This window comes from Malus sylvestris, chromosome 4 (assembly GCF_916048215.2).
Source record: "Malus sylvestris chromosome 4, drMalSylv7.2, whole genome shotgun sequence".
In the NCBI taxonomy this organism is placed as follows: domain Eukaryota; kingdom Viridiplantae; phylum Streptophyta; class Magnoliopsida; order Rosales; family Rosaceae; genus Malus; species Malus sylvestris.
In genome coordinates this window covers 29,937,545-30,076,709 of record NC_062263.1, presented here as the reverse complement: position 1 = coordinate 30,076,709, position 139,165 = coordinate 29,937,545, and the positions used below count along the sequence as shown (strand labels likewise).

Below are 139,165 nucleotides of genomic sequence, written 5' to 3'. Positions count from 1 at the left end.
GTTGAGACACGTGAAGCTTGCAGCTCCCGCTACATCGCTCTGACCAAGAAGGGTAAAAGAATTGCAAATAAACAACACTAACAAAGTTTAGACACATAAATTTTGAAGGTCTAGCTACCATATTATTACCCACAAGGGTAAAGGAACAGTACCACTGCTGGATAATTGGAAAGTCCCAGTGTATCAACCTCTGTGCTTCGTGGCAAGGTAGACTAACAAACATGCCCAACCTTTACTCACATTCGAGAAAACACTCCCAACAGGATTGCTTGCTCCAAAATCGAAGAGGCACCGCCCTCCGAATCTCGAGAGCCAGACTCCCAACATGATTACTTTCTCAAAAATCGAAGAGAGGGTAAAGGAACAGTACCACTACTGGATAATTGGAAAGTCCCTGTGTGTCAACCCTTGTGCTTCGTGGCAAGGTAGACTAGCAAACATGCCCAACCTTTACTCACATTCGAGAAAACACTCCCAACAAGATTGCTTGCTCCAAAATCGAAGAGGCACCGCCCTCTGAATCTCGAGAGCCAGACTCCCAACATGATTACTTTCTCAAAAATCGAAGAGACACCGCTCTCCGCCCCCCAGCAGGATTGCTTTCTCAAAAATCGAAGAGGCATCGTTATTCGAATCTCGAGAGCCAGATCCCCGACAGGATTGCTTGTTCGAAAACCGAAGAGGCACCACATTCCCAACTTCAAGAGCTGGATCTCCTTGGATAAAGCTTGTCTGTAATCTTCACACGCAACATCAGCTTTCCAGATACCACAGACCACTTTTTCAAAGTGCTCTGACAGAGTTAAAACATGTGAAGCTGGCAGCTCCCACTACCGTGCTATGACCAAGCAGGGTAAAGGAATAGCATTATTACTTGATGTTAGGGAGATTCCTATATATGTCGACCTTCATCCCTAACGGACAGGCAGACTTGCAAAAATGCTCAACCCTTTCTCTTATCTGAGAGGGCACTCCCAACGAAGCCTTTCGAAATATTCAGCTTTCTTTCCCCCCGATAATACCTCTGTAAACAAGCTATACTAGAGCAAGAATATCTCATATCATCAGGGTTAAAAGCAAGAGTATCCCATATCATGCTTTTTCCCTGTTTTTTCCTTTGGCCTTATTCTTACCTGCAAGACAATGAGAAAGAGAGCAATCAGTCAGCACTTAGAATCAAGCTTCCAGCCAGGAACTGACTGCCTGGAACCCCTTACCTGATTACTTACCTGGCATTGTTCTCGAGTACTCATCTTCAACATCTTATGCTTCCAGGGAAGATACCGCATCTACCTGAGGAACAGATAGGGCAAGTGAGAAGGATACAAGGAAGCATGTGGAGACAAGCGTAACAGCACACGCCGATACATCCACTACTCTGTCAAAAGCAAAAGTATCCCATATCAGCAGGGTCGAACGTACTCTAGATTTGATGGACTTGTTTTGACCCACAAATTCTTCAGTCGGCCTTATACTCTGGAGGAAACCAGAAAACCCTCCAGCCCAGTTCAAGAATAAGCCTGTGGAAAGTTACTTCTTCAAAAGCAAAAGTATCCCATATCATCTCTTCTCATTTTTCTTCTCTTTATCCTTCATGCTGCCTGCAAGATAGGGAGAATGTGAACAATCAGCAGGAGCTCTGATTGCTTACCTTGTCTGTCACCTCTTTCAGCAGATCCCCTAGCCCGACAACTTGGGGGACTCGTACTACATGGTTTGTATCGCGCTTGACCAAGCCTGAAACTACAAGTAAGCTTCAAGTGAAATTGATACATTACCTTGTGCATCTCCACCAGTTACAGATACTACCCCTGGATGGAGGAAGAGTACTTCCAGAGAAGATGCCACATCTACCTATGAGACAGATAAGGCAAGTCAAGACGATACCACACTCCGGTACTTAGAAGTTTCGTGGTTACGAGATCATTCTCCCACAATATTTCCTAATGTCATTTGTACTAAATCATTCACTTGTACTCACTACCCTTCACAATTAATGAGAACTCCTCTATTCCGTGGACGTAGCCAATCTGGGTGAACCACGTACATCTTGTGTTTGCTTTCCTATCTCTATCCATTTATATACTTATCCACACTAATGACCAGAGTAATCTAGCGAAGATCACAAAAAGTGACCGTTTTCGCTACCTAGGATCTATCTTGCAAGAGAACGGAGAATTAGATGGAGATCTCAACCATAGAATACAAGCTGGATGGATGAAGTGTAAGAGTGCATCCGGCGTGTTGTGGGACCGTCGTAGGCCACTGAAGCTCAAGGGAAAATTTTTTAGGACGGCAATAAGGCCAGCGATGTTGTATGGCACAGAATGTTGGGCGGTGAAGCATCAACACGTACACAAAATGGGTGTAGCGGAGATGAGGATGCTTCGTGGGATGTATGGGCACACAAGAAAGGATAAGATTGGGAATGAGGATATCCGAGGTAAAGTAGGAGTAGCGAAAATTGAAGGAAATATGAGAGAAAATCGGTTCCGGTGGTTTGGACATGTGCAAAGAAGGCCTACTGACGCTCCGGTTCGAAAATGTGACTGCGGGACAGAGGTTCAGGGCCGAAGGGGTAGAGAAAGACCTAGGAAAACTTTGGAAGAGACCCTAAGAAAAGACTTGAGGACTTGGATCTAACGGAGGACATGACACAAAACCGAGTGCAATGGCGTTCTAGGATTCATATAGCCGACCCCACTTAGTGGGAAAAGGCTTTGTTGTTGTTGTTGTTGTATATATATATATATAGCTTCATAAAAAAAATACAAAAATGGGAACCTCCCAAGAGCTTACGAAATCAAACTTTGTCATCTTAATTTACTATCATATATTACTTGGTGAGAGACATATATAGAACTTGGAAATGCATTGTGCATAATGCATGCATGTTATGCACTAACAGTAACAGTAATGAAACATAAACACACTATATATGCGACCATTACACATTTTAGGTTGCTAAGTAGAAATTTATCACGCATGAACGATTGATTTTAGCACAATTATGTAGTGTAGATGTATTACGGAGTCACTTATGCAGGACTGGCATCATTAACAGGCTCAACCCTCCTCATCATAAACTCAGGTTTAATGGATGGATCATCTTCATCATGGTAAACATAAGCAAATCCACCATGCCTTGTCATATCCATCCCTTGAGTCTCATCCTCGCTTGAGATCCTCAATAACTTCAACTTATGAAGCCCATAGAACAGCGGGCCCATGGTAGCACTGACCCACCCTGCCACCACCAAAATCTGCACAATTTGCGCCGCCAACAGCCTCCCACCACCACCCATAAACAACCCATACGGCCGCCCTGACCTGCCGGAGTACACCTCATTCACATATTTTTCTGTTGCAAACAACCCTGTGAATATCAGCCCCCAAGCTCCACATCCACCATGCAACTGAGCAGCCTCCAATGGATCATCGTATTTTAGCTTCTCAGCCACCTTGTTGCATCCTATCAAAACCCATGCGGCCACGAACCCGCACACGATTGCCGCCCACGGTTCCACCACCGAGCACCCGGAGGTGATCGCGGCAAAACCACCCAACAGACCGTTACAAACGTCGAGCACGTTCCAATGACCCACCAGTAAGCGCTTGCTGAACAAGGTAGTGAGAGCGGCTGTGCAGCCAGCCAATGTCGTTGTGACAGCTGTCCTACCAATGGCACTCCATTGACCGTAGTAAGTACCACCATCGCCGTAACTCTTCAAAATCGTGAGAAATGAACCGGGGTTGAACCCGTACCACCCGAACCAAAGCAAGAACGTACCGAGAACCACTAGGGATGCGCTGTGACCCCGCAAGGCCACAGATCGGCCGGTTCGATCAAATCTGCCAATTCTCGGGCCTTCGATCACGGCGCCCCATAAACCGGCTATGCCTCCAACCATGTGGACCACACCCGAACCGGCAAAATCAATTGAACCGGAACCAAAGAGTAAGTTATCGTGCCGGGTTGGACTGGCCCATCCATCAGCGGACCAAAACCAATGAGACACGACGGGGTAGACAAAACCGGTTAGGAAAGAAGAGTAAATGAGGTAAGCGACGAATTGCGTTCTCTCAGCGATAGAGCCGCTGGTGATGCCAGCGGCGGCGATGGCAAAAGCCCATTGGTAGAGGAAGAAGCTGTAGTCGCCTCCGGATACAGAGGGGAAGTCTCGGAGGCCGAAGAAGTGTCGGCCGATGAAGGCGTTGGAGGGAGCGCCGAAGGCAAAGGCAAAGCCGAAGAGGTAATAGGAGAGGGCACCGGCAGCGGCATCAAGGACGTTGGTGAGCATGATATTCATGGTGTTCTTGGCACGAACGGAGCCGGCGCATAGCATGGCGAAGCCGAGCTGCATGGCGAAGACAAGGTAAGCGGAGAAGAGGAGGTAAGTGTTGTCGATTGCGTAGGTGGTGTCACTGAATTTGGTGGAGATTGTGTTAAAGCGACCGCAGAGGAATTCGGAGAGGGCAGTGGCATTGAGGGCGGTGGTGGCGGTGGCGAGAAGTGGGGCTAAGTCGGAGGCTGTGCAGGTCAGAGTGGCCATGATGTGTTTTGTGAGTTTCGTCTCCGAGAGAGGAGTGAAGAAGTGAAGACTTGAATTTGTGCTTTATATAGAGAGAAAATCGACTGTGTGGACATGCACTAATGCAACTGTGCTATTATGGTGGGCAAGAATATAAGAAAAAGAAAATCAGTGTGGACCAAAATTAATGAAATGGAAAAACACTTTATTTTTCAATTTTAAATTGAAGAGATTCTAAATTATAACAAAGAAAAATTAGTGTGTAGAACCTATGATGTTATATAATGTCACCCCCTTGACCTAAATATATACGGTCTCTAAATCCCCTACCCCAACACACACACACACACTATATCATTCTAAAATGTGTTAGTACTTGTTTTCTATCAATGATAGAGTCTTGTATATGATGTGTCCTTTAGAGCCAACGAAGGAGTAATTAAGCAAATTCGGTTGAATGTAATAACATGTTAGGGTTTCTCCCCTTGGAGCTTCATGCACGTGAAGGGGCAACGGCCGGTACAGATGAATGAGTTTGCACGGTATTTGGTACGTAAAGTACTCCTCCATCATGTTTGGTACTGCTAGTGAAGAGATTTGTTAGTGTATCAGAAATACAGTTCAGTACATTAAGTGTTATAATATAATTTGATGGAAATTTGAAAAATAAAAACTTCTCTCCACTTTTATTATAACAATGTGCCGGGTCGTGTTTCCGATATAATAAAAAAATCTCTCCTGCTAGTGCTAGGTGTTTTTTGTCAACTACATGTTAATCAGTTGAATCACTAGCCGAATATTCCAACCGCTTACTTTCTTTAGTAGCTAATTGTTACTTCTTACAAGTTACATATGCTGATTACAGCAAGTAACTACCCACATGCATGTAGACAACATACAGTTTGGGACTTGTTAATTTAATTGTACAGTCGCATTCATGCTGAAACCATCGTGATAGAGACAATTATATATTAAATATAATTGCGTGTTGTTAGGTAACACTAAATTTAAAAAGTTTGGATACTCTTCATATTGTCAATTAGTTTCATGATGAAATCTCAATTTTTTTTCATGGTATTAAAGAAGGTTAGTTCACGTATAAAAGCCCATCGGCCAATAATTCAGGTCACACAATTTGTGTTGTACAATTGTTAGACTTGAAAATTCACCACATGCAAAGAGCGTATGAGAATGTAAGGATAAATTCTCACATATCAATGAGGAACCGATCCATGCAATGGCTTATAAGGAGTTGTACTACACTCTATATTGTCAATGGTTTTATTAATATGTTGCAATATTCAGTCTATTAGACACAATAATTGGTGAAATAATTCAGTCCTTTTATTAATCAAAAGTTTAAGAAAGTTTATGCATAAACTAAGACGTGGTGACTTGGAGATCCGACTATTGCTAGACAACAAGTTTTTATAGAAAAGACAACACTTAATTTAGTAAACTACAAGTTGCAGTAGGTGTCATCGTCGGTATTATACAACGGTCACTCTCGTTTGTCACCGGCTAATTGGCAAATTGGGTTTTATACGTATTTTCCATGCTTACTTTATATCAAGTGAAGCAACTAGCTACAATTATTTCGTTTGTTTATGATATTAAATATAGGAGTGGTCCTAAATTTTCTCTATGTCATTTCAGAAATACAAAATACAAGACACATAGTATAGATGCGGCGACTTGGAGATCCGACTATTTTAATTTTAATAAATTAGAAAAAGGAAAAATTAGGTTCCGGTTCTTAGATATCAATATCCTATCACTGAAACCTTATTGGTTTTCATTTTTTGATTAAGGTATCTGGACTTGGTACACATAATTATTTTAGTATTAATATATTTGCAAGTCAGTTATTTATTTTTAACTTAAAAATTGTAATTGCAAATTCAAATAAATAACTAATTTATTTTCAGATTTCTTTGTTTAAAAACAATTAATATCAAAGTTATTCATGAACTACTCATTTGGTGTGTGTGTGTGTGTGTGTGTGTGTGTGTGTGTGTGTGTGTGTAATCAATTGTATATTATACACAATACACATAGATTCATAGATAGTACTATGTAATTGGTACAATAATTTTTTCACTTGTAGCTTATGTACCCATAAGTGACACACCCCGTCCCGAAGGAGGGCATGCTGGCCGTCACGTGAGAGTGACGTAACCATTTGCACAGTACGGAAGCTTTAAGATACAATTTATAAGTTGATACACCCGAAGGTGAGTCCTAATTTTGTCCATTCTGTCAGAACACCGTCGAATTCCTCGTAGTCACCACACCTTTGTGATTCCTGAACCTGGAGGGGCGCAAAACCAAAATTGAGTGGGTCAGTAAAACAATTCTTTTCCAAATCCAAACATTTCTCAAAACGTTGTAACCCCTCTCCGTAAAACCTGTATACTTTCCCAGAAATGTAAAATATAAATATACATATATATTCTCAAAACTTCATTTTTACTATCTCAACATTTTTCTTTATCAATCATGCCATGCCATGTCTAATTCAACAGTTAAGTATGGATGCATCAACAATAATCATATCAGGTGCAAGAAAGTAATCAACCGGAGGCCCTCTAATAGCCCTGTACGGTTGAACCTAGAGCTCAAAATCTATCACTATCACTCTGCCGGAGTCACCTCTGTGACCTGTACGGCCTTCTGCACATAAGTTACGCTCTAGTGCTTTCTCATCAATCATCTGTGCACATAATCTAAGGTCACCCACCAGTCGAAATCTCACTAACACTCTTCGACTGGCCCGTCGCACCCACTCCGCGTGGACTGTGCGACCAGCATCTACTTGGATCCAAGGCGAGCGTGCGATGCGGTGAATACTATAAGCACTAAACTATGGTGCAGGATTTGAGCTCAATATACATCAACATCATCATAACAGTAATTAAATACTCACCTGATACTCACCTGTGCGTCCGCCGCACCATTCATTCATATGCATCATATCTCAATTCATACTTTTCATATCATTTCATGCATGGCAATTCGATTCACATTTCTATATACTTTGCATATAATTTTATGCATGGCATCTCAATTCACATCTCAATATACTTTTCATATAATTTTATACATTGCATTTAAAGCATAATTTCATGCATTTTCAATTTCTGGGAAAACGGTAAGTATATATGTATACGGAAAACAAAACTGCCCACTCACCTGGAGTTCGCCCTACAACTCCCTAGCACAATACGCCAAGGCGTCATGACGATCGGCGCCTAAAACAATAATCAATTCCAACCTCAGAATTCATATCGATAGAATATATAACTTATATAAAATACGTCACTACGTAGTTCGATCCGGAAGATCCACCACTCAGATTTTAAATCCATAACTTCCAGAGGTCCACAATATATCTCTAGGATAACATCCTAAAATTTCATCACCATCCAACGGTCGGATCTCCGTCAATTAACAAAACTAAGTGACGGTTAACATTTTATTTTATGAACTTACAACTCCAATTCCAGAAGATCCGTAACTCGGATTCCCAATCCGTAAGTTCCAATAATCCTCAAACATTACGTATTGCAACGTATCAAATTTTGGTGATGATCCAACGGTCGGATCGTCAATTCATATTTTCACCTAAATGCAAAAACTATAAAACGTTATTTGAACACCTAACCAACAATCCTTAATAACTTTCTCATACGGTGCTCAATTTGGGTATATGAATATACCACAGTGATCTACTCGACGTCACGGACGTCGACATATTTTTAAAATAATTTTTTACTGTAGCACGCTCCCCCACGCGCCAAGGAAGGCACGGGTCCACGCGCACCTTCTTCTTCCTTGGGTCGCCGGACTGGTTTTTCCGGTGACCGGAAAACTGGGGAATTTTCAAATGCTTCGTTCTCCTTCGTTTCTCAACCATTTTCTTCGTATAATATATCAAATTGAAGCCCCAAACATTTAGAATCACAATATACTACTTTAAAGCTCTAAAAACCAGGAAATCTCACCGGAAAAATTCCAAGAAAACCGGCCAAAGATGAACAACGTGATCCCGACGTCCATTTTGTTCAAACGAGGCACTCCGAGCCTCCTCGTGACCTCCTTAAGCTCACTGTGAGCTTTTTTTTAGCCTAAAACGTAGTCATTTAGAAGATCATGAACAGTGCCATTTCACGAGGCTTTAAAAACTAGGGTTTTTCGAAATGAAACTCACCTGAATTTGGTATCCCCGTGTTCGTGAAGTCCTCAGGATCACGATGGTAGTCTTAAATTGGACGTTCGTGGAGGTTTTATTGAGGTTGTGTGTGAGTCCGTATGTTCGAGAGTAAGAGAGAGAGTGAGAGAGTTTTCTGAGATGAAATAAGAAAAAGAGAGAGAATGAGTTACGGGTTTCAGGGAGGGAAATAAGGAATGGGGATCCCACGTGGTCCTTTTCCAATCCCCAACTCCAAACCACAAAATTTTAACCTAAAAATCTAAGTTCCATCCTTATTAAATTCCATTTTATTTTCAAAACTTAGGAACCTAGATAATTATCAACTTGAGCTTCACATACTTAGTATTTCTTAAGGGCAATTTCGTCCATTCACAGCCACGAATGTAATATTTTGGAACGGGCTGTGACAATAAGCCTTTTTATCAATCATTCAAAATATATCCATATTAATGTACCCATACTAATATGGGTACATTAATTGATTATATGTACCCATAATTATTAGAATTGTTAGAATCTATGGTTGGATACATTTTTCAAATGAAATTATATGTTGTTTCTCACGTTTTTGTCTCTTTTGAGCCTTTTAAATGCCAGAAAGTGTGGGACTTTAAAATCCCTTTGAATTGTGAAATTAAATTCCATAATTTGTTTTTCAAAACAATTTTTACTAGTTTCAATTGTTTTAAATTATAAAGAAAACAATTTTGAAATGGAAAAGACATGTGGCAAGGTGTATTAAGAGTTAGGGACTTGAATAAAAAAACCACTAAAGTTTGCAAATTCAAATGAAAACGACAGAGGAATCCAAATTCAAAAGAATTCAACAACGACAAATTTAAAAATACAATGGACAAATTCAAAAGACCTACACACAAATTATTCTTCTACCATTTCAATATGGAAACATAATCTTCTACATCTCTCGTAGAAGCGTCATATTCTACCTGTTCAATGAAAAAGTCATCTTCTAAGTCCATTGGTATTTTTTTACTTTCTCTAAATGAAAGGAGATGAAAATATGGATTAAGGTTTAAGGTAGACAAATCGTCTCCCACGCCCAACCTTTTTCTTTTTCTTTTTTAAATTAAGCAATACAAGATAATTAATGTCCTTATCAGCCTTTTTGCAAATGGACATTGGGTGGGAATAACATCACTCTAAAAAAAATTAAAACAAACTAGGTTTTAGTCTAAAGTTTGAGTTGATTAGGGACCACATTCCAAGTGTCCAAGCAGCTGACAAATTGGGTTTCATACGCATGCACTAATTTATATCGATCAAAGACGTTTTCCTCGGATGGAGGATCGATCAAGTGAAGCAATTAACTAGCTACGCTTATTCGTTTGATTATGATAAAATATAGAAGTGGTCCTAAATTTTGTACATATATATATTTTTTAAATACAAAAAAAAGACACAAAGTGTATCATTTCACATGTTGTATTTAGAGTGAATGAGTATTAAAAGGACATATGAATCGCGGTGCATAACGATGTAAACCTGTTGGGTGTAGTTCATAGGTTGCTTCCATCCATGTGTGATTTTCAGGTTCTCGATAAACCTTTTTATGTAGTTGTTTTCTTCGCCAGTTTTCCCGAGTATATCATCACGGTTCATAACTAGTCAGAACGTATTAATTACAAAATCAACATCATAAAGCTGAAGCAGTGATTATCTGGGAATAATCTTATTTTTATTAGCTCTTATTCAACGTAGGCTACGCTAGCAATGATTTAGGACGTTGCACTAACCAGAAAAACCGAAAGGTATTGCCTCATTACTTTATGACGGAATTAATACTCCCAAGCACGATAGATTAACACAAAATTTAAGAAGTAGGGCTACTCCCATTGCAAATTGGTTTATCGGAGAACTTCGCCTTTCTTCATACTCCACATCACTCAATTTGTGTTGTTCATATGTTAGGCTAGAAAATTTACCGCACGTGAAGGACATGTGATAATGTGAGGATAAAGTCTGACATAGGTGAGAGACCAAACCATGCAAAAGCTTATAATAGGTTGAACTACTCTCTATATTGCCAATTAATTTTCTAGTGAAACCTAACTTTATTCAAAATTTATTAATGTGTTACAATATTCAATCAGTTAGACACAATAATTGGTGAAATAATTCCAGTCAATTTATTAATCAAAAGTTTTAAGAAGGTATATACAATAAACTAAGATGTGGCGACTTGGAGATCCGACTATTTTAAATTTAGTAAATTAAAAAAAAAACACCTAGACAATTACAAGTTTTATAAAATTAAATTAAATTAAATTAAATTTAAAAAAAACAACATTTTGTTTTTATAGTTTTATTAATCAAAAGTTTGGCATTGTCTTAGGCTGGAAAATGACTCTTCTAGTGTTACTTTTGCCCTCTAATTGACTAATTTTGATCCTCTTTGGCCTTTTCGTACGCAATGGTCTATTTGTTTAGACCGCATTCGAAAGATGATTTTCTATGCCCCTCACATATATCACGAATGAAGTGTGGTTGCAGACAATTTTGCTAATATGGGCTTGTCTTCTCCAACTTTGGTATGGCATGATTTCCCTCAAAATGACGGTTTGTGCTGCTTTATTTTCAGACTATGTTGGTTTGCCTGGCTTCTGCTTCTCAATTAATGTCCATCTCGACATACATGTTTGTCTCACTTTCTTGTTTTTTTTCTTAACCTTGTGATGTTGCTTGTTTTGTTTTGTAGGTTTAGACCTTTAGGTTTGGCTTTAGAGGGGTTAAGTTTCATGTCCCCTCCTATTTTCCTTGTATCTTTGCTGTTTTTGTCTCAAGAAGGGTAAGGTTTATGTCTGCCCTTCTTTTCATGTATTTTTTTATCATTTTTTCTTGTATTATGAGGGGTTAGGTTTATATCCCCCTTACTAGGTGTAACTTTTTTTTTTTTTTATCAATAAAATTTCCCTTGTATCATTGAGGTTTTCTTAAAAGAAAAAAATTATATACATAAACTAAGATGTGGCTACTTGGAGATCCAACTATTTTAAATTTAGTAAATTAAAAAAAACACCAAGACAACTACAAGTTTTATAAAAAAAATTAAAAATTAAAAATTAATTTTGTAGTTTCTTTAATCATACATACATAAACTAATATGTGGCGACTTGGAGATCCGACTATTTTAAATTTAGTAAATGAAAAAAAACACCTAGACAACTACAAGTTTTATATAAAATAAAAATAGAAACAACATTTCAATTTTGTAGTTTATTTAATCAAAAGTTTAAGAAGATACATATACATAAACTAAGATGAGACGACTTGGTGATCAGACTATTTTAAATTTAGTAAATTAAATAACACCTAGAGAACTACAAGTTTTATTATAAAAAAAAAAACAACGTTTTAATTTTAGTAAACTACAAGTTGCAGTATGAATAATTGTCAGTATCATCACAATCTCTCTCGTTGTCACCGGCCGGTTGGCAAACTTTGCATTGCTTTATATCGATCAAAGACGTTCCTCCGGATGAAGGGATCGATCAAGTAAGCAACTAGCTACACTTAATTGGTTTGATTATGATACTAAATATAGGAGTGGTCCTAAATTTTCTTTCCCTTTGGAAATACAAAAATACAAGACACATAGTGTATGAGTTCAAATATTATAATTAGAATGAAGGAATACTAAAAAGACATATGAATCGCAATCCATAACAATGTTAATCTATTGGGTGTAGTCCATAGGCTACCTCCATCCATGTGTGATTATTAGGTCTCGAGAACCTTTTCTATTTAGTTGTTTTCTTTCGTCAATTTCCCGAGTATATTATCACGGCTCCCAACTGATCGTAAAGTACTGATATAATGGAGTGGAATTTGAATCAAACTTGTGCAAAATCAACACCATAGTTACTGAGTAAATAAACATCTTTAATCGGATCAAAAATCTGGAGCAGCAAAGTAATGGCAAAATAGATACCTCTCAACCCCTACATCCAAAACAAGCCTTCACCTAAAAACTGAAACGTGCAATCAATAGTAACACCAAGTGAAGATATTTTAGATATATTGAAAACTAAAATTATATGGCAAATGACAACCTTATGCAAACTGAAGAGATAAGTTGTTTGACGTCTCAATAAAGCTGGAGTCATCTAAACCAACAAAATAATCCATCTGGGAATAATTTTAGTTTTATTAGCTCTTATTCAACATATGTCATAGACTACGTTAGCAATGATTAGGACGTTGTATTAACCAAAAACACCGGCACGTATTGCCTCATTATTTTATGACAGCATTAATGCTCTCAAGAACGCCTTGACATTTTTTATAAGCAAACACACGTATGGTTAGATATTCGAAGAGACGGGTCAATTCATTTTGTCACTAATTGTTATGTTTTAAGTCCTAACTACTTATTATTAAGTGTTCAGTTTTATTATAAAAATTTTGGTGTAATTAAAAAGTGGAACCATACACTTACGTATTGTACTTTATTTTATCAATCTCTAGTGTAAGACTTATATTCAACATGCCTTCTCATTTACGACCACACACATATGGGCCACATGTGCAATCAATCCCACATCAGACATTAAGCATAGAAACATGGTGTTACATTACACTCAGTAACTTGGGCACAACACGAACAATGTTATGAATAAACTCGATAACTCTAGCATGGCATAGACCCACAAGACCCACAATCAAACCCACTCGATACCATGTCAGATATTCATAGAGACGAGCCAATGGCCCACTCATAACTACAATGATACTGTATCAACTTAACCCCCTATTTCTAGGTGCTAAGTTTTATCACAGAAAACTTCAGTGTAATTAGAAGTGAAATCATGCACTTATATATTTTTTTTAATTATCTGATGTGGGACTTGTTGTGCTAGGATAGCACCAAACCCGTTGGAACCAACTCAAGCTAACCCACAGGAAATTTATCAAATGAAAATGCAAGAACAAAATATAAAAGAACACCAAGATTTTAACGAGGTTCATCAACAGTCAGTGTAACTGGAGTACGTCCTCGGAGCAGTAGGAGCTCACCCAATAATCCACTATCAACCAAATGGGAGTTTACAAAGTGTTGGCAATTTCACAACCCAAATAACCCAATACACCCAATAACTCTCACTCACCAAAGAAACAAATAGAGAGGGAAATATAGTGAATAATTTCCTCTCTATACAAAGCTCAAAGCTAATACACAAATACAACTTTGATTGAGCGAGTACCAACAAAGAAAGAAATCACCTTTCTTTCTTCTCTTTCTGCTCTCAATTTTCTGCTCTCTGCAGCTCTCTTTGCTCTCTCAAAGATGGGCTACTAAAACAGAAAAATGGTGCACACTTGCTCTATCATTCTAACTTCCGTATCCTCACTTCATCAATACAAAAGCACCCAATAAAAAATTCAAAAACATCATCATGACCATCAATTTTTCTTTTCAACAAACATAATCATGATGCCTCCTCATCATGATGTCTTTCACCTTTTTTTATTTTGGTTTGTTTATTAGCCGAAAGTTGTTTTGTTTTGTTGTCCACTTGGCCACTTGGCCACTTGGCCACAATTCAACAATCTCCACCTTGGCCAAGTTCTGAAAAACGCCATGATAAGCCAACCAACACAATTAACACACAACATCATTCTCAAACACTAGCAAGAGAACAACTCATGCCGAGCCAAATGCTCCAAAACTCCTACTGCTCAACGCCTTCTTTATATAGGCAAAATGTGAGCCAAGTTCAAGCAATGAACAAACTTGGCTACACCAACAACCTTAGTCAACATATCAGCGGGGTTGTCTTTAGTTGGAATCTTCTGGAGAATGATTTCCCCTTCACCAACAATTTCACGAACAAAGTGATAACGCACATCTATGTGCTTGGTCCTCGCATGATGAACATGATACTTAGCCAAATAAATGGCACTCTAACTATCACAATGTACCTCCACCTGCTTCTGATCAACCCCCAAATCTCTAATCAGCCCATGTATCCAAATGGCCTCCTTTATAGCTTCAGCAACTGCCATATATTCAGCCTCTGTAGTAGACAAAGCAACAGACGACTGTAAAATGGACCTCCAACAAACTGGCCCTTTAGCTATAGTAAACACATAGCCTGTAGTAGACTTCATTCCATCCAGATCACCTGCATAATCTGAATCAACATAACCAACTGCAAAATGACCAATACCAGAGTCATCTCTCTCAAAGCATAAACCAACATCTCGAGTACCATGGAGATATCTCAATATCCACTTAGCTGCTTGCCAATGCTCTTTACCTGGATTATGCATATATCGACTCACCATGCAAACTGCATGAGCAATATCCGGTCTAGAGCATACCATTGCATACATCAAACTACCAACCAAATTTGCATATGGTATATTTTTCATTTGCAGCTTCTCTTTATCAGTTTTAGGACATTGTAGAGAACTCAATTTAAAATGAGGAGCCAAAGGGGTACTAACCGGTTTGGTTGAATCATGAACTCCAAACTTTCGAATCAACTTCTCAAGGTATTGTCTTTGATTCAAACTGATCAAACCCTTCGCTCTATCTCTAGTGATCTCCATGCCAAGGATCTTCTTCGCTTCACCAAGATCCTTCATCTCAAACTCATTCTTCATTTGTTTCTTCAATTTCTCAATCTCTTCAACATTCTTTAAGGCAATCAACATATCATCAACATATATCAGTAAATAAATGAAAGACCCATCTTGCAACTTCTTGAAGTACACACAATGATCATATTGACTTCTAGAATAATTTTGGCCTCTCATAAATTTATCAAACCTCAAATACCATTGCCTTGGAGATTGCTTCAAGCCATAAAGTGATTTCTTCAATTTGCAAAACAAATTCTCCTTCCCTTTCATTGTATACCCATCCGGTTGACACATATAGATCTCTTCATTCAAATCACCATGTAGGAAAGCCGTCTTCACATCAAGTTGCACAAGCTCAAGATCATACTGTGCAACAAGAGCTAACATAATGCGAATTGAGGAGTGCTTCACAACCGGATAAAAGATTTCATTGTAGTCAATGCCCTCCTTTTGTGCCCTTTAGCAACTAATCTTGCTTTGAATCTCACATTGCTTTTCTCATCAGCATCTTCCTTCTTGGCATACACCCATTTGCAACCGATAACTTTCTTGCCCTTAGGCAATTTAGCTAACTCCCAAGTCTTGTTCTTCAAGAGAGAATTCATCTCATCACCCATGGCATTGCACCACCTCTTCTTCTCCTCACTCTCAATAGCTTCCTCAAAATTGGATGGAATCTCTTCAGTGATAATAGGAAGAGCAAAAGAAACATAGTCATTATACCGAGCTGGCTTGGTAATTTGTCTCTTTCCTCTGTTCTTGGCAATAGACTCTTGAGGTGAAAATTGCTCTTCAACTTGAATAGAATCTTCAAGTTCAAATTCTTCAACATCCTCATGGTCTCCCACTTCTTCACTTGTAGTGGCTTCGATATCAGCGGAAATAGGATTTGAAGTACCAGAGGCAACTTTCTCAAGCTCCACCTGTTGGACATCTTTCACATTCTTCTCAGAGACTTTGTACATACTTTCTTCGTCAAATGTCACATCTCTACTAATTACCAGTTTCTTCATCTCTGGACACCACAACCTATAACCTTTGACACCACTACTAAAACCAAGAAAGATAGTCTTTTTGGCTCTAGGATCAAGTTTATTTTCAGTCACATGAAAATAAGCAGGTGAACCAAAAATACGGATATAGTCATAATCAGAAGAAGGTTTTCCAGTCCATACCTCTATTGGTGTCTTACCCTGAACAACAGCTGAGGGTAATCGGTTGATGATGTGACATGCATAATTAACTGCCTCTGCCCAAAATGACTTGCTTAAACCCGACTGAGACAACATACATCTAACCTTCTCAAGCAAGGTTCGATTCAATCTTTTTGCAACTCCATTTTGTTGTGGAGTTCCCCAAACACTAAAATGTCTCACAATTCCTTCCTCTTTGCAAACTTTAAAGAAAGGATCGGATGTGTATTCACCACCATTATCCGATCTCAAAATTTTAATCTTTCTCCCAGTCTGGTTTTCAACCATTTTCTTCCAACCCAAGAAAATGCTTAACACCTCACTCTTGTGCTTCATAGTGTAGACCCAAGACCTTCTTGAATAATCATCAACAAAGGTCATGAACCAATGTCTACCACTCAAAGAGGGAGTCTTTGTAGGACCCCAAACATCCGAATGCACATAATCAAGAATGCCCTTCGTCTGATGTACAGCAGTACCAAACTTCACTCTACTTTGCTTCCCCAAGACACAATGCTCGCAGAAATCAAGCTTACAAGTCGTGGCACCTTTTAGAAGACATTGTTTCACAAGCCCTTGTAGAGCTTTCTCACCGGCATGGCCTAATCTCATATGCCACAATCTAGTAGTATCTGAATCAGATGTGTCCATATTTTCAGAGACTACAGATGCTTCACCTGTCACAGTGCTTCCCTGCAATAAATACAAATGGCCACATCTAGGAGCTTTCATCACAACAAGTGCACCATAAGTAACTTTCAATGTCTGTCCATCTGAATGAAACCTGAAACCCTTAGATTCCAAAGTACCCAAAGAAATAAGATTTTTCTTCAAATTCGGTACATACCGAACACTTGTCAACTCTTTAACCATGCCATCATGCAACTTCAAACGAACTGTACCAATCCCTTTTGTTGTGCAAGGATTGTCATCTCCCATGAACACAACGCCACCATCAAACTCTTTCAAGCTTGAAAACCAATCCTTGTGAGGAGTCATATAATGAGTACAACCCGTATCCAACACCCACTTAGTAGCACAATCAAATGATGAGGAAGTGGTTAAAGCAAAATCAGAAAAATCTGTTTCAACCTCAGCAACATTAGCTTCAGAACTTTCTTTGCCTTTGGTCTTCAATTTAGGACAATCTTTCTTCCAATGGCCCTTATTACGACAAAAGGCACATTCATCCCTTTCCAAAGGTTTTCTACCTTTAGAGTTTCCTCTAGGTCGAGACTGTGATTTTTTCCTACTAGAAGATGATCTCCTCTCCGATGATCTACCTCTAACAAATAAAGCTTCAGAGGTACTATCATGATTTTTATCTCTATGCCTCATTTCATAATTCATCAAGGTATTTGACACATCTTCAAATTTCACAGTTTATTTACCATGCATAATAGTGGTAACAAAATGCTCATAAGAGTCCGGCAAGGAATTTAACAATATTAAGGCCTTATCTTCATCCTTAATATCCTCATCTAAATTTAACAAGTCGGCAATCAACTTATTAAAAGCATCAAGGTGTCTAATCATTTTTGTACCTTCTTTGTATTGAAAGCGGTAGAGCTTTTTCTTCAAGTGTAGCCGGTTCTCTGCACTCTTCGTCATATACTTGTCTTCCAATTTTTGCCACAACACACTTGCTATCGTCTCTCGCATCACAAAATACTTCTGAGTTTTTGCAAGGCACAACCGAATTGAAGAGCAAGCCCACAAATTTAATTTCTCCCATTCCGGCTTCGACATAGCTTCTGGCTTCTCTCCCAAAGCGGTAAGTAGATCTTGTTGAGCCAACACATCTTTGACCTCACATTGCCACATTCCGAAGTTGTTTGTACCATCAAACTTTTCCACTTTGAACTTTGCATTTTGCACCGTAGTTCTTGCAAACCCGGAGCTGCTTCCAAAAGGATTTTCATCTTGCCCGTCTGACATCTTTGGCAACTAGACAGTACCCAAGAGCAACCAGTGCTCTGATACCAATTGTTGTGCTAGGATAGCACCAAACCCGTTGGAACCAACTCAAGCTAACCCACAGGAAATTTATCAAATGAAAATGCAAGAACAAAATATAAAAGAACACCAAGATTTTAACGAGGTTCCTCAACAGTCAGTGTAACTGGAGTACATCCTCGGAGCAGTAGGAGCTCACCCAATAATCCACTATCAACCAAATGGGAGTTTACAAAGTGTTGGCGATCTCACAACCCAAATAACCCAATACACCCAATAACTCTCACTCACCAAAGAAACAAATAGAGAGGGAAATATAGTGAATAATTTCCTCTCTATACAAAGCTCAAAGCTAATACACAAATACAACTTTGATTGAGCGAGTACCAACAAAGAAATATTATTTTCTGGATTCACCACTGACTAGTTTGTTTTTGCTTTCTCCTCAACGTGAGTTTAATTTGGGCTTAATTGTACTTACTGGTGGCCTCATTTTTTATCAATTAATTAGTTAGCAACAGTGAGATATACATTTAGGGTTAGCATTGACTTAATCTCCATGCTTAAGAGAATTGAATTGATGATAATAACCTTTCGCCAGATGCCTGCTTATGCTCAAAACCGTAAACCAATATGGTAAACACGTTGACGTTGAGCCTTCTAAGCCATTCACACTGAGTAAACCAATATGGTAAACCACCCGTTAACTTGGGCCTTTCAAGCCAGCCATACTCAGTGATGCACCATGTGAAATATGTTTGCAGGGCTCAAAATGCCTTTTTTTTTTCTTTTTTTTTTTTTGAAAGCAAAAATGCCTTCTTTTACTATGCAACAACTTCCCAGTATCGTTTTGATTTCTGGTCTTCTTATGGGTTGGGTGTCATTTGCATCGAAAATCTTGCTCCCTGTAGTTTGGCCCAAGTTCGACTTTGGTCCTTCTAGTTTCTATCGTCATGTTGTAGTTTACTACTTGTTGCAATCTAAGGGGTAGTTTGGGGGTGAGGTGCTTAAAAAAAAACACACATGAAAAAAAGCTGTGAGGGTTTTAGGTGTTTGGTAAACTGAAAAAAAAAAGGGCTTATTTTGGAAGCTGCTGTGAGAATAAGCTGAAATCAAAGGAAAAAGTTGAAGCTGCTATTTGCAGCTTTGGAAAACTGGCTTTTTTTCAAAGCACACGGAGCTACAGTGCTCCTTTAATAAAAAAACACACTATCAGACTGCTTTTTTTTTCCAAAAGCACTTTTACAAAAAAGTTTACCAAACACTCTGCTAATTTATTTCACAGCCGCTTATTCTCACAGCACAGCCGCTTATTCTCACAGTAGTTTTTTTTCAAAGCACAGCAATACCAAACCAGCCCTAAGAACAATATTTAAAATGATTTCCGACAGCACGATGTACGATAAACAAGCACGATTCACAAATTCCCAGGATCCTCACAAAGAGGATCTGGATTCGTAATAGTAAACAACAATTAGCATTAACACAAAAGAAGAGATCTCAACCTTGTACATTATTCTGAGTTAATTACATGATACAGTTGTTTTGTTAACAAAAAATCTTCTTATGCACTTTTTGAGATTGTTATTGAGCAACATTTAAATTCCACTTATATCGGGCAATTCTATTATAAAATACATTGATCGACTTCTGCATATACAGAGAGAGGTAAAGGCAAAACCGAGGGAGACAGAACACTCAGGAAGCTCACTTCTCGTTTGGTGACTTTAGTTGTCTTCCGGGTAAGAGAAAGTCCGACGGTAGTAGAAGCAGACAATAACGCTGATGAATAGCAGACAGCAAGCAGAGCACCCCTCAAAGACTGCATTCAGAGATTTTCATATGTTAGTATGCAGCACTAGGTTTAAACAGAAAACAACGGCTACAAGTATGGGCCGGATTATTTTCGAGCACCTTAGCCAGCATCAAAGCATTGTCATTTGCATACTGCAATGAACTCTCCGGGATGTTTTGGATGCCCTGAGCTAGCTCCCACGAAAGAGAAGTAAGGTTGTTACAGGCAAGTATATTTACCAAAAAGCAAAGCTGATTACGGCCCCTATGCTGGCTTTATCTGATGTTAGCTCGAGCTGAAGATCTCCAAACTGCAGTTGGCAACGACATTAATCCACAATTGAACATAGAATAAATGCCTCCCTTGTTACTTGCAACAAGTGCAGTAACATTGTCCACCTTCAGCATCCTGCTTTCCTTCTTTAGTTCATCAGTGACTGTCGATGTTGAACTTTCAGACAGAAGCTTTCCGGTTGTAATCATTACTTTTGCAGTCTGAAAGGGTTCAACAGGATCCAAAAATACAGATAGCTTAGAGATGCATGAAACCTAGTTTTGCATTCTGAAGATAATATAATCGACAATTGCTCCATCAAAATCTTAAGTACTTGGATTTCCATAAAGAAAAAAAGGGAAACTAGTCTTTTCCGGCACAGCTAAATATACGTTTTGAACATCCATATAAATATCTTTTAAAAGGAAAATGGCATGTCATAACTCAGATTAGGAAAATGGCATGTCATAACTCTTAGCCCGTGGCTCTTGATAACCAAGGGAACGATTAAATTCGAGTAATTAGAATAGAGAGAGTAATTTTATGTAAGAAATATTCAAAAATGTTTAGTAAACTATAGTTAATCAGTTTCCAGCCCAAGAAAAGGGTACATCTAATTATTTACCAAAGCATTGACCTAATCAACATATGGAATTTAGTTTTTGCAACCGGCATTCCTCAAGCATATCTACATCAGTGCTGTGATATGCAGATTTTACCCTAAAGATCACACCACCATTTCTGTACCGCTGCAAGGAGCACAATGGGATACATAGCTTTGGGATGTTGTTATTGGAAATGAGAGGAGGCAGATAGAACTTGAATGCATGCTCATGCAGAAAATACAAGCCAAATATATGTACTTCCCTTTTGGATTTATGATCAACTAGAAAAAGGATTGAGCATAGAAATTGAGAATGCCTGTGAAAATGATAAGAAAGTAGCAAAGAAGATGATCATGGTTGCACTGTGGTGCGTACAATTGAAGCCGGCAGATCGCCCTTCTATGAGAAAAGTTGTGGAGATGCTTGAAGGTGAAGTCGAAGACTTGCAAATGCCACCGAAACCTTTCTTCTGTCCCCAAGATATGCCGATGGAGGATCCACCTGATGAGACGGATGTCGAAGAGACATGTAGGCTTACAGATACTGCTATAGAAACGGCTTCCATGGTGCAAGTAAAATGGAGTCCCATATAAGTCTTGTAGTAATATCCCTACATCTTTGGAAAAACTAGAGATTACTCATATAAAGCTTCAATTTTACTGTTTGAAAATTTCTATCAGATCAGCCATTAAAAATTTTGGTAGTTTCGAGAGCAGGGTTTCTTTTAGGCAAGGGAAATGTCTATTACTCGGAAATTTGGAACGAGTTGAAACGGGTTTTGAATCACTTATTTTATGCTAAATTTTTTATAGATACGTAATCCTTCTTAGTATAATGCTGCTCTCCTTGGCATGTGGAGAAGTTTAATGTGTGGCAGTTTGTAATTATGGGAGTATTGTTACAGTGGAATCTCATGCATAGATACGTTTTTTTTTCTTTTTTTTGAGTCGAGCGATAGAGTTAGTAAGTTAGATGTTAGATTAGTTATTGACGAAGTTCAAACTCATACCGTCATACAAGGATACAACACATTTCCATCACAATTGAAAATGGCCACTTGCATGCATAGATAAATTAGTTTTCAAGTTTTAGGCCAATCCAAATTTAAATTTAAGTTTGTGTCCCAAAAACCTCTATTTATGACACATACTTAAGTGGCCTATGTCTGCCTCCAAGAACTTAAGCCCGGCCCAAAAAGTTGTTGTGAAACAAACAAACACGACAAAATGCGGGCCGGTTGAAAATAAGAGTGAGTAATTGATAGTGGATTGCCTCCTGGTTGGATAGGTTTTCCTCCTTTTTAAGTTTAACTTGCGTATTCCGGATTCAAACGCTACCCTCTTCATGGGAAATATTAATATCGCTTGTAATCACGAAACAATATAGTTTTGAATAACAATACTAATATCGCTTGTAATAAGAAGAAAAAAATGTAGTGAACTACAAGGAAAAGTAGAAAAGAAGACCTGAAAGTTGAAACCGATGTATTTGGTATTAAATGCTAGTTTGATATTGTTGTACTTTAAAAAAAAAAATTGTTTCTACTATGTTGTGAGAATAAACAGCAGTAAAATTAAGTTGTTGAGTGTTTGATAAATTTTTTTTTGTAAAAGTGTTTTTAACAAAAAAAAAACAATATCTTAGTGTTTGGTAAACTATTATATAAAATTGTTGTAAATATGTTAAATGACTAAAAATATAAATGATATTTAATGTGGTATAATAATTGCCAATGAGAATAATACAGGTACAAAAATTGTAAATTTGTAAAATATGCGGGACTATACTTGTCATTTGAAAATGTTTTTGTTCACTATGCTTTGAAAAAAAAAACATTTTTTTAGAAGCATGGTAAACTCTACTTCTGATTTTATATATTTTTCTACTATTATTGATAGCATTTAAAAAAAAATTACATCTTTTTATTTTATCGAACACGTTCTAGATTGTTTTAATAAGCTATTTTTTTTTTTAAATACCAAAACTCCAAACCAGCCCTAAAAGGTTCCGAAGACTTTTCAACTTTAATTTATTAATTTGTTGAATATCGGCGTCTCTTTGTCTATTGGTCTAAATGCACCTATCAACTATTATTGTCATTGAATAGTCTGTTCAAAGTCTTCCAAGGAAACTTGTAAGTTATTTCATCCAAACTCCAAACTCCATTGGTGTGAATAATTGGTCAATTAATGCGTTATGTGAAAAGAATACATTTCCCATGAGACCAAATCTTCTGCACTTAAAATGGGTGTGGCCTATCTATGATCTCAATAAGTGTCTGACACGTATTCAATATCTTAATTTTTCTTAATTTTGTTGTCATGAATTTAATATGTGTCAGATACTTATTGTGGCCACAAAGGCCACACCCATTTTAGGTGCATAATATTTGATTTGATCTCATTTCCCATTTGATCTTGGCAGAAATTGTTGTGCGGTTTCTGGATGGACTTGTCAAAATCCTAGCATCATTATGCGTGTTGTGTCCTATTATGAAATTCAAACGTGTCACATGGGTTCAACGCGTTTTGTTTAAACTAGCCTTCATGTAGAAGATATTTTTTGAATCACGACGTGTTATTTGCTACTTATATGTTTTAAATGTATTTATATGCGTAAATTGACAAAAGGAAAGTCAAATATTTGAAGTAAATGAATAATTTTAGATCATGCTAGAAGAAATCACTCACAAGCTAATTAAAGCAGTTGAATTCACATCATAAAATCGATCTCTATAGAATTTACATTAATAATAAAGAAAATAATATTTAATAAACAATTAATTGAATCATATTATTGCTAGCCTATTGTGAGGCTAAACTCATCATCTCTCCTTTAGTGTAGATAATATCGTTCATTTATAAAAATAAAAAAATCATTTGACAATTAATGGACAATCTGGGTCAACACAGCTCGATTCAGAGCCTTAGTGGACAATCCGGGTCGGGGTGTGTCAGTTTGGTATCAGAGCCAATCCCTGGCCAGAAGTGTGCCGACGAGGACGTTGGGCCCCTAAGGGGGTGGATTGTAACATCCCACATCGCCCAACGGAGTGGATTATTTAAGTCTTATATGTATATTCTCATCTCTACTTAGCACGAGGTATTTTGGGAACTCATTGGTTTCGGGTTCCATCGGAACTCCTAAGTTAAGCGAGTTCACGCGAGAGCATTTTCATGATGGGTGACCCACTGGGAAGTTCTCGTGTGAGTTCCCAGAAACAAAACTGTGAGGGCGTGATCGAGGCCCAAATTAGACAATATCGTGCTACGGTGGAGTCAAACCCGGGATGTGGTGGGGGCCCGGGTTGGGATGTGACAAAAAACATATTTTGACCCAAAAGAAATGCAAAACATAATACTAAATTAGTATATGCATATTACATTGTCACATAAATATTACTTCAAAACATAAAAATAAAAAAAATATTTGTCTTTCAAGTATTATGTACCCCAAAATATGAGCCTAATGAAAAAACATTAGTACATTACCACAAAATGCCAAATGTTCAAGGATATGCAAAATTAAGGGAGTTAGCCAAATGTTCAAGGATATGCAAAATGAAGGGAGTTAGTTTTTCATGAGATTTGGAGGGTTTTTAAAATCTAAACGACCATGTAATAATCGTTTAAGTGTAACACACATTAAAGTAAAAGGGTAATATGACCCGATTCGAAATTGACCCGTTAATATTATCAGATAATATGACCCGACCCATTACCCGTTAAAGAAAATATTTTTTAAATTAATAAATAATGAAAATGAAAAACATAATTTGACCCAAAAGAAATGCAAAACATAATACTAAATTAGTATATACATACTACATTGTCACATAAATATTACTTCAAAACATAAAAATTAAAAAAAAAAAATTGTTTTTCAAGTATTATATACTACAAAATAAGAGCCTAATGAAAAATAAATTAGTACATTACCACAAAATGCCAAATGTTCAATGATATGCAAAATGAAGGGAGTTAGCCAAATGTTCAAGGATATGCAAAGTGAAGGGAGTTGGTTTTTCATCAGACTTGTACATTAATGATTATGATTTTTATTTATTTTTTGAACTCCCTTAAAAATAATATTCACAAGGGTTTGTATGGTTTTAAAAACTTAAACGACGATGTGTCCATCCTCAAAGCGTAAAGGGTGCGATCAGTTTACATATTATTTTTATATTTTTCGCACTTGTAAATTAATATTATAATTTTTTTAATGTGTTTGGTATTTTTAAATTACTTGATATTTTATTTTTAATGTGTTTTATAATTTTTTAAATCTCACTTTTTAGTATAAAAATAAATAAATAAGATTTAATTTTTTTTAATTTACATAGAATAATAATACAATAATACATATTTAGAACACAATATATATACTAAGGTTATTGTATTTTATAGTAAATTTTTTTTAATAGTTTAAAAAATTAAAATCATCAAAATAATTTTTTCTTAAAGTGTCGAAACAGTTAACTAGTGTTTCACCTTCGTGTAAATCTGATAAGGATATGCTATTAACGAGTTCTTATCATGTGACCTAATAACGATTCGATTAGTTATCGTGTTTACTTAAAATTCGTTATTTTTCTATTATTTATATATCGTGTTAATAAATCATGTAAAAAATTATCAGGTCTACTTTTCAACTTTAAATTATTAATTCGTTGAATGTTGGTGTCTCTTTGTCTTTTGGGATAAAATGCACCTGTCAACTATCATTGACGTCGAATAGTCTGTCAAAGTCTTCCAAGGAAACTTGTAAGTAATTTCATCCGGAACACTGCCAATACCAGGACCACAATTTCTGACAAAGTGTTCCATACTCCATGACGTGAATAATTGGTGAATTAATGCGTTATATGAAAAAGTATACATTTCCCATTTGGTCTTGGCAGAAATTGTGGTAAATTAATGCGTTATATGAAAAAGTATACATTTCTCAATTGGTCTTGGCAGAAATTGTGGTGGGATTTCTGAGAATTTTCTTCAAATTCTTTTTGTAAGAATTCTGAAAATTCTTTAATTATGTCTATTTATAGTACATGATGCGATCAGTTTTTGTTAAATACTGTTTGTATACAATTTAAAATAAAAAAAATTCAAATGATTTCTGACCTCACGATGTATGATGAATGAACACGATTAAAGATTTCTGGAATCCGAACAAAGAATATCCGGAGATAATCCTCATTCCGATTTCTGGATGAATCTGTCAAAGTCCCGTGTTGTCTCCTACTATGAAATTCAAACATGTCACATGGGCTCAACGCACTTATTAGTTTAAATGATTGTGGACCCTTCATCTTTTTCCAATTAGTTTTGAAGTGGAATACTTACATTGTATTTATAAGAGCGGACTATTCAAGTGTTTGCAACATGTGCTTTCATGTCACTCGATATGTATTATTTATGTGTGCTGCTACACATGAGATAGGGGATGTGTGTTGGGAGCGTAATTTTTAAATTGAGGGCGCGTTTACGTAACCGTAATCAAAATAGAAGAATTGGATTGAGAATGAGTCAGAATCAGATTCCTGTTGAAGCTATTTACTTAATGGTTCTAGAATCGGAGTAAAAATGAAACGAAATTCATATAAGTTGTTTACTAATTCACCTGAATCGGAATATAAATTAATATGATTACTAAAATGCCCTTATTTTTTTTTGTTTTATTTGTTTCCCATATATATTTTTAATAATCTTTTCATTAGTTATTTTTATTAATTTGATTAAAGTGAAGAGTTAGAATGGAAGAGAGAGGGAGTTGTTTATATGCTGGAAATGGTGAGGCGGTGGGTCAAGCGAACAGACCCTCATAATCACAACCCCTCACTTTCATCTTCCCCAGCAGAAGATAAAAACTCATCCCTACCCTTTACCCCCTCTCTTTCATCTTCCCCACTCAACCTACCCCACAATCACCACCCCTCATACCTGCCAAGTATTTCAATTTCAAGATTTTCTAGGTTTTGAGTGATTTCTTCACTGGATCTGTGGGTTTAATATCTGGGGTTTGGGTGATAAATTCTTGAATCCGGTTTGGGGGTTGGGTTTTGTGAGGCAGTGACTGGGGGAGTAAGGCATGGCTACACGCAGAGATGGAAGATGTGGCGCAGGAGCGATCGAAAGGAGTACTGAAGATGAAGGGCATTTTGGGAAGAATAATTTGATTCCGGATGGAGCCTTCTCCCCGGAATCCAAATACTACCTTCGTCCAAGGTAATCCAATTCCAACGATATCAGTAATTGAATTCCTGATTTTACGTAGGGTCCGCAGAACTATGCATTCCGCTTAAGTTGGTAAACAGAGGAATAGTCAGACCCATATGTAAACACGCCCTGAGATATTAAGCTTTGCAGAACAGTTTAAAAGATCTGGCCTTTCTATTCATTGTCAATTGGTTTTACATTCTAATAGACCGTTCTAACCGAAAACATGGTAAAAATGATAATTTACTAGCCACTAGGCAGTAAAATTTTATTAGAAAGCACTTGTAATTGTAGTTTTCGTGCTGTTTTTACAAATATGCAGGACACAACTATTTAGTGTGACTATTTAACTTGACAGTGTTGTTCTTGGTTGATCTGTCTGTGCACTAGTGGAAGCAAATGGATTTGGCGGCATGCTCAAGTTTTCAGAGCCTCCTTCTAGCATTCTAACAACTGCTTTCATGGGAGGGCGATTCACCGGGTACCACTGGATGCACCAAAGTGCCACAATGACTAGTTTCTTAGCAATCTGAGTGTCCTCATCGGTATCTAGCTTCAAATCCAACGCTTCTCCTTGAACGAGACGATTGTAAACCAATTCTGGAAAGTAGACCTCATTGTTGCCAGAAGCAAGAGAAGTCTCCTCCTTCCTAGCTCCAACAATCTCAAGCACCAGCATCCCGAAACTGTACACATCTGACTTGTGTGACACGCTCCCGAAGTTCCCGTTAAACACTTCTGGTGCAATGTAGCCCACGGTGCCTCTAGCAGCTGTCATAGATATGATACTGTCTTCTTTGGAACAGAGTTTAGCCAGACCAAAATCTGAGATCTTAGGATTGAAATCATGGTCTAACAGTATGTTATGAGGCTTGATATCGAAGTGGAGGATCATGCGGTCGCACCCTTGGTGAAGATACTCGATTCCCTTCGCTATACCTTTGACGATGTTATGAAGTTTCTGCCAATCAAACAAAGTGTTATTGGATTGATCTTTAGATGTGATGAAGTTCTCTAGGGACCTGTTTGGCATGAGCTCGTAAAGAAGCGCACGTTTGCCTACTTCGGCAGAAAACCCTAGTAGACGAACCACATTGACATGATGAATTCTGCCAATGGTTCCCACTTCATTAACAAAATCTTCTCCATTTCCTTTCGAGTCACTGACGACTTTTACGGCGACTGGAACTCCATTAATCGGAAGCTCTCCACTGTAAACACTTCCGAAACCTCCTTCACCTAACTTTTTCTTGAATCCATTTGTCATCTTTTTAATATCGGCGTAGGAGTATCTCGTTGGTACGTGAGATTTGTGATCCTTCAGGAACCTTTCAACTTTGAGTTGATTCTCCTTTTCCTGTATGCTATTTGATCGTTTTACAAGGAAAAAAAGTACTACTGCTACCACCGCTGATATAAGAGCAAATGAAGCTACGCTCGCTCCCAAGATAATCGACCTCCTACTTGATGCATGGCCTGAAACTACAAGGAGAAAAGTTAAGCAAAATGAGTTGAAATGAGAAAGCGAAGTAAATTTTTTTCAGGATATATTGTTATCTTGTTATTGCAATTTCTGAAGCGAAATGTAAGGTTGGAGAAGTACCTTTTCGCTGTTGCGAAGAATACCACTGCGAAGGATAGCACTCCAATTGATTGCTGCTGTCACTGAGAAAGCAACCTTGTCCACAGTTTTGGCATGCTGGGAAATTATCCCATGATTCCCATTCAAGCCACGGAAAACTGTCCCAGATACACTTGTATCCGTTGTTATTAGCATCCACTCTTCGTAACGGAAGAGAGAGTTCTCTCCAAGTGCTACAAGTTGGCACAGGCAAATCAGCGACAGAAGCTGATGGTGGAAAAGCCAGAACTTGGTGCCCTGGGACACTGAGACAGCTGATTGGAAAGTAGTGCTCATTGAAGATTGTGGTAAAGTTTTGATCTGTGGAACAGTTTAATAATGTAACGTTTTCTATCTGTGTGGTACGCGTTGAAGTATAGCAATGGAAATACGGGAAATCATAGGACGGGAAATAATCGGAGATATGAAAGAGCTGTGATGAGTCGATGGGGAGGGTAAAGTTAAGAAGGCGTCTGGGGAGGCAACCGTTCGCATCGTAGACGCGAAACTGTTGCGCTTCGTAATCTATTGTTTGTATGGCAAACAGTCCTGATGACGATGAGAGCTGAATCATTGTCTTGTTTTCCAAGCAAGAAACCTCAAAATCTGGATGGCCACAGTGTCGGGGATCGTCTTGTAGGCGAAAGGGAAACTTGATAACGGGACCATCATGCCTACACCGTGAAATTGGGCAGTCAGCGCCATGATCATCGGCTGCAGCTTGGCTTGGTACAACATTAATGGCCGTGGCGAAGAAAATTACAAGCAAGAAAAACAGAGGCCGGAGGAGCAGGCTATCGGTATTCATCTCTACCTCTCTTTCGGCAGAGCCAAAGGCGGTTGTTGCCAAAGTTTTTGCCTTCTTGTAAGTTTATATATTGTTTGGTGTCCACCCATGGCCTTATCACTTTACTAGTCTTGGTCATCTCATCAATACCTGTTTATCCCTGCAATTATGCATTCTTTAAAAGTGCTTTTAGATCACCAAAAACGCTTCTGACTATGTTTGATACACAAAGTTAAAAGTGCTTCGTGTTTAAAAAAAGCATTTGAAGTGTTTTTTAAAAGAAGCATTTACTATGTGGTTATTTCGAAAAACACTTGACATGTTTTTTCAAGAAACACTTACAATTTTATTATAAATTTCAATTTGCTTTGGAAGACTTTTACTAGAAGTGCTTCTGATAGGGCTGGGTTCGGTTTTTTGCCAAAACCGAAACCGAACCGAAATTTCGAAATAACCAGCCACCTGTCTCCTTGACTAATGCAACCAGCCACTTATCCTCCAATAATTTCCAAACAGGGGAACTTTCTTGGTAAGTTCAAGCAACTAAGTTTCTTGCTTTACCAAAAGTCCATGTGGAATATACAGAATCCGACCTAAATAACGCGACAAGTTTTCATTCCTTTTCTTCCTCCTCAGTTCCGTTCATCTTATCGCTTACTACAATGCTGAGAAGAATCCTGTTACTAACATGTGTCATAGCTATCAGCTTTGTAGTGTGTCATGATGCTAAGGAAGAAGAAAACTGTCGGAGGAATGCTTCATGTGGAGATCTCCTAGACATTCGATACCCCTTTGGCCTCAGAACCGGTTCTGAAGTTAATTGCCCCCGCTATCCAGCTAAGCTATCGTGCGAGCATAATCGAACCACCTTAAATCTCTTCAACGCTACATATTATGTCAAAGGGCCAATCGACTATGAGCGTCATACAATCCATGTTGTCGATCCTGGCTTGCTAAACGATACTTGCCCTTTTAGGCCACTCAACCGGTTAACGTTTGATGATTTCAAACAATCTGGATATTTGCCAGCGGATGAATACAGATACAGCTATTACGACCCAATTTATACCACTAATTATATATCCTTCTTCGATTGCTTGTCACCCGTTGAGTCTCTGGATTACGTAAAAATCAACTGCAGTACTACTAACTCATCATCTGCTACAATCTCATATTCTTATATTAAGGTGACAGATGGAGTGGACAATCTTCAACCCTCTTGTAATCTGACCGGAATCGTTATGTCTTCTTATGGCATCACACAAATTGGAAGTGGCCTTTCATTTTCTCACATCCGTGATGATTTGAGAAGCGGTATAGAGCTTTATTGGGGTGGATTTCTTCCCGACGGTTCGTATGCAGCTAGCCCCGACGGTTCGTACGCAGCTACCCCCGTCGGTTACTGCTACGACCGATACCTATCCTTCTACTGTGAGTATGGTTTCATCAGTTTGGCAAACAGTCACGAATTCAAGTTAATTTTATATGAATTAAAATAAAGATTTTTTCTTCAATCTCTTACTGACACTAATGAACTTTTGCAGGTTTCGGTGAAAGAATGTTCCTCGGTAAGTTTTGACTAGCACCACATTTTCTACTAGGTAATGTTATAATATTGGTCTTAAAATTGCTGGGTTTAATCCTTTCCCTTCGTTCTGTTTTCACACAGATCTCATAGAAGCCGCCAAGATCATCGGTAAGTCTTTTTCAAGAATGTTTATGTTCTTTAACTAGCTGAAATTAAATTCCAAAGAATATAGAGATATAAAAGGAACACTTGCTAGTATTGCGTGGTGGATTTTGAAAATTCAAGTTCCAATGACAGGATGAACTTCTAATACCCTCCTGTGTTCTTATGGCAGGGTGGTTTCTGATGGCGCGAATGATGCTCGGCGTTTTTATTTTGTTGGGTTTCTGTTGCTACAAACTGTACTGGAAAAAGTTCCCAAAGCATGAAGCAGTAGAAGAATTCTTGCTTGCTTGCAAGAATCGAATGACAAGGTATTCGTTTTCGGATATCATGAAAATGATGATTGAGTTAAAAATTAAAGTCAGTCAAAAAGGCTTTTGGAAAAAGCTCCTGAATGATTCAGTTCAAAAGTTCTTGGATGCATGCAAGAATGTTAGGAGAAGAAAGTATTTTTATTCGGACGTCAAGGTGATCGTAGTTTCTCTAAAACAACTGAGTCAAGGAGTCTATTCGAAAAAATTCCGAAAGGACGAGGCGGTTGAAGAATTCTTGGATGCATACAAGAATCTTATGCCCAGAAGGTATTCATATTCAGATATTAAGAAGATTACAATGGATTTCAAAGATAAACTCGGAAAGGGGGGCTTTGGTTCCGTCTTCAAAGGAGAGCTGTCGGATGGTCATCGTGTTGCAGTCAAGATGTTGAGTGGATCCAAAGGTGAAGGGCAAGATTTCATCAATGAAGTTGCTACAATTGGAAGAATCCATCATGTCAATGTGGTGCAACTAATTGGATTCTGTTCTGAGAGATCGAAAAGAGCTCTTGTTTACGACTTCATGCCTAATGGATCCCTCGAAAAATATATATTTTTGGAGAAAGAAAAAGGCGTTGTTCTTGGTTGGGATAGAATGCACGAGATAGCTCTCGGGGTGGCTGGTGCAATCAAATATCTACACCAGGGATGTGATATACAAATTCTGCACTTCGACATCAAACCTCACAACATTCTTCTTGATGAGAACCTCAATGCTAAAATCTCCGACTTTGGTCTTGCAAGACTTTACCCTAGAGATCATAACACTCTTTCTCTTACTGCTCCAAGAGGCACGATGGGATATATAGCTCCAGAAATGTTCTACAGAAACCTCGGAGGTGTTTCGCACAAAGCTGATGTTTATAGCTTCGGAATGTTGCTAATGGAAATGACCGGTCGGAGGAAGAACTTGAATGCGCATGCACAAAATTCAAGCCAAATATACTTCCCTTCCTGGATTTATGATCAACTAGAAAAGGGATTGAGTGTTGAAATTGTTGATGCCTGTGAGAATGATAAGAAAGTAGCCAAGAAGATGATCATGGTTGCATTGTGGTGCATACAACTGAAGCCGGCGGATCGCCCTTCCATGAGCAAAGTCGTAGAGATGCTTGAAGGTGAAGTCGAAGCCTTGCAGATGCCTCCGAAGCCTTTCTTCTGTCCCCAAGAGATGCCGATGGAAGATCCGGTTGATGAAACGGACAGTGAAGACGATACAATCTCCTTGGTATAAGGGAAATGCAATGCCGAATCTATCTTTGTAATTTTCGAAACTCCACGTTCGTGTGGTGGATTCTTAGCCTTTTATATGAAACATTTTAATTTAATCTCGAGTTTTTTCGTGAGCTCTTAACTCAAATGAATGAATGATGATATTGGAATAGGATGAATATATGCAGCATATACAAGTACAACTCAACTCAAGAAGAAACCGCAGATCTCTTGCACGATTTTTCAAAATAGTAAAACGTAAGCGAACCCATAAACCGGAGACTGCCAGTTTGTAAAAACCTTCACATAAAGGTGCATGGGGGAGTCGACGGAGTTACAAAATCTTATATCGGACTACCATAACTTCTGACTTTAACCTATTTCCCTGAGCACACCATCTATGAGAAACTCTAAGGTTACGCTTTCGAAAAAGGAACAAAAGGAGAAGAAAGAAGACAACACATTAATTCTCTGTTCATCTTTTCATCCTCCGACCTCAGCGACCTTTCTATGCTTGATTTGCCCTGTCCGGGGGCACTGCATCTCTGTCCAGCTTCTTGCCACCATCGTTTCACCTACGATGAACAATGATAAAATCACATCCGAGTTCACATCATGTGGATTTGATAGTGTTACTAGTAAAATGATTATAGCACTAGCAAAAAATTCAGTGATACGCGTCTAATGATTATAGAACTAGCAAAAAATTCAGTGAACACTAGCAGAAAATTCATATACCTGCTGCTGCTGCTTCACTCCGCAGAAATAACACCCAATATTTCATTCTTTGCGGTTGACAGATAATAAGCCTTAGCGTCTCCAAGTGACAGCTTAATGAAAGAATCAAGGAAACTGTTTCCGTAACTAATCACTGCAATATGAATATCAAGCACAATTGACGTAGTATTAAACATATCCCCGAAGTTCACCCAAAAAAAAAAAAATTATCTGCAACGGAAAGGCGTCATCTCTGCTAACACCTAGCTTATCTGCATGACAATGTTTTTAACCTAGTACTAACAGGGGCATTCCACACATAAAGGATACAGCATGATCTCTCACAATGTCGCCCAGGCGAAAAGACGAAAGCATATCTACTTTGTCAATTTCGGTGGCTCTTACATCTTGAAGCCTGTTAATAGAAACAGCTTATAAACCAAATGACGCTTTGAAAACGAAACAGAACAGCAACTAACTTCACTAGACAAACTACAATCCGAATATGCACGAGATAAATGCAACGCCTGTGTGGTCATTATTCAAAAGGAATACTGCATATACCGCGCACAGACTTCGTGCCAAGACACAAAATATCAGCAGAAGCCATCATTTCCATCACTTTGGTAACCTGCTATAATGAAAGAAACGCCGGCAAGATTTACATACACGAATCAGTCCAACAATCTGCATCATGATTGGAGAAAGTGAGCTATGTTATGCAATGATCTTGTGGACGATCCCTTATTCTAGCAATGACAACCGATCCAGGCTCTGGAATGGCACCATGGGCCTTGTGATCGGTTACTTCCACAGTGGGTCTCTACCTAACCACAACAATCAATCTATATCATCAACGGAAATTCGAAGACTACCGTATCATACAAGTTCATAAAATCAAGATTACGTTAAACAAACAACAGAAAAAGGAAATGGGAATTGAAGAGTTGCAAACTTTATTTTCTCCTTAATTTAGTAAAGCACTACAAAGATTCATAATTTAGGGAGTGTTCCGGATTGCTTCATGAAGGGCCAAAAGTGTTTTCTACCAACCAAAGCACTTATAAGTTGGCGCTTTTTTCAGAAGTGCTTCCTAAAAAGCACTTGGATTCTAGTAAAATATGAACGTGCATATTAAGAACTGCACAAAAATTGAAAAGATTGTTCTTTTTGGATTACCGTAAATGGTCAAGGCATCGAGAGCACGCAGAACTGAGAAAAGGAAAACAAGATATAAAAAGACCATGCGTATGATATGATCAAATATTCAAGTCACATTCACACTGGAGTGATGAAAAAGAAGCAAAGAGGACAAACATATGATGCTCTCCCTCAGCAACCCTATCAAAATATTATCTCGTCCAACTCAACTCAACTCTTCCATTTGACTCGTTAAACTCCCTGGCAAAAAGTATGATGACAAAAACACATGTGACATTTGGAATCGTGTGCATTTTGGGTGTGAGCAACTGAAAGCAAAAAATTTCTGCTTTTGCTTGCATTGTATTGTTAATTTGTTGTTGTATTATTTGTATGTCCACATTGTCAAAAGAGTTCGAGATTTCTGAAAATTTTAAATATGGTTTCACGTGCTCAAAGTTACAAAAAGGAGGGCTTTTCTGCAATATTGTGTTGCATGTTAAAAATCCAATTTAAAAATAGATAGAAAAAAAAAATTAGTGTACCAGCAGTAATACAGCTAGATGCACCAAATATTATAATATAAGCAGTTAAAATTTCTTTTTAAGTATCAAACTATTTTTATTACGACACTTATGTAGGGACCGTGTTCCTAGCACACAGAAAGATCTCTTAAAAATAAGTTTTTTGGGTCAACAACCTAAAAAATGAGCTGATCAGTCAATAAAGGAACAAAAAAAGCACCTCCGTAAAATCATAATCTCATCCGCATAGGGAGTAAGACCACTTTGCATTAACAAAAGTAGAACTACTGCATTAATCCCTTTTTTCTATCTTGGATTCAAGAACTTAATTAATTACGGATTTTTTACAACACTTTGGTGTATGAAATGCACTAGTATTTGAACGTTAAGAAACTCAAAATCCAACCATATTAATTTAACCGTTCAGTGCTTCAGTGCATTGTAGAATTTCTGCTTAATTACAGGCCCTTGATGTTTAGACATAAACTAGAAGCAAATTAACTAGAAGCTACAGGAATTAATGGAAGATGGCTAGCTTAATTAGTTAATTAGTTAAGATGATGAAGATGATATGATCATGAAGAATCGAATTTGTAGTGTTTATCAATAGCAACTGAGACGTCCCATGTGCAACTGAGTCCCTTGGGAATGGTCACAAGGTCTCCAGCACCAAACTCTACACACTCCTTATCAGATGACGATGATGAACCTTTTCTAGGGTAAACCTTCACCTTACCTTTCACCAGATAACATGTCTCCGCTGCATCAAACTTCAATGTGTACTTCCCCGGTGGACACCCCCATCTGATTACACAAATTAATATCTCTATTCAGAATCTCGAGTTCGCAAGTATAGCTAACAAATTAATTGCCAAGATTTCAAAAGGACGGATCAACTAAATGGTCATGAAAACAACATATGTGGTTAGACCGGCCATGTTTGTGTGGCCGGTCCTCAATTCGGACACGAGTTTGAATCTCTATCATGATGTATTAGCCAGCTAAAGCACTTTGAGAAACAATGTTCAAAAGTATAACTGGCAAATTAATTAAGCGTGTCAAGACTTCAGAGGGACGGACAAGCTAGGAAGCATATATTGTAATATCAAATGATCATGAAAAACAACATATGTGGTTAGACCTCTCCCCGTGTTAGAGTAGTTTAGATTATTGTTTTTAGTCAAGCAAATGTTCAGGAAGACAAACGAATTACTTTACAACTGAAGATCTCGCTATGAGAGAGCTAAGAGAAATTAACATTACTTACTTGGGCCATGAGTTAATACCCAACTCAGATAATCGTGAATTGGAAGGGTTACTTTCTACTACGATTCTTAGATTGGGAAGTGCTTCTGCAGAAGTACTTGATGATGTTGTTGCTGCCATGAGAGAAGGAACAGGAGAACTGAGAGGAGAGGAGGAAGAAGATGAAAGAGATAGATAGGAGGAATGGCTGAGAAAGGAGTTGTAGGCTCGTTGGCCTACTCGTGTTTATATATAAGCTTTTTAAATAAAATGATTCATGAGATTTGCTAATTTCTCACTTTATCTCTGAAATTTGAAATTAATAAAAGGATTCTTGAGATTGTCCATCATCAATCATTTTAGTCATTTAGTGAAAAATTAGGTTAAATTAAAATCCAAATAACAAAACTACCATCAATATAATAAATAATAGACCAAAATGATTTGACAAAAGTTGAGGATATTTTGTCATTTTATCCTTATTTTATGGAAACTTTTTATAGAAGGAAATGATTAATTGTGGACAAACTCAGGGATCAATTATATCGATTTCAAATCTCAATGATCAAAATAAGGAGTTATGCAAATTTTAGGAACCAATTTGGCTAAAAAGCCTTATATATAAACAATCCAGAGAGAGGAATCTTTACATGAACATTTTTTATCGAGAATCTTTACATGAAGTTAAAGCCAATAGAAAAAAATACAGGAAAAAGCCTTATAAGTAAAAATTGTATTTACATATTACTCGTTTGAATGTGCTTTTAAAATAACAAAAAACATTTTTCTTAAAAATGTTTTTAGAACTAATTTTTAGTAAACATGCAAGTAAATCCTGGAAAAACACTTTAAGTGCTTTTGGAACCCACATTTTTTTAAAAGCGTTTTCAATCATTTTAAAAACACATCCAAACGAAACGTGGTTATGTGTTTCTCAGAATCTGCTTATGATGTATGAAGTTTGACTAAAAGTGCTTCTCCTCGAGGATAAATACAGAACCAGAAGATAAGTACAAAAGTGCTTCTGGGAAAGAAAGAAAAAAAAATCCAAAAAGGCCCTACCCAAAAAGGCAGAAGATAATGTACAAAAGTGCTTTTGGGGTAGAATAAAAAAAAAAGTCGAAAAATAAAACGCCACCGGAAGCCACTAACTATATCAGAGCCAGGTTTCGATCCTGGGACCTGTGGGTTATGGGCCCACCACGCTTCCGCTGCGCCACTCTGATCAGTTGATAATTGTGTAACATTAAATATATTAAACTCTTTTACAATGTTGAGATAAAAAGGTGGGCTCCTAATTTAAAAAGCCCAAGAATTATGATCAAATAAAATTATTTGTTTTGTGTTGTACCAAGTAAAATTAAATTATATTGTAATACCAGGAAATATTTCTAACCAAAATAATTAAGCCGGTTCAAAGCATATAGTAGAAATTGGGTAATACTAAAGAAACTAAATTTTTAGACCAAATTTTTGTAAATTAAATAACATAAAAGTTGATAATTAAATTATTATTTAATTGTTAATTAACGTACTCATTTCTTATTAGTAACACATCATTTAATTTATAAATTTAGTCTAACAATGTTTTTCTCTAGCATTAACCGTAGAAATTTATGAAAAATGCTTGCACTTAGTAAGAGAAATTATTAGATGATACGGTAGCACCAAATGGCAGCGATAAGTGGTGGTACTAATCCACTAGAAAGTTGACACGTGTATAGTTAAACAAATCTTCCTACCGGCCGGATTCAAGCAAACACGCGATTACAAAGAAGGACCAAAGGCTAAATCAGGGTTTAGAGTTGAATTGGTTGCGCCACTACTGCTTTGGTATTGAAGAGGATCAAGAACAATGGAGTGGTGTTGCAATGAAAGTTGTTTGGTTAATTAGGAAAATAGATCAAGAAAAGTTATGCAGCCCTAAGGGCTCTAATACCAAACCAAATCAAAAGAACAAAAAATTAGAAATTGATTTCGTCAATTATATTCAAGAACTTTAACGAAAAGCTCCCGGTACTGTTTATTTTAACGAAAAACCACATTTTTACATTAAAAAGTCAATCATGCTACTATTCATTTTACCCTTTATTTTATCTTTATTGTTAAAATTCAAAATCTTCATGCTCTTTTCATTAGTTTTCCTTTATATTCAATGAATGATTACAACAAGTGCGGAGCACCCAGACTTTCAAGCGATTTGTTGGCTTCCAGTAACTCCCTCCGCCACCATCTTCAATTAGATAGCTAGGTTTCGATTTCTCCCATCTTCAAGGGGTGCTCACAAAATTGAAATCGATTGTGGCAGTGGCCATGCCTGTCGGAATGGTCTTCATTGTTAAAATTATGTATTGATGAACACAAATTGCACGTATAATGAATGGAGGGCTTAGAATCGTTATGCGTCAGCATTGTCAGCCGGTTTCTTCACTTGGTACGTACTTTTACTAATGGGAATTATGGGATACATTTCTTTTGACCAATAATAAAGAGAGCAAACTGCAATTCTTAAAATTAATTAATATCTTCCCATTTTTTCATTTTTCAACCATAAATGGAGTCATTTGATCCACTATAAAATGTTGAGGGGCTCAGATGAGAAGCTCACAACAAAAATCAAATTTCACATTCCTCGTCATATTTATATAAACCCTAAATCCTAATTGTTATTTCTTTCAAAATGGGTTTCGTCGTCTCGATTTTCAGTATTGCCATCTGTGAGTCTCTCTCTCTCTCTCTCTCTCTCTCTCTTATTAGTTTCTTTTTTATATTAATTCCTTTGATTAATATATTTTCATGATGTTTATGTATATTTCAGGTGCATCAGTATTGTTACTAGGAGTATCTGCAGAAGTGGAAGCAAATATTGGGACAAAGGCTGATGACTCGACGGCAGTAGAAGAAGCAGTTGCCAACGCCAAATGTTGGCGAGAAGTCGATTGTGAATATTCGCAGTTCATTGCCCGCCAAGCGACATCAAATTTTGTGTTCATGGAAAATGTTAATAACAAAAATATAGTTAAAAGGGTATTATTGTAATTGGGTTATATGACTATATAAGGGATTGTATAACTATTATTTACTTAAGTTCAGTTGTATGCATTTTTTCTAATCAATCAATACAATCTCTCTTGTTTCTCTCTACCAATTCTTTCTTCCTCTATACCAACTTCATTTTTTGCAATGTAGTTAATATGGTATCAAAATCTTATGCTTCTTGTTTGCTGCAGTCCAGGTGTTTGATTAATTGCCCAGCTCAGAATTTTCATGTGAAGGATCTGCAATTTTTGGTATGGTTCTCTACTTCTTCCTTCCATTGCATTCTTGCACATTATCTGTTTGACGAAATGTCAAAGAGTGATTTCAAGATTATTGGTCTATTTCTTTCTTCTTAGTAGTGTTCGCAGATCAGCTCTCTGAGTTCTATATTTGCCACTGCTTCGTGTTCCCTTCTCTGGTGTGGCAAGATCTTGCAGATTTGGGATGTTGTCAGTTTCTTGATTCTCTATTGTGTCTGCCTTGTGATATGGGATCTTCTCAGGTGATATCTGCTCTACATTCTCGGTGTGTTTTTCTAGCAGTTTTGTTGTATTTTTGTGATTTTCAATCAGTGATTTGGTTAGATTACAAGATTTCAAGAAAGCGTCATTCTTTCTTGATGGTTAAGAAAGTATCATTCTTTCTTTGATTCCATAGAATTTGTCAAGAGTGTCATTCTCTTGTTGCGTCATTCTTTCTTGATGGTTAAGAAAGTATCATTCTTTCTTTGATTCCTTAGAATTTGTCAAGGGTGTCATTCTCTTGTTGCCTTAGAATTTGTCAAGAGTGTCATTCTCTTGTTGCCATAGAATTTATGTCAAGAGTGTCATTCTCTTGCTGCCTAGAAAAATACATCTGATTTGATTTCTGGATTGTACTTGTGGCATTCATCATGGCTTCACCAACGGCTAAAGTTGTAATCTTGTGTGATGATAATGGGGTGAGCAGAGGTTTTGGTCAACAGTTATAAAGGTGCCAGTGGTTGCTTTCTTTTTTGCAGCAGGTTAATTCTTGAAGCATGGCAGACATCTTGCTTTCGCAGTTCTAGATCATTCTCAAATACCTGGCTAGTTCAAACTTCACTTGTATACTCCAAGTTTAGTTTGAGGGGGGAGTAATAACGGATATAACATAAATATAGTTAGAAGGGTATTATTGTAATTGGGTTATATGGCTATATAAGGGATTGTATAGGTATCATTTTCTTAAGTTCAGTTGTATACATTTTTTCTAATCAATCAATACAATCTCTCTTGTTTCTCTCTATCAATTATGTCTCTTCCTCTGTACTAACTTCATCTTTTACAATGTAGTTAATAAATGTGAGTGCGTCAAAGGTCCGAAAAGTCCTCCTCCAGCTGATGGCTCGGCAACGGCAGTAGGAGAAGTTATTGTCGACACCAAATGTTGGCGACATGTCGATTGTGAATTCGCAGTTCAGTGTCCGCCTGGTGACATCAAATTTTGTGTTCGTGGAAATTGTGAACGCGTTGAAGGCCCCAAAGACCCTCCTCCAGCTGATGAGGCGCTTAAATGTATTCCAAGTGGCCTCAAACTTATGATACTTATGGCGAATGCGTCGGAGCCCAATGAAATTAAGCGTGTAGGAAGATCATTGTCCTCTGCACCAATTAATGTTAATCAGCCACACTTTTTCTTTAACTAATGAATAAATCAATTTGTCCAAGAAAAAAAGAGGAATAAATCACTACACATTTCGTATTGCTGTTGTGATTTTTGGTTTGCAATGAATAAATTTACTAAGACCTAGCCTTCTGAACAATCAAATAATTAAACTATTTTTTTTAAAACCGAAAAATGAAGTTGAACAAAAAAAAGTTGAAAAATAATCGAAAATGAAATATTTATACAAAAAAAATTAAATATTTATCTATACAATAAGAGGAGTAAATATTTAAAGTTAATTACATATTGGTGTTGTGGATGCAAATTTCTTCCTCCTTGATCTTGGACAATTTTGCACCTACAAAACAATTAACACCTTAGGTTAATGCCAAGAGCCTCACGCGCCCACGATGAATGGGGGGCTTTGGCCGAAGAACCTCCGATGCCAAAGTTAGAATTTAGAGAAAAATAGTGTTTAGAGAATTTTGGGATTTTTGCCGAAGTGTTGGAAATTATCTTTTGGTGAAAATGGGAATCTATTTATAGGGATAGGGGTGACCGGCCTACCTAGGGTTTTTGTGTTTGATTTAGGTTTAATTAGCCAATTTATTTGGCTATTTAAACATAAAATGAATGTTCTGGTGGTTTTTGGAATTAATTGGCTAGTTAATTAGGGCAATTAAAAAGGGAAAATAGTGGAAAATGTGGAGAATAAGATGGTTTACTTTTCTTGATGGGATTGGCCGGCCACTTTAGTAGTTTTAGGTTTGGATGGGTGTTTCAATTGATAATTAAGGGATTTATTAGGTAATTAATCCCTTAATTAGTCAATTATTATGATTTTAGGAAATATGAAAGGAATAAGTATATTATTTAGCTAATTGATTAGCTAAATAATGAAATGGGAAATATATGAATAAATTAGGTTTTAAGTTGATACCTATTTTGGGTACTTTTAACTTGGTTGAGGGATAATTGTCTGCTGCTTGCACGTAGGAATTCCGGTATGCCTCAAGGGTAGTTTTGTCAAAAGTTCACGTGTCGCCTAGTGAATATTTTTTGCTCCAGGTGTTGTGATTTTTGGCTTGTAAATTTACAAAGACCTGGCTTTCTGAACAATCAAATAATTAAACTACTTTTTAAAAACCGAAAAATGAAATATTAATTTATCCATACAATTAGAGGAGTAAATATTTAAAATTAATTACATAAAAACAATCAATTAATTAAGATTTCAGAGGTTCACGTAGGACGTTGTGATCTATCATCTGTACGTTTATTTTGATGCTTAATTAATGAATATCGTGCGTTTTCACTCATAAAACAATCAATTAAGTCATCTTCCACTGTATAAAATGAGAGACTTAGGTGAGAAGCTCACAACAAAAATAAAATTTTGGATTCTTCATCATCTATATTGCAAGACTACTGCTGCTTCTTTCAGAATGGGTTCCTTTGTCACCCTGTGTTTTGCAATCTGTGATACTCTCTCTCTCTCTCTCTCTCTCTCTTCTCTCTCTCAAATTACATGTACAATGCTAGTTTGTAAATTTCTTAATGTATATGTATCTATTTTTCAGGTGTGTCACTATTATTAAGAGCGTCGGCAGAAGGTGAAGCTGAAGACAAAACCGTCGATTCCAAACTTTGTTTGCGTGACGTAGATTGCGAATATGTTATTACATGTCCACCGGGTGGCCTCAAACTTTGCAATACTATTACTCGCGAATGCATTTGCATCGGAGGCCAAACCGGCCCCCCTCTTTCTGTCGAGGCTCCTAACTCGGCAGTGGCAGTAGAAGGACCCGTCACACTGATTGCCGATACCGAATGGAAGGCCAAGAAACTTAAGCGTGCATCGGAATCGTCAGTCTCTAGCCCTAACTAAGTTTTGTCCCCTTACTGCACGTTGCATTATGTAGTTGGACACCCTAAAACCGACCTTGATCGGCTAGGTTTTTTTCTTATCTAATGAATAAAATTAGATACCAATTTCATATTTGAGTTGTGGTTTTTGGTTTCCTTTCTGTAGTTGGTTTGATCAAACATTGACAATAAAAAAGAGTGGGCCAGAATTATTGAAATTATTAATTAAGAAAGGCTTCCTTGATTGGCTGCAGTACGTTTTTCTTATCTAATGAATAAATAGTTAATACAAACTTCATATTTTATTTTATTTTTATTGTTTCCTTTTTTGTTGTGAGCTTGGTCAACGTTACTTTTAATATAGATAAATGTAATGACCTTGATCACTGAATTTTAAAGTGTTAGCTGTGTAACAGCAATATTGTTGGCCTTTCTTTGCTGCGCTTTTTAGCATATAATAAATAAGAGGTTGTGTGGAAGTACTTTTAAGATAATTAATATCGTTTTCAGTTATTTTAAAAATATTTTTAAATAAAAAACGTATACGAATTTTATAGTTGTATTGTGATTTTGGGTTTTGATAGATTTTATTGACATTTTATTTGATCAAAATATTAAAAATACGAGAAATAAAATTGTAGCAAATAAAAAAACAATTAAAGATGAATAAATCAGGATTTGACAGGGGAAAAAAGGCTTCAAGTTCGATTGCGTCGGCGTGGGTTAATTAATTTGGAGTAATTCACAGACGGTTTGCTATGTTTAAATAAAATAACTCTTAATAAAATTCTATGATAGTGGAGATGTCATGTCATAAGCAGATGAATTACCATATAGTGCATTTAGATCCAAAAAATCAAACACAGCTATTAGGTCAAGTTTATTATTACTTTTTCTCCACTCTTTTTTTTTTTTTGGCATTTAAATTTGGGTCTAAAAGGTCAACATGGCTATTAGGTTAAGCTGAGCATTATCTTTTCTTCTTTTTTCCTTTTTTTTTTTTGAACTTTAACGAAAAGCTTTCGGTACTGTTTACTTTACAGAAAAACCATATTTTTACATTAAAAAGTCAATTCTTGTACTATCCACTCTACCCTTTATTTTGTCCTTATCGTTAAAACTCAAAGTTTTCAAGCCATTTTCATTAGTTTTCATTTTTTTAAAGGGCAAATGGAGCCATATCACAGAGTATATACATATAGAGGGAGTCAGCCGGTATAGCTCAGGCTCACATCAACAACCAAAGTTGCTAGTCTTCTCGCATAGACCTATGGCTGCTTCTCTCGGAATCGGTTTTGCCACCCTTTGCAGTATTGCAATTTGCAAGTCTCTCTCCCTCACTTACTAAATTATTACATGTACAAGATTAGTTCCTTATTAATCTATATTCTAATTAGTTAAAATTTGTGTCATCGATTTTTTCTTTTCATGTATCAGTATTGTTAACTGGAGCCGCCAACGTATGCTTGTGTAACATTGATTGTGACTTCCTAATTAGATGTAATTCAGGCGGTCTCAAATTTTGCGATCATGGCGAATGTATATGCGTTGGAGGGCACTGTCCTCGTGTTGACAAGGTTCCTAACTCAGCAGTGACAGTAGAAGAGGCTGGTGCCAAAGTTTGCTCTCGTGACATTGATATTGCGACTTCCTAATTAAATGTAATTTAAGAGGTCTCAAACTTTGCGATCATGGCAAATGTGTTTGCATTGGAGGGCACCGTCCTCATGCTAATGAGACTCCTAACTTTGCAGTGACATTAGAAGAGGGCAGCACCAACGTATGCTCTCGTGACATTGATTGTGACTTACTAATTAAATGTAATCCAGGCAGTCTCAAACTTTGCAATCATGGCAAATGTGTTTGCATTGGAGCGCATCATTCTCATGCTAACTAGGCTCCTAACTCAGCAGTGGCATTAGAAGAGGCCGGTGCCAACGTATTTTCTCGTGACATTGATTACAACTTCCTAATTAAACATAATCCATGCGACCTCAAACTTTGCGATCATGGCAAATGCATTTGCCTTGGTGGCAAAACCAGCCCTCCTACCAGTACATGAAGATCATAGCAACGCCGTTTTCTTAAGTTTTGTCTAATGAAAACTAAATGTTGGAACCCCAGTGTTGTCCCACATCGGCCAGAGGGCTCAAGTGAAAGTGCTTTAAATAGAAATACCCCTCTCTAACTAACATCGAGACCTTTTGTGATAAAACCCCACACCTGAGGATTGTGCAGGTGGTTAAGTGGGGACAGTATCGGTGTTGTTAGAGTGGGCCATCGGTCCGTCGACCTGAAAATTTCCACACTAAAGTATTAGCTGCCTAACAACAATGTAATGTTGCTGGCCACCCTTCGCTACACTTTTTCTTGTCCAATGAATAAATATATACGCTTTTCACAGTTGTATCGTTTGATATTTTTTATTTGCTGGCATTATGTTGATCAAATTAAATTAAATTAGCTTAATAATTAGGTTTGGAGATTAACACATATCAAACATGTGGTCATAATATTTGATCGAATATTTCAGTTTGGGTGAGAGTCGCAGCTGCGATTGAAACTCACTTGGAGTTGGACTCTGCAGTTAATTGTCCCCCAGTGAAATGATCAGCCTCCCCAATTAACCTTAATTACAGTGGACACAAGATAAATAAATAAGGAATTGACAAGAAAAAAAAAAGGTAAAGCTGTGTTTTGTGATTTGGGTAGGTGGCAAAATCAATATAGATCTCATATTAGTTTTATTTTTTCTAAACAAAATAAAGTCATATTATATCGACTATAAATATAAGGGTTTAGGATGAAGAGCTCACAACAAAAATTCTCTACTCCAAGTGTGTGTGTGTGTATATATATATATGTGTCTATATATATATATGTATGTATGTATTACAAGCCAGAATATATATATATATATATATATATATATGTATGTATTACAAGCCAGAATATACAGCAAGACTATGGCTCCTTCTTGGCTTCTTTGTTTCCCTTTGCAGCATAGCAATATGTCAATCTCTGTCCCACTGCTAAAATTACATGTACAAGATCATTTTCTTATTAATCTTTAATCTGGTTAATTAATATTTGCATGATATTTATTTCAGGCACGTCAATATTTTTAGGAGAGATTAAATATATTCACACACATCAAATTACTTCTTCCACTTTCTTTTAATATTTTTAATATTTTTTTATATTCTACATACCTCTAACACTTTTTAGATGTGAGTAACATAATTTAGAATGTGTGAATATAATCTCTCTATTTTTAGAATCAACTGCAAAAGTGGAAGCACCGGTAGTAGAAAATTTTGAATGTAATCCAGGTGACCTCAAATTTTGCAATCATGGCAAATGCTTTTGCGTTAGAAGGCACCGTCCTATGAAAGCGTCAACATAGGTTCCCTTGACACCGATCGTGACTTCCTAATTCAATGTATTCTAGGCTACCTTAAAGTTTGCGATCATGGCAGCATTTGCGTTTAGAAGGCATAAAGTGTCAACGTCAACGTATGTTATATTGACACTGATTGTGACTTCCTAATTCAAGTTGTGTTTTGTGATTTGGTGGATGTCGGCGTTGTGGCGGTGGGGGGATGGCCACGGGGTGGTTTAATTTGGTGTAATTCACACAGTTTGCTGTATATGTTTAAATAGAAAATACTCTATATAAAAGTCTATGATAGTTGATATGTCATGTCTTAAGCAGTTGAATTTTTATAGAAGCATTTCAACTTGAATTAAAAAAATCAACACGACTATTAGGTTAAGTTTATTATTATTCTTTCTCCACTTTTACTTTTTAGCATTTAAATATGTGTTTAAAAATTAAATATTAGGTTAAGTTCAGCATTACCTTTTCTCCACTTTTACTTTTTATACTTATTTTACATTTTTCAATATTATAGAAAAAAATCGCCTAATTTCTACCTCTTTTTGTTTTTTGTTTTTTTTTGTTTTTTTTGAATATTTGAAAATTAGTTTATTTTTAATTTACCTAATGTCTTACAACAAAACAACCTAACAAATACTTTCACAAGAAATGACACAAAATAAGCCCTTACCTACAGATTTCATCCAGTTTGTTCATGGTATGGCTTTGTCATATCCATATATACGGTTTGAAAATGTGACCTAAAAAATTCGAAGGTAGAACGATTGTAAATTTGAAACAATTAAGACATGAAATAACTCACATACATACTCAAATTTAGGGAAAAAAGAAGTTGAGGATATTAATGTAGAAAACTTAGTGTTAGAAACCTAGCACACAAACATGACTTGTGGGGAAATTCTAAACAAAGGAAATGAGTTTTTGCTTGGTACGTAACTAAGTCACTCTTTTGTCATAAAATATGGCCAAACTCAATATATAATCTGTAATTTATAGAATAAATACAATGTTACGTTTTCAAGGGAAAAAAATCGAGTGGTAGACTGATTGTCATAAAATCTGGCCAAAATTAGTTTTAAATCTGTAATTTATAGAAGAAATATAATAATATCTAAGCAAAATAAAGAAGAAGAAGGAATACAAAGATATATTTCGAAGGAAAGTAATCCGAGTAGGGAACAAAGTAAAAGGCCCACATTCCATCTCACGTCCAAATATGGGGCAAATGGGGTCATATCACACAGTATAAATATAGAGTCTTTATCACGTAAAACTGGCTGCCTCTCTCGTTATCGGTTTTGCCTCCCCTTGCAGTATTGCAATTTGTAAGTCTCTCTCTCACTTACTAAAGTTATTACATGCACAAGATTAGTTCCTTATTAATCTATATCTATTTAACATTTGCGTTATCGATTTTTATCTTAGGTGTATTAGTATTGTTAGGATCAACTGCAGAAGTGGAAGCAGCAAAAGCCAAGGAGGCCAGCACCAACGTATGTTCTCGAGATATTGATTGTGACTTCCTAATTAAATGTAATCCAGGCGATCTAAAACTTTGCGATCATGGCAAATGTGTTTGCGTTGGAGGGCATTATCCTCATGCTAACCAGGCTCCTAACTCTGCAGTGGCATTAGAAGAGGCCGGCACCAACGTATGCTCTCGTTTGATTGCGACTTCCTAATTAAATGTAGGCTTTTTAGCTAAAATGGTCCTTAGGATTTGCATAACTCATCACTTTGGTCCCCGATATTTGAAATCAATAGAAGTGATTCCTGAGTTTATCCATCATCAATCATTTTGGTCATTCCATGAAAAGTTTTATTAAATAATGACCAAAATGACAAAAATTCCCTCAATTTAAGAAACAATGGGCCAAATGATTTGACAAAAATTGAGGGTATTTTTGTTATTTTAGCCTTATTTAATGGAAAATTTTCATGAAATGATCAAATTGATTGATGGTGGACAAACTCAAGGACCACTTTTATTGATTTCAAATCTCAGGGACCAAAGAGAGGAGTTATGCAAATCTCATGGACCATTTTGGTTAAAAAGCCTTAAATGTTATCCAGGCGGTCTCAAACTTTGCGATAATGGCAACTGTGTTTGCGTTGGAGGGCAACGTCCTCATGTTGACTAGGCTCTTAACTCGGCAATGGCATTAGAAGAGGCCGGCGCCAATGTATGCACTCATGATATTGATTACGACTTCCTAATTAAATGTGATCTAGGCGGTCTCAAGCTTTGCGAACATGGCAAATGTGTTTGCATCGGAGGGCAACATCCTCATGCTAACAAGGCTCCTAACTCGGCAGTGGTATTAGAAGAGGCCGGTGCCAACTTATGCTCTCGTGATATTGATTGCGACTTCCTAATTAAATGTAACCCAGGTGGTCTCAAACTTTGCGATCATGGCAAACGTGTTTGCATTGGAGGGCATCATCCTCGTGCAGACAAGGCTCCTAACTCGGCAATGGCATTAGAAGAGGCCAGCGCAAACGTATGCTCTCGTGACATTGATTGCGACTTCCTAATCAAATGTAATCCAGACAGTCTCAAACTTTACGATCATGGCAAATGTGTTTACGTTGGAGGGCATCGTCCTCATGCTAACCAGGCTCCTAACTCTGTAATGGCATTAGAAGAGGTTGGCCCCAACGTATGCTCTCGTTTGATTGCACATGTGTTGGTGGCAAAACCAGCCCTCCTGCCAGTGCATGAGGATCATAGCAACGCCGTTTTCTTTTGTGTCCAATTAAACCTCGAGTGTCACCTGCCTAACAATAATGTTGTTGGCCACCCTTCTCTACACTTTTTATTATCCAATGAATAATTCTATACGCATTTCATAGTCGTATTGTGATTTTTCGTTTGATATTTTTTATTGGTTGGCATTATGTTGATGAATTTAGAAATTAACATATCAAAATGGTCATAATAGTTTATCAGATATTTCAGTTTGAGTGAGACTCGCGACATGAGAAACTCACTTGGACTCGAATAGGAGGGGAAAGGGGATTGGATCGAGTTGAGCTCATTTACGGGTGTTCATTGACAGATGTGTCATGTCTTGAGCGGTTAGGTTATGATATTAGTCTAAATATAGTGAAGTGTATGGAAACACACAACTTCAAAACGTAGAAAATTGGAATTTAATTGGGCAAATATGCATGTATAAGATTTAAAAGGTGTGCCTGACGTAGTACCCACTTTTGATGAAAAAACTTACTTATTCTAATTTGATATCTTTGATGTTATCGCACATTACGTACGAATGTACCAGACATTGCATGTAAACGGAAATTTCTCTTAATTTCCAAAAAAAAAAACAAATGTGGGAAAACTGAATTAGAAAGTTGATATCAAGGAAGAATATTTGAAGCGAAAATAACTGAAAGAGATGTTCACCAAAAACACATATGAAATCGAAAGAGATGTTGGTATTATATACCTACATGTATGGCAAAATCCGAAAATGTTGAAGTTGTACAAACAAGGTCCTTGTCGTCCACCTTCTATGCCCAAGTCTAATCAAACAACGTGTCAAATACTTTCACTAGAAAATGACACAAAATTGACCCCTTTCTTTTCATCCCTTTCCTTCATGCTATATATCTTTGTAATATCCATTATTATCCATGATAGAAAGTATTATTTTTTAGCATTAATTGTGATTTCGTATGTAGCTTAGGCTCTTTAATCTTTCAAAATCATATTATTCTTATTATTTTTTTTTACAAAATCGTATTATGTTTTAATTTTATAGAGAGTAGGATTAATCGAGCTAGGCTGTAATATTGAGATTACACTATCTTGACTAAGTAGTTTAACCGGCGTAATATTAAAGAGAGTTAATTACAAAGTAAACTCTGGAAGTTTGATGTCACTTTCACAAAACACACGGTTTTTCAATTTTCTCATATTAATATTTACAATATCAAATTGTTAACAGTTCAAATTGTTTTAGTCCTCCGACCTTAATTAAACACAAAAAAAAAATGACTTGAAATGTTAAACCTTTAATACATGGATTAGTAATGTGAAAAAATTGAAACATTGCACCCCCATTTCAATGTTACTGTAAACTTTGTCAGTGTATTTTGTAATTAACTTTTTTGTTAAATTTTTTGTTAATTAGCTTTAAACTTCATTTGTACATCGCATATCCTCTTATTTATTTATATTTTTTAAATATTCTTCAATTCAATCAATTCGACAATCTAAAATTTAAAAAAATATATGAAAAATAAAAATGATGTGTGTATAACTTTACATCAAGTGCTTGAATAAAACAGAAGGTGAAAAACAACCTCCATCAGGTTATAGCAGATTAAAACTTCCTCTCTTTTCACACACCCCCACTAACCCACACAGAGACACAGACACAGAGCTCTCTCTCTCTCTCTCTCTCTCTCTCTCTTCCGCTTTCTTGATTTTGATGCGCAGACTCTTCCCTCCAAACCCAATCAAAACCCCAACTCTCTTCAACTCCCTCCGTCTGCGATTGAACTCGCTCCGATCCCACTGTGCCAACTCAATGGCCTTACCTCCGCCGAAGTCAGCCATGGCTTCCGCCGTCGTCGACAACGAGGTGGGTCTCGCCCGCCGCTTCTGGATCAAGTTCAACCGAGAATCGATTTTCGCTATGTACACTCCCTTCTCGCTCTGTTTGGCTTCTGGGAATCTCAAGATTGAAACTTTCCGCAATTATATTGCCCAAGATGTTCACTTTCTCAAGGCCTTCGCTCACGCGTGAGTTGTTATTGCTTTCTTTAATTTCACTTATTGTTTCTGTGCGAATTTGTTATGTATTTTTCATTTGGGGTTTTGGGGACTGTTTGGTTGCTGGGAAAATGTTGCGATTGAATCTGAATCCGAATCTGAATCTGGGTTTGTTTAATATTTCAATGACCCTTTGAGTGTTTAAGCAAATAAAGATGGATTGTAAGTGTGCCAAGAAAGTTTAGCTTGGAGTATTCATTGTAATTCTTTGATTTTCTTTTTTGTTAATTTGGAAATATTTGCTTCGTTTTATTGAGTTTTTATAAGTTAGAGTGCAATTTTAGGCAGAAAATTTCATGAATTGCTTGAAATTGCAATTTACGGTTTTACTCCTAACACAAATAGTAAAGGTTTGGTAGAAAATTTCATTGTTGTGGTCTTCATGGTGACGGGAAAATATGGGAAAAGAAAGGAAATTAGATTGTGAGTGTAGAGTTTTAATCAATAGGAGGAAAAATGTATGGTTTGATGAAAGCTCAGTATCGATTATATGTTTTCCAGGAGATGGAGTTCTTATGTTTCATTTTACAGATTTTAGCTAAAAATCAAGAATGGTATTCTTTTTGTTTATCTGTTATTGACTTCTTGCTCTCGTTGGTTGCTGAGGAAACATAGGAAGCAAAAGAACAAAACTTAAATCTTAGCTTTTGAATGGCTATAATGGAGAGAATTATCCTGAAATTTTGTTTAGCATAATTTAATTGATTGACTAATTTGGGCGATTCAATAGTTCTTTAGTGATAGGAGCAACTAAAATCATATTTGATTTCAATTTTTATTTTCATTCCTTTTTTTTTTCCAGTCTTGTCAGCAACCAAATGGAGGGTTAGGTATTTTGGAAATATTTATATGCATCGAATTAGGTAAAAATTTTGTTTTTTGTTTACACTGAAATCCAAAATAATATAGAAGATAAGAAATTTTTTGTTTTAGGTTTCTTCAGAACTGGTGGAGTTGGATTTGTATATGTTATTTTGTGCGATTTATTTGTTTGATCTTCTTTTGTGCGATTTATTTGTTTGATCTTCTTTTATGTATGAATATTTAGGTATGAATTGGCAGAAGATTGTGCAGACGATGATGATGCAAAGCCTGTGATTTCTGAGTTGAGGAAGGCAGTTCGGCAGGAGCTGAAAATGCATGATTCATTTGTGAAGGTACAATGAAGGGCTATTTTATCTATGACACGGGAGGAGACATGTCAATTATAAGTGATCTGCAATCATCCAATTGAGTATTTTGAATGCAAATGTTGGCAGAAAATTAATGTTTCATATTCTTTTGAGTTACGTTTTGCATTGTCTAAAATAAAGAGAGCCATGCAGGGATGGGGTTTACAGGGTGCTAAAGAGGCCCCTATCAACTCTGCTGCCGTGAAGTACACAGATTTCTTATTGGCAACAGCCTCTGGAAAAGTTGAAGGAGTCAAGGGTCCTGGTAAACTTGCAACTCCATTTGAAAGAACCAAAGTTGCTGCTTACACCCTTGGCGCTATGACTCCTTGCATGAGACTGTATGCCTTTCTTGGTAAAGAGTTCAAGGCCCTTCTAGATCCCAATGAAGGCAGTCACCCGTACTTGAAGTGGATTGACAATTATTCTTCTGAAAGTTTTCAGGTTCGTCATATCACCTTGTTTTCTTATGGTCAGTCTGAATTTACTCTCCTGATTCTGATCTGAAAGGGTGATACATTACATAAATTGCCTTCTTTTACTAACAGTTCAATTACCGTTATCGTTGAATTCAGGCATCAGCTGTACAAACCGAAGAGTTGCTCGATAAACTAAGTGTCTCTTTGACAGGCGAGGAACTTGACATAATCGAAAAGCTTTATCACCAAGCAATGAAACTTGAAATAGAGTTCTTCTCTGCTCAGCCCCTTGTTCAGCCAACTGTAGTTCCTCTGATCAAAGAGCATAACCCTGCAGAAGATCGGCTCGTGATATTTTCTGATTTTGACTTGACTTGTACGATCGTCGATTCATCTGCCATTTTGGCTGAAATTGCAATAGTAACAGCACCAAAATCTGATCAAAAATCTGATCAACATCAGCCCGAAAATCATATTGCTCGGATGTCATCAGCTGATCTCAGGAATACATGGGGTCTTCTTTCCAGGCAGTACACAGAAGAGTATGAGCAATGCATAGAAAGCATCGTTCCCACTGAAAAAGGTATATTAACAATTACTGTAGTCTTGTTTGCTATTCATGAATGTTCAACTTTATGTTTGAAGGCGTGAAAAATTGTTACAGTAGCACTTTTGTAAAGGTTACTTGCTCAGGTGTGACCATTTGCCCTTCTGTGGTTTTGCAGCGGTGTTTGACTATGAAAAGTTGCATAAAGCACTAGAGAAACTTTCAGATTTTGAGAGGAAGGCAAACAATAGAGTTACAAAGTCAGGAGTACTCAAGGGTCTTAATCTCGAAGATATAAAAAGAGCTGGTGAACGTCTCATTCTTCAAGATGGTTGTATTAATTTCTTCCAGAAAATTGTCAAGAGTGAAAACTTGAATACAAATGTTCATGTTCTTTCGTACTGTTGGTGTGGTGATCTCATAAGGTCGGCCTTTTCATCAGGTATACTTTCCTTCTGAATTGTTTCTTTATATTTGAGTATGCATTACTCAAACCCAATTTACTCTTATTCTCTTGTTATGAGATAGTAGATAGTTTTATTGTCTCGATCCCTATAGTATATCCTGATTGATATGAACAAGCCGGGTTGGTTATTAAAGTATGATTCTTCTTGCCTCTGTAGAAATTGACTGGAACTTGATCCTAAGAGAATCTTATGTTTCAATGTATTGCGTCTTTTCTAGGTACAGTTTGAACAAAAATATATTCATAAGACACCTTGAAGTTGGTCTACCTAGATTTAGGAGAAAATTCTGGAACATATGAGTTATGGGAATTTATTGGACATAGATTTTGCCGTTGTTCAGAATCTTTAGAATCTGACCTTTGGTGGACATATAAGATTTCCAGTGTTGACATTTGAAGTGCATATTTATCACCCTTAGCAACTTTATAGACATGCCTCTCATTCTTGTTTATGTGTTGTTTGGAGCAGGTGGTTTACCCGAGCTGAATGTGCATGCAAATGAGTTTACTTTTAAGGAATCCATATCCACAGGTGACATTGTTAAGAAGGTGGAGTCTCCTATTAACAAGGTTCAATCTTTCAAAGAAATATTGAAAAATTGCAGCAATGACAGAAAGAACTTGACCGTTTACATAGGAGACTCGGTGGGTGATTTACTGTGTCTGCTGGAGGCAGATATTGGTATCGTAATTGGGTCGAGTTCAAGCCTTAGGAGAGTGGCGACTCAGTTTGGGGTATCTTTTGTTCCTTTGTTTGCGGGTTTAGTTAAGAAACAGAAAGAATGCACAGATGGAAGGTCTTCTAATTGGAAAGGGTTAACCGGTATTCTTTACACAGTGAATAGTTGGGCGGAAATACATGCCTTCATTTTGGGTTGTTAGAATTCATTTTCTTCTTTCCGGTTCTTGTGCACTTAAACAGCGTGCTTGGACAAACGAATCGTATTCATATATAGTGGAACACAGATTAAAGTTGGTGTCTTGTCAAAAAAACAAAGATAAGAAGTTCGTGGCTGATTTTATAAGGGCCACAGATTTGCTGCTGTCTTGCTGTTCTCTTCTTTTCTTTTTGTAAACAGGGGGATCTCTTTTGGAAATGTGATTATGGCCAATTGGGGTGCTGTAAACAGGGTACGTGCACTTCTCCTCCGCTTCTTTCATCTTTTTCCTCAGTCTTTCACATTCGGGATTATTGTAACCGCGTTTTCTTATCAGTTTCTTGAAATCCTCCTTCTCTTTTCAGGTTTGGAGAGTTCTCAGGCAGCAATGAATTCAAACAGAGATTGTTATATCATCATTTGTCCATATAAACATTTCAAGTTCTGTATCTGTAATTTTGTTAGCCGATTGCTATTCGATATTTCGGATGAATGGCAATTTCAGAGTGTATTTCCGGTCATGTAATACTTACGTCCTACCATAAATGCAGATGCAATTGTTCATGTCAGCTTGTTGGATCTATTCGTTGTTTTGGTTGGGTGCCCATATTTTCTCTGAATCCACTGTTTGAACTGCATGCTTTGCTTGCTTGCTTGCACCATACTCTTAGAAAGAATGTAAAGAAATTTATACATTGCTTCAAATTGGAAATATCCATGATATGCACTATTGGATTTAGAATCTTAAGTTGAAAATATTTATGTTAAACATTTTTGCTCGTAAACGCTTAAATTGGAAAAGTTTCTATTATATATTATGATGAAATTTTTATTAAAAATTTAGTTTTTTGAAACAGGTGATTCTTTTAAAAAGCATGTCTAGATGCTTTTTTAATTTAGAGGAACACTTTTGCCAAACGTTATTGGAAGCGCTTTTTTAAATTTGAAAAGTTTCTATTAAATTTAGAATCTAAGGATCCTAAATTTAAAACCTGATGATCCGTTTAAAAATGTCTCTAGATAATAATTTTGATGATAAACACTATACATAATTATGTGTTTTTGTAATTCTAAACCAGTGCTTCTTTTAAAAAGACTTATATTGTACAAACTAGTATTACGGTTTAATGATATTTTTCTTCACTTGTAAATGAGATAACTCAAGTTGACTCACATGAATAGATGATAATGATGAACATCGTTATATAAAAAAATTTAAAAAAAAACATTTCACTTTTTTCTGTCAAACTAGTCGAAAGTACTTTTAGTTATCTAAAAGCACTTTCAAAAAAAGCTCTTAGACGGCCACGTGAGTCTTGTGTTTCGACAAGTGGAGTCATAACAAGTCCAACATCAATGTCAAGGCAATTGGAGGGGAAGAAATATGAAACAAAAACTCTCTAATAATTCTATAGTGTATAGTGAACAAATGGATAAATGAGTGAAGTAAAGACAGGTTGACCACTACATCTTGTCATTTGTGTATGCTTTGAACTAATAAAACAAGGATGATAATCGATTCCATGTAGGGAAGGCTTAGACAGTTGATTAATAGTAGTGTGTCCATCTTTACATCTGATCTCTCTATTTTGTTTGTTTGTTTTTTTATTTTTTATTTTTTATGAATGATAAGATATGACAAGTTACAACAATACTTAACAATGAATCACTAGTATTTGAACCCAAGGACGGAGCTATTTATAGGCTCTCATCTCAGGGGCAATAACCTAGTGCAATTCTTGGAAAAAAAAATAGAATAAGCTACTAATATGTAGCATAAATTTGTGAAATACAAAATTTTTGCCCCACCCTATATATAACATACACTTCATGCTCCAACACAGAATATATTAACCCACACCTATAAAGTTTCTAACTCCGTCTTTGATTTAACTCAATACAAATATATATCGTTTTCATATTCATACGAATTAAATCTGAAGCCTCTTCTAATGAAGTGAAAATTGGACACCGTTAGGCCATAGTTGTGTGCTCGATCTCATTCCCCAACACATGGGGGGTTTATAACATCGACATGTTAAAAAACCTTGTATTTTCTTTGGTCACATTAGAGAGTTTTCAACTCTAAGTCTAACGTACTCTTACCCTTCATTCTTACTCCCTCTCACTACTGAGCTAACCCTAATAGAAACTTCCCCCTTTCTTTTAACTAACAATTCCTACTTTTTCACATATCACGCTTAAAACATCTTCAATGGGTCCTCTAAATGAGCTAGCTCACCAAAATATTAAAAAAAGTTGAAAATTTTCTTGAATCACACTTCCAATCATACTCCTAGTATAGCAAAACTTCTAGGAGCTCCTAATCTATGGAGTGAGAAAGGAGCTCCTAGCATTAATTATTACAATATTAATTTTAAATAAAAAATTTAATCCTATTGGTTCACAATTATTATGACTCCCTAAATTAGAGAGTATAATTGGAGTTGAAATTTACAAGGAGCTCTTAAAGTAACTTTTCAATTAGGGTTGTGATTTTCACACATCCTTAACTACTTTTCCCACACCCCTTCCTATTTTTTAATAGTTAATTGGTATCCTACTATTTAATCTTCCATATATACCCTTCCTATTTTTTTATGGTAATTAATGAAAGATTAAATAGGGAGGGGTATATATGGAAGATTAAATAGGAGGATACCAATTAAGTACTAAAAAAAATATAGGAAGGGGTGTGGAAAAAGTAATTAAGGGTGTGTGACAATCACAACCCTTCAATTAAAATTTGACTCGAGACTACAGAGCATGATTAGAGATGTTTGTCCTTGTGCATTAAATTTAGAAGAATTTGGCTTCCTAGAAATTCAATTTTCTTTCCTTTTTCTTTTTTAACGGTGTCAAGGTAGAAAATTTTGTTTGGTGGAAATCGTGATATATGGTGGGGTAGTTTGCCCAGTTGTACGAGATTGTTGTTTAAAAACTGTTTAGGATTAAACCATCATCGTCACAGTTAATGATGTGCTTCGTTCTGAAGATTTCATAAAATCATTATTAAGTTGAGTTTCTTTTCCTTTTTTTAAAGCAAACTTTCGAGTTGGGTTGTAGCTTTTAGGTTCTGAATTCTGATGCACTTAACCTCTGTGTGTTTCGACATGTTCCGAAATCCGATTGGTTCGTGAGTTTTTTCAGTTGCATTTGTAGGGTTGATTAGATTAGCATTTGGTCCGGGAACCGGATCCCCTCTGGACCCAAAGGAACTGAACCCAATAATCAAATGATCCGGACTATTGAAATTTGATCAAACGGCTATAATTATTATAACTTTTAGAGGAACCCTTGTTTGTAGCAGTTGGATCAAATTTCAATGGTCTGAATCATTTAATGAGTGGGTTCAGTTCCTTTAGGTCCGGAGGGGATCCAGTTTCGTCCCGTCCAACCCAAAATTAGGTTTTAATTAATAAAAAGTCCCGCACTTTACTTGAAACATCCACCAATCAATCTGAACAAATCCAACAGACGTGCCCTTGACTTTGTTAACTCTTGTCCTTAATCCTTGTTAATTATTCAAACCACATGTTTACAGTAAACCCTCCCCACTAACGAGTCCTTACAAATTAATGGTATCTATCTCCATTAACAAAAGATATAGAGTACGTAAAGCTAACAGAATATTTGATGCAAAACTGAACATAGTAGTTTTTTAGGATTCATGCAGCTGATCCCACTTAGTAAAATAAAACTTTATTGTTATTGTTGTATCTTCATTAAAACGGATGGAGGGTACTAAGTCCTCTCGGCTAGTTCAAATGGTGAGAAAAGTTGAATTGGAAAGTAATGAGAAAAATTGACATAATGAGTTAGGATTTAAGGTTTAAGATTCGGTTCCTTCAAAATGTGATCAAACAAAGGAGGATGAAAATGTATATGCATGATAAATTAGATTAGATTTTTATATAATTATTAGCTAAAGAAACAAGGTTGATTATCTTTTATGAGACCTTAAGCAATACTAAAAGTTTATACCATGCCTACCTTGGAATAATGATTCTAAATTATTATGACACGACAGATAAAAAAGAATGAGTCGATAATGTGACTCTTTGTCATGCATGACACACCTATTATGGACATAAGCATCCCTATGTTTCTTTCATAATGCATCATGAAAATGACGAATTTAACCTAATTGAAATGGATTTAAAGAAAACTTGTTAAAATGATCAAAAATTAAATCTCAATTGTTGAACTGATCAAAATTAAAAATTGACGCCGTTAAAGATTGAGGACACAACAATCAAATATAAATGATGTACTAAAAAACTAATCCTTTCAACAATTGAGATTGAAGAGTTGAAGACCATTGACACAAGTCACAACGCTTACTCCATTTAATCTAATAAAAGTTAAAAAAAAAAGTTATAAGTTCGTTGAAATTGAAGAAGTTCTTTTTCTTTTAATAGGACACCCACCATTTACTAGTTCAAAGCTTAATTGATAAGTGGGAGACAACATCCGCGTGCCGGACCCGATTCCATCACCGGAAGACGCTCGAGGATGGCTCGCAAAGTCAAAGAGGGAAAACTACAAGAACCTCTAGAACAATTACATAAGCAACCAAACTAATGCTGCCAATTCTTATATAGAATGTCTCAATTAGATGAAACAACCGAGATCTATCTTGTGTTATTGTTATTGTTATTAAAACCCTAGTGATTGACTTAATTAGAGGCCAGTTTAGGTTGTTCAATAGGAGAAATTTTTAGTTGTAAATGGAATACAGATGGTACACCACCTGTTTTTATGTAAGTGGTGAAATTTTTTAATTTTTAAGTTATTAACTTTTTAACATACATAACTCACCATTTATATAAAGACACATGATGTACCACCTCGTGTAACAGTCACGCTAAAAAATCTCTCGTAGGTTTTGGCCAACTAAAGCTCAAAAATGAATATTGTTTTTGTTTTAATTAATGTTTGGTACGTGGATCCAAACTGGATAGGTCACCTCAGATTCCAACTTTAAATTATAAGGGAGGGGGTGCTTCTTTACTTAATGGATATTCCTATTATCTATAAACACATCGAGGACATGTGAAGTAGGTCCTCCCCATGTACGTACGTGGCCTAAATTATATCATTTTCACACCTTTGTTTCATCCGTCTCATTATATAAGCATGACCAACCACGCCAAATTGTATGGCTTCACCCTCTCTCTCTCTCTCTCTCTCTCTACACCTTAATTCTAACTTCTACCTAAGTGACCAGTTTCTGAAGGAATTCACAGGATCAGTCTCTGTCGTCGTTCAATTTCTTTCTTTTGGTGTCACTGAATTTGTCCAAGGAAAGATGGCGATGGTGCTTCAAAAGCTGAGAGGAATGTCATCAAGAGGAGATTATCAGTCTTCGATGTCGAAAAGTTGGGGGCCGGAGGAGGAGGAGGAGGAGGAGGAGGACGGTGAGAGGAGGATTTAGGGTTTTCATCATCTTTCAGCCATGACCTAATTTACAGCAGTAAAGAAAGGTGATGAACTTGAGGAAATGTAAACTCAGGCAAGTCTGATATTCTTGGCTTATCATATATGATATATATAAAATAGTTACTATATCATCCTTAATATTCCCTGACCTCTTTCTTTCCTTTCTTTTCACCGGATGAATGACCTTTTCTCCTGATTCTCGGCTTGGTTGCCAGGAAAATAATTTATGGAGGAATTACTGAAATAAATTATGGCAATATGTTAGCTCCTGTAGCAGGTTGAACAGAAAATAGATATAATTTTGTGGTTTCTTTTGTTTTTCTCTATCTTTATGCATTTACTAAAAGATTTGCTTGTATTTTCCGTGAGAGTAAGATCTTATTGATTAATGAATCATTGACTACTTGACACCTCACAATTGCTATATTATTTTTTCCTATTTCTCATATTATATAAGCGCTACATACTTATCTGAACTGGAATCCTTGATGTCCAAATGCTATAATTTGTACGTACATGATCAGCCGATCAGGGTCGAGGATAGAATCTTAGTACGTGGTTGGATGAAAAGGCTCCTTCGTTTTGATTCGTTCCAAAGAATAACTTCACGCTATACACACACACACACACACACACACACAAATATATATACATGTATATATATTCCGTTGAATGATTGGCTGCCTGGTTTTTTAGCTGTCCATCTTCCAGTTAACTGGAATGGCAGCAGCAGTCTTAATCTTTCAACATCTCAAAAACCTAAAAACTTCGGTAAATGAATGAAATGCTGGAATCCAAATTCTCAAATTTATTAATATATATATCCCCATCTGAAATCTTCACATCCAGATTTTTATACAACATTCGAGCATTTCTGAGAACGAACTATGTGTGTACGTCTTTAAAATGATCAAGGGTCTTGATTAGTTTTATATCACTAGATAACGTGAAGGAAGATTGAACCAGAAGATGATGTAGTAAGGACTTTCTAGTTTGTGACTAAAATATGTGACCCCTACCATTGTTCCCCGGCACATGTCTAGCTAGGGCACAAGAATAAAGAAGATTTGAGATCTCTCAAAAAGTGAAGGGCCAGCAGACATGATAAAATGTTGACGAAGTATACCTGGTATATATGGCAGGGCAAGCTCCAAATAGTTGGGAAAAAAAGAAGAAGAAAACACCTTGGATGATGTATTAAACTCCTCTTTAGTATATAACATGCAAAGTGGACTACTGCAGATGCGATGGTACCAGTATATCTAGGCATTCTATGTTTGGGTAACATATAATGTGGACTAACATGGAATGCTAGTCAATATGCAAAATATCTACATTTTATAGAAATTTGGAAAATGTTGCATGCGTTTACTCTAGGTGAGTGCTTTGTTTACATCAATAATAAAACGCCACATAATTTCGTTAACGGTATTTGTGTATGTATAGTGCATTGATAATATAGTAAAAACGCAAATTCGTATCACGCTGAACAAAATCTAGTATGGATTCGTAGACCCTTTACCAATACAAACTTAGAATTGTTGAAGAATCCTAAAAGAAAATGAGGGGAAAAAAAAGGAATGATTGGAGGATAGGGATTTCTTTCCCAATGATGCAATAGCAAAGAAGTAATTTGAGAGTCAAGGCTAATATATGGTTTTGGGAATCAGGTGGTTTTAGGGCATGTGGGGTCGGTGAGTGCCTTATAGGTCCCTTGAATACACATAGCAAGCTATCCGTTTTTATTTGAGGCATAGTAATGCCATGGCTAAATGATTGTGTTTTAGGTTATTTCTTTCTCATTGTATAAATGAGAGGTCTCCTCCCCAGCCACACCTCCTATTTCGTTGCCATGTTTGTAAACGCTTCCTCGCTCCCTCTCCCTCTTTCCTAGTTCATATCTATCCCTGTTTCTTTAGCTATATATGTTTGAAAGAGAGCTAGAAATGCAACTGTGACGGTACACAAAAATGGTAAAACAATATAAAATGTTCTCTACATTAAACACTTATCTACATGAAAAAAAGGACACTCTCGAATGAGATCCACTCCGGATCTCTATGTTTGTTATCAGAGATCGAGAGATTCGGATCATTCAAGAGAAAGAGAAAGAGATCCAACTGTTAAATTTTTTGAGTTTTTGTGATGGAGGTCAGTGTGATGATCTAATGGGGATCGTAGATATTGAAATTAAGCGGTCCAAATCTCTCAATTTACATGCTCCAAACAAAGAGATCCGAAGAGGATCTCAATCCCTTTAAGTTGAACCTTCATGGGAAAGATGGAATCTTTTGGTACTCCAACATCTTTCACATTGTAAAAGCCATAACATTGGGTGGGGGTGGGATGTGGGGGGATATGAATTTGTAGCTTTTTCTGCATCTTTTTTTCATGTTAATATTTATAGTACATGCTTATCCACTAATACATACACTTTGGATAAGGACGACGAGGGATCACTAGTAAAGTCTAAACCCTCCATCATATTTCCTCTTCTTTTTTCCTTTTCATTATTTAAATGTTGAGTTAGTCACCATGTGTGTCACCTAGTGCCAAATGATATACAACTACAAAAGAAAAAGAAGAATAAAAAGACAAATTCAATTTGATTTTTCTATTGGTCCGTGACTCATCATAGACTCAGTGACAAAGCTAATAAAAAAATAAAATGAAATAAATAACTGTTCATTTTTAACTGAGATCAAATTTTTTGCACCTATTTTGAGTGTGACATTTATGTGGTCTCTATTATTGATTAATACGTGTTAAGTTTATAACAATAAATTTAAAAAAAATTAAGTTTATTAAGACATGTCAATTGATAATAAAAGCACAAAGCTGCAACATACAAAATAAATACAAAATATTTGAACTCTTTTAAGCTGATTGAGATACAGAATCCCATGAGCAAATCAGAGAAGACAGACCAACTTCCAGCACCAAATCAAAACTCTTGTTGTAGCTTTGACTTGGCATCTCCTTTTTTTCCCTTCAAAGTGGCAAAACAATGATGAACCATTATGCATAGAAATATTGCATCTTGGTGAACAATCACATTGTTGGGGGGTTGTCCGTACAACTTTAGGGTTTATTAAATTCAGCGAGTTGGATTGGTTCAAAGAGATTTTTGAATCCAAACGTATGGATTGATTGAATTCAAAAGGTGTGTTTCCATCAGTGGAGGGGCCGGCGACGGCTAATGGTGGGAGACTTTTTTTATTTATTAATTTTTTAACTGTTAAAGCATATAGTGAACACCTCCACATTTTTCCGTTAAGATGATTCCACCTCTGCAATTCCATATGAGAGAAAGGCTTTATTAGGACAATCTGATCAAGAGTTGTTAAAAGCCACTCTCTCAAAAAGCAAGCTCCTCTATGTTTAAGTAATACATTGCTCCACATACGTACACTCCGCTAAGCACAAGATCGGTTTGGGGTTACTTAAATTTTTTTTAACGCAACTTCTTAGAAAAGTTGTTTGGAAAATGAAAAAATAAATATTTATTTTTCAAAATCATTGGTTCAAAATAGCAAAAAGCAAAAGCAACTCTATACATGCTTCTCAAAAAAACGTTTTTTTTTTCATTGGAGCATGTGAACAATACCAACTTTAAGCATTATAGTTACCAAACACTTACCTACTTTTTTTACATCTGTTTATTCTCACAGTACTATAGAAGCAGTTAAAAAAAAAACACAACAATCCTAAACTAACCCTAAAGCTTTTCTCGAAAGCAATTCAATGTAGGTCGTAAATACAATCCCTACTAAAGCTTTTCTCCATGAAAGCACAATCCATGAGACACAAAATCTCATTCTCATCAGAGTAGCCTAACCAACTACATGATCAAGTTACCTTACTAAAACTTTTCTCCAATTCAATTCAATTATAGACCACAACACTTGATATTTGTTAATTCAGCCATCTTTTTTTTTTTAGTACATCCATATTTTTACACTAAGGGGAAAGGGAGTTCGGTAAAGCCACACAACGGGCAACCTAATTTGGTATCGAATTCGTCATCCACAACATTCGAACCTAAGACCTCTCACTTTTAAATGAAGAGAAATCCCACCAGACCGTAGTACTGAGTAGCTTAATTCAACCATCTTATAACACATTATTAACTTATTTTTATATTATATTTTAAATTCATAGTATACCAACCTCATCGTCTGCTCGTATCATAACATAGAACTCTTTAACAAAGTGGGAGTATTTTGAAGGGTAGTGCTATGCACACCCTTTAAATTTTGTCCACAATTGAGGCGCATTTTGAATGATTCAAATAGTAGCTAGGTTAGGTGAATGTAACAAAATTTCTTGCATGGAAAGCCAAAACAAAATTCTTAAATCAACAAACTTTCTGCAATACTTTACAAGCTAATCGTAGGGAGTTCCATGTGAAACAGGTTACAACAGAAGGAATCAAACACTGGTTACAGTTACATGTTTACACAAACTCGGTTTGCTCGCCGGTCAACAAAACAAACACAAGCTCCTACTTCTAGTAGCATCTCGGTCTTCGAAGCCTCTCAAAAACGACCTAGTTGCAAGGTGCTCTGAAGCATAAGTCATGAACGATGCCAAAACTAGGCCTCCGACGACCATCAAACCCAGCCTGTTAAATGTCGTAGTAATACATATTGTCATTCATCGTTCTCTTTGAATCGCATTCTTTTCAAAGATGAAAAAGTAACACAGGAAACTATGAATGGTCAAGCAAATTACCGTAAAAATAGAGCTGTTATCCCAAAAAGACATGGCAAAGATGGCGCAGCAACGGCCAGAAAAGCCATTCCTAGCCCATAATAGAATGTAGCATTATCGCACAAAGATGCTTGCCGTTGATGACCTATCACAAATCCAATAACCGTTGTTTGAGTTGGAAAACAAATAAACAATCAAACAAGGAACTAATTAGCTGAACTTGGTTGTGAATGTCGGCACCGGATTAATCCAAGCCAACTTACCTTTTCCAGAGTCATAATCAACTGATTCAGGACCAGAAGGCGAGGTTCCTGCTTGCACTGCTGTTGTCTTTCCCCACTGATAAATTAGATGCAGATACCCTCCAAATAATATAAAGAAGATTGTGAATGTCCACTCGTACATCAATAGTAAACCAGTCCATGGCATAACTTGTCGAGGCACAATTGCAAGAGAAAGGGCAAGGGCCACCAGGGCAGCCATGAAACAGACAACAATAGAGATCCCACCCAAGTACACCGGCACCTTGGTCTGCAACACATTAAGGATTGTTTCACAGCATAAGTCTTTACAAAAAAATAATTTCTAATGACAATAGAACATAGTAAATTTGGAATGTAAAGAAGAATTTATCTTATATATGAACTTGAATGTCAAAGAAAATTGGGCCAATTCAACAAACAAAATTGAGACAAAAGATCTAACCTGATGATTGGGATTGATGGAGGATGATGTAGAAACAACAGTATAATTAAGCGTCCCCATAGATCTAATTTTGTAGTAAATGTGTTTGATTTGATCATACAATGAATTTCTACACAATGAGCCAAAGTAATCCTTTGTCTGCACCAAAATTGACACACCTTGATATCCAGAAAACAAAATTTAGGCCAAATTGATCATGTAATTACTAACCTGAACACAAGACCGATAGTAACAAAATAGTAGAGCACAAAATGGTAGCAGGAAAAGAAACTTCACAAGAAAAGCATCATTTGGATTTCCGCCACCTCCAGTTCCTGGAAGGGTTTCCCTAAGCTGTACCCTAACATTCTGCAGTATAAATGACGGTCATTGTTTACAACCTCTTTGAATGCAAAAGTTACAGTATAATATTAAAATGGAAAATCAGACAACCATAGATAACTAGAAAATTGAATTCAAAGCAATACCTGCCAGACATCGACCGGCTTCAAAAGCCAAGAAGTCCACCAATCCCAAGGTTTGAGGGGGCCCAGTGTATAGTGAATGACATGGAGTTCACTTTCATCTACCATCCACTGAGATTATAAAACATAAACAGATTAGACACCTTAATTGGCATAAAAAATAGAAATCAAAGGTCCACTCCCATTTAGCCACTTCATATGTGTCATCACCTTATTGCTCAAAAGGACAAACTAAAGAAAATTCTAATCTAAAATGTAGAAATAAGACACCGTTACTGGTCGAATTTGGAGTTCCCTCTTCAACCATATACATGGGTCGGAAAGTAGCACCACAGAACCTGTGATATTCTTAGCAGTTTTTTTATCCAATTAGCTTCACATGCACCACTTAAAGAGTTGCTTTTATTTTATCTTTAGACTCTCGTATAAAGGTTGTACTTGGGTTCCACCCCTGAGGTTTCACTATTGAAAATCCAATAACATCTCCAATGCCAAAACTTAATCCTAACGAGTACACAATATAAATATTATCTCCTTTAACGAGAAGCATGGTAGTGGAGACATGCAAACTAATCGATCAGCATTACTATAACATGTTGAATAGCTACTGATACGTACCTTGTTTGCCAGCATATAAAGACCGACATCTGCATTGTATAAAGTGGAAAGTCGCTCCATTTTAGGAACTGGTCTAGACTTTCGCACCTCTTGTGATAAATTTGGCTCAAAGACATGGGCGTTTGGAAAATCAGAATAATATGAATTCAGAAACCCCTGATCTCCTGTAATAAATAATGAGGCACATAAAAGTTTAGAGAGAAGGACAACTATAATGGATTAGAGCTTTCTCCAAAGAATACCTAATGCCTGAGAAACATGTAATACACATTATAACAATCAACTTGACACTAAGCATGCACTTGAGTATTTAACTAGGGATATCAAGGAACTCTTGATACCACGGAATTCCTTTTGACAAAGTGACATGTATGTATCAGAAATTATTTGAGCCATTGACGTCAACAGTGCAATCTAATTTAATCTGAAATCAGTTTCTACAAAACCATATCAATAAAGTTGAACTAAATTCCTTTTCCTAAACATAAACTTGACTTGAAAGCTCAGACTTTTTTCTCACTTTGAGTTTGACAATTCATTTAAACTCTGTCCAACAGTACAGAACAGTTTTCTATACCATATACAGATGGAGAAAGAATTATACTGAAAGAACTAGCAGGTATTGCAAAGTGATTAAAATTACATGAAGAGTTACGTTACCTCCAGTGTAAGAAGGCAAAGTGGTCACTTGTCTCATCATGTCATTAAAAAGAGTTTCCGATGGTTCCACTACCATCACCCCAGAGTTCAGCCTCTCAGAATGCTTCAAGTTAGCACAGAATTTACTGCATTTGAAAAGATCCTCAATGCTCTTGACAACAACAGTATCCGCATCAAGATACACAACTACATAATCAAACTCCCGGAGATAAGAAACACACAAAAAAAGAGTAAAACTTCAAATTCTTAAAACTAAAAATATTGCATCTTTGATTTGTTATATCACATGAGAACTATGAAATCAAAGATTTTACCTTTCTTGTAGTTTGTCATGTTAAAAATTTTGAGCTTTGTGTAGACACCCCAGAACCTCGTCGGTCGAACTTGATTAGGATTTGCCAATAAACTAATCTTCTCCACTATCCATCCATCAGCCTGCAGTCATTCACCAAAACTAATCAAGCTTACAAAAAAATCTGATTCAGGGGTTGTTTTTCGCAGCTCAAACATCACTCAATCAAATAACCAATTCATGATAAAGCACCAAACTTCAGCTTTTTCCCAAATCACTTTTCGATTCAGTAAATCCCTATTCATTTAAATCCAACTTCACTAAAACCAAAACTCGACTTAGGAAAAAGCAGCTTTTTTTTCTGAAAACACTTCTCCAAAAGGAAATATCAACTCCACTAAAAGCCTAAACTCAAATTAATTTCCTTAATTAGAAACTGGAACAAATATTAATCACCTGGAGAAGCTTCATGGCGTAATTGGAGACGCCATCAGAGACCAGAGCCACCATGTCCTTGGTCGATCCAGTGTCCCGTATCGATTTCCCGAGGACTCGAACGCCCAATAGGAACTCATCTCCGTACAGCAGCGTGACGTAAGCCTCCGGCGAAGTCTGGCGCCGGGAAGACGACGACGAGGAATCAAACGCGGCGTTTTGTTGAATCACGGCGGCGGCGAGCACAAGCGCCGTGAGCACAAACCACGCCTTGAGTCTCATTAATATTGACCCTTTGAGTTTGGTTTGATTTTGCTTTTTCTCGAGAAAATTGGGGATTTTCTCGAGAAAATCAAAGAGTTTGGGATTGGAGGGTTTTCGTTCGAATTTGGGCTTGATTTCATTTTTCCATGGGGCGCGTGTTCTGTGTTGCGTTTGTCGTCGCTGACCTGGCTCAGGATAGTCTAACTAGTGTAGAACAAAAAGATACCCATGGGTCCGCTTGGGTCTACGAAAGTTTTAGATTCGATTTTCGTGAATTTTAATATTTTGGTTTCATGCATAAATATTGACGATAGTTTAAAAACCACATACACGTTATTTGGTTTTAAAATTTAGTAGTATTTATTTTTATTTTATGAGTGATAAGTTTTCATTTTGATTTAAAATCGTTGAATGAATATTCAGTGTTAAAGGAAAAAAAATATGATTGCTCTAGTAAATGAATAAATTAGCAGGCTTTGAAAATTATTATTAAGACCTTGGTTTTAGTTACACCGTAATAGAGGATGGGTGACATTTTCGCTGACGTGAATTTGTTCTCATCATCTCTTTACACCCCAGCCAAATAGTTTACTAATTTATACGAACAAACAGAAAAAATCAATCATGAATTTCACAATCAATTAAACGTAGAAGAAAAATCAATAAACAAAGATTAACACAAGGCAATTACCTCTACAATGAAAATTCTTGAGAACCTCCTTCTCCCTATCAATCAAATGATATTTCTATTCCAAACTATTCATGAAATTCTCTTCCACTCTAAATTATTCAAAACCCCTCAAGTATACCTGCAAAACAAAAAATTCAGAATAGAAAAAAAAAAGCTTCGATCAAACCAAATGAAACAAGATTTATCTTCTCTCTAACAAACCTTTCTTTCGGTCATCTTGGATAGCAAGGAAAAAATAGACAACAAAAGATTATGAAGAATGAAAGAAAGAGTGGGGGGGGGGGGGGTTAAGGGCTGGTTTGGTATTACTGTGCTTTGAAAAAAAAAATTGATTCTGCTGTGATGTGAGAATAAGTAACTGTAAAATAAAGCAGCAGAGTGTTTGATAAACTTTTTTGTAAAAGTGATTTTGAAAAAAAAAAAACAGTATTATAGTGCTTGGTAAACTTTTATGTAAAACAGATGTGAAAAAAAACCGATTTTTCAAAGCTGGGTTTTGCAGCTTTATGTTTTTGGCATTTTTCACCCAAAACTGTGAAAAAAAACTGAAGCTAAATGTTTACCAAACACAAAAAAGTTTACAGTTTTTTTTTATACCCACATTTTTTCAGAATTATTTCAATACCAAACCAGACCTAAATATGCACAAGAGGAAGGGATGGGAAGAAAAATGAAGGAAAACGGGAAAAATGATGAACTGTGCGGCATTGGAAGAGTGAAAAGAGAAAAATGAGGGTAGTAGTGGGTATGTATTGGAATTAGGGTTTAGATAATTAATGTTTATAAGTATTTGAATTAGGGTTTAGATAAATAATGTTTTTTTCTGGTAAATAGTAATATCCTTCATTTTTATTTTTTTTGTAAAAATTAATTAGTAATTAAACATATCCGTCTTAAATACAAACAAAAAATTAAATAAATAAGTACAAAAAAATCCGCCTCTAATGAAATTTAAATAATTATTAGTTGAATTAGGGGCTAATTGAATTCGCCTCTAATAGTTAATTTTAGTAAAGGCAGTTTTTTTCCGCCCCTAAAAGTGATAAAATTAATAGAGGCGGTTTATTGTTTGTCCCTATGACTTTAATAGAGACAATTGCATGTCTTTGCCCCTAATGAATACTATTAGAGACAAAATTTTATTTCTGCATCTAATATTACACCCCTAATACTCGTTTTTCCCCATCTCAAACGTGCCAACACCCTCAAAACCACGTCACACCGACACCCAGTTCCCCGCCTCAGTCACCAACCATCGCAATACCACCATGCCTTAAAACCACTCCGGTGCAGAATCTCTATTACTATCCTTTTTAATATAAATCTTCTATGAAATCTTCCATAAAATCCTCTATGAAAACCTCATGACAAAAATTCTGACAACTCACTCAATATTGTGTTCGCCTTCCTCCACTTTGGTTCCTTGGCAACCAAAGAATATGAAACCAGTAAATGCAAGGATGGGGAAACCAAAACCACCAGATCCTATTGCAATGACCATACAAATACATATCCTGACAAGGATTTTTCATTGCATTGAACTCAGGTTATTTGTATTAACACCGTGATTTATTTAAAGAATTCCAATCCGTACGCACGCTATGAATATTTCTGAACCTTGTGCTACAATAAATTGAAAATAAATGTTAAAAACATTCATAAATCAGATGAAGAACACTTAAGCCTTACAAGTAATCTCCACAAGAACAATTCCCATCTTTAAAGTGATGAAATCTACTAGCTTCATGTACTATGATCTCTCGGTTTTTTTTTTTAGCGATATGTACTTAATAGCAACATGACAATCAATGCAAACCCGCAAATTCTTCATCACCCTTTCCGGTACACCCCTCAGGAATGTTCATTAAGGCGAAAGCACAATCGCCAACTTCTCACTATGATGTTTTAGGTTTCAAAACTTCAAAGTATATAACTAATAATTATGTGGCAAAACTTGGCTGGTTAGTCTTTAGGTCTTTGGAGGTCATTTTACACAAGGATAAATTTGTCAACAAAATTATTATTTCCAAGTGGGTGAAAAAATAAGACAATGAGGTGAGCTTAGCAACATTCTTAAAATATTACGTTTATTTTCAATATTCTAGCAACGGATGTAAACCTTTCAATTAGAATTTAATAAGATCTATCATTTGACAAACAAAAAAAAATGAAAAGTTGACGATCAAGATTATGGCCGTCGTAATGGCTAAAAAGCAACAGATTCATTCCACACTGCGAAAAACATTCAGGAATCCCTGCAATATGAAACACTTGATTACTTGTGTTGGACGTAATGTATCCAATTGCTACGTTGTTGGTGCTCGTCGAAACTCCCATACCCTTATACTTTTCGTATCCCAACGAAATCTTGCCCTTGAAGTTGGTCTGGTACCAATAAGGGAACAATTATGAAACTGGTTCCTAATTCCGAATAATTATTGTTGATCTCCCTTCAACTTCAAGCAGTGCCCAGAGTGTACACCGCGCAGCGCCCTAAGACGATGGCAAATGCAGCCATGATCATCGAGTTGTTCGTCATCAAGAACTGCAAGGCCGACGAGTGACGAGTATGTAATTTTTAGATTTGCGATCATGGCCGAATCCAAAAACCTCTATATCACACCTAAATTAAGTCTAGTAGCACCGAATCGGGGACAAACTTGAACTCGTTGATTCCCGGATATTGTAGAAAACAAGGACCTAAAATGTTTATCTCTAACATAGGAAACGGTACGATCTCATTGAGTTGTCCCCTAGTCTTTGGAGTCGCATGGAAGGTGGAAACTTGATGTCGTCAACAACAACAGGAGGAGGATGCATGTAGGTAAAATACATCGTCACCACTTCATGATGAGTAGTGCCGTTGTCAAGATAAAGGAATGAAAATACAACATCTTCGTTGTTGGTTTCACTTAGATTTAAACCACACGCTTGGAAAGGATGCAGGTGGAGGAAGAGGAGGAGGAGGAGCAGGTGGAAGAGGAGAGGAGATTTTGTTGTAATCGCATCAGACTCAAGATTGTCAATTAGGGCATACCATTGACTAAAGGACGCTTACTTAAATGTTAAATCGCATCGGAGATTTGGGAGGCACAGTCTTGAAAGTATTTGCACCAACATCACTTCTGGCATTTGGGAATACTGATTTCATTTGGGACTTGAGAAGCTGCAAACTCATTATTTCTGCTGTTGCTTTGATTTGATTTGATGCTTTTTTTTGGTTGAACAAAAACTCTACTCTTTACACCTAAGTTTGAATCATTCGTTTTTTGAAAAAAATTAAATATAAACATTTGGATCATTTAGCTTTTAGAGGGATTCTCGAGTGTTACCGCTCATGAATAATTTCTCTCTCATTGCATGACATAGCACGCTTAAGTCAATATTTGGTGTGCATTAAACGACATAGGGATTACTAATTAATTCTTATCATTCGTCTCCATCCTTCCATTTCTTAGTTTGTTCTGGATGATCTTGAACCAATATTTGTGTGGAAAATTTAGATAAATTGTTTACAAAGCCAAACCAAAGATCATTCTTCATCCCAAAGAAAGACCTTATACATTACTAAAACTTGAAGATTAAAGGGTCAAAAGGTTGAAGGGTCATCGTCCTCCTTTTGTGATTGGAACTTTTTTTCCCTCCCTCTTTTAGTTCCTTTTTTGTTAACAAGACATGTCACAAACTTTATCCCCCCCCCCCCCCCCCACTTTATAAAGGACTATTGAGAGACAGCAAGAAATTGGGTAATAAAAAACAAGATTCATCAATTGTTCAAGTAGCTGTGGGTTATTGGTGGCATAGAAACTTAGTATATTCAAGACTATTAATTAATATCATCATCACAATCTTAGTGGTCATAAGCATTATGATATGAAAAATATTGGGGGACCGTGTTTTTTGACTATATTTTACAGACTACATGATGTAACGGTTGATAGTTAGATAGCTTCTTTAGTGATTTAATAAGGAATCTAACCAACAATTGATGCATAATGTTTTAAGTAAATAGTCACTTTAGCATTACCCAATATAGAAAATCTTGGTTTTAAGCCGTAAGCTTAATTATAAGATTGAAAGAGTAATGCTAGGAAAACTAAATTTGTGGACAAAGTTTTGAAAACTAAAGGACATGAAAGTTGATAATTGGTTTATTACTTACACGTTGAGAAACGTGCTTATTCTTATTGGTGACACATCATTTAATTTACAAATTTAGTCTCCTTAGCATTATCGAAGATTAAAAATATGTGTAGCACTCAACCAACTGGGTCTGTATAAAAGAAAGAAAAAGTAGAGATTGCATCCCATGATAAGATTTAATTGTTTAGGGCATTAATTTTCTGAATAGTGGTCAATTCGCACCCAACAAATATGCACCAAGCACTTGTATAGAATACAGATGGCGGGCTTACACCATCTCCAACTCTGGGCTAAAAGCCAAATTACCCCCAAACACTCTCCAACCCATGTTAAAATTTTAGGCTAAATGCCAAATGCTATTTCTGGGCCAAATACCCCCTCCAGCTTTCCCTCCGGGCTAAATGCCAAATGTTTATCGGAATTTAAATTTTTTTAGATTAAAATGTTCATAAAATTAATTTACAATAATCTACATATATATTTTTTTTAAATTGATTTAAGAAAAAAATTAGCCTAAGTTCATTCTTTAATAATTCCGGGCTAAAATTTTAGGGCATAAGGGTTGGAGCAGAAAAGATGTTTCTGGGCTAAAAGCTAAATTTTCCGGGCTAAAAAATTTGGCTTTTAGCCCAAGGGTTGGAGATGGTCTTAGAGGATACGAAGCTTTCTCATGGGCCTACAAAAGTTGGTATACATTTAAGACTCAAAAACCCTAATTTCAAAGGTTCACTATATATTGATAGCAACTTATATTGCAGAATCGCAAAACTATTGTGGTGTTTTGTGTCATATACAATGTCATGTGTAGATAATTTTTAACATAACATTGTATTACTGGAATAAAGTGGTGTTACTGTTTCGTTCTCTAACTCAAAAAACATAAATATTATATATTATTTTATTTCGATCCATACCCTTTGGGACTTGTCATATACCAAACCAAAGAAATTCTTACCCCCACCCCCTCTGCTCTCTCTCCTCCTCTCTCTCTCTCCCTCTCTAACCCCACCAATATACAGCTAGCCAACAATTCCACACTTACCACTAAGAACACAAATATAAAGTACCAAGAACGTTTTGTTGCCAAGCAAACACCGAAAGAGGAAGAGGAAGAGGAAGAGAGGGTCATGCCAACTTAGATAGTTGATCAGCAGAAGAACTCGATCAACTTCATCTGTAGAATCATGTACTTCAAAGACTCATCATCTTCAGCTTCCATGAAAAGAAAGAAGGTTAGACCGAGAATTCTACTATGCTCCAGTATATCCTATATGCCTGAACTTTCAGCTGCAATGGCGAAGTACTACTGCTCAAGCTCATCAGAGAGACATGGGCATAAAAGGCAACCAAAGTAAAGGGGATGAAGAGGAAAAAAGAAGGAAAAGATGTAACGTCCCGGCAAGTCTGGTCCTTGGCTCATAATAATTACTTTTTATTTAATTAATTTCTTTGTTGTGCTCTTCCATATCTCCCCAACACATGGGGATCCAAACTCCAACTTTATATTCTCATCAGTTCATGTCTTTTTTCCCTTTCTGAATTATGAATTAACCATTACTTTCCAGTCACTGTAATTTCTTTGTTCTTTTGAAAAGGATAACCTAATTATAATATTTGAATGTTTAGCTTCTATTAGAACCTAGATTACTGCCATAATTATTTATTGTTATACAACAATATAGGGGTAGGGGCATAGGATATATAAGCCATCAAATGAACTCGCAATAATTTAATATTAAACTCATTATTTATGAAAGTCAAATTTAATTTACTTTTTACTTACAAGTGGAGATTACTCGACCGTAATGCTAAAAGTCACTAGGCACTAGTCAGGCAGTGAATAGGGACCTAATGCCTATATGGTTTTTTTTTTTAATTTTTACTACATTAATTATATATCGAATAAATAACTGTCTACTTATACTTAAAAATATACATAACAGAATATAATGAGTGACAGCACCAACCGCCTAGCACCTAGCCCAAGCGACCTTAGACGGAACTTTTTAGAACATTGCTAACACTTATATATTATATATATTAGCGCACAAGGTCTTTAGGACTTTCACTTCTTTCTTTTGGGACTCGGTTCCAAGGATTTAGAATGCTATTACTCGGTTCCAACAATTAGAGTTGTTTAATAAATGTTTGTTCATGATACTGCGGTCTAGTATATTCCTCTTCACTTGTAAGTATAAGATCTTAGGTTCGATTCTCGTCAAATGCGAATTTAAATCACATTTTTGCTAGCTCATTATGAGGCTAAGCCCACCTCTCTCTCCTTTAGCATAAATAATATTATTTGTAAAAATAAATAAATAAATAAACTTATTTTCTCATGAAGTTAAATTGACATATATTACATATTTATATTTCGTTATTCTCTATTAGCTTATGATTATGATTAATGTGTAACTCTTGTTTGTTTTCCAATCTCCAATCCCAAATATAACTGGGGATTGCAAATGAGGACATTCATACTTTAGCATCTCCTTATCGAGATTATTATTTTTTTTTTTAACTTGACACTTGTTCTAAGCAACTCGATTTTATCCGTAATGCTAAGCTTAATAGTTAATACATTTTAATATCACATAGTTTGACATGTGACTTATGTACAAAATGACATTGAAAACAATTAGGAGCTCATATTTCCATGAATCAAGATACTAAGAAAGAACCATGATTCATGGAAGTGGAAGGGAGTTTATCCGGTGCATATGCATCGGTATATAGTATGTACAAGTCTCTAAACAACTAAATTAAGATTGTCAAGATTCAACCATATAAATTTAGTCATTCTTTCGGAGTTAGGGGATGTCGGGATCGTTTATCATGGACTTAGCCCTTCTGAATTAATCTAAGCGAGAACAAAGTAGCATACTTTGTAGTTGATGACTAATCTCCGAGTCTTAGTTCTTTCTAATCACCTTGTGCGGTTTTAGAACTAAACATAAGGCTATTATTGTAGTCTGATGATCAAACCTTATGTGTAGTTTGATTCGCCTAATCCATTATCATCCTTCTGTTAAAAAATTTCAATCATCCAAAACACAAGTGCATCACATATACTGGTGGATTGTAAAATTATAAAATTATAGCCTCCGGCTGTACTGATTGATCGAGTAGAGAAGTCGACAGATGACAAGTTTTGAGTTTCACTACGTTGGGCTCTGTAGTCGTGTTGTGACCGAGTATTGGGATAACCAGAGCAGAATTGGGCACACCACCACAGTAGAAGTTTGTTAGGTCTGTCCACTTTGGTCCTGATTTTCCTTGGACCTTTTACTTCAAGCCCAAAGGTCCAGAATCAACCAAACTTATCTACCATGGTGTGAAATTGTATGTCAGCGTTAAGTGCTAACTAATTTGTAAGTTAATACATTGTTCACCGCTTATTTGAGTTCACTCCATAATTTAATTATAATATGCAATTCATATTTGAGTTTTTCTTCAAAGATAATCTTAGCAGGTCATTTAGTACTATAATTTAGTAATATTCTTCTTTACTTGTGAGTATGTTCGAATCTCATAAACAATGAGGCCGCAACTAATTTATTCTCCCGCCTCCTTAATGTAAACATAACTTCGTATAAAAAAATATCTTAGCAAAAAATCACCCTAATCTCAAATAAAAAATCATTTAGCTATTTTAATTTTTGTCGTGAACATTTCATTATTTCACATATCGTGAAGCGATCTTAAATAAATAGTTAATATTCGTATTTTTGTTTAAAAAAAAAAGGATCAACAAGTGGCATCACCACGGCAATCCATCTTTTCAGGGATTGTGAAAACTCACATATACATTTCAACCTTTCATGGCCACCATTGTGTTATTCACCAACGCTAGAAATCGGACACAGAACGTGTCATATCGAATACGAACCTGAAATTTGTCATCAACCACTAAAATATCGTATCAACCTACTTACTGACTAAGAACTACTATAATTCCATATCTCGATTCATGCAGTGTGATGCCCACAATTTCATTGATTCCCTCCTCCATCTTGATTTGATAAAATGGATGGATGAATGATTAGTGGTGGTGGCGGCGGCCGTGGCGGTGGCGCTTTAGCTTTAGTGGCTTTTGTTTTTTGGCATATCAGCATGTGGGGGCACCTAACTTTGTAATCATGCACCCTCTCTCCCTTATTATTTTAGGACTCATATTTTCTGATTTCTGTGTCAATAATAATATGACAAATAATTTGATTGAATTAAATCCTTTTCTTTTCACATGGCCTCCAGCCTCGTCATGTTTTTATGCTTCTTCAATTATTATCTATCTTCTTCCATCCCACAATTGCAATTCAATTATTTATTTTTATTTTTTTAGATTTATGATTAAATAATTGCAATCAGCCAGATGAATGCATGTGAAGTTATGGAAGTGACTGGAATTTGGAGGTCCCTCTCCCTCTCTCTCCTCTCTCTTTCTCTCTCTGGAGATGAAGAAAGTTCCAAGTTGTCTATCTTCTAATGTTTTTGCACCTTTTTAACATGGAGAGATTCTCATATGCTCAAATTAATCATGTCCATTACCAATTAAACAACTCACTTCATTCTCTATTTCATTAATCATTTAACCCATAAATAATATTAATTCAACCCTTAATTTCATAGTTTAGTGATTTTCGCACTCCCGTTTTCCACTTCTATACTCATCTCTTTATTTTTATCAGCTGATTCTCTTTTCATTTCCTTATTTTTCTTCTTTTTTATAAAGGGGACCAACTGGTGGCTTTGTTGCGGCAGTCCACTCTCTAAAGGGTTGGAAGACTCACTAAGGCATTTCAATCTCCCCTTAGCACCATTGTGTGTTGCTCTAACCTCAGGAATTGAACTTAAGACGTGTTGTGTGGGATATGAACCTGTAATTCGTCCCTAACTATTAGCTCACGCTGTAGTGATTAGCTGATTCTCTTTTCATTCATTCAGTCCAAATGTATAATAGCATAAGAAGGTACGAAAGTTACTTATTTTTCACAAACAGATTCGTGAAACAAACTAGGAATTAAAATACTACAAAGCAAATGAATAATGTCATGATTTGCCAAGTAATCATGAAAAAAAAAAAACGAACTGTTTCCTAAACTTAACAGAAGATCAAAGTACAAATTTTCGAGAAAAATTATAGTTAATAATTAATAAATAATGCCTGTCGAGTTGACTAATGACGAATTATAAGAAGAATAATGGAAGTAAGTATCATCTGTAAAACACATTCTCTCCATGTTTTGCTGTCTGGGAGATTTCCAATACCTCCAAACCTCGACAGTCATTCACTCATTAGCTTCCAAGAACTCCATATAATTTAGCTGCTGTAGATCCCAAGAACCCACGCATTCACAATAAGTTAATCCCCCATCTGTCATTAGTTAATCAAATCCAAAACGAATTTCTTGACACTCTCTTACTCCCTGAGAAAATGCCACCGTTCTGATAAGAGGAGGAACGGAACATATAGAAGAACAACAAAAATGTCAACCCTCTTGGTGTTCTTCTACTGTTTCGCTGCCACCACTCTTGTTTTTGCTCAAACCGGGCAGAATGTGGAGTGGTCGACCTTACTTTCGATCAAAGCTAGTCTCGTTGATCCAACCGGCGGCCTCAATGGTTGGAAAATGCCGAGCAACGCAGTTGAGGGAGGTTCGCCACATTGCAACTGGACCGGAGTTTGGTGCAACTCAAAAGGGTTCGTAGAGAAGCTGGACATCTCCAACATGAACCTCAGCGGCCATGTTTCCGATCACATTCAAGGCTTGCGCAGTCTTTCGATCCTCAACATATCTTGCAACGCGTTTGAAACATCATTGCCAAGGATGATAACCAATCTTACGTCGCTGAAGAGCATTGACGTGAGCCAAAACAACTTTGTTGGCGAGTTTCCAACGGGTTTTGGAAGGGCTTCAGGACTCACATCAGTCAATGCATCGAGCAACAACTTCTCAGGATTTCTTCCTGATGATCTTGGTTACGCAACATCTCTCGAAATCCTGGATTTCAGAGGGAGCTTCCTTGAAGGTTCGATCCCTACATCTTACAAGAACCTGCAGAAGCTGAAGTTTCTTGGCCTATCTGGCAACAATCTCACCGGAAACCTTCCAAGAGAACTCGGGCAGCTTTCATCACTAGAGACTATTATTCTCGGATACAACGCTTTTGAAGGCGAAATCCCAGCGGAGTTTGGCAACCTCACCAATCTTCAGTATCTTGACTTGGCAGTTGGCAGTCTCAGCGGCCAAATTCCACCTGAATTGAGTAGACTGCAAAAACTCACCACAGTTTATTTGTACAAAAACAATTTCACAGGAAAAATCCCATCAGATTTCGGTAACATTACATCGCTAGCGTTCTTGGATCTCTCCGATAATCAGATTTCCGGAGAGATTCCTGCAGAGCTTGCACAATTGACGAATCTGCAGCTTCTGAACTTAATGTGCAATAAGCTCACAGGTTCAGTTCCTGCCAACCTCGGCAAGTTAACCAAGTTAGAGGTACTTGAGCTGTGGAAGAACTCGTTGACAGGTCCTCTGCCAACAAACCTTGGAAGGAATTCCCCGTTGCAATGGTTAGACGTGTCATCGAACTCATTGTCCGGTGATCTCCCACCAGGTTTGTGTGATTCCGGCAATCTCACTAAACTCATCCTGTTCAACAACTCCTTCTCCGGTCCAATCCCAGTAAGGCTTTCGACATGTTTGTCATTGGTTCGTGTTCGTATGCAAAACAATCTTATTTCGGGATCCATTCCGGTTGGTCTGGGAAATCTTCCAATTCTTCAGAGGCTAGAATTGGCGAAAAACAATCTTACTGGCCAAATTCCTGTTGACATTACTATGTCTGCGTCTCTTTCCTTCATCGATGTCTCTTGGAACCACCTCGAATCATCTCTTCCCTCGAGTATCCTTTCGCTTCCTAACCTTCAAACTTTCATGGCTTCCAATAACAACTTGCAAGGCAAGCTACCGGACCAGTTCCAAGACTGTCCGTCACTCTCAGTCCTCGACATTTCAAACAACCACATCTCCGGAAAAATTCCAGAGAGCATAGCTTCTTGCGAGAAGCTGGTGAACCTGAACCTCAGAAACAACCAGTTCAACGGGGAAATCCCTCAATCAATAGCGACAATGCATACATTGTCAGTTCTCGACCTGTCCAACAATTCTTTGGTAGGTCAAATCCCGGAAAGTTTCGGAAGCTCACCAGCCTTGGAGATGCTTAACTTGTCTTACAACAGGCTTGAAGGTCCAGTACCTGCAAATGGTATCCTAATGACCCTAAACCCTAACGATCTCCTAGGCAATGCCGGTCTTTGCGGAGGCATACTTCCACCGTGCTCTCACAGTTTAGCTGCGACAGCAGCTCCTATTCGGAATATGCACATCAAACACATCCTTACTGGATTCATCGTTGGAATCTCAGTAATTTTGACTGTGGGAACCGCGTTTCTTGCAGGGAGATGGATGTATCGGAAATGGTACTTGTATAACAGCTTCGACAGTTGGTTTAACAAGGCCAATCAAGAGTGGCCTTGGAGGTTAGTAGCATTTCAGAGAATTAACTTCACAAGTGCTGACATTCTGGCTTGCATACAAGAATCGAATATCATTGGCATGGGCGGGAGCGGAGTTGTTTACAAGGCGGAAATCCATCGACCCCATTCGGTTGTAGCAGTTAAGAAGCTATGGAGACCGGGGACAGACGTTGAAAGTGGTGATGATGATCTGTTTGGAGAAGTGAACCTCCTCGGCAGGCTCCGGCATAGAAATATTGTTCGGTTGCTAGGGTACCTTCATAACGAAAGCGACGTTGTGATGATATACGAGTTCATGCCGAACGGGAACCTCGGGACTGCATTGCATGGAAATCAAGCCGGAAAGTTGCTGGTCGACTGGGTTTCGAGGTATAACATAGCAGTGGGTGTTGCACAAGGTCTGAACTATCTCCACCACGACTGTCAGCCGCCAGTTATTCACCGAGATATCAAATCGAACAACATTCTGCTGGATGCAAACCTTGACGCCAGAGTGGCGGATTTCGGGCTAGCAAGGATGATGATCCACAAGAACGAGACAGTTTCAATGGTGGCGGGATCTTACGGATACATTGCACCTGGTATGTTAATTACCAGAATACGGTTTTACTGTCAAAAACTAGTTAACCATGTTAATATGAACTTTATTCTCTCTTCTATTGTTAACAGAATACGGATACGCATTGAAGGTAGACGAAAAGACTGACATCTACAGCTACGGCGTAGTTCTGTTAGAGCTTCTAACCGGAAAGATGCCGGTAGACCCTGCGTTCGGGGAATCTGTGGATATCGTGGAGTGGGTTCGAAGGAAGATGAGGACCAAGAGAGCCTTAGAAGAAACACTGGATCCTAGCATAGCCGGTGAATGCATGCATGTTCAAGAAGAAATGCTTCTCGTCCTCCGAATCGCGCTTGTCTGTACGGCAAAGCTCCCGAAAGACAGGCCTTCCATGAGAGACATAATAACAATGCTCGGAGAGGCGAAACCGAGGAGGAAAAGCATTTGTGAGAGTAGAAGCCAGAAAATTGGCAAGGAGAAGCCTATATTCAGCACCTCACCAGTCATGGGTCTTCTGTAGGAACTCGTTCTGCAGGGGTTTTCTTCGTATTTTATTTTCGTTCGTGTAAATGTATTTTTTCTGTTCTTTCGACTAATTTATACTGCGCATTCATAGCAAGATACAACGATGAACATTCAACGAAAAAGAATTACATTGTGTTAAATCGAAAATTCTACGTACCTCCAGCAATTGCAACCAAGCGGTACCTTTATGCAGTTTGCGTTAATTCAAGGTTCGAAAGAGGGGGTATACATGAGCTCACATATGTTCGTTGTCCTGACGGATAAACACAATAACAAACCGAAGACATGCTTTCGAAATGTATCTTTCTATTAACAATTCTAATCACATGCTAATGAAAAATGGTGGTTGAGAAGGAAAAATGTTTGCCTCTTCCCAAGCTATAACTATGTCCTCTATAACTGGCTCACATCTCCCATACCGAAAAAACAGAAAACGAAGGGCATGAAACGTGAGGACAATAAAGACCACATTGCACCGCAAGCAAGCAGCGAATCTCATTGTAAATAGGACGGATGTTACCTTCGAGCCAAAAATAGGAATTGGTTCTACAGCTATCTATTCCTCGGAAATCTATTCTGCTGCGCTTAAAAGAGCTGTTCCTGATGCACTCCCACCTTCGAGAAAGCTGCCAGACAGTGGCTGGAAAGAACAAAGACAATAACAAAATGAAAGAGAGAGACTCGTTACGTTTTATAAGATGTTAGTGTTTTTAGATTTTCAGAAAACTCTTTATTTAGGTATTATAAATGAGCAGAACTTCTAACAACGAATTTGACAGACAAAAACTTCATACAATAAGCAAAAAGGAAATTCAAAACTTGCACCATCAGAAGCACGTAACTACTAACAGATTAGATATACCTCCCTATCATGAGATCCAGAAAGGAAAAAGGGCTCTTTTTCCCGAACACCTCCATTTTCTTCAAAAATTCTTTGCAAATCCTGCCATTACCAAGAAGAGTCTATCTCAAAATGAAGCAATAAATAGATGTCACTCATAGTTTGCAGATATCACACAACAAAGTCAACGAACATAGATATATGGAGATTAAATTTACTGGATAAAAGGAGACTCGACTACCAGTCGAATTAAGAGAGATGCCAATTGAAAATCAATACAGATATTTTACCTTTCCAGTCAAGATTTCAAACTCAAGCAACTCATCAACTATTTTTTCAAGAACTCGACGATTTTTGTGAAGCATTTCTTGCGCTTTATAATATGCTAAATCGTATATCTGTAAGAAGAATATGATTCTAGTAAGTTAGACCAGCCAATACATCACTAATTGATTAGTAAGCAATAAGAGTTACGGTCGTTCAGACCTTTTCAACTTTGGCTGCCATCTCATACTCATGGTTGTTCCCCATGCTTAAAGCAGTAGACTAAGCCAATGAAAACATGTAACATATCAAAAAGCCTATCAAACCCTTAAAGCAGATAAAAACAATTAGGGCTTAAATAATGGGACTTTTAGAAGTGCGAAGAAAATATCGCCACTTGCTACCTCATTCTATATCACATGACCAACTTCTAAATTTAAAGAAAGAAGAATACCGCATTCGTGCGATAATATATTGCCGGACTATCATCAGGCCCCCAACCATACTGAATGACCATCCGTGTAGCTATCTGTTGCAAAAGGAGGGAAGACAAAAAACAGAAAAGTGAGTTATGGTTGCATATCCTAGAGATAGTTTTTGCTTAGTACAGATTGAGAAGCACAAAGAAGAGAAAAAATCAACCTCCTGTGACTGCGTTAACTCTGAAGAAGAAAGAAAGTTCTCTTCCCCAAAAGGCAGTAGCATTTGTGATGCAACATGTGAACCAAAACAAAATACAAGCTTCTTTTCAAGATATGATCTTGATTCAGAATTCGCGCTCCTGGACCCTTCATTTTTCACCTTGGTTATTTTTGTGCATCCGATTCCCTGTAAAAAGAAGCTTAAATTTCTCCACAGTTTTCCCAGGTCGAATTCCATAAGTTGAACAACTTTGTTTTTTCCAGTAACTACAACTATAGCATATAAATTAACACATGAGGAGGCGTCAATTAATAAAACATTCAAAATCAAGTAGCAACACCTTCGCTCAGTCGAGGTAAGCTGCCTGTAACTAATACCTCAATTAACAATAGATGCAAACATTCATTGAGAGATCTAAAACCATGATGATTAAGAGGACAAACCTGCCAAGACAATGGCTCCAGCCATATATTATCGACTACATCGAAGTTTGGCAATAGAAGGGCAATGAGACCACGACCAGCAGCCCAAACAGCATGTGGGAACTTGGTATCCCTTGTCCACTGGAAAACCAATTAACATATATTAATTCACTCATATATAAATACAAGCTTCCATCAAAGATAAACAATGAACTTATTTAATTAGGTACCTCAAGAGGAGGGTTTAGAAGTTCGATTCCATTGGTTATCTGACCATATGGCTCCATCAGATCAACCACACTCTGCAGATCTTCTTTAGTCAATGCTAGCCCTAGATGATTCACCAGCATTTTACTTAGCTTTTTGCCAATTTTGGTTTTCCTCACCCATTCAGGAATGAAAGTGCTGAAAGTCTGCAAGAACAAGCAATAACACCATTTCATTTAGGAAACTGCATATGAAAATGACATGAATTGCCATCCGCCCCCACCACTAAAACAACTAAAACTGAAACGCATAACTGAAGGTGGCCCAGCCCAGTAGATCCCTTCTCCTATAGAAACACGAGAAAAGATCCTGAGGGGTGATGCCCCCTTGCATTTGTAGCGTGAGTAATAAGCACTCTAGGCCTTGAGTTGATACAAACAACAACAAAGCCTTGAGTGATTAAGAAATAAATATTACTAGACGGCCACCCTACAGACAAAAATTGAGTAATAGTAAAACAAAGATAAATAGACAAAACAGGAGACAATATAAAGCATGTGGTCAATACACAGTCAACCAGATGATACATGCGTGCTTTCTGTCAAAGATAATGAGAGAACGGTATCAATTGATTCTTACCGCAAACCAACTACAGTAGCTCAGAAGTTCATCTGTATCAAGAAACTTGCTCCTAAAAGCGCTACCTTCCAAGGACGCAGGCACCAGCTTTAATTCTATAGGTCGCAAAAGACCTGTCTTTTCAGCAACCTGAAGGCAGAGAATGTTGAAATGTAAAGTGCAAATTACTAGAAAAGGATTTAAGAATAAATATGATGGCATATAATAAGGAAACAAGTTCCCAACCCACAAAGGAAACTTATCCACCTTAACAATGGCTTTAGTATGAGAACAAATAAGATAAGAAACTGATTCAGCAATTACCTTTCTCCAGTCTACAAAATCAATTAGTTCACTATCCATTGTTTCTTTTGCAGCCATATGTAATATCTTCTCCCTTTCTGCTTGAGTTGGCCTTTGAAGATGAAATACTCTATCCATGCGACCAGGGCGCTGTAAGGCCTCATCAATTTGCTTGAGATTACCAGTAGTAGCCATCAATACAACCCCATCTTGTTTCTCAAACCTGCAGAAAGTGTAGAATAAATTGCAGATCGTTCCTAAAATTACTATGAACACAGTTCAAATCATGCAAAAAGGACACTCAACTCTATACAAAATACCCATAAAGAATTATATATAACCCTACTGTCAACTAAAAGCAGCCATGAGTGTTGGATGGCTAGTGAAGTTAGGCTAGTCAACTTTCTTTATGTAAATTAGGCAAGTTAGGTAAGTTAGGCAAGTTAGGCAAGTTAGGCAAGTTAGGCAAAGTTAGGTCCTATGTCTTCTTTCTTTCCCTATATATATGTTCATCTTGTAATGAGAAATAATCATCTAATATATCAAGAAATTAACTCTATTTTGGCATGGTATCAGAGCCATTCTGATCCAAACAGAGTTTCTATTCTGATTCACTTACTGGCACTACTGCCATCTACCCAATAAGACCTGCTATTCTGCAGGTCTTCTACTTTCATACCAACCCAATCTTACTCTTTTTTCATTTGGCCATATCTACCAACATTATTACCCATATCCAGCTTGTTGACCATACATATTCCGCTGCATCTTTTCCCATATTCTTCCCATTTGCAGTATCTCTGCAAAACCCAGAAATCTTTCCACAAAAAAAATATACTACCCAATACCCCATAAGCCATACCCGTTGGAAAAATATACTACCCAATACCCCATAAGCCATACCCGTTGGAATCACCCAACAAATTTACCCATAACCTCTGAGGCAGTAATAATGGGTGACTCCAAGACCACTGTTTCAGCTACTGTTACTCAAAGTGATATGTCTCTACATATCACCCCAGACAAGTTGGATGGGTCCAACTATTCCTCATGGTCCCAAAGTGTCCGCATCTACATCACTGGCAGAGGTAAATGGTCTTATGTCAGTGGAACAAAAATGGCACCAGCAGAAGCTGATGCATTGTATGCTATATGGGAGGAAGAGAATGCCATGGTTCAATCTTGGTTACTCAACTCCATGACCAGAGATGTACGGGCCATTTTTCTCCGACTCTCTACTGCAAAAGATGTTTGGGATGCTGTTACCCAAACTTACTCAATTGAAAAAGATGCATCAAAGTTATACGAACTTCGCCGTCAAGCACTGGCGACTCGCCAGAATGGAGAACCTTTATCTGCATATTATGGTAAACTTCAGCAAATATGGCAAGAAATTGATTTCTTGCGTCCTGGAAAATTGAAGTGCGCTGCTGATATTGCTACCCGAGAGACAGAAATTTCGGAAGAAAGATTGTATGATTTTCTGGCTGGTCTTGATCCTCATTTAGATCATGTTCGCAGTCAAGTTTTGACTCAAACAACTCTGCCTTCTGTTCGTGCTGCTTATGCTCTTGTGAATGCTGAAGCAAGTAGGCAAACCATTATGTTGGTTGGCCCACAAGTGGAAGGATCCGCCATGGTAGCTGCTCCGTCTCGATTTCCCCGTGGAGTCTCCAATTCTCGATTAGGTGGATCCAAAACTGCTGATATAAGGAAGTGTACTTATTGTGACAAGGATAAGCATACTAGAGACACTTGCTTCAAGCTGCATGGATATCCTGATTGGTGGGTTCAAAAGAAGGAAAATCAAAAGGAAAATCAAAAGAAAGGCATTGGTGGATCACAAGCACACCTGACACCAACGCCTTCCATACCTCGGGTGGATCAATCTGCTCACTTAGTTTCTCCAACTACTGCTTCTACTTCCTTAGTCGATGCAGGTAACTTTGGTTTTGCCTTGAACACTACAATTGTTCCTCCCAATAAACCTTGGATCATTGATTCAGGGGCTTCTGACCACATGACCAATAACTCTACATGGTTTGTTTCTCACACTACTCCACCTTTAAATACCGTTAAAGTTGCTAATGGTATTTCTACTCCAGTGCTTGGAGCAGGCTCCATCTCATTAACACCAGGCTTATCTCTCTCATCTGTTTTACATGTTCCTAAACTTTCTCACAATTTGCTTTCCATTGGTAAACTTACAAATCAACTAAACTGTCTTGCCATCTTTTCTCCTACCCATTGTTGGTTTCAGGATATTCGAACGAAAGCATTGATTGGTCATGGTAGATAGAGGGGAGGTCTATACTACTTGGACTTACCACCAGATTGTGAGAAGACAAGTTACAGTTGTCAAGTGGAGGCCAAACAATTTGAAGCTTCTGAAAAAATTTGGTTATGGCACAAAAGATTGGGACACCCTTCCTTTCAGTACCTGCAATATCTATTCCCTTCTTTATTTTCTAAAGTCAAGGTTTCTGATTTCCATTGTGAAACTTGCATTCTTTCTAAAAATCATCGTGTCTCATTTCCTTTAAGTTCCCATAAAAGTAATGTTCCTTTCTCTCTTATTCATTCTGATGTTTGGGGACCATTTCATATTCCTACTTATACTGGTGCTAAATACTTTGTTTCTTTCATTGATGACTGCACTCGAGTTTCTTGGGTATACTTACTAAAAAATAAGAGTGAGGTTATGTCTATTTTTCCAATCTTTCATCAAATGATTCAAACCCAATTTCATGTTAAAATTCAAGTCGTTCGATCTGATAATGGGAAAGAATATTTGAATTATGGACTTGGAACATTTTTTCAACAACACGGTATCATTCATCAAACATCTTGTCCACATACTCCTCAACAGAACGGTATAGCAGAACGTAAAAATCGTCATCTCTTGGATGTGGCTCGCTCTTTATGTTCTGCTATGCACGTTCCTAAACGTTTTTGGGGCGATGCCATTCACACAGCTGTTTTTCTTATCAATCGCATGCCATCACGTGTTCTCCAATTTCAAACACCTATCCAAACCCTTTCCCAATATCATTCTCTTCCTTCACTCCTTCATATTCCTCCAAAAGTGTTTGGTTGTGTCTGCTACGTTCACGTCCCCATGCAAAATCGGGATAAGTTGGATCCTAGAGCCATCAAATGTGTGTTTATTGGCTATTCTGCTACTCAGAAAGGGTATCGATGTTACTATCCTCCCACTGGGAAATTTTTTGTCTCTATGGATGTTACATTTCGGGAACACGAGGCATTTTTTTCAAAAGAAGATTTGGCCACTTCTCTTCAGGGGGAGATATGGAGTAAGGAGGAAGAGAAGTTGCCGCTTGACATTGGTGATGAACACTTGTCTGATGTCGGTGATGGTGCAAATTTGCCTAATGATGAGGCACAAGGTGAAAAAATATTGAAGGTGTATGAGAGGACAAGAAAAAAGGGAGATAAAGAAAAAAGGGATGATGAGATAGACCACCCACAGACAGATCCCCACATTGACCAACTCTCTGACCAATCAGCTGCTACTCGTACGAATTATCCTGAGGTAACCACTCATTCTCCCTCTCTTCAGCCTACTATATTTGATGAGTCCAATCATGAGATTTCATTAAGTGATGATCCAAATGATTCAAATGAACCACATCGTGAGTCTCAGGGTTCTCGTTATCCTATTCGAGAAAATCGAGGGATACCCCCTGTTCGTTATGGTCATTCTTCTACAAAGGGTATTCAATATCCTATATCTAATTTTGTTTCATCTCATCGCTTGTCAGACTCTTATATATCTTTTGCAAACCAATTGTCATCAGTCTCAGTTCCTAATAAGTTACAGGATGCTCTTAAAGATCTAAAATGGAAAAAGGCTATGATTGAAGAGATGGAAGCGCTTCGAAAAAACTCCACTTGGGAACTGGTTGCACTTCCTGAAGGCAAGAAACCTGTTGGGTGTAGATGGGTGTTCACAGTGAAGCATAAAGCTGATGGTTCAGTGGAGAGGTACAAGGCTAGACTGGTAGCCAAAGGTTATACTCAAACCTATGGCATTGATTATCAGGAGACATTTGCTCCGGTAGCAAAGATCAACACTATCAGGGTTCTTATGTCATTGGCAGCAAATCTAGGGTGGCCTCTACGACAGTTTGATGTAAAAAATGCATTTTTACATGGAGACTTGGATGAAGAGGTATACATGGATCTTCCTCCAGGATTCACTACCGCTTGCGATATTGGCAAAGTATGCAGGTTAAGAAAGTCCTTGTATGGATTGAAACAATCACCAAGGGCATGGTTTGGCAGGTTCGCTCAATCAATGAAAAGTTATGGGTTCAAGCAAACTCAAGCTGACCATACCTTATTTCTTAAGCATGATAGAGGTAAACTTACAGCCTTAATTGTTTATGTGGATGATATGGTGGTTACAGGTAATGATGTCGAGGAAATTCAAAAACTTCAAAAGTATCTAGCCAAGGAATTTGAAATGAAGGACTTGGGTACTTTGAAATATTTCTTGGGTATTGAAGTTGCAAGATCAAAGCATGGCATTTTTCTTTCTCAAAAGAAATATGTTATAGACTTATTAACTGAGACTGGGATGTTAGCTTGTAAACCTGCAGACACACCAATTGAGCAAAACCATAGATTGGGAGACTATCATGATCAAGTTCCGGCTAACAAGGAAAGGTACCAAAGATTAGTTGGGAGGTTGATTTATTTGTCTCATACACGACCTGACATAGCCTATGCTGTAAGTGTAGTGAGTCAATTTATGCACAGGCCAAGTGAAGCCCACATGGATGCTGTACAACGCATTATCAGGTATTTGAAGTCTGCCCCTGGAAAAGGCTTGATGTTTTCCAATCACGGACATCAAGAAGTTGAAGGGTACACTGATGCAGATTGGGCTGGGTCAGTAACTGATCGCAGATCGACTTCTGGATACTTTACATTTGTTGGAGGAAATCTAGTTACTTGGCGCAGTAAGAAGCAACATGTAGTGGCTAGATCCAGTGCCGAAGCTGAATTTAGAGGTATGGCACATGGTGTGCAAGAATTGTTATGGCTCAGGACTTTGTTGAGAGAATTAGGTTTTAATTCTGCAAAGCCATCAAAACTTTATTGTGATAACAAAGCTGCCATTAGCATTGCTCATAATCCAGTTCAACATGATCGTACTAAACATGTTGAAGTGGATAGGCACTTTATCAAGGAAAGGTTGGTTGATGGTACCATTAACTTGCCTTATGTGAAGAGTGATGACCAGCTAGCAGATATTTTAACAAAGGCAGTGTCAAGTAGGATTTTCCATCTTTCACTCAGCAAGTTGGGCATTCGAGATATTTACGCACCAACTTGAGGGGGAGTGTCAACTAAAAGCAACCATGAGTATTGGATGGCTAGTGAAGTTAGGCTAGTCAACTTTCTTTATGTAAATTAGGCAAGTTAGGTAAGTTAGGCAAGTTAGGCAAGTTAGGCAAAGTTAGGTCCTATGTCTTCTTTCTTTCCCTATATATATGTTCATCTTGTAATGAGAAATAATCATCTAATATATCAAGAAATTAACTCTATTTTGGCACCTACAAAAGCCCATAAAAGAATGCTAATCAAGGACTGTTAGTCCAATAAACAAAATAAGAGCTGAGAGTTACCCGTCAAGTTCCACAAGCAGTTGATTAATAAAAGCCTCGTGATCCTGATTTTTAGTGTGGATAAATTTTCCACGTACACCAGCAAAGAGGTCAAAATCCTCCACAAATATGATTACAGGTGCCTGAAATGACATAAAGTGCCCCAGCAAAAGATTTAAACATAGAAAGATACAGGAAATTTCCTTCATAATCCACGCAAAGTGACACAGCTAGATAGATAGATGGCTACCAGTTCTCTCGCTGTTTGAAACAGCTCCCTAACATTTGATGCACTTTGCCCAACCCATAGTCCAGCCTCCAACTCTTGAGCTTTAATGTTAACAACAGGCACCTTAGCTTGAGCAGCTATAGCCAGTGCTAGAGATGTCTTTCCTGTTCCCCTCTCCCCTACAATCAGAACCCCCTGCAAATATAAAGAATAAACAATCTCAGGAGCTGATCGACCTCTTAACTAGTACCCAGTACCCACAGTGTCAACAAGCAGAACTGTAATGTATGTATCGGAGATGGATCCTCTATTGAAAAATTGAAGAAAAATAAAAAGAAGAAAGATCAACAGATGCTCGTAGCACCAAGGTAACATTCAAATATCATGTACTATGGCTATGCATTCAGCAAAACTAACATGCTGAAAAATTCTAAAACAAAGTTTGAAAAGCTAGTTACCTATAACAACCTTTTTAATGTAAATTATATAGAATACACTACAGAACATTCTCGAAATAACTACAAATTATATAACATACCCGAGGTGCACGGGCACCCATTTCTTGAAATGCACCAGGATTTTTCAGAAATGCCACAACTTCGTTAATTTCCTCTTTCATGGATTCAATACTGGCGAAGTCCTTCAACGGTATTGGTGGATTCTTCACCCTCTGCAACCAGCCATGGATCTCACCATTTAATTTATCAAAACTCATTTAGTTATAACACACAGAAGAACTTTAAGTTCCAAGTATGAACCTTCATTTGATCGAAAGCCCTTGTTATAGGATCAACACCAGCCTTTTTGTTACCTTTAATTGTCCTCACCCGGTAATTAAGATAATATTTCTGCAAGAGATGAGCAAAAGAGGGGATCAACTAAAGGATGCACAACTATGAAGCTAAACATTATGGTTAAAGATCTTGATATGAATACCACTTCCATGTCAAGAAATAAGAAACCAAAAATTGCTGCTTTTAAAAAAATATTGATCATCAATGGTCACCTAAGTTGTATCCCATTTTCTTTCACAATCTAAAAATGAAAACATAGGATTCATAGAGACTACTCAGACCCCCAAAAGAATCTGATGCTTTAGTTCAACAATATATTCAAGACATTAAAATATTATACAACACTAAGGTTCACAAAGTATTTGAAACACAGCTTTGCAAGTCATTAAGATTATGAAAACGTAATTGCTGGTGCTATTAAGAAATATGTATAGCCTAGCCTCAAATAACGCAAAATAAAATAAGATTGTATATGGCAAGAAACAATAGTACAACGCTCCAACACACAAGCAACAGTTTGATTGTCATAACCATCAAATATAAAGTTGTTAACAGAAAAAGGAAGCAGGCAATACCACTCTCTGCAATTTCCGCATGTTTGGATCTCTGCGTAATGGCCCGTAACCAAGAAATCTGGGAATTTTTCTCTTCATAAAACGAAAGAGATGAAATAAAACATATCCGTATATGGCGCTTCTCACGAGAAACCAAAAATACCATTGGATGTCATCTGTTCTTCTGGATTTATGATTCATTTCTGCCTCAGATTGCCATTTCAAGTACCATGTTGAGTCAACAGCTTGATCAATTTCCTCGGGCCATGCCATCCCCAACTGTATTCTTACCTGTTATAAGAAAAAAAGATAGAAACAAAGAATCATAATCACGTTAGTAAAAAAAAGCAACTAAACAGGTGAGAAATGGAACAAAGAATCATAATCACGTTAGTAAAAAAAAAAGCAACTAAACAGGTGAGAAATGAACATACAGAGTAGGGTAGTATAATCTCCACAAGAGGAAAAACTATTGTCATCATTATGTCGTCATTTATATTTTTGAACTTCTGAAGAACCCAATCTCTTGTATACGATACTGCTCTAGTCTTCCACAATGCATTAAACAATTGATGAGACAGCCTTATGGGCAAGAGAAATTGTTGACGGATATCCAACTCAGAAAGAGGAATCCACATCAGGTGAACAGCAGTTGGAATACCACAGGCAAGCATTTTCATGTACAGCCCATCAAACCCTCCAAAATCTTCAAATAGCATTTCAAATTCCTGGTATGAGAATTTAAAGATTAGAAACATAATTAAAATAGCAAACAGCACGAAAAATTTAACAAAGCATTGCATTACCTTAATGTCAACATAATATTCCTTGTCGTCGCCCTTGAGTGCAATATACATGGCACCCCAATCATGCCTAATTCGGGCATGCTCCACTAGTTTCTTTGACACGGAGAAAGGAACAGCTACTGGATCCATTTCCCATCTATTCTTTTCCTCATTGTACCACGTCTTCGACACCACCCTGTCGCGGTCCAGAAGAATAAGTTCCTGAAATCGACATTTGATAAACAGCATATAACATTAGTCTATCAAACTATACCATATAACTTCACATGAAAGTTAGTCAACCTTTACGTTAACGCAGAAAAATTTACGAAAAAAATGACAACAATGAAGAGGATGCAAAAGCTACCTGTCTCTGGGCCACATACTGTTTACCAAAATCAACATCTTCTAATAGATTTCTTTTAAGGTCTGCCTTAGCATCTTCACGCCACTTCTTCCACCCATGGAACAAATGGAGGCCAGCAGCTTTCGGAACCACAACCTCCTTATCTCCAAACATCCACTTCAATTCAACTTCCGGAAATCCCTTCACCACCTCATCCTCTGGTGTTTTTACAAGAAAACGCTTTTCGCTGCCGAACTTCTTCATATTTTTCCTTATTTGAGCCTCAGTCTTTTTTTGCAGCTCCCTTGATTCTTTAAGGCCTTGTTTTATACGTTTAGCAAAATCCGTCGAATTAAAGAGGGGTCCCGGATCATCAACTTCCACAACATTTGGCAGAATCATTTGCTCCAAATTGTTTCTTTGTGCATTTTCCAAGTCTTTCTGTATATCAGATTTAGAAAGCTTGGTAACCGAGTCTTTTGGCACACTGCAACCACATAACAATTGATACTCACACGATGAAATTGATTACTAATTTTTCTTTTTCCCAAAAGATATTGCTTTCAAAGTTGAAAAAAAAAACATCTAATCAAGCAAAACATTGCGAAATGAGAAAAATATGAATTAGTGTGCAATTTTATCAAAACCACCAGCAAAGAATTATGCATACAGACAGTAAGCAGTACATCAACTAAGATATCAACTAAACTTCGATTAAGTTAATCACTTTCGACATCATATTTCACCAAGAATTACTAATTTACAGGATCAAACATTATACGACTTCCAGTCCAATTCGAATTCATGAACATAAATATGACTGTGTAATGAATACCTCTCAACATTCTTCCTCCTCATTTGGCGGGTAAAACTCTGAACCAACTGCTCACATTCCCTCTCAATAAAACAAAGTTCCCTCACTCCATAACTCAATGCCGCCGTCTCTCTCCTCAAAATCCGATCCTCAATCTCTCCAACCTTCTCCCAAATCCCATTATACTCCTCCTCCAGACTCCCCAGCCTCTCTTCCATCCTCTCCTCCATCTCCTTAGACTTCTCCTCACCCGCATTGCCCGCCAACTTCTCCAATTCCCTCTTCACCTTCACCACCTCGGCCACAACCTCGTCGGACCGCTTCACCAGCCCCTCCTTCTCCCTCCTCAACTCTCGCAGCTCCCCATGGAGCCTACCCAATATCTCGTCCTGCAACTCATCCTTCTTTCCCCTCACCGCTTTCCATGCCGCCTCGACGAGCTTCACATCCCCATTTCCTCCTCTAACCTCATCTACACTCTTCAGCAACACACCCACCGTCTCCAGCAGCCTCTTCGTATACTCCGAGTACTCATATTTCACCTCCTCCTTATCCAAAACCGCCTCCGAAACCAGCGGCGCCGCGACCGCAACACCCCGACCCGCCCGAAACTGCGCAAACCCGAAAACAAAGCAGAACAGCGCCAACACAACCTGCCTGGCAATGCGTTCGGCGGAAAGAGCCGGCCTTTCTTCTTCCCCGGAGCCGACACTCCTGGAAGCTTCAAGAAGGCTAAAAAGGCGGGTATTGCGCGGAATCGAGAGTGGAATTCGCGGGGTTTTCGGGAATTTCGAAGCGAAAGTTTGGATTTTGATGCGGCGGTTTGCGGCGAAGTTTGAGAAGCGGGGATTTCGGGACGGCGCGAAGCAGCTGGGGAGGGGGCGAAGGGCGAGAACGGAGTCCATGGTGACGCGGCTATCGGAAAGGAGTGAAGTTGGAGCTGGAGGTGGAAGCCATTGTTTGTTGGTGTTCGTTTTTCCGGTGGGAAATGGATTGACTAGAAAATGCAGAGGAAGCTGGAGAAGGAGTGAGGAGTGACAACTGAAAGAGGGTTTCAAGTATGGGTCAGCGGCCCAAAAGTATTTGGGTTGTAAGCCCAAATTTTGTCCTGGACAAATAAGGCCCAATATAATCAATTTTGTCATATTTTTAGTAGCACGATAGAAATAGTGAGTCAAATAGTGAGCTGTTACGGAGAGAAGAAATGAGTGAGGATCGAATCTCCACCAAGATACATAAGCATAATTGTTTTCTGCTATTGCAGTAAAGCGTCATTTACCAAATTTATCAAGTTAAATTTTGTAAGAATATCCTTATTTGTGGTAAAAACGAGAAAACTTTATCTATGTTCCTGTATCTCATAACCTTCTTCTGATATGTCCGGTCGATTTCAAGTTTGATTTTGAGCAATCCTAATCTTATAAGACGTGTAAGTTTCTCTTTAAAAGACGAAATTTTCACATTATATGCTCTCTTTTTTTTCTTCTTAAATAAACGAAAATAATCTCAATCGACAAATTTGATGATATATTATAAATTGACCAGTTTCAAAAAATACGGAGTCTCAAAACCAAATTAAAAGTCGAAGAAACAATTCAAAAGAAAATACATGAAGCATTGCTAAAATCCTCCATTATTTGTTGGTGGTGGAATCAATATCAAACTTATGCCGACCATGACATATTGTGTAACGTTTTTCGGCAACTTATATTACTTTTCAATATTTGAAGTCCGATTGGCGGGTTTAGACTTTTAATCAATTAAATTATTTTGTGCTAATTCCACGCCAAATGAAATATTTTTCTCATTATCTTCTAAACTCGTTTTAAAATGTTTTTAAATGACTAAAAATAATTTTTGTGAAGTTGACTTAACGATTTTGGTGAAATTGATTTTAGGTCTAAGCACTTTATGTGTTTTTTGAAAGAATCATCAGATATGTGTTTCTTGCAATAAGCATTTCAAATGTTTTTTCATGATCTACTTGGATTTTATTAAGGTTTGGTTTCAAAATATTTTCATCAAAAACGCTTTCAATTATTTGAAAAGCACTTCCAAACGAGTGATGTGTACTACCACCACTTGGAGAAAAATTTCAAGTGTGCTCGAAATAGAGGATGGTACACCACATATTAAGGGGAGAGAAGTTTTATTTTTCAAGTATTCCTCCACTTATATTATAATACAATGATATGTGATGTGTCAACGCATTTGCCAAATTGAAAAATCTCTCCACCACTTAAGATCGTGAGCAGAAATGAACCCACTTTGAAACATCCTAAGACATTTGACAAGTACATGTTTGACACGTGGTTTGGAATTGAAGATAGGGAAGTCATTAGATATTTGGAAGACAAATAATAATGTTGGTAGGCAAGAAATAATAGTGTTGAACTTAAAAATGGACCCGATTTGATAGGATAGCATGAAGGTAAAGGGCAACTCTCAAGCAAAAGCCAAAAGCACCAATCTTTGTCGCCAAAAGAAAAAGCATCTTCACGTATAAGTTAGTGCTTATCTTATCTATGGCCTTAGTTGAAATAAAGGGTTGATTTTAAAAGCAGTGTTTTTTTTTTTAAAGAAACATCAAATATGTGTTTCTTACGAGAAACATTTAAAGTGTTTTCATCATTTGAATTTTTACTAAGAATTAGATTCAAATAAAATCTCATCAAAAGCACTTACAAACCAACCAAACAATATTTAGTGCACAGAAGTGCTATTTGAAAAGCTTAGTTTGGTAGCACTACAAAAACTTATATGTAAAATATAATAATTGAGAGACCAAAATTTTAAACTAAAATTGTAAATCAATTGATGTGTCATCAATGAAAAGAAGCACTTTAATTAATATTTAAATAATAATTTAATTATCAACTACTACATTATCCTTATATAAATTAGGTGTCAATCATTAGATAGTGAATGCCTTTGAGTTGTTTATGATTGTGGATGAGAAATAGAACAAAAGCTTAATTATAATTAGGAGTAGACCGTGTCATAACACAAACGGAGAATCAAATATCTTTTACTGTCTTTTTACGTATATTATGTATTGGTTGTATTTTGAATACATTAAAAATTTAGGAATTTTAATGAACAACTCTTGATACTGTTCACTTTAACGAAAAATCACATTTTAACACTAAAAAAATCAATCCTGATACTATTAACTTTATCATTTATTTTGTCATTTTCGTTCAAACTTAAAATTTGGAAAATTTTTTATTAGTTTTCCTTAAAAATTTCTCAACAAAACGGTGAGTCGGCGACCATTCAAGTTATGAGTTATGACTCATCATTCTATATCCTCACTCTCCATTTTGTCTGATGAGGTTGGGTCACCTCTCGACTTTATTTTATAAAATTTTGTAATTTTTTATGCTCTAAAAAAAAATCTGCAAAATGCACAAAAAAACAAAGAATATTCTGCCACCTGGAGGATATTCCTAAAAATTTATTTTTACAAGTCATCTGAGGGTCTTGTTACAATAATTTTAAGTGCACCGAGATATAAATGGTTATGTAAAAGTTATAAAAGTTTATGATTTGTTGCACATAATATGCAAAAACATTCATTTGAGAATAAGAAAAAGGTTGATACTTTGATTGATTACAACTTCTAACCCCTAAATTAATTGGAGTTCTCTTGGTCTCTAAACATCATAAAATGGTTAGATCATTTCCAATCATCCTCTTTAATTTAAGTAAAAAAATTCAGCTAAGATTATCGAAATGTTAATTTATGATCTCTTTAAAAAAGTTGTACTCTAATCATACTCTCAACTTTTAAGAGTAACTATTAGTCAATAATTAGCTAATAAAAATTAATTATTTAAATTCAAAGCTTCTTTTTCCTTCTTCATATTTAAGAGTTACTAGATGAATTCCTATCTCAGAAGATGAATAGTGAGCATGAGTAGAGAGAGTGAGGAGAATGACTCGTGTTGGTAAAATAAAGATATGTTAATTTTTTTTTCTTATCTTTTTATTTGATCGACACGAGACAATATATGATAGTTTACTCGTATCATATAAGTTGTTTTCGAATTATAGATATCCTTATTAATAAAAGGCTTCCGAAAAATTAACGAAGAAAAAGGAAGAAGCTTGAAACCAACGCCTTCCAATTATAAAGCTCTTACGCAAAAGCAGACAACAAAGTAAACCAAACCAACATCCATCAGCTCCTGCCTTTTCCCCTCTCTCTCTCTCTCTCTCTCTCAAGCCTGAAGTGTAGAGAGAGAAAGGAAAGAGCGTTCTTTCTTTATTTCTCTCTCTAAAATATTTCAGAAACATGGATGGAGAGAGAAACTTGAGAGGGTGAGTGAAAAGCAGAAATCTTGGAAGTGCTTTTGTGGGTTTTTGAATTTGAGAGGGTGAAGATGTTGGGGTGTGAGTGTTGGTGGTGGAGCAGCCGTGACTACCAACTGTGCGATTACTCAGAGCCACAGCCCTTCTCTCTGCCTTCACCTCTTCCACACTGGCCTCAAGGTAATATTTCCCACCAAGATCCATTCTTTCCTAAACAAGAAGCACTTTTGCAGTTAATCACTTATCTCTCGCAACTGCTTTTTTGATGGGTTTCTTTCTTTTTCTCCGTTTCTTCAAGAATTGAAGGCTTTCTGTCTTTGTTTTAGCTCATTTTTTTCAGCAACTTGAAGTCATGAAATTTGCTAATTTGTATTTGTTGAAGAATGTAAAAATAATAGGATGGATAATAAATGATTTCACTTCTAATTGCTCCGATATCCTTTTGGACTCATGATTTCTTTGATCCCATATGCATTTCTCTCAAAAAAAAATTTCAATATTTTGGTGGTCCAACTTTGTTTTATTTAAATAAATTAATGTCTGTGGTCACCGCATTTATTATCGTTAGATGAGTCTGAATTTTTAAAATTTGTGGAGTAAATAGATCATATCACACTCATATAACGGCAATCAATCATGTGAGAGTACTTAAAAATGCACTCAATTTCATGAACTTGGTCAATACTTGAAAGACTCTGAAAAGCCATAGAAATTGAAGTTCTTGGAGTTTGAAAGCTTCAATGTTCTTTTTACCAAAAAAAAAAAAAGGTCAATGCTAGGGCTCGTTGGAAAATACTTTTAAAATGATTGAAAGTGTTTTTTATGAGAGTGCTTTTGGATCTAAATTTTAGTAAATATACAAGTAAATTCTAGAAAAATACTTGAAGCGCAGGAAGCACTTCAAGTGCTTTTGGAATTCAATGCTTACTTTCACCAAAAGCGCTTTTACTTATTTTAAAAGCACTTACAAATGAGCCCATAAACTTTTGGTGTTCTTATGTCAAATTTTTAAGGTATCTCTAAAGTTCTAAATTCTTCCTTGACCGAAGGTTAATGTAAACTGTTTGAAGCTTGCCTCCAAACTGCATCGTAGGAGCTTGATTTCGAGTTTCGTTGATATTTGCATAGGTTGATTTTTCTGTGTATACTCAGGTCCAAGAGGAAAGTAAAGATTATAACTAATAAACCTAGAACACCAATGTCATGCTAAGATTTTACTGTTGTCGGATAAATGTTGATGTGTTATTATGAGCTCATTTCCTGAACAATGTGTACCGTCATTTCTTCAGGCGAAGGATTTGCTACTGGAAGAATACGCCTCGGAGAAATTGAAGTTACCCAAATAACCAAGTTTGAGAGCATCTGGAGCTGCAATCTGTCGCGTGGAAAATCAAAGGGTGTCACATTTTATAGACCTGCAGGTATCCCTGATGGCTTCTTTTGCCTCGGTTACTACTGCCAGCCCAATGACCAGCCATTGCAAGGGTATGTTCTTGTGGCTCGTGAAACAGTTGCCAGAAGGGCGGAAGATGGTTGTACCCGGGACTCAGCATTAGAGTTACCAGCTTTAGAAAAACCGGTTAACTACTCGTTAGTCTGCAATGCGGATTTAAGTGAAAATGGTTGTGGTTATATTTGGTTGCCAAACCCACCTGTTGGTTATAAGGCCATGGGTTTTGTGGTCACTGACATGCCTGAGGAACCCAGCCCTGAAGAAGTTAGATGCGTACGAGAAGATCTTACAGAGACTTGTGAAACATGTGATCGGATACTTGCAATGGATTCAAAATTTGAGGTGTGGAATACACGACCCTGCAAACGAGGTATGTTCTGCACTGGTGTTTCGGTTGGTACATTCTTTTGCAGTACCTACTTGGATTCTAATGAAGAGCTACAAGTTTCTTGCTTGAAGAATTTTGATTCGTCCTTGCACTCAATGCCAAATCTGAACCAGATTCATTCGCTAATTGAGCACTACGGTCCCACAGTGTTCTTCCATCCTAATGAGGTTTATATGCCATCTTCGGTACAATGGTTTTTCAAAAATGGGGCACTTTTGTACCGGGAAGACACTGGGAATGGTGAACCGATTGATCACAGAGGCTCCAATTTGCCTGGTGGAGGGAAAGATGACAGTGATTTTTGGATAGATTTGCCAAATGATGATGAAGCTAAAATTCTTCTCAAGGCTGGAAACATAGACAGCGCGGAGCTTTACGTTCATGTAAAACCAGCACTGGGAGGAACTTTTACAGATATTGCCATGTGGGTGTTCTGCCCCTTCAACGGACCATCCGCCATTAAAATTGGTTTGGTAAGTTTTGCATTGAACAAGATAGGCGAACATGTCGGTGACTGGGAGCACTTCACTCTCCGAGTGAACAACTTCACCGGAGAACTCTGGCAAGTGTACTTCTCAGAGCACAGCGGTGGCAGATGGGTGGATGCTTTTGACTTGGAGTTCATTGAAGGCAATAAGCCGATTGTGTATTCTTCAAAACACGGTCATAGCAGCTACGCTCATCCCGGGACTTACATCCAGGGTTCATCGAAGTTTGACATAGGGGTAAGGAATGACGCTGCTCGGAGCAAGTTTTTCATTGATTCGAGCACCAAGTATCAAATTGTCGCGGCCGAGTACCTTGGCAAGGGCGTTATATCCGAACCATGTTGGTTGCAGTATATGCGAGACTGGGGTCCGACCATTGTGTATGATGGACGAGAGGAGCTAGATAAGTTGATTGATCGTCTTCCCTTCTTTGTTCGATTCTCGGTCGAGAACTTAATCGAGTTGTTTCCAACGCAACTCTACGGGGAGGAAGGACCAACTGGCCCTAAGGAGAAGGACAATTGGTTAGGAGATGAAAGATAACTACTTTTGTGTGAAAGAATGTTGTAACCAACTTGGGTAACAAGCAATAGCGTGAGGCGGGAAGTAACGCGACCCGGCCTACAACGAAAGGTTTGTTCCATTAGTCGAACCTTGCAAGATGTATTTATTATCGTCGGAAAAAATAAGTCCGGTAGGGGTCCCGATAATCTCTTCCGGGAGAGGAGCGAAGGAACTCGATCGGCTATTTACAAAGGGCGTTGTACGGAAGTCCAATTTCCATGTCAAACGAGTTACAACAAATGGCATTAAACGCTGCTGAAGTTTATATGTTTATCTGAAATTGGACAGATTGGAAAGAAACCGATATTGTAAAGATTAAGAAACACGGGGATCAAATTGGCTAAATTTGTTATAAATTTTTACGATTTAGAAAATTCACGAAGTATTTCGTTTTTCTCTTTTCTTTTTACATCCTCAAAAAATTCAATTTTCTCCTCCGTGCTTTCTTTTTCTCGCCTTTGCATTGAATTAAACAAAAGAGCATGGACAAATAAAGAAATGTGTGCAGAATAATTACACATTAATTAATTAATTGAGAAAAAATCACAACAAATTCATGGAAGGGAAAAACTTACAAGATTTTGATTGCTCATTTCATTGTTGTAGCTTTGATTTACACAAGCCTGTTTCTCTGGCAATGAACTCAATGAACTCACAGCAAATGGGATATACAATCGGAACTTTACATCGGACTAAACTACGAGAACAAATCGGAAGGAAATATCGTTTACCTGAGCCTGCTATCTCGACTGTGCTCCTCCCAGCTCAGCTCGCGGCCACATTCCCCACACACGGTGGTGCAACCCTGTTTCGTGCCCTGACTTCTTAGCGTCAGCAAATGCGAAAGATTAGTGCACTTCCGCTGTACAAAAGCATTCTTCGCCGTGGATTCAGCAAGGATGCTCTTCGTTGGTGCAGATGAGGCAGTATTTGATACAGCTGGTTTTTGGTCGACTGCAGATTCATTGAGAGGAACTCTCTGCACTTCCTCCCATCCAAATGATTTCCGGTATACTTCCCAAGCCATGTCTTGCTCCTCCTTTGTGAGCTTTTCTTCTTCGTTCTCTTGTAAAAGGGTCTCATGTTCATGGAAATTTGCGATCCACCTGAAAACAAGGCAGTTCATACGTAAGCGGAGGGAGGGAGGGAGGTATGAGTTGCCAATTGCAACAGAGTAACCGGCAATTACCATTACCGACAGATGCTAAAGAAAATGAGAACATAGAACGGGAATGTACCTTGGAGAATGCTTGCCAAGTAAACTTTCCATGAGCTTGTCAGAAAAGCAACTTCCTTGAGAAAGAGGCACTACGTGTTTCGGCAAAATTTCCACTTTACCAGTCACATTGTCGTTCAAGAATACACTATCTTGGTCAAGCACATGATTCTCATCATCACCAAATTCAAAAAGATGCAACATCTCTTCCTTAGATATTGTCCTATGTACCTGTTGTCGATCAACAACCCTTGCAGCCAGGCCCTCCTTCGTTACCTGACGCTTATAAATTTTTTCTTCCATAGTTCCATGTGCCATCAATCTGTAAGCAAACACTGGCTTTGTTTGGCCATACCTGAAAATGGAAATAACATCACTTACAACGTGCCATACCGGAGAATGGAGAGTTGGCTTGGTAAAGGAGGAATAATCGTCAGGCTTGCTGTCTGGCACATTCGAAGTTGTATGGGAATTCTAAAAACAAACCCTCCCCAATGCTTTATAGCCCATAAACTACACTTATGAAGGCACATTTTCTACATAAAAGCTGAGTTAAGGACTGCAACAGAATTGAAGCTCACCTCCAAGCACGATATATAGCCTGAAGATCGTATGTTGGATTCCAAGAACCATCAACTATTATTACACGATTAGCAGCATAGAGATTTATCCCTAACGATCCAGCTCTAGTAGAAATTATAACACATTTCACCCTCTTATTCAGGGGATCATTAAAGCGTTCAACCAGCTTTTGCCTTTCTGAGCCCTCTGTTCTCCCATCTAGCCTGAAGCAATAAAGAATCGATTAAAAACAACGTAACCCAAATAAAAACTTTTATACAGAAGACACTGCAGCTACATATGCAGGAAATAGAGTCAGAAAAAGGATATATGGTTTGGGGCAACACCGAAGCTGAGAAGAAAATCTAAGCTGTCTGTCAAACTGTAAATTGTTCTTGGTAATATGTACCAACCTGTACCAATCTTTTCCTTTCTTCCAAAACTTCCCTTTGTTCCCATGTCGAGGTAGCCTTGAAAGATAAAGTTCGATGAGGTCAAGGGTTGGTATGCTCTGGCTAAATACCAATGCCTTATCCCCCACATCAGAACTCGTAGCTAGAATGTCAAGCAGGAGTACCATTTTGCCACTGTAATCAAGCTCTTTATAGTCATTTTCATGAAGAAGATCATTCCACCAATCCTGAAGAGTGATAAATGGTCACTGGTCAGCATTACACTCCACGAAAACAACAATACTAACACAAACTACAAAGTAAAGCCTTTATTCTTCTTAGTTTTCCTACTAAAATACAAACAACGCAGCATTTCAAATTAAGCCAAATAGACTGTAAAAGAAATAGTAAAGAAGTGAAAAATGAATACAAACCAACATTATAGTTTGTTCAAATCCATACCTTTCGAAAAATGTCATCTTTTTTTCCTGGCAAAATCTCATTCACATTTTTCTCTGCAAAGCACGATATGTTATCCTTGTTAGATACTTATAAGAAACTGCTGCCAAACACGTGAATATGCTTTCACCCAAATTGACATTGTATATAATACCTCCAAAACCCAAATTATAATCAATGTTTTCGTCACTAGAGCTGTCATCTGCAAGAAAATTCTCAACAGCATCTCCACGTCTCTCATAGTCTTTGTCATCTTTTCTTAGTTGCAAGATCCCTGGATGGTTCCATATCTACTACCAACATAAAGCTCATATATTACAACTCTCATGAAAGACAGAGATAGACGCACAATAGACTAGAAGACAATCATTATCATTACATATAATGTCAATAAAGGTTAACGAAATGCTTAGGAGTGGATCCTTTAGCGTAGGACTAGATGCTTTTGCGATCATGCATGCATGCATGTGTTCGTGAGTGAGTGCATGTTACCATAAGTCTATAATGAATAATGGAAGTTGAGAACTTAACAAGTGTGCTAAGATATACCTGAGCTAAGGCTTGGTAACCGGCAAAAAAACTTCTCTTCCCTATCTTTTCATTATAATCCTTGTCCTTGGTGAATCCGTGGGCAACAAGAAATCTCTTGTATAATTTCCTCTGTACGGTTGAAAGTTTCACAGCTATTACAAACACAGTTTTTGGTGGTAAGTCCTTCTTTACCACATTCATGTCCATTCTCTGAACAAATCCTTTCAACTCTTCATAAAGAATATGAGACCGTTGGTTCATGATTTTCACATCATCCACAGTTGAATTAGTATGTTGACCATACTCTATGGGATTTTGGAATCTGCATGCAACGGGAGGCAATTTTAAGATACATGAAAACAACAAAAAGAAATTAGACAGAAAACAGGGTTAAAATGAAGAAGTTTTACCGATTCCGAAACTCATGGCTGCTTCCAAGAAAACCTTCCCTTACAAAATCAACCATCTGTAAAAGATTAAAATTTCAAATGAATCAAGGCAGTAGGTAGGTGCGTAAGAAATAGCAAAATGAATAGCTTTTGAGTAACTCACACAGTAATATTCCATGAGATTGTTCTGAAGTGGTGATCCAGTTAATGCTATCCTTCTCTGGCATTTCACTTGTTTTAAGGCTTGGGTTACATCAGCCCTGGTATTCTTAATAACATGGGCCTCATCACAAACAAGTATATCTGTTCCATCCTGACAGTTGGAAATGTAACAATAGGAAAGAAGATTTTAAAAAAATCGATTGGATCATGCTAAAGTATCGACGTGTGCTAATGACATTATTTGTTTAACAGCTTACGAAATAAGTTATTTCATAATTTACACCAGAGCAACCTATGCAGCAACTAGACAAGAATAAGATTAATCCTAAAAGTTTGGTTTAAGTCCAACAAATTGAAGAAGAAATAATTCACATTGTAATGCATAGTTGAAAAGCATGATGTTAAAGACAAATATAGAGGTTAACAATTAACATCAACCAACCTGCAAGGCATGACAAATTTCTGTAGCTATCTGCCTATCCTTCACATTCTTTCCAAAGGATAAGTTTCTAAAAGCCGAGTAGCCAATTAAAAAAACACCACCCTTCCTTCTCCACTTTGCAAGCAATTCTGCTCTTCTATCCCTGACAAACAAGGGAGAAACAGGTCAGCATCTTGGTGTCACCATCTCCCCAATCGGAGCTATAATGAGCTACAATTAGTCTATGTAATGAATGGAAGACAGCCGTCAAAAGAACAACTTCACTTCATAATGCCATTATCTTAGGTCATTGGCATTTCTTCAACGACCTATTAGACCAAATGTTTTCTAGTGATGAAAATGGAATAAGACAATATAGAAATATTTAAACAAACCTTGACACATCTTCTAGCATGAAGATGCGAAGGGGCTTCAGTTCTGAAGGCCTCCACTTCATGAACTCTTGACGCCAATTGTGCAGCACATTCACAGGGGTGACAATAAGTGCAGTATTTAATCCCAAATCAATACTTCTCATTGCAGTGTACAGAAAAGCTATGACCTGCGAAAGCAAATTGACAAGTTATGCAAAGTATATCAATCAACTACTTAAAAGACCTGCAAAACAATATAAGAAACCGCCTTGCATTTTGCACGATTGCTATTCGACTAGGCTGCAGGGTCATTCCACATGCACTGACACCTATTTCCAAACGAATCCAGCACATCTAAATAAACACTCAAAGTTCTTGGGAAGAGTTTTCAAGAGACAGAATACTACCTGGAAAGTTTTACCAAGGCCCATCATGTGAGCTAGAATGCAACCAAGACCCTTATCCCCAGCCTTCACTTTTCTGACTGACTGTATGATATTCTCCCATATAAATCTCACACCCGTGATCTGTAATAATGATTCAGACCTTTACTTCATGCTACAAGTTGTAACAATGACAAGATAACAGCACTAAATCATTAAAAGTTAATGACACATAAAGCAATAACAGAAGATGCTTAGTGCCCTCAGTGAAGGAGGTCAAATTAGATAAACATGTGAAACAACAATAGGTTTAACAGAACATGACAATGAACTTCAAGTGAAAAGGGTGGGCCGTGGAAATCTTATCAAATGTGTCCTGACATGACACTAGGTAAACAATAGACTGCCAGTTTTTCAATAGCTGAAAATAACAGATAAGAAACAGTCATAACATCAGCTTGACAGTTCCTAATCCAAACATAGCACAAGGGAATTCGTAGAAGAAAATCCAACAAACAAATATTTAACAGATCAAGCAAACCTGATGAGCCTTCAATTTCGCTGAGATGCTTGGAGGAATTCTAACTGCTTCTTCACCTTTTTCCCTCACAACATTCACTATATAACCAGCTGATGCATCGCCCAGCACTTCAGCGCTGGCACCTTCAGGTAATCTCCCGTTACAAGTTGCAAAGCTCTTCATCTTAGATTTGGCAGAAAATTGTACTTGCAAAGACATCAAGCGTTCTTGACGTTCCTACAGAAGAAAAATTTATGAAAAAATTTCTGGTACCAGAACATCTTTTTTAGATTACAAAATCAGCACTAGATGGTACCTTTTCAATTGCAATTTTCCTTCTGGTTTCTTCTCCTAATTCAGTATCATCAATGATCCTTCGAATTTTCTTCTTTCTCCTCCTCTTAGAACTGACACAGAGACAAAATATGTTCAGAAACACAACAACCTGAGTAAACCGAAAGTATCTAATGCTAAAGAATAAAGTTCACCACTTCCTATTCAATAGCTGCATGCCTCAGCAATAAGAGAGAGAGAGAGAGAGAGAGAGAGAGAGAGAGAGAGAGAGCAGTATACTAAATATACCTTATGGCAACATCTATCTCTGAATCTGAACTATCTGAATCACTATCAGAGCTAGATATTATCAAATCCTGAGAACTTATTGCTTGCTCTAATTGCGATGTCAATGTCTTTAGAAGACTTGGGCAACAGAAACAACATTGCCAGCCAGAGGTCTGGGCATCAGATAAGCATTCCTCTCCAATATTCCTCTTTATACAAGTCGCACAAACCAATGTCTTGCAAGATTTACAATTTACTAGGTCCTTGCTTTGTCCACACCACCCACAATAACACTCAGAGCAATCAGGATCCTGCACACCTTCTTAGGTCAATAAAAGATCTAGCATTTACTTGAAATTAATAAATGAAGTATTAGCATTAAATGATGCAGAAAAAAATCATGTAACACTATAATTCATTAATATGATAAATAGAGACGCAGAATACTTCTAACTGAAAATATCTGTTCATGGCCAATTCATTTAATTACCTGCACTATCATGAAACGTTACACAAAATATTGGAATAAAGATTACAGAAACCATAAAGGTTACTCATGGCCATACCTTTACCTGCATCTTTTTTTCCAATAAGCATCTGCAATCTGCACAAATAATCACCTTCAGAAGTGGATGTGAGCACACTTCAACAGCATGCTTACTACAAGCAGTGCAGTAGAGCTTATCATTCAGACTCTGTGAAGGGAGACCACCGGTGGCAGCTATGCAGATATTCTCTTCCACATATGACTGGTCCTCAGATTTTATCGCATTGCAGTCTGAATTATCTTTCAGTGGAGTGTCATCATCGCTATCTATAATCACAGTTCGACTCCTCTTATTATCAATGTTTAGCTCCTCATCCTCACTCAGACGCTTTGAGCCTCTTGCTTCACTGGAACTAGTCACTGGAGAAGAACCATTACTCGTTATGCTTTCTTGGTCAATGTTATTAGCGGTTTCCAAATCTTCATCAATTTTCCCATTTGAGATACTGATAGAAGAGTCAAGCATAGACGAAGACAGGTCCATGTTGCTTCCTATCTCCCGATCAACTAAGCAAAAATCTTTCCGGCCAGCATCCTGATTTGATAAAAAATAAAACAATATCAATGCATGTTAAACTTATGGAGAAATGCACAACATATCCACGTCCTGATTCAACTAGACAAACTTCTTCCTGACAACATCCTAATTAGATAACAGTAAAAACACATCGATATTAATGAATGTTAAATGTATGCCTAAATGTTGGACACATTCATGAATCGTGACTTCTACAGAAAAGGCCCTGATGAACTTGGAGCTACAAAAAGGGGCGAAACCAAGACATAACAAATACCCTGACACTTAAAACCATCAAAGAGACCGTTGCTTTTTGTTCCTTTATTCGTATTAAAGTAAGTGTACTATAATATGACTGCCAGTTCTCTCTTACTAGTTCAATTCCCAACAATTACAAATTGAAATAAAATATAGCAGGGCTCCATAAATGAAAAGCCATAGGATGTCTTAAATAGAGTTAATTACAAGAACACAAATTGTACTGGTCATGTACAACTTGTCTCAAACTGCAATAGCACGAGGATAAACTCTAAAAAGTTATATAAACTGCAACTTGAAATTTGAGGAGCGAAATAAAGGGCAATGCAAGCACATGATACCTGTTTACTTCTCTTTCGATGTCTCCTCCGTTTCAAACGAATTTGAAGCTTCCGATCAACATTTACATCATCTTCTTCTTTGACCTTTCAATGAAAAAGTACAGAAATACTATCAACTTAAGTAAAACTCAACTGGGGGTTAAAAAGAACATGTGTCTATGTTAAATCTAATAGCAACATAGGTTTAATTATCAACTGCTGAAAAAAGTAAATAAACATATTGACATATTCCTATACTAAAAAGGTGAATCAATTTGTAAGCAACATTGTACCCAAAAAAAGTTTGCAAGCAACAAGAAGATAGCCATCAGATGATTAGACAGAAAGACATCTAATCAAATACCAGTAACCACAATGTTAGGTCCAACAAGTAAGACCGCATAATATTCATGCAAATATTGCACGTTTATACAGAGACTGAAAAACCAACGGAGGGTTTATTAGAGGATTTCTATATGAATGTCTACAACCCCAGACAGTAGTGAAAAAGCCTTAAATATCTCCCGACTAATATGACTTACACTGTTACAGTCCTTTCCACGTTAATTTGTAGTTTTATATAAGAAAACAAATTTTATTTTATCACAAAAGTTACATGCAAACTGAAAACAAAATAAGTAAATGTAGCCAAATTCTTTAGTGTGTAATTGTAACATGAAAATATACTTAAATATGACGTTGGGACAGCACAACCATACCTTCCTATAATTTTTCTTTTGTTCTTCAGTGAGATCCAGTTCTCTTTCGTTTGCAACAGCGGCTGCAACAAATGGATCACCAGAATTGCCATCAATATCATCAATCTCCTCTACCTCATTGACCCCAGGGAACTTAAGTCCCATCTCAGCAGCTTGCTGTGGCGTACTGGCCAAATAAACAGAAGCCCAGTGCTTACTGCCAAACGAGGCATCACCCGCAGTTGCACCATCAGAAAATAATTTGTTGAAAGAACCCCAGTAATCAACATCAGCTGTCACAGCATCCTTGCTTCCATCTATGGCTAGTTTTTTCTGCAGAAATCCACTAGCGCCATCCTCCAATAGTTTACCGTGTCGCCTAAGTCCACAAAAACAGAATCATGTACCATCAACTTCATACCTTGCAGAATCAATAATGCTAAAAGGAAAGAACTGTACCTTCTCACAGGTCTGTGGGTTTGGAGATACTGCTCCGCATCAGCCCTTGACTTGGTAAATTCTCCAGTCTCTTGAGACCCTATCCAGTGTATCCGTCTTTTCCAAGCTTCAGTGCAGCAACCATTAGGAGCCTGACTTTCAATGCACTTATAAAGGCTCGGTAGCTCAATGCCAGCCCCATCAAGTTGTTCCTATTTACAGAAGCATATAATAAAAGAGGTCAGAAAATAAAAATACACTTCACTTGTTTATATGATACTATCAAAAAAGGCAAAAGAATTACAGAAAGAAGGCGGTTACAATCCCTTGGCAACCTGATTAAGTCAAAAGGCGCAATATATTTTACTTGCAACCGTATTTTAATAAACATAAATAAACAAAGAGGTTGCATGGAATGTCCATAATAACAAATGACAGGTGTGCTAAAATCCCAATCATCTAATCATTTGGAGTTTTCATCAATATAAATACAGAACTCATAACCAAATGAGGGGTGATTAGCCAAATTCGTGTCCAACTTGTATAAGTCACAAGAAGAAGCAAATCTTTCTCTCTCCTGATTTATGTTTTCGGTATAAATTTATCATATCAGATTCAAAATACATGCGAGCCCTAAACAATGCATTAGGAACCAAAGATTTACTCAGGTTGAAGAAAGAAGCAGACCAACAAATGAGCGCTCTCAGTCTCAAGTTCATCAAGCTCAGCTTGCCACTCTTCTATCAAAGTATCCATTTCTTCTGCAACAGCTGCTTCCAACTATAGACAAGAAAAAAATGCATAAATGATTGATAAAGACAATGTAATCCAGAAGGAAGAATTTGGAGGAAGAAACTAACATTGTCCCCATGAAGAGTTTGTGCCAACTCCTTTCTAACTTCACTCTCCACTTTGGCAAGAGACTCTTTCTCAAGTGCCTCTTGAGCCTCGGCAGCCTATATTGAGCGTCAAAGAAAAAACCAACAAATTAAGCAGCTTGCACATAAAACATATATAAATGTGTATTTGTGTGTAAAGAAAAAATAGATACCTTACTCTCAACCTCCAAAAATTCAGCAATGAGCTCCTCTATTTCTTTATCAGATAATGGTTCCTGCATAACAAAGATCAAATCGTCATACTTTTGGAAATAAAATTTTAAAAAAAAGGCTTCAAGTTCCAAATATTAGATAATAGCAGTAGAATGCGACAACAGTATCTAATTGGTTCATAGCTTCCTTGAGAAAATATATAACGACTAATAAAAAACTATCATGAGTGAGGACTTGCCTCTGGCTTCAATTTTTCATCTTCTCCGGATATCGATACTTCATCAACTTCTGAATCATCTATAAAAGAATCACTATCACTGCCACTAGAAGCACTCCCAATATTTTCCACTTGCTCGTGGCTTTCCTCCACTTGCTCGCCGTTTTCCTCCATTTGCTCATGGCTTTCCTCCATTGTACTGCCCAACAAGACCAATGCACATAAAACTCAAAAGCAAGCCTCAAAACAAGTACATAAGAAGGCCAAATAACAGCTCACTTAATACTTCGTAATGCTGAGTTGCTCTCACCTAAAACCGGCCTACCCTCCGATAACGAAATTAAAAACAAACCCAAATGATAACATCACCATTATAACCAATTTAATAAGCTGAGTGCTGAGAACTGGTGCAATTCTAATCCAACTCTCAAATTGAAAACACATAAATCTCCAAGGCATATGAGTTCATACCAAAACTTCATCCTTTACGATTTCATTAAATTGATTTACCTTTATGGGATAATTGGTTAATAAGAATCAAAGTTTTCGAGACGATTTTCGATTCAACAAAGTAAAACCCACATTCCAACTTGCATAAAAACCAAAACTTTTCATTTGGGCAAACCAAAACACCACATTTCTATCTTCCCCAAATAGCCAAGCGATCAAAGTTTCGTGCTGTTTCCAGAAAACCAAGCCCCTCTGCGTTCACAGCAGACAGCACCCAACAAAAACAAGAAGAAGAAGAAGAAAAAGCAGTGAACCTTAAGCAACTTACCGGAAGGGGAAGAAAGCCCACGCTCTCTCTCTCTCTCTTCTGTGTGTGCAGAGCAGAATATGCCCCGTGTACTTTGTAGTACTGTGTCTGATGTTTGAATCTGTTTGAATCGAATTGAACGGGGAGGAAAGAAATGGTTGATTTCCCCAAAAAAAAAACGGAAAAAAAAAATATTGGAAGAAGGCAGGTGGCTATTTGTTTCTCTTTTGGTCCCCAAATTTTGTGTAATTTCAAGATCTAGGGTTTTCGATTTTGCGTTTAATGTCAACCATTGATTCGTGCAAATTTTTTGACACTGTTCACCCTCAAAACAAAACTATTGGAAATGTTTTTAAAGTGAGGATTATTTGGTTAATTTGTACTTGTATTGGTAACTTTGAAAAATTAAAAGTCACTACTCTCGAGTTTTTTATATATTTTAACACAAAAAAAAGCACACTATCATCGCACTTACGATAAAATAAAAATTTATGAAACTTATAAAATATAATTAGCAACAATTTTTTTCTAAATACAAAATTACGTTGAAATAAAATCATATCTTAAGGATCCACGTCAACATTTACTTTATTGAGCAAGAATTTTATTGTTTTCATGGTTTAAGATTCAAAGTACTTATTAATGTTTAGAGCAGACAAATTTATTTTATAACAGAACATTGCTTTTTAATAAAATGACTCTCAAATGCTCCAAGATTAGGGATGGGCAAATGCCATTGATTATGGGTAACCGCGGTTACCCGGCCATTTAAATTAAACGGTTACGGTTATGGGTAATCGTTTAGATAAATAAACGGTTATGGGTATAACCGTTTACCCGCGAAATTTAAATGGGCGGTTATGGGTATTAAACACGGTTATAAACGAGTAACCGTTTACCCATTTATTTTATATATGTAAAATTAACACAAACCATATTTTCAATCCAATAATACTTAGCACCCAATAAATTAGCAAGGAATTCATCGATCCTTCTCTGAATAACACTACTACAGGAATGATGATTCTCATCATCAAGAAATTGGCCAAATTAATTTAAATTCCTTGTAGGTAACCGTGAAATTGACAAAAATGTTTTGACAGAAATGTCTTCTAAACAATTTTTGTAACCCAATAATACTTAGCAAATATTATATTTACCTTCATTGCTAACAGTTAAAAATATCGTCCGTAAACTATTATTTCAATTATTGGAATGGTACAAGGACTTAAAAAATTAAAATATGAAAATGTATGATGAATGTACCTATAACAGTGCTTAATTGTCAAAAAAAAAAAGTATGACAATTTTTTTTTAATTTTTAAGTTGTTAAAAAACATGTAGACGGGTGAAAAAGGGTAATGGTAAAAAAAAAGAAGATAAACGGGTTAAAAATGATAAATGGGTAAATGGGTATTAAACGGTTACGGTTAAATGGGTATGCGGTTATGGGTATGGTTAACCGTTTATAAACGGTTATGGGTATGGGTATAACCGTTTAGGCAATTACCCAACGGGTAAACGGTTATACGGGTATGAGCATAAACGGTTATGGGTAAATTAACCGCGGTTACCCGCCCGCATAACCATTGCCCATCCCTACCCAAGATATTGATTAGTAGTGTTAAGTCTTTCAATATCCAAAAAGATTCAATAACTGTAAATTCTTCATTGCTTTTATTGTCGTCATATACCAACAAACTTCTAATCTACAAGTATTTCTCTTTTCGATAATAAATGAGGTCGTAAATTTGAGTCTCTCTTACTCCGCTAATAAAAATAAACAAACGTTATATTTATATACAAGTCATACATGCACTATTTTGTAGACCAACCAAAAGCGTTTGCAGTATTTTTACAAGGGAACTTTAACGAAAAGCACCTGGTACTGTTCACTTTAACGAAAAACCACATTTTTACATTAAAAAGTCAATCCTGGTACTATTCACTTTACCCTTTATTTTGTCCTTATCATTAAAACTCAAAGTTTTCAAGTCATTTTCATTAGTTTTCCTTTTTTACAATGAGTCCGTCATCCAAGTGAAATAATGGCAATATATTTTCTGTTGAAAAAAACCAAAAAAACAAAAGCTTAAAAAAACCTAAATATAGTAAATGTCTGAAATCGGGTGGAAAAAGAAGCTCCAATTGGACCAATTTAAGCAACCCGGCCCAAATCATAAATGTCTAAAATCGGGTCGATCCAATTGGACCAATTTTACTTCAGTCATCATCTTCTTTCTTTGACCAAGACCTGACGAACAAGAGAAAAATGAAGGCAAAAACCAAAGCAGCTGCTCCTCCCACAACAATTGCCACCTTTTTCCCATTTCCCCCATTTCCTCCATTTCCTCCATTTCCTCCGCCTTTGTTTTCTGCAAATAAAAACAACTAATTGGGAACATTAAATTAACAATTAAGTTTATAATTATATATGAATCAGGAGTTTCTTTGTGACGTAATCTCAAGTTAATCATGCATTTTCATGTGAAAAAGGTAGAAATGCATGACAATTTACATAATTATCTAAAGGGTGATGCTATCTACACACCCACTTCTCACACTTTCTTAATTTTTAGTTGTCGGATCGAATGAATTGAATAAGATAAATGACAAAAAATTAATAAAGGTGTGTGAAAGTTAAAAATGAGTGTGTAAATAGCATTATTATGTTTAAAAATAAAACATTTCCCATCACTTAACACTATATTTGGATGAAGAAATTTAAGATTACTAATAAATTTTAAAATGACGGAAATTGAAATGATGAGATTTTATTTTTTAGAATTTGTGAATTTTCTTGTTTGGTTAACCTATAAGAACAATTGAATTGAATACGAAATTTGTTATTTTTAAAATCTCAATCATAGAAATTAGGAAACAACACCTATTTACATGGAATTTAAACTTGGGAATTGAAGATCCCAAATTCCAAGTTTTTTTTTACAATCGGAAATTCTAAAATTTCTATGTTTATTAATCCAAACAAAAGAATTGGTAAAATTGAATTTGTAAATTATGACTTTTAACCAAATTTCAAATTTATTTCCCTTATCCAAACATAGTGTAAAAAAAATTGTGATTTCCGCACTTTTTTTTTTGTCGTTACTCCTTTTTTTTTTCTAGTTTTTGGACTGAATATAAATCGTAAAAAAACATTAACAAAAGAAAAAGTTTAGGAGAGTATGAAAAATACTAACCAATTAAAAACTTAATAAAATATGAAAAATAATTCTCAAATTCAATCACTTGGATTATGCAAGTGGTCGTTTACCACAATGGTATAAAGGTATTTAGCGCTTGCATAACGGTATGGGTTCAAACTTCGTTGATGACTATTCTAACATTTAATCTAACAAAATATATCGTTTGACAAAAAAAAAACTCACCTCGATCATGTGGGTGGTCATCTGCAGGTATCCCATCTGGATGATAACTATAGCTCAAGAAGCACTCCTCCAAATAAATCTGCCCAGAAACAGCACCACCACATTCCTCTTCAGCAGTTTGTACCGCCCTACTCACACACTCTCCACACACGCAACCCCCCAAGCCCCCGACACACTGAGCCATAACTTGCACCGCCTCATAACTAGTTTGGCAAAATCCACCACCGTCCGCAACGCCGCTCTCCAAGGCAGCAAACGCCGCAGCTCTCATTTTCTCAAACCCTGCCCCCACCCCATTTGCCAAATCCTTCCCACAAGTCTTCTGCATTAATCTATGGCTAGAAGGGTTTGAGTCGACTCCATCGAGCTCGTAGTGCACGTAGCACCCATGCAGCTGAACACGAGCCGAAACCGACTCTTTACACAAGGCGTTCGATAAGTTACGAAGAGTTTTCACGCAGGTGTGACACTCCTCGTTGCTGATATCCTGCCGGCACTGGAAGAGGCCGGAAATACCCGCCTCGTTGTTGTCTCCGCTGGCTTCGGCGTGCTTATAGAACTTTGATTGGGAGGAGTGTGATGCTAGTTGTTGAAAAAAAGATGAAAGGGTTTGTTGCTGGACTTGCGATTTAGTTGAGAGAGTTGTAAATGTTTGATTTGCACATTTCTTGTATACCAAACTGTTGTTGTCGGAATTAGGGTTTGCAGATGATGCGAGAGAAAGTAGAAGTAGTAGCGATGCAAAACGGAGAAAAGTTGAATCCATTAGGGTTTTAAGATCAGCAGTGCAATGAGATTGCACTTTTCAATTTGTTGGTTTTCTTTTTGTGTTTTGGGATATGGGAAGTTGAGATTTAGCGTTTTTTTCCTGCCCACTTCTGTCTAACGTTGGTGAAGACTTGTGAATTTCTTCACCAGAGAGGTTACAAGTTTTTCAAATCAGCAGCAAAGAAAAACATATATAGTTAGGTGTCTTGTTGTAGAATTAATTATGTAAAGTTTGCGTAAGTTACATGAACAAAGATCATTTGCTTTGATCAAAGTATACAAGAGAAATTACACTTTAAAAGTTCAAATAAGGCGGAATAACTTTTTAAAAGTGTCAATAATAGTTATCGGATAATATAATGTAAAACAAGAAGTATGAAGCTCTCATATAATATTAATGTTCTTTAGGCAAGAACCATCCGATAACGGTCATACCATCAATTGTATGGCATTACTAAGCTATGTAAATGGGCAGATCCATCTTGAGCAAGGTGACATGGGTCAGCTGTCCCTATCAAGCTCATAAATTCTCTATGGAAGATTTAGGTGTTGCCCTTTGAAAATATGAGATGACCTTAAAAGCTACTCTTCAATTGCTCGACAAATTGCCTTTATGAACACTGGTTGGGTAGTTGCTAGCCTCTTGCATTTGTATGCATTGCTATGGGCATATGTCAATAGGCTCACTGCATAGGTTAGCATATGTTTGCGTGCTCACTAAAAAACTATTGACATCAGTCGACATACTCTCTCTGAAGCTCTTGACATATGTCGATAAGTGTACAATATGACTTGGGCAAATAACATTACGCCTACCAAAGCTCAATGAAATGTCAATTTGCCTGCTATTTCGTAAAAAAAAAATTCCATCCATCACTGACAACATACATGTTATTACATGGTGGGATTACAATAAAATAAATCCACGTATTATAAATTAATGACATTAGTGCGATCGAACTGACGTTGATTCATCATGGTTGAGAATGGTTGATCAGTTTCCAAATAGTTATGTACTTTCAAGCACTTGTAACTATATGTTTATATATGTAAACTAAATTAACAAAGTCAGTAGAATTATTCGGTGTTGAGGTATTAGGAAGCTTCTAATTTACCTCTTAATTTGAAGGTGGTCAACAAAGAGAAAGCTGGCCCCGTCGTCAACGGACAAAGTAAAAAGTAAATAACAGATAAATAGGGAAGAGGATCCTCTACTGAGCTTAGGATGAGGATCCTTCTGACCAGCCCATCTGGGCTGTTTAAATTTAATTCAACGGTTGCAATTATTATAACTTTTAGAAGGTCTCCCTGTTTGGAGCCGTTTGATTAAATTTGAACGACCTAGATTGGCTGGTAAGGAAGATCCCTATCCTAAGCTCAGGAGAGGATCCTCTTTCGATAAATAGTAAATATAACTATGCACATTTTATTCTTAGCAAAAATAAATAAATAATTACTATGTTTATTTCACTATTTACTTTGTTTTTATCCCGTTTGATGTGTCTATATTTTTACAATTTTAGATTTGTTAAGAAAAATTACGGTTGTAAAAACCATTCAAGTGTAACAAACTTTCCTGGCAAAAAGCCTTCAATAAAAACCCTCAAATCTCCACAAACCATTCCTCACGGCAGCACATCCTTCTCTTCCCTAGTAGATTACGCGTCTCCGGCGGCCGGCCGTAGCGACCGTCAGTCGGTTAGTTAGTCGGGTTATCGTTACGGTCCGTACGAGTACGTACATGAATTAATCCAGGAGACAAATACGTAAATCCAAACCCAATTCCATTCACAAATTTGCCTTATTTTCTTTTTGTTAATTAGCTGCCTGCAACAATTACTTTATTTAATTACTGTGATTGCTGCAGCAATTAATTAATTAAGAATTTAAGAAATTAAGTAATTAAGTTTTCCGAGTTAATTACAAATCATGCCACGGCCGTTCGGCTCCTCCTTCCAGCTGCTGGAGATCAACCTGATCTCGGCGCAGGACCTGACGCCGGCGTCGAAGGCGATGCGGACGTTCGCCGTCGCGTGGGTCAACCCCAAGCGGAAGCTGACGACGCGTTTCGACCAGACCGGCCACACCAACCCGACGTGGAACGAGAAGTTCGTCTTCCGAGTTGACGACGACTTCCTCCGCCACGACACGTCGAAGATCATGATCGAGATCTACGCCTCCGCTTGGCTCCGAGACGTCCTGATCGGAACCGCCGCGGTGGTGGTGAACAATTTGCAGAACAAGTCCAAGATGCGGTTCATGGCGATCCAGCTCCGCCGCCCATCCGGCCGCCCGCAGGGGATTCTGAACATCGGGCTCGGCCTCCTCGACAGCACAATGCGGAGCATGCCGCTCTACAGCGAGCTCAGCTCCTCCGCCGTCGGGTACTGGGATCTGATGGAGGGAAAAACCGGTAACCAGAAGAGCAGCGGCCTCAACTCCAAGGATCAAGACAAATTCGTCATCTTCCAACGATCTCAGAGCGATCGGACCGGCAGCGATTCTGGATTCTCGAAATCCAGGCCCGCATCCTCCATCTGCGATGGCGTCACAAAAATCAGGCCGTCGAACTCCACCTGCAATGCCGCCGCCTACAAGCCCAAAACTCAAGCCTCCTTTTGCAATAGCTCGATCGTGAACGGATCTGAGCTCAGCACAGGGCAAAAGAAAGGTAACGTGAACGGGTCCCTCTGCTCTGACGTCGGTCCTTCGCCCTCTGTGGTTGCGGCCGCAATCGCCAAGGGAATCTACCCGTTGCCGTACACAGGAGCCCGCGCGCCGTCGCCCGATGATGCCGGGAGCTCGTTGCTGGACGAGTGGGCGGACCAGGACAGCGTGGAAGGGTTAAAGACCAAGATAGAACGGTGGCGGACGGAGCTGCCGCCGGTGTACGACTGCGCCAAGAACAACGCAAAGAGTTCCCATATTCAGAAGCCACTCCAATCGTCCCACCGCCGTCCCAGCAGTCAGAAGACGCGGCGGAGCCGCAGCAGTGGCAAAGGATTGTTCTCCTGCTTCGCGTTGGGTTGCGAGATTTCGATCTCTTGCGGGAGCAAACCGAAGATTAACAAGAAGAGCGGGAAAGTGCACCTCAGCCCGTCCGATTTAACTTTCGACGACGACTCGTACATACGGTAGGTCAACGTTACAAAACGCCACCGTTTCACGTTTTCCAAATTTCTTGGGGGGGTTGATGAGGTAAAAAACGACACTGGTTTTATTGGATCTCCCTTTTAAAATGAAATTAAGATTTGTAGTTATTTTGGAGTTGATGAATTGGAAGAACATTGGGTCGTTTGGATGGAGAAAATTATTGTTGGTGCGTTTTAGAATTAGAGAGGAATAGAGGGTGTGATGTGAAAAACAAACAAACAACCGTCCTCCTTTTTAATTTTTTTTTTTTCTTCAACTTTTACGTTTGTGATTGGGGAGATTGAATAGGATTCTTTTCAATTTCAACTACTGAATTGTAAATGTTTATTTTTATGGATTTCAACAATGTAACTATTTTTTTTCAATTTCAACATACATGTATCTTCTAAAAAATTAAATAAAATATACCAATATGTATAGTATTTTTTTTTTTAACAAACGATATTATTTACACTAACAGGATGAGAGAGTGAGCTAAATGATGTTATCTAGTATAATTATTAGAGCTCATTCGGTAGGTGAGTGAATCATAAGGGCCTATTTGGTAGGCCAGTTAGGATAGGTTGTAACCATTTAAAATGAACTCTAATCCAATTTGTTGTTTGTTGTGCTAAAATGTGAGGTAGACAAGACTCGTATACATGGGTTACAAGTCATGCATAACCAATCCCTGCCAATTCAATCTTATCCCTAAAGTTTAATCCAATCAGGCAAACCAAACGGGCCCTAATAGCATATTTGGTGGGTTGGTTGGGATAGGTTGTGACCAATTAAAATAAAGGAAAACTAATGAAAATGGCTTGAAAACTTTGAGTTTTAATGATAAGGACAAAATAAAGGATAAAGTGAATAGTACCAGGATTGACTTTTTAGTGTAAAAATGTGGTTTTTCGTTAAAGCGAACAGTACCAGGTGCTTTTCGTTAAAGTTCCCTTAAAATAAACTTGAGTCCAGTCCATTGTTTGTTGTATCAAAATGTGAGATAGACATGACCAAAACATGATGGTTATGAATCCTGCTAACGCTAGGCCCATTAGGTCTATGCAACGACATAAGCCCAAGGAAAGACCAATAATCACAAGGCCCAATGGGTTATAAGAGGACCAACCTGAGTACTTAGTTCAACTGAGACGAAAAACTACCCAACCAAGTGAATATGTGAACGAGCTGACAGCTTTATGGCATAAGTCTCCAAGCACATAACTACTCAACTGTACGACGACATGCATAGTAACCGAGGTTTGAGCAAGACAATCGGACCACCTAAACCTTAAAAGACGCGCCATCTGATTGCTAAAACATCTTCGTCGATGAAGGTCTGTCCGAATAGGTGGAAAGTTGTCAGTAAGCTAGTACAAGTGGCAGTTTAGGAGACCTCAAGAAGGAAATGCCTATATAAAGGGGTAGACACATCCGTTATGGTGGTCGGGTAAATCAGATAATATAGTGAATGTGTGGATTATCTAACCTATTCATATACACATATTGCAAGTCATTCCTAACTAATCGTTGCCAATTAAATCTTATTCTTAAGAACCAATCTCATACAACCCATCAAACGAGTCCTAAAGTTTTTTTGAATGAGACAATATATATTTGAGATTGAGTTTATGATGGTCCCATAAAGTTGCATCTTTTAGAAATATGGGCTATGACACTTATCCTAGTTAATTGGCTTGACATTACCAATGTCATGCTTAAGCTCTGGGATTTTACTCCAATTAGGGATGACAATATAACTCGTCAAATATAATCCTACAAGTAGTTGATTCGAATGGTTCGATGGTGGGAATTAAATTTCGAGTACTTTAGGGTTATAGGAAATGTGGGGTAAAGTTTTTTATTTCAACTTCGGTTACGGTTATTGGGGTATTTACCCCGAACCCCTCCCCGAGACCGAACCATTTTCATTTTTAATAAACAAAAATATAAACATTTATTATATGGAGAAACAAACTATCAATAATCATTTATTATATGTACGTGCATTTGTATGAGTTGTATTGAATGCTTCGGATCCTCTTTATGAGGATCCCAGAGATCCTCACATTGTATTTATTTATCGTACATCGTGTGGTCATAAATCATTTTAAATTTTTACTATGTAAAATTAAATATAAACAGTACCTGACAAAAACTAACAGTACGATGTACAATGGACGGACATAATGTAAGGATCCCCGGGATTCTCATTCAGTTGTATTAATAATGCATTATTTGAATATTAATAATTTCGTTTTTAATATTATTTATTATATACATTGCATCATTTGTATTAATAATGCACTATTTAATATTATTTATTATGTTAATTATATGCATTGTATCAGCAGTCTATTTAATTTTATTTTTATCTAAAATTCACTATTTAATTAATAATATAAATAAATATATCATAAGAGCAACTCTATCCTTGGAGCCCTCCCCCTGACAATCCACTATTGAATTCACCATATTGAACAGTAACTGCCTTTAATGAATAGTAACTGTCATTAATGAACAGTAATTACCTTTTGCATCTCCACCCTTGGAGCCCTCCCCCCCTGACAATACAAAATAAAAAAAACATGGAAATGGGGCTGTAGGCCCTCGGGCTGACACAAAAAAAAATAAAAAAAATGTCTGGCCCTCGGGTTGCAGGCCTGTCAATTCCCCACCCCCTTATGCTCGGGCTCCCACCCTCTCTCGGGCTCTCCAAGGCTGGAGGGTTGTCCACCAGGCCTTGGGCCCTTTCCTCTCCCCTATCCCCGAACACTGTCCAAGGCTGGACTTGCTCTAATGGGGAACATCATTACTTGGAAAATTCGTTATTCGACGGATTCGATCACAAAAAAAACTTGTTAGAACGATTCTATAGTTTTAGATTCAAGTATGAGAATGACACATCTGAATCCGATCCACCTCGTTGCCATCCAAAACTCTAGGGTACTCGAAATTTAAAAAAAAAGAAGAAGAAAGAAACTGAAATTGTATAAAATTTTGGAGAATCAATCGATCTAGTCCTCATATCATTTTGATTTGTAACGAATAGGTTACATTACTTGATCATGTAGGTCTTACTTTATGGGTAATTATTGGCGGCCCTCTAAAAGTGCATTACAGTTACTTTAAAGGCCAGATTCTCTTATCTGGGTTAACCAATCATTGTAGTTTTCGTGTCATTTTGATTGTAATGCAGTGTTACACTACTTTAATCATATATATCTCGCTTTTTGGCTAATTATGGATACTTTTTTTTTTTTTTTTAAGAATAACTGGTAAGTCACGGTTATCCATCGTTTTTAGGAATGGAAAGACTTACATAAACGTTTTAGCTTTCTCTGATCACAAGTGTAAGATCCAACATCGACCAACGGAGAGGGAGTGATGTGCCTTATATGTGCTCCCCTGCCTATAGCACAAGGTCTTTTGGGAACTCACTAGCTTTGGGTTTCATTGGAATTTCGAAGTTAAGTGAGTTCGAGCGAGAGCATTTTCAGGATGAGTGACCTACTAAGAAGTTTTCGTGTGAGTTACAAAAAACAAAACCGTGAGGGCGTGGCCGAGATCCAAAACGGACAATATTGTGCTACGACGGAGTTGGTTTGGGATGTGACAACAAGTTTGGCATCCACACCAGCAACGAGTTTCAAACTCGAGATCTCCAGTTTTTAATTTGAAGAAAACATCGTAATCCATCATTTACTACTAGACCACTAGCTTGTGGTTATTATGGATACTTATTGGAAGACCTCTTAAAGTGCACTACACTTGTTCTTCTACAGGCCAGATTCGATTTTCGGTTAAACTTGCTTAAAATCTTGGTTAAACAACCAAAGTAATTTTTTTACCACAAAAAAAAAAAACAACCAACGTAATTTTCATGTTAGATTTGATTGCAACCCGCGCATCGTGCTACTTGATTAAGTAAATTATCTTTCCAATAATTGCTCAAGACTCTCGAAAAAAGCACTACACTTGCTTAGGGGTTAGGGCCACACAAATACTTCGTTAATCGAAATTTTTTTTATTGTGACAAGAATACGAATGATATGTCACGTGTTTTTATGTAAGTGATAAGAAATTTTATTTTTGAAGTTATTAATTTTTTAACACATATATCTCATCATTTGTATAGTAACACGTGGTGTACCACCTCATGTGCCGATCACACTAAAAAATATTTCCGTTAATCTTCCAAATTCTTCCTAAACCTAAATTCAATATTTTCTATTTATTCAGCTTGTCGAGATTCGTTACTTTGTTCTTTATCTCTAATTTTTACTTCTATTTGCACACTTTTTTGGATTCAATTGATCAAATTTATCAAAAAAAATTTTAACAGCTTGGACGAAAATTATTAATTTAATATCGAATTCGTTATTTATAAAAAGTAAATCTAAAATCTTTCAGTTAAAAAATTAGAAGAATGTAATAGAGGATAGTGCTAAGTAACATCTGTATGTTGTGGTGGGGCCTTAATCAAGCAATAGCACACATCTTGCCGGAGTGCATTTTTTGCTCATTACATTAAGTTATTGTAATGCCCATAAATAAAAATATTGGATATTTAAAATTCGGAAGTTGTAACAAAATACTTTTGTTTCTGCTCACTTTTAACAAAAAATTACATTTTTATTTTTTGAATTTATATTCATTATTTGTCATTTTTTATTAAAACTAAAGTTTTTTTAGACTTTTCGTTATTTTCCTTTAAAATTTTGAGATTTGTCTACTGTACAGATCTCGAAATTTAACTTTATCTAACGGTGATAAATGAGATGTTGAGCAACAACTTGAGAATGGTGAGCAAAAATATTCCCTCAAGCCGTCTTCAACAGAAGGACCGGTCTAAATCATAGCCCTGAACGCCGGCTCAGGAGATACTCCGACGGGGCTCTACTGGAGTGGACTGGACGGAGACCCCCGGACTCGATTATTTTCTTCCGTCCTGCTTTGCTCTGCACAATGACGGCAGGTGGAGCCCTTCTCTGAAATTTGTTTGCTGTCACACCCTAAAACTATGAATTTCAGCTTTTTTATTATTATTTTATTTTATTTTATATCTGGAAATTTGATGGTTTATTCCGTACAATGCGTTATAGTAATCAGATTTTTTTTTTCTGCTTCTGCTTGTTGTTTGGATGGTTGAAAGTTTGTGGCTGAGGAGGAAGAGGAAAAGCTTCGGTTTTTCTATTTACTCCTACATTTTCTCGGCATCCAAACAGATCATTTTTATTTTTCGTTTAGTGGGTTTTGATTTTGAGCTGCCTGTGATCGCTATTTGATAAGTGGGAGAAAAAAAGGAGGAAGCTTTGGGAATTCTCGCATTTTCTCGGCAGCCAAACAGAACCACTGATGCCGAAAAGCAAAAAAGATATTGAAATCCGTGCAGTATTACATTATATTATATTAGAATTGATTTTTTTCGGTACGAGTGGTTTATGGATTAATGGGATTGCAGGTTAGTAGGGGACTAAACTATCCAGTATTTGTGGGTCATGTTATTTTTGTGGGGTATGTGGGGTTTCACTTGTAATTTGCAATTTTTTGGTCAACCGCTTGTTTTTGCATGTGTTGAATCCGATACGGAGTTAGCGGGTTCACGCTGTATGTTGCTTGATGGAAGCACGAATATGATATGACTCGTTACTACAGGTGTCCAACATTGCTTAATACAAACACGAATATGATATGATTCGTTAATGCGCTTAAAAAATAGTCAAGTTAACATTTAGAATGTGAACAACCTAATTTTGACATGATAAACTTGTTTAACTCGAATTATATTGTATAGAAAGTGATTAATTTCTCTTCTTTTTGAAGCCTTCTGTGTTATTTCTTAATCTTTAATTTATGAGTCGTTTTTGTTAGTGATTTGATGAAGATGATTTGCCAAATTAAACTGATTGCTTGGTAAAAACTTCTGTATTGCAGTGGCACTTTGGTTCTGTGGAACTAGCACCTAAAGAGCAAGAGGGCTCTGATTTGGGAGATTGCTTGTTCATCAAACTTCTGCATTGGCCATGTCTGGTAACCCGAAAGTTGTAAACGCGTTTCGTGTGACGAGGGCCTTGGGGATTCCTGATGCAGAGATCAAACCGGTCCTGAAGGGTTTGCTGCGAATGTATGATAAAAAGTGGGAGCTTATAGAAGAAGACAACTACAGGACTCTTATAGATGCATACTTTGAGTCTAAGGAAAACAAGGTAGTACCTATTATTTGTTGTTGTAGTTATTCACACACACACTTGTGACAGTTTAAATTGGGAACAAATGGACTCAAAACGCTTAACCTATGTATTTACATTTAGGGTCAAAAGTGGTGGTGGGTTTGGGTTTTAATACTTTGCTACGTGCGCGAAAGGAAAAACATTGGAGTCGAAACTCAAATTTGAGTTTAAACAATTTTGGTATGTGTAATGGAGATGGTTGACGTTACAATTCAAATCTTATCCTTCTTGCCCGAGAGTTACAATTAAACCGAAATATAACGTTTGATTTGACTCAATAGCTATATATGAGTTTTAACATTCCGGTGTTTTGGGGAGGACAAATGTTACATTTGGACCGAACTAAAACATTTGAGTCCAATTTTCAGGTGCATTGGAGATGAGTTTGTACTAGTTCTTGCCTTTAATATTTTCTGCTTTGGAATAGGGAAAAGAAGAGAAAAGAGAAGCTGCTACAGAGCTTGATGGGTATGAAAGACCAGGAAAAAGGCTGCATTTGGCCAATGGCAGAGCTGCTGTGGACCAAGATCATGGAAGCAGAACCATGGAGTCATCCAAACAGTGTTTAACCAATGGTAGAGCTGGATGTAGTTCTCAACACCCCCTCAAACAGCCCAATGACAGAGGAAAGAAACCAATTGCACCTCATCTGGTCTCTGGAGATAGAAAAATTTCAATTGGTAATCACAAGAAAGACTTGGTGATTCCAAAAACAGAGGAAGGTACAGATAGCATTTCATCTTCTTTCGAATGTGCAGTACCGGCGAGACGTCCAGGTACTTCTTTTCTTCCCACTGCATGATATTATTGTTATCTGTTACAAGATGGTCAGAATCCGTTCCTTTAGGCCTCATTTCGTGTCAAGGATTGTATTGGAAAACTCACTAGATTCAACGTATGTTGAATGAAGAAATAAATGCTTACTTCCAAATTGTCAATGTTAATCATAGGAGTTGAATTAGGTATTATGGAAACTTATCATGATTCTCTTCCCAATCCCCCCAAAATAGTAGGATTGAGAGCGATAATTTCATTCATGACTAATTCATCTTCGACCTTACAAATTTTGGAAGTTGGCATATACGTTTTCCTTCAACATACATTGAGGGTTATCCAAGATTTATCCAACTCATTCCAATCCTAGATACCTTGACAACAGAATCCAAAGGTTCTAGTCAGTTAACGGGGCCTCCATAAATATGATTACTTTCTTATCCTGACTACCTATAATTATGTTGTCTAGCTCTTCCAGATTTGTCTCGAGGTTCAACTGGGGGTAACTCTGGATCATCCTCTACTGATGTGGGTAGAAGTGCTTGTGACCTCACTTGTGGGGGTGACCATGTTTCAAGACCGAAGAATCAGCAATGTGGAACAGAACATTCACAAGCTGATTTAAATGGTGTGGATTCAAGCTGTCCCATCACTCATGAGGGCAGGAAGCCAGTCAATTTTTTCCATGACATTACGAAATCTATGGAGAAAGTGAAAATATCATTGGTAGATGAAACTGGAAATGAGTGCCTGCCAAAGTTCAATTATATACCAAACAATATTATCTACCAAAATGCAAATGTGAATATCTCACTAGCTCGGATTTCAGATGAAGATTGCTGCACCGACTGCTCTGGAGATTGTCTTTCAGCGGCAATACCATGTGCATGTGCTCGTGAAACTGGTGGGGAGTTTGTTTACACACCACAAGGCCTCCTAAAAGAAGATTTTTTAGCAGCTTGTGTCAAGGAACCGGAAGAGCACAACTTTGTTTATTGTCAAGACTGTCCAAATGAGAGGTCCAAGAACGAGTACTACCCTGAAAAATGCAAAGGTCACCACATCAGGAAGTTTATAAAAGAATGCTGGAGAAAATGTGGATGTGATTTGTCATGTGGAAATCGGGTAGTGCAAAGGGGCATTTCTTACAAGTTACAGGTTAGTTTCACTTTGTATCTTCCATTAGGAACTTCCTTTTTGGACTTTGAACTGTCATACCAAAACTAATATGAGTTTCATTACCTTCACATTGCATCTAAGTTCGAAGAAGTATAGTAAAGAGATGCTTTTTGGCCGTTAGGTGTCGAAACTATTACTGTCTGTATATTCTAAAGGAATTTACTAATAGAAGCTGCATAATGTTTCAACATAATTTTTGTTTCTTTATTTTTGTGCTATTTTAATCTTGTAGTTTCTTCTTGAAGCATCCATGGAACAATGAGCACTAGTAGCTCTCCCAAATTTCATCTTTACAAATATGCCATTTGAAGATCGTTAATTCGCAAGTAGTCAGTGAGCATTTCTTGTTCTGATATGCTTCAGGTATTCGTGACTCCTGAAGGGAAGGGCTGGGGTGTTAGGACATTAGAGGTCTTGCAGAAGGGAACATTTGTCTGTGAATATGTTGGGGAGATACTGACCAACACCGAATTATACGAGAGAAATAACCAAAGCAGTGGAGCTAAGAGACATACCTACCCCGTATTGCTAGACGGAGATTGGGGCTCAGAGCAAATTTTGAAGGATGATGATGCCCTTTGTCTTGATGCAACATCTCATGGTAATGTTGCCAGATTTATCAATCATAGGTAATACTTCAATCCGTGTGCATTTTGGTTTATGTATATTTTGGTGACTGTTCATTTCTTTATCTTTGTCTTACGCTAAGCAGGTCACCTTTGCCATTTGCACGTCTTTATAAATTGTACATGTACCTGCATTTTTAACCCTTAGTACGCTTGCCATTTCGGTGCTACGACTTAGAGTTGACGAATCTTAGCATAAGTTGTCAGAAAGTTCACCACTAATTCCTACCGAGTTAAAAAAAACTAGTGGAACTTCTTGCATCTTATAAACTATTAAGAACAATTGTCATATTCATTGATCTCAACAAAGATCATCTAAATCTGAAGTTTTTAATCAATAGCTATGCTTGCGAATCGTCTGCCTGTATTGAACTTGTGTTTGTTTAAATATTCTCGTGATTCCAGATGCTCTGATGCAAACTTGATTGATATCCCAGTTCAAGTGGAGACTCCTGACCGTCACTACTATCACGTATGGGTTGGGTTGCTTTCTATGTCAACGCTCACACACACATACACACACTGTAATTATACACCGTGCGAAAGAGCTTCTCTCAGTACCTTCTTTGTGCGTCTGCAGCTTGCCTTTTTTACTACCAGGAAAGTGAATGCATTTGAAGAGCTGTCGTGGGTGAGTGAACGCTTGCCTACTGTTATATGTTTGCTATAATTTATCTTCTATGGTCGATGTTTCTGTTTCCATATATTAATAAGTTTGTGTTCACAAAATGATGAGGAAAATCCTCTTGCAGGATTATGGTATTGACTTTGATGATCATGGACACCCTATAGAGGCGTTTTCGTGTAATTGTGGTAGTGTAGCTTGCCGGGGAAAGAAACAGAACGGACGGAAAGAACGCAGAGGTAAACTAATACTACACATCTTAGAAAGGCATTCAAAGCTTATTTTTATTCTACGCGGTCCACACGCCACAAACATCAAATGCTCTACTGAAATAGATTTCGCGGAAATCCAGCTATATATCCGATATAGTTTTAAGTAGGGTGCTTGGTTTGTAGATGTCATGTTCTACAAGGGATGAGCGATATTTCACTTTGTTTACGGTTTTTCCATGGCACTGCTCGCACATTACAATATTTTCAGTAGACTATGAACTGAAACCAAGATTGGGATGCCCTACAAGAAGTATAGAAGATGAATGAATTTGAATGTGAAACGAAAAGGGTCAATGTTGCAGATTATGCTCCGCCCTCCAGTTACGAAAACTTCAAGTTTATCTACTTCAAACCCTCTTCGTTGCTGGTGATTATTGCTGTTTTAATGTGCAGGGAAAAGATTGGTGTTGGGATAGCGGATGATGACTATCACTGGTACCGAGAACCAGCAGCTGATCATTCGAGTATGGCAGTGCTTCCTTCCGAGCTCCGAAACTGGGGAATTTTGTGTTGGAGGAGGAAAATGTAAGCAGAACGTTGGAGACGAACTTTTGTAGAAGCTGTAGTAGAAGCAGTGTTTTAAACACCGGATGATATTATTTAGGTTTTTTCCTTTTACTTTTTTGAACAAACGATATTATCTGCACTAAGAATCTCTTACTTATAAGTAAAGAGAGATACCACTAGACCGTAGTACTAATTGACTTACTTTTACTTTTTTGTTTCTCTTATTTGCTCTCATTTAACGTTGAGAAATGTGATGCGAAAATTAACTTAACATACAAATTAAACCCTCTTTTGACAATTGTAGTATATGTATAAGTAGGGATCGTTCTGAACCGGGGATTAGGAGGGCTTGCTAATAACCTCTAAATTGACTCAAAAACATAAAAACAAAGCTAAAAACGTTTGAATAGACTCAAGGGACGCAAAACAGGTTCAAAAGACTTAAAACAACTTAAAAACACTAAAAAACGGCCTAAAAACACTTATTGGGCAGTTTCTGACTCTAAACACAACTTTGAACGAAAATTGGGTTTTGGCTTCATCTAAAACAATAAAAAACACAAACAAAACAGATTTGAAACACTTTGAAACAATAAACTAAAAGGGGGGTTTTGATTTGGATGAAGTTGAAACAAACAAACAGGTATGAAAAACTAGACAGATTGTAAAACGAATTTGAGAAATAAGATGATGGATGAGATAGCTAGAGATTTTTTCTCCACACATGACATGTATGCAAACAACTCGATTTCCAGTTACTACTTCATTGAATTATGAACGATAATGTCCCAAATTAACTGTGACATCACTAGTTAACCCTCAGATTTTCCTTGTTTTATTGGATTGGATGACATCATTCGACAACCCAAAACATTCTTCAAAAGTTCCCTACATGACATCATAATAGAGATACAATCAAAGATCATTACGTTTAATGAAAATTATGACATCATGTCACTCATGCTAGAATTAAACTTAACGCGATCATTTATAAGCGACCTCCACTACTTATGAATATAAGTTTGTAACGATTATGTGAAACTTTCTTATATTTTAGCATCGGATTTATGCATGCCAATTAAGTGTTGACCCTTAATCAACAAATACAAATAAGTTATCAATCAAATAGTTAAGCCAATTGCATTCACGATTCAAGAGTTCATAACTGGAATTTATCAAATCATATTGCACACATAATCATGGCTTTGAAATCACTCCTAGCTAAGAGGGGTTTAGCCACTCATGTTCACAACAAAACGAAAGATAATGAATTTAAACATAGTAAATAAAGAACGAGTTACACCTAAAACGCTCAAATCTTCAAGCTTGAAATGCCAATGACCTTCTTTTTCACCACCTTGTTGCTGCTTAAGTGTCTAAGGATGTGTAAAGATATATGGAAGGGAATTGTTGAATGTGTTTAGGTTGGATGGAGGTCACGACAAGGAAAGGGAAATGAAAGTGCTTGAGAGAATGAATTGATGTTTATGGATGAAGGTTGTATTGAAATGGGCATGACTGATCAAGCAAAAATTGAACTATATGGCTACCACACACACTTCCTTATATAGAGGAAGTGCACGGCAAGAAGGGGAAAATGGTGGTGTGTGCAGCAATGATTCAATGAAGTGGACAAGAATATTGTGCACATGGTAGACAAAGGAAAAGAAGTGGAATGGTGCAGCAAATGAGTGCAATCATTCAATGTAATGGTGTATGAAATCATATATAATGGAGGGGACAAGGAATGGTGCAGCAATGAGTGAATGGAGTGGAGGTTAAAGTGATGAAATGGTGCATGAAATCTGATATGATGGAAGGGACAATGAATGTGCACGGCATGGGCAAGGAAAGTGAAAGGAGTGGTGCATCAATGAGTGTAAGGAGTGGACAAGAATATTGTGCACATGGTAGACAAAGGAAAGGAAGTTGAATGGTGCAGCAAATGAGTGCATGAAGTGGACAAGAATGGTGTGCACGGTATGGGTGGAAATGTGATGGATAACACCCCTTTGCAGCTGTCCATGTGCCTTCAAACTTGATTTTCTGCACTCTTTGCCATGTGTTCCAGTTCACTTCTCATGTGTGTGTGTGCTGTCATGTAATCATAATTTCCACATAACATCATTTCAGCTAGCAATTACACACTTTTTGCCCATGCCGTGTATGAATGTTGTCTCTCTGTCTTTGCATATGTGTGTGCTGTTTTCTATCTTTATTTCCACACGTACTAGCTATTACACTTGCACACACACATGTTCTTCATCATTTCAGCTAGCAATCAACATATTTTCTGCCATCACATGACATCTATGATGTTTGTAGTTGTAGGTCAACACACTTGCACACACACATGCTGATTTCCAGCCTTCTAATCTTCAAAAACGTCCATCCTCATGTCTCCATGCTTGCACTATCCAATCTTGGCCCAAAAATGATCCAAATGCTCCAAAATGCACTTTCTTGCCAACTTTGTTATTAGGACCTACAAACACACGAAAATAGCTTAAAATACATAATTAACTAAGAAATAACAACATAAATGCACAAGAACAAGTTAACTAAATCGCATAAATATGCTCCTATCAAAATGACCTCATGTTTTTCTGTTTTGGTAAGAAAAAGTCTTTATACAATGGTGTTGTGTTCTCCCCTGTCCTAAATGAAGGGACATTGATGCCCTATAAGGATTTGTAGGTCAATGTAATTAGAGGAACTAATTATCATTCATAAGTTTAAATATCAACTTTTTTTTTTCTTGCTCGAAAATATCAACTAATTGACTGAAAAATGATGAGAGGTCATAGGTTAAAATTCCGTAAATGACAAGTGTCTTACTAATGTATCAATCACCCCCTGATATATATATAGGGAAATGATTTTCACACGTTATTTTTAGCTTCTTACACATCCTTATTTATTTATGACCATCAAATTGAATAAATCAAATGAAATCAACAGCCAGAATTAAACATGGATGTATAAGAAGATACAAAAACAAGTGTGAAAATCGCATCTATATATAAATCCGAGTATAAAATTTGTTATTTTGGAAAATAACGATTGTGAATAAATATTTAAAAGAATGTTGGTATAATGAATAATACTGTAAAATGTTAACTTGCTGCCCATACTTGTTCACTTTTTTTTTTTTGGTTGACAATGGGCATAAGACCGAAAGAAAAAAAAAATATAATAGAATATTACAAAATCACGAGATCCAAGCTATATCTCCAACTAGCAACTGATATTTCTTCTTATAAATTGAACCAGGATAAATTAGTGTGCGGACTTGAATATTTCTAATTATTTGATTTTACCAACTTCTTTTTAATACTTTCACATAAAAAAAAACTATTAATTTATCAAAATACATTTTAATATTTTCAATAATTATACTATATTTTTCCTCTCAATTTTTTTTTTAAAAATATTATAATAGCAAAAAAGTTGTGTAGACGAAAAACCCTAGAACTCACTAATATTTAGCCTCCGGCGCCCAAAACCACTGTCACACTTCTCACTCTTGAGATCTGAAGCCTCTCTGGTGCAGCTATGTCGAAACGAGGTCTCTCTCTCTCTCACGTTTTAATATTTCTGGGTCTTTCAAAGATTCAAACTTTCCTGCTTTCTGATCTAAAATTTTCTCAGCCACCAATCGGAACTTGATGGGTTTTTTTGTTCGATGTTAAAAGTTAATTAATTTGTTTAATTTTCGATTCGTTTGGATTGCAGGGCGTGGAGGGTCCGCCGGAAACAAGTTCCGGATGTCGCTGGGTCTGCCGGTGGCCGCCACCGTGAACTGCGCCGACAACACCGGTGCCAAGAACCTTTACATCATCTCCGTGAAGGGAATCAAGGGTCGCCTCAATCGCCTTCCTTCTGCTTGTGTTGGTGACATGGTCATGGCTACAGTCAAAAAGGGCAAGCCTGACCTCCGAAAGAAGGTCTTGCCGGCCGTCATTGTCCGCCAGCGCAAGCCGTGGCGCCGAAAGGATGGGGTTTTCATGTACTTTGAAGGTAGTTAATTGTGTTTGAATTGGATAAATGATGTTCCTTTGTGTTCATATGAATATAAAGGTCGTACCCAGTGCCCGCTTTACGCAGGATCTGGAAGAGAGGAATGTCGGCCAGCCTTACTCCCATTTATGGAGAGGCTGCTCCCAAGTCTCGAACCCGAGACCTACCCTTCATGGGCGAAGGCACTTGCCATTGCACCAAGGACGACCTCTTGTGTTCATATGAATATGTTTACAGAAAAAAAAAACCGAAAGGACGGTGTTTTCGTGTAATTTGAAGGTTGTTAATTGTGTTTTTATTGGATACATTGTGTTCCTTTGTCATGATATGAACATGTTTAGAGGAAGCAAAAGTGTTTGATTGGTTTTGAGTCAGATTGAAATGAATGCTTATAGCAAATGTGGAAGTTTTCGGGATGGGATCCAGAATTAATTTGATTTGGTAGTTAGACTTTGTAGTTCCATGTTCTCCTGCACCACCTTGTTTTTGCTAATATTGTTTGTGGACTAGTTGTGGGCAATTGGGGATTTTGGAATTTGAATGGTTGTTTAGGATGGTTACTCTGATTGATTATTTACTTTTTGTTAACATACGGTGCGTTTTATTTCCGTATGAATTTGACAATATGGTGACCATTTTTGGTGCGGACAATAAGAGAATTTAGGAAGAGGTTGTAAATATTATGTGTTGTATATTAGTTTAGCTCATCTTGAAAATTGAAGTATCTCGGAGTGCTTTAAGTTTAAGATCTGCTCTTATGATGAGAAAATGGCTCTGCTTCTCAAGGTTTCTGACGATGATTGTCCTTGTGATGCAGATAATGCTGGTGTCATTGTCAATCCGAAGGGAGAAATGAAGGGTGCGTAGCAATTCTATAACACATCCGCCTATTAATAACTTCAATGCGATAATATACTATTCTGTGGTTTTGGAGCTTTACAGAGCATGCATTATTGATTAAACTCATTGATTATGTAGCCTTGAAGTCCCAAGTAATGTTGTCTTAGTTTCAGCTGATTGGAAAATACTTGTCTGCCTGAAATGAATTTGTCTCATCTGACGTTACTGTTGTTAACTTTTAACATTGTAGGACCATCATCGTAATAATGTTCTTCATTTCACTTGCACTTATTATACTGAATACTAACTCATATTTTCTTGGTATTGTTGTAGGTTCTGCAATCACCGGACCTATAGGAAAGGAATGCGCAGATCTGTGGCCAAGAATTGCAAGTGCTGCCAATGCCATCGTTTAAGTTCTTCACTTTCCTGTCTTTAGGATGTTTTTGCTGGTTTTCTGGATATTAAATTCACTACCATGTAGACTCTGTTATGATTATGAAATGGATCCTCTTTCGTTTAAATGTCTGCTGGTTTTCGGGATATTAAATTTTCACTATCGTGTCTGAGTCCATTTCTTTCTCCTTTTTCTTCCCGACCCTTTTTGATTTGTCATAGATCTATTTCGGTTGCGCGATTTTTGCGTGATTGCATTGCCAAATCGAACTAGTGCATTAAGGTGTAATAGACTGGTTTGAGTTGATTGTGGTTATGCTTTATCTCAACCCTAAACCCTACACATAAAACTTTCACGTCCTTCATTTCATTGGCACGGGATGCCATCTTGGCGGTGAACCAGTGCCATGTAAGTCCTCGTGAGAGATGTCCTACGGTTGAAGTGGTATAGTGACATCTCTCTCATCACGTGAATGTGACCTGGTCTGCTGATAAGAGAGGAGACCAGAAATCCTTAGGGTTGTATAGTAGAATCTTCTTGTTTAGCTGTGACTAAAGAATTTTAACGTTAACAGTTTTAAGCGTAGGAAAAATCAGAGGCTTTTACTGAGTTGGAAATTGGAACAATTGAGAAGTCTAGGAGTTGTTCATCCAACTCAACTCCTTAAAGTCACATTATTTAAGCCTCTTTCTATCATCGCTTATCAGTCTATCAAAACTCAGACCAAAAGAAAGCTCTCAAAAACTAATACGAAACAAAATCTGCAGCTCATTAACGAACGTTCGATCCTCTACTTTGCTCCGCATCATCCCATCTTACCAACAGCGCCCTTCTGCAACTTTGAACAGTACTCGAACAAGCTTCCATCGAAACAGCGTCTCACGGCTTCCTTTGCCAAGTAGCCGTTTTCATCTTTTGCAAGAACATACAGAACTCCCCATTCCAGTTTACTTGCAATCCTGCAAACAGTAACGGAAATTAATGAACTGCACTTCCGTGTTATGTTTTCGCGTGTATTTGTGTGTGCTCGAGAGAAAGAGAGAGAGGGACCGACCAGCCAAAGAAATCAAAGGCGTCACGGTTAGCCTGAGTCATGTGCCAAAGCTCCTTGAATGAAAGCTTATCAGGCACGGTGCGGGCATACTTGCTGAACATGTTCTCCAGATTTGCAGGAATGTACCTGCAGCATACAATGCAAAGCAAAGACATATAAAGTTTGCAGTAGTTATAGTAGAACCCCGACAATGATCATCCGGTCTAGTGACACCTAGTTTCCCCATTTTATTGGAGGAGACAATGACGTCAAATCTCATGAATGAATAATTCTTGAAATAACATATAACACACACGTTTCGAATCGAACAATCACATCTGAGAGACTCTTCTTTGGGTTTATGGGCAGGTATTCTCACCTTCCCTCTGTGTCATAGGTCCCTGAGTCACTTCCATGCTTTGCCATGTGTATGTTCTTTATGTGAATTGCGAAGAAAGGCGACGGTATCCATGTCTGCAGAAGAAGTAATGAATACAAAAATTAAGCAGTTCTAATGACAAATGAATCAGACAATGCAGATAGTCGGCTGTAAAAAGTTAACTATCGCCGTGAATGTGCCTCAGGATGGTGTGCTTGCACCCTTGCACTCAAGTTTGAATCGCTTCCCACAAATTAGACTAGATTAGAATATCTCACTTTGTCCGTTTAAAGATTGCAAAACTTACAGGAAGAGTAGCATAACTCATAGCTGCATGGACAAGAACCATGAAAAGGAATGAAGCAACCGGATTAAACCCGAGGGCACGAAATCCTGCAAGAACAGATTCAAGTAAGACGATCCATTTTTGTACATGACAATCGAAAACCCTAAAACTTCAAAATTGATTTACCTCTGAATGTTTCAGAAGGGTAGATTATGCCATCGTTGTCTTGGTCGAAGAAAGCTGCATGCTGTTGAAGCACAGACATGTTGGAATGCTTATGGCCCGATGTGCCATTGATGTTCTCCATATCAGGCGCAATCATAGCCCTAGGCATGTCTGAAATTAACAGGATTTAATTAAAAAAATAAAAATTAAGCAGTTGATTCATGCATTATTATGCATGTGATCATGTGAAACTATCGCTAATTTTTCTAGAACATAAAGGTAAAACTTAAACCACTAGTTCGGCCATGGAACGAACGTATATTTTTTTTTATATTAAAGAACATATACTGTGAATATATCATCAATAATCTATCAATATCATTGTAAAAAGCAAACTTTACGACCATAATGTACACATACATGGTTTGGGGAGCTTGGTCTCCAAATCATTGCGGACCTTCCTCTCCGCGGTGATCGGAGCCTTCTCAGCCACCGTTGCCATGGACTCACTGGATGCCTGCTGCTGGCCCTGATCTGCTGCCATCTCCCTCTCTCTCTCCCTCTCTCTCTTTCAGCACTTCAGCTAATAATTATGTTCACATGGAACTTAATTTTCTGTGTGATCGTAATTAATTACTCTAAATATTAATTAATATAGAACAAAGCATTTTGAAAAGAGATAATTAAGAAAATGAAAATTAAGCACAACAAACTCCAAGTGACTCGCAGTGGTTATCGCTTGTATTTTCTATTTTTCAACACTATCACATGATGTTACTAATTTACGTGCAATATCATATATGAATGTAGTATTGATATCAACTTAGGTGTTGTAATATAATATTAATAATCATCATGCACTCGTGTAGAAAAGTATAAGTAGCTGGAGTGCATGATGAGAATTTATTTGCCGTGTTGGTGGCCTTTATAAGAGTTATGAAATATTCTGTTTCATTGAATTAATAAGGCTTTACAACTGTGTATATATATATATCTGCTAATCATAATTAGCACCTAATCAAGTATAACTAATTACACTAAGATAACTATTAGTTACACTAAGCATAACAGAAACTGTTATGATGTCCTGGAATATGTGTCAATACACCCCCTCAAGCAGACAGGAGGTAATCCGAGGGAAAGCTTGGACTGCAAAGCACTGAACCGAGCTTTAGAAAGAGCCTTTGTATGAATATCGGCAATTTGATGTTGAGTAGGCACATACTTGACATGAAGAAGATGGGATAGGACCAACTCCCGAATATAGTGATAATCTATTTCAACATGTTTGGTGCGAGCATGAAAAACTGGATTCGATGAGAGAGAGATGGCAGAAACATTGTCACACCATACAACAGGAACTTTGGATAAAGGAAAACCAATGTCTCTGAAAATCTTACAAATCCATGTAATTTCCGCTGCAGTATGTGCTAGAGAACGATATTCAGCTTCTGTGGAAGAGCGAGCAACTGTGCTTTGCTTCTTTGCACTCCAACTGATAAGATTGCTGCCCAAATACACACAGTAGCCACTGGTTGAACGCCGGTCATAAACACAGCCAGCCCAGTCAGCATCAGAGAAAGCAGTGAGATGTAGAGCACTCTTTCGAAACCATAATCCTTGAGTCACAGAACCCTTAAGAAATCTGAGGATCCTTTTGACAGCTTGATAATGCAGATCTCGTGGACAATGAAGGAATTGGTAGACTTGATTAACTGCAAAGGATAAGTCGGGCCGTGTCCAGGTCAAATACTGAAGAGCACCAACAATAGACCTGTATTCATGAGGATCAGATAAAGGGGAGCCAACATGATCTAATAGCATATTCCAGTGTGGTGAATGGGCATACCTTGACCATCACCAATATAGACTTTGTCGTCACCATGATAAGGCATAGGAGAATGAATAGCAGAGATATCATTTGTGATATGCGAGGTAGCTCCAGAATCCAAAATCCAGGTAGGAGAGGTAGATTTAGCAGTGGTGTGAGCACACATTGCTGCCAATTTTGCAGGTGGAATTTTTCCAGCAAAGGCATGATTCATGCGTTCAAAGCAGTCAATTGCTTCATGATCATGAGAGTGACAGATTTGACAGGGAACTCGGCCACCAGAGTACTGTCGATTTGAGCCTCCTGAAGAGTGACTTGGAGTGTAGGAGTTGCCTCGGAAATTATTAGTCCCACGATAATTGGAAAAACTGCGATTGTTGCCACGATTA

The 139,165-nt window shown here is 37.2% G+C and overlaps 15 protein-coding genes, 5 long non-coding RNA genes and 1 other non-coding gene across 28 annotated transcripts; 9 read left to right on the top strand and 12 right to left on the bottom strand.

The window, feature by feature from the left end:
- Positions 1 to 2,800: 2,800 nt before the first annotated feature.
- Positions 2,801 to 4,781, bottom strand: LOC126618565 (ammonium transporter 1 member 2-like). The gene has a single exon (XM_050286673.1). It carries the CDS (start codon positions 4,551 to 4,553, stop codon positions 3,039 to 3,041), a length of 1,515 nt encoding a protein of 504 aa, XP_050142630.1. The 5' UTR covers positions 4,554 to 4,781; the 3' UTR covers positions 2,801 to 3,038.
- A 1,867-nt stretch (positions 4,782 to 6,648) lies between these two features.
- On the bottom strand, positions 6,649 to 8,540 carry LOC126618564 (uncharacterized). The gene is made up of 2 exons (XR_007621767.1): positions 7,725 to 8,540; positions 6,649 to 6,843 (listed from the first exon to the last, which is right to left on the bottom strand). It is a non-coding gene; the product is annotated as an uncharacterized LOC126618564 (long non-coding RNA).
- Positions 8,541 to 19,980: 11,440 nt separating this feature from the next.
- Positions 19,981 to 21,970, bottom strand: LOC126617952 (uncharacterized). 2 transcript variants are annotated; one of them, XR_007621599.1, is made up of 3 exons: positions 21,549 to 21,948; positions 20,415 to 20,789; positions 19,981 to 20,322 (listed from the first exon to the last, which is right to left on the bottom strand). It is a non-coding gene; the product is annotated as an uncharacterized LOC126617952 (long non-coding RNA). The 2 variants fall into 2 exon arrangements; XR_007621598.1 differs by having other exon boundaries at positions 20,415 to 21,970.
- A 5,650-nt stretch (positions 21,971 to 27,620) lies between these two features.
- LOC126618626 (rust resistance kinase Lr10-like) lies at positions 27,621 to 29,958 on the bottom strand. Of its 2 annotated transcripts, none has more exons than XM_050286731.1 (2): positions 28,992 to 29,958; positions 27,621 to 28,870 (listed from the first exon to the last, which is right to left on the bottom strand). In XM_050286731.1, the coding sequence occupies exons 1-2, from the start codon at positions 29,815 to 29,817 to the stop codon at positions 27,735 to 27,737; spliced, it is 1,962 nt and encodes a 653-aa protein (XP_050142688.1). In that variant the 5' UTR covers positions 29,818 to 29,958; the 3' UTR covers positions 27,621 to 27,734. The 2 variants fall into 2 exon arrangements, with proteins under 2 accessions (XP_050142688.1, XP_050142689.1); XM_050286732.1 differs by having other exon boundaries at positions 27,621 to 28,864.
- Positions 29,959 to 30,050: 92 nt separating this feature from the next.
- LOC126618625 (probable LRR receptor-like serine/threonine-protein kinase At2g28960) lies at positions 30,051 to 33,128 on the top strand. The gene is made up of 4 exons (XM_050286730.1): positions 30,051 to 31,227; positions 31,341 to 31,364; positions 31,466 to 31,492; positions 31,659 to 33,128. Exons 1-4 carry the CDS (start codon positions 30,459 to 30,461, stop codon positions 33,032 to 33,034), a joined length of 2,196 nt encoding a protein of 731 aa, XP_050142687.1. The 5' UTR covers positions 30,051 to 30,458; the 3' UTR covers positions 33,035 to 33,128.
- Positions 33,129 to 33,155: 27 nt separating this feature from the next.
- Positions 33,156 to 35,398, bottom strand: LOC126618627 (uncharacterized). Of its 2 annotated transcripts, XR_007621781.1 has the most exons (4): positions 34,294 to 35,398; positions 34,060 to 34,144; positions 33,751 to 33,842; positions 33,156 to 33,587 (listed from the first exon to the last, which is right to left on the bottom strand). It is a non-coding gene; the product is annotated as an uncharacterized LOC126618627 (long non-coding RNA). The 2 variants fall into 2 exon arrangements; XR_007621780.1 differs by having other exon boundaries at positions 34,060 to 35,398.
- A 258-nt stretch (positions 35,399 to 35,656) lies between these two features.
- LOC126619765 (uncharacterized) lies at positions 35,657 to 36,852 on the bottom strand. The gene is made up of 2 exons (XM_050288176.1): positions 36,661 to 36,852; positions 35,657 to 36,197 (listed from the first exon to the last, which is right to left on the bottom strand). Exons 1-2 carry the CDS (start codon positions 36,777 to 36,779, stop codon positions 35,969 to 35,971), a joined length of 348 nt encoding a protein of 115 aa, XP_050144133.1. The 5' UTR covers positions 36,780 to 36,852; the 3' UTR covers positions 35,657 to 35,968.
- A 940-nt stretch (positions 36,853 to 37,792) lies between these two features.
- On the bottom strand, positions 37,793 to 37,864 carry TRNAM-CAU (transfer RNA methionine (anticodon CAU)). Its single transcript has one exon. It is a non-coding gene; the product is annotated as a tRNA-Met (tRNA).
- A 13,045-nt stretch (positions 37,865 to 50,909) lies between these two features.
- On the top strand, positions 50,910 to 55,403 carry LOC126620045 (bifunctional TH2 protein, mitochondrial-like). The gene is made up of 7 exons (XM_050288505.1): positions 50,910 to 51,322; positions 52,401 to 52,509; positions 52,678 to 52,968; positions 53,100 to 53,526; positions 53,669 to 53,932; positions 54,426 to 55,087; positions 55,200 to 55,403. Exons 1-6 carry the CDS (start codon positions 51,009 to 51,011, stop codon positions 54,836 to 54,838), a joined length of 1,818 nt encoding a protein of 605 aa, XP_050144462.1. The 5' UTR covers positions 50,910 to 51,008; the 3' UTR covers positions 54,839 to 55,087; positions 55,200 to 55,403.
- A 9,195-nt stretch (positions 55,404 to 64,598) lies between these two features.
- Positions 64,599 to 68,633, bottom strand: LOC126619764 (inositol phosphorylceramide glucuronosyltransferase 1-like). Its single transcript, XM_050288175.1, has 10 exons — positions 68,185 to 68,633; positions 67,751 to 67,871; positions 67,437 to 67,622; positions 66,777 to 66,940; positions 66,162 to 66,269; positions 65,905 to 66,042; positions 65,695 to 65,832; positions 65,253 to 65,520; positions 65,011 to 65,134; positions 64,599 to 64,900 (listed from the first exon to the last, which is right to left on the bottom strand). Exons 1-10 carry the CDS (start codon positions 68,443 to 68,445, stop codon positions 64,759 to 64,761), a joined length of 1,650 nt encoding a protein of 549 aa, XP_050144132.1. The 5' UTR covers positions 68,446 to 68,633; the 3' UTR covers positions 64,599 to 64,758.
- A 9,860-nt stretch (positions 68,634 to 78,493) lies between these two features.
- LOC126618774 (leucine-rich repeat receptor-like protein kinase PXL1) lies at positions 78,494 to 82,044 on the top strand. Its single transcript, XM_050286934.1, has 2 exons — positions 78,494 to 81,385; positions 81,474 to 82,044. The coding sequence occupies exons 1-2, from the start codon at positions 78,748 to 78,750 to the stop codon at positions 81,881 to 81,883; spliced, it is 3,048 nt and encodes a 1,015-aa protein (XP_050142891.1). The 5' UTR covers positions 78,494 to 78,747; the 3' UTR covers positions 81,884 to 82,044.
- Positions 82,045 to 82,174: 130 nt separating this feature from the next.
- Positions 82,175 to 95,375, bottom strand: LOC126618773 (probable inactive ATP-dependent zinc metalloprotease FTSHI 5, chloroplastic). The gene is made up of 19 exons (XM_050286933.1): positions 94,362 to 95,375; positions 93,548 to 94,013; positions 93,202 to 93,402; positions 92,830 to 93,123; positions 92,417 to 92,686; positions 91,806 to 91,895; positions 91,586 to 91,717; positions 91,069 to 91,242; positions 90,840 to 90,961; positions 85,207 to 85,408; positions 84,904 to 85,032; positions 84,288 to 84,470; positions 84,079 to 84,198; positions 83,636 to 83,821; positions 83,448 to 83,522; positions 83,216 to 83,275; positions 83,020 to 83,127; positions 82,751 to 82,831; positions 82,175 to 82,528 (listed from the first exon to the last, which is right to left on the bottom strand). Exons 1-19 carry the CDS (start codon positions 95,243 to 95,245, stop codon positions 82,460 to 82,462), a joined length of 3,846 nt encoding a protein of 1,281 aa, XP_050142890.1. The 5' UTR covers positions 95,246 to 95,375; the 3' UTR covers positions 82,175 to 82,459.
- LOC126618776 (uncharacterized) lies at positions 85,520 to 90,758 on the top strand. The gene is made up of 2 exons (XR_007621849.1): positions 85,520 to 85,614; positions 90,647 to 90,758. It is a non-coding gene; the product is annotated as an uncharacterized LOC126618776 (long non-coding RNA).
- On the top strand, positions 87,002 to 87,837 carry LOC126618775 (uncharacterized). Its single transcript, XR_007621848.1, has 2 exons — positions 87,002 to 87,125; positions 87,446 to 87,837. It is a non-coding gene; the product is annotated as an uncharacterized LOC126618775 (long non-coding RNA).
- A 3,136-nt stretch (positions 95,376 to 98,511) lies between the features above and the next one.
- Positions 98,512 to 101,941, top strand: LOC126618516 (hypothetical protein At1g04090-like). Its single transcript, XM_050286611.1, has 2 exons — positions 98,512 to 98,834; positions 99,944 to 101,941. The coding sequence occupies exons 1-2, from the start codon at positions 98,726 to 98,728 to the stop codon at positions 101,524 to 101,526; spliced, it is 1,692 nt and encodes a 563-aa protein (XP_050142568.1). The 5' UTR covers positions 98,512 to 98,725; the 3' UTR covers positions 101,527 to 101,941.
- A 105-nt stretch (positions 101,942 to 102,046) lies between these two features.
- Positions 102,047 to 112,550, bottom strand: LOC126618515 (protein CHROMATIN REMODELING 20-like). Of its 2 annotated transcripts, none has more exons than XM_050286608.1 (24): positions 112,342 to 112,550; positions 111,585 to 111,762; positions 111,346 to 111,408; positions 111,155 to 111,250; positions 110,982 to 111,074; positions 110,316 to 110,506; positions 109,878 to 110,235; positions 109,180 to 109,263; positions 108,083 to 108,598; positions 107,538 to 107,827; positions 107,272 to 107,362; positions 106,977 to 107,192; positions 106,460 to 106,579; positions 106,074 to 106,240; positions 105,700 to 105,841; positions 105,259 to 105,408; positions 105,117 to 105,172; positions 104,725 to 105,028; positions 104,330 to 104,465; positions 104,179 to 104,231; positions 103,738 to 103,964; positions 103,345 to 103,548; positions 102,786 to 103,118; positions 102,047 to 102,653 (listed from the first exon to the last, which is right to left on the bottom strand). In XM_050286608.1, exons 2-24 carry the CDS (start codon positions 111,756 to 111,758, stop codon positions 102,275 to 102,277), a joined length of 4,443 nt encoding a protein of 1,480 aa, XP_050142565.1. In that variant the 5' UTR covers positions 111,759 to 111,762; positions 112,342 to 112,550; the 3' UTR covers positions 102,047 to 102,274. The 2 variants fall into 2 exon arrangements, with proteins under 2 accessions (XP_050142565.1, XP_050142566.1); XM_050286609.1 differs by having other exon boundaries at positions 108,089 to 108,598.
- Positions 112,551 to 114,361: 1,811 nt separating this feature from the next.
- Positions 114,362 to 116,524, bottom strand: LOC126619599 (plasmodesmata-located protein 3-like). Of its 2 annotated transcripts, none has more exons than XM_050288011.1 (2): positions 115,695 to 116,524; positions 114,362 to 114,662 (listed from the first exon to the last, which is right to left on the bottom strand). In XM_050288011.1, coding segments are annotated over exons 1-2 (783 nt in total). In that variant the 5' UTR covers positions 116,476 to 116,524; the 3' UTR covers positions 114,362 to 114,660. The 2 variants fall into 2 exon arrangements, with proteins under 2 accessions (XP_050143968.1, XP_050143967.1); XM_050288010.1 differs by having other exon boundaries at positions 114,362 to 114,695; positions 115,710 to 116,524.
- Positions 116,525 to 118,086: 1,562 nt separating this feature from the next.
- Positions 118,087 to 120,001, top strand: LOC126617783 (uncharacterized). Its single transcript, XM_050285835.1, has one exon. The coding sequence runs from the start codon at positions 118,407 to 118,409 to the stop codon at positions 119,613 to 119,615; it is 1,209 nt and encodes a 402-aa protein (XP_050141792.1). The 5' UTR covers positions 118,087 to 118,406; the 3' UTR covers positions 119,616 to 120,001.
- Positions 120,002 to 124,402: 4,401 nt separating this feature from the next.
- Positions 124,403 to 130,004, top strand: LOC126617723 (histone-lysine N-methyltransferase SUVR4-like). 3 transcript variants are annotated; one of them, XM_050285766.1, is made up of 9 exons: positions 124,403 to 124,587; positions 125,547 to 125,818; positions 126,270 to 126,618; positions 127,095 to 127,774; positions 128,159 to 128,424; positions 128,827 to 128,893; positions 129,002 to 129,052; positions 129,174 to 129,285; positions 129,712 to 130,004. In XM_050285766.1, the coding sequence occupies exons 2-9, from the start codon at positions 125,636 to 125,638 to the stop codon at positions 129,732 to 129,734; spliced, it is 1,731 nt and encodes a 576-aa protein (XP_050141723.1). In that variant the 5' UTR covers positions 124,403 to 124,587; positions 125,547 to 125,635; the 3' UTR covers positions 129,735 to 130,004. The 3 variants fall into 3 exon arrangements, with proteins under 3 accessions (XP_050141723.1, XP_050141721.1, XP_050141722.1); XM_050285764.1 differs by having other exon boundaries at positions 127,086 to 127,774; XM_050285765.1 differs by lacking the exon at positions 124,403 to 124,587 and adding an exon at positions 124,729 to 125,073 and having other exon boundaries at positions 127,086 to 127,774.
- A 3,225-nt stretch (positions 130,005 to 133,229) lies between these two features.
- Positions 133,230 to 135,209, top strand: LOC126619953 (60S ribosomal protein L23). The gene is made up of 4 exons (XM_050288388.1): positions 133,230 to 133,393; positions 133,561 to 133,845; positions 134,663 to 134,704; positions 135,019 to 135,209. The coding sequence occupies exons 1-4, from the start codon at positions 133,381 to 133,383 to the stop codon at positions 135,099 to 135,101; spliced, it is 423 nt and encodes a 140-aa protein (XP_050144345.1). The 5' UTR covers positions 133,230 to 133,380; the 3' UTR covers positions 135,102 to 135,209.
- A 673-nt stretch (positions 135,210 to 135,882) lies between these two features.
- LOC126619952 (peroxygenase-like) lies at positions 135,883 to 137,573 on the bottom strand. Its single transcript, XM_050288387.1, has 6 exons — positions 137,366 to 137,573; positions 136,967 to 137,116; positions 136,802 to 136,887; positions 136,495 to 136,589; positions 136,137 to 136,262; positions 135,883 to 136,041 (listed from the first exon to the last, which is right to left on the bottom strand). The coding sequence occupies exons 1-6, from the start codon at positions 137,487 to 137,489 to the stop codon at positions 135,888 to 135,890; spliced, it is 735 nt and encodes a 244-aa protein (XP_050144344.1). The 5' UTR covers positions 137,490 to 137,573; the 3' UTR covers positions 135,883 to 135,887.
- Positions 137,574 to 139,165: the final 1,592 nt, after the last annotated feature.

What these genes read in the sequence shown, in the direction of transcription:
- LOC126618565 (XM_050286673.1), bottom strand. Translation starts at nt 4,553, where the DNA reads ATGGCCACTCTGACCTGCACAGCCTCCGACTTAGCCCCACTTCTCGCC.
- LOC126618626 (XM_050286731.1), bottom strand. Translation starts at nt 29,817, where the DNA reads ATGAATACCGATAGCCTGCTCCTCCGGCCTCTGTTTTTCTTGCTTGTA. An exon ending in TTCTTCGCAACAGCGAAAAG is followed by an intron (nt 28,871 to 28,991) that starts GTACTTCTCCAA and finishes TTCTCCTTGTAG; the next exon opens with TTTCAGGCCATGCATCAAGT.
- LOC126618625 (XM_050286730.1), top strand. Translation starts at nt 30,459, where the DNA reads ATGCTGAGAAGAATCCTGTTACTAACATGTGTCATAGCTATCAGCTTT. An exon ending in CCGATACCTATCCTTCTACT is followed by an intron (nt 31,228 to 31,340) that starts GTGAGTATGGTT and finishes GAACTTTTGCAG; the next exon opens with GTTTCGGTGAAAGAATGTTC. An exon ending in AGAAGCCGCCAAGATCATCG is followed by an intron (nt 31,493 to 31,658) that starts GTAAGTCTTTTT and finishes TTCTTATGGCAG; the next exon opens with GGTGGTTTCTGATGGCGCGA.
- LOC126619765 (XM_050288176.1), bottom strand. Translation starts at nt 36,779, where the DNA reads ATGGCAGCAACAACATCATCAAGTACTTCTGCAGAAGCACTTCCCAAT. An exon ending in GGTATTAACTCATGGCCCAA is followed by an intron (nt 36,198 to 36,660) that starts GTAAGTAATGTT and finishes TTGTGTAATCAG; the next exon opens with ATGGGGGTGTCCACCGGGGA.
- LOC126620045 (XM_050288505.1), top strand. Translation starts at nt 51,009, where the DNA reads ATGCGCAGACTCTTCCCTCCAAACCCAATCAAAACCCCAACTCTCTTC. An exon ending in CATCGTTCCCACTGAAAAAG is followed by an intron (nt 53,527 to 53,668) that starts GTATATTAACAA and finishes GTGGTTTTGCAG; the next exon opens with CGGTGTTTGACTATGAAAAG. An exon ending in AAGGTCGGCCTTTTCATCAG is followed by an intron (nt 53,933 to 54,425) that starts GTATACTTTCCT and finishes TGTTTGGAGCAG; the next exon opens with GTGGTTTACCCGAGCTGAAT.
- LOC126619764 (XM_050288175.1), bottom strand. Translation starts at nt 68,445, where the DNA reads ATGAGACTCAAGGCGTGGTTTGTGCTCACGGCGCTTGTGCTCGCCGCC. An exon ending in TTTATATGCTGGCAAACAAG is followed by an intron (nt 66,270 to 66,776) that starts GTACGTATCAGT and finishes TTATAATCTCAG; the next exon opens with TGGATGGTAGATGAAAGTGA. An exon ending in ACTATCGGTCTTGTGTTCAG is followed by an intron (nt 65,833 to 65,904) that starts GTTAGTAATTAC and finishes ATTTTGGTGCAG; the next exon opens with ACAAAGGATTACTTTGGCTC.
- LOC126618774 (XM_050286934.1), top strand. Translation starts at nt 78,748, where the DNA reads ATGTCAACCCTCTTGGTGTTCTTCTACTGTTTCGCTGCCACCACTCTT. An exon ending in TTACGGATACATTGCACCTG is followed by an intron (nt 81,386 to 81,473) that starts GTATGTTAATTA and finishes TATTGTTAACAG; the next exon opens with AATACGGATACGCATTGAAG.
- LOC126618773 (XM_050286933.1), bottom strand. Translation starts at nt 95,245, where the DNA reads ATGGACTCCGTTCTCGCCCTTCGCCCCCTCCCCAGCTGCTTCGCGCCG. An exon ending in TATATTATCGCACGAATGCG is followed by an intron (nt 83,276 to 83,447) that starts GTATTCTTCTTT and finishes TCATTGGCTTAG; the next exon opens with TCTACTGCTTTAAGCATGGG. An exon ending in TTGAAATCTTGACTGGAAAG is followed by an intron (nt 82,832 to 83,019) that starts GTAAAATATCTG and finishes TGGTAATGGCAG; the next exon opens with GATTTGCAAAGAATTTTTGA.
- LOC126618516 (XM_050286611.1), top strand. Translation starts at nt 98,726, where the DNA reads ATGTTGGGGTGTGAGTGTTGGTGGTGGAGCAGCCGTGACTACCAACTG. An exon ending in TCTTCCACACTGGCCTCAAG is followed by an intron (nt 98,835 to 99,943) that starts GTAATATTTCCC and finishes TCATTTCTTCAG; the next exon opens with GCGAAGGATTTGCTACTGGA.
- LOC126618515 (XM_050286608.1), bottom strand. Translation starts at nt 111,758, where the DNA reads ATGGAGGAAAGCCATGAGCAAATGGAGGAAAACGGCGAGCAAGTGGAG. An exon ending in AGCCATGAGTTTCGGAATCG is followed by an intron (nt 105,029 to 105,116) that starts GTAAAACTTCTT and finishes CGTTGCATGCAG; the next exon opens with ATTCCAAAATCCCATAGAGT. An exon ending in GTTACCAAGCCTTAGCTCAG is followed by an intron (nt 104,466 to 104,724) that starts GTATATCTTAGC and finishes TGTTGGTAGTAG; the next exon opens with ATATGGAACCATCCAGGGAT.
- LOC126619599 (XM_050288010.1), bottom strand. Translation starts at nt 116,475, where the DNA reads ATGGATTCAACTTTTCTCCGTTTTGCATCGCTACTACTTCTACTTTCT. An exon ending in TGACCACCCACATGATCGAG is followed by an intron (nt 114,696 to 115,709) that starts GTGAGTTTTTTT and finishes TTTTATTTGCAG; the next exon opens with AAAACAAAGGCGGAGGAAAT.
- LOC126617783 (XM_050285835.1), top strand. Translation starts at nt 118,407, where the DNA reads ATGCCACGGCCGTTCGGCTCCTCCTTCCAGCTGCTGGAGATCAACCTG.
- LOC126617723 (XM_050285764.1), top strand. Translation starts at nt 125,636, where the DNA reads ATGTCTGGTAACCCGAAAGTTGTAAACGCGTTTCGTGTGACGAGGGCC. An exon ending in AGTACCGGCGAGACGTCCAG is followed by an intron (nt 126,619 to 127,085) that starts GTACTTCTTTTC and finishes TATGTTGTCTAG; the next exon opens with CTCTTCCAGATTTGTCTCGA. An exon ending in CTGACCGTCACTACTATCAC is followed by an intron (nt 128,894 to 129,001) that starts GTATGGGTTGGG and finishes GTGCGTCTGCAG; the next exon opens with CTTGCCTTTTTTACTACCAG.
- LOC126619953 (XM_050288388.1), top strand. An exon ending in GGTTTTCATGTACTTTGAAG is followed by an intron (nt 133,846 to 134,662) that starts GTAGTTAATTGT and finishes CTTGTGATGCAG; the next exon opens with ATAATGCTGGTGTCATTGTC. An exon ending in TCCGAAGGGAGAAATGAAGG is followed by an intron (nt 134,705 to 135,018) that starts GTGCGTAGCAAT and finishes GTATTGTTGTAG; the next exon opens with GTTCTGCAATCACCGGACCT.
- LOC126619952 (XM_050288387.1), bottom strand. Translation starts at nt 137,489, where the DNA reads ATGGCAGCAGATCAGGGCCAGCAGCAGGCATCCAGTGAGTCCATGGCA. An exon ending in GACCAAGCTCCCCAAACCAT is followed by an intron (nt 137,117 to 137,365) that starts GTATGTGTACAT and finishes TGTTAATTTCAG; the next exon opens with ACATGCCTAGGGCTATGATT. An exon ending in ACCTATGACACAGAGGGAAG is followed by an intron (nt 136,263 to 136,494) that starts GTGAGAATACCT and finishes TGTATGCTGCAG; the next exon opens with GTACATTCCTGCAAATCTGG.